The sequence below is a fragment of the Micromys minutus genome (genome assembly GCF_963924665.1).
Source record: "Micromys minutus genome assembly, chromosome: X".
NCBI classification, from domain to species: Eukaryota; Metazoa; Chordata; class Mammalia; order Rodentia; family Muridae; genus Micromys; species Micromys minutus.
The window spans coordinates 112,072,769-112,216,947 of NC_137970.1; the positions used below are offsets into that span (position 1 = coordinate 112,072,769).

At 39.3% G+C, this 144,179-nt stretch overlaps 1 protein-coding gene and 1 pseudogene across 2 annotated transcripts; one reads left to right on the forward strand and one right to left on the reverse strand.

The window, feature by feature from the left end:
• Window positions 1–2,202: 2,202 nt before the first annotated feature.
• On the reverse strand, window positions 2,203–2,673 carry LOC308415620 (large ribosomal subunit protein uL6-like; annotated as a pseudogene). The gene has a single exon. The product of its transcript is annotated as a large ribosomal subunit protein uL6-like (transcript).
• A 22,038-nt stretch (window positions 2,674–24,711) lies between these two features.
• ADGRG4 (adhesion G protein-coupled receptor G4) lies at window positions 24,712–119,327 on the forward strand (the record flags this gene model as incomplete). The annotated part of the gene is given in 24 exon segments (XM_080910230.1): window positions 24,712–24,858; window positions 24,862–25,036; window positions 25,039–25,245; window positions 43,814–49,729; window positions 51,560–51,654; window positions 53,254–53,318; window positions 55,074–55,113; window positions 56,275–56,318; window positions 57,994–58,157; window positions 60,358–60,490; window positions 62,619–62,737; window positions 70,175–70,391; window positions 72,494–72,656; window positions 80,767–80,901; window positions 85,874–85,993; window positions 87,299–87,344; window positions 88,842–88,945; window positions 90,302–90,423; window positions 91,507–91,775; window positions 106,867–106,945; window positions 109,938–110,218; window positions 114,954–115,055; window positions 117,168–117,335; window positions 119,137–119,327. Coding segments are annotated over 24 exon segments (9,102 nt in total).
• Window positions 119,328–144,179: the final 24,852 nt, after the last annotated feature.

Consider the following 144,179-nt stretch of genomic DNA (forward strand, 5'->3'; position numbering starts at 1 on the left):
GTGCTGAGTATCAGCATAATGCATTTTAAAAATTTTGTTGTATGTATATATACATGTTTTGTCTGCATGTATATCTGTGCATGTATACCATGTGGATAATTACTGCGGAGGTCAGAAGTAGGCATTGGATCCGATGGAATTGGAGTTACAGATGGTTATAAGTGGCTATTTGGGTGCTAGGAATCAAATCCAGGTTCTCTGCAAGAGCACTAAGTGCTCCCAAGCATTGAACCATCTCTCCAAGGCACAGCATAATATTTATGATAGATCTTTGATTCCAATAGAAATCCAAGAACCCATACTAATATAATGAGTGAATATGAGAGAAAGGAAAACTTTTCTTTCTTTTAGTAGAATGCTGACTAATAAAACAATGGGGGACAGAAAAATTAACACATGAGCTGAAGATTTTTGTATGATCAAAATACTCAAATGGACTGAAAGTGTTTTTGCACAGTTCACTTACAAATTACAAGTGAGAAAAATAGGTAAAATAGAGGAATCTGGCATACAGAACCCCAATCAAGTAATCAAAGTTAGTATCCTTAATCCTGGGACAAAATGACATCATATGTGTGATAATGTGATCCACTGAGAAAGACACCACATTATTTCTGTGCTGTTCCTGTTGAAAATTCCCAACCTGAATCATAAAGATTAGACAAGCCCAAATTGAGGAACATTCTATAAAATAGCTGGTCTGTATGCTTCCAAAATGTCAATGTCATCAAAGCCAAAGAAAACTGTGGAACATTTCCAGATTAAAGGAGACTGAAAAATCGTGACAACGAAAAGCCATGTGTGATCTTAGACTGGATCCAGGATCAAGGGGGAAGTGAAATAAAGAATCTTAGTGAGACAGTTGGCCAACCACGAGCATGGTCTGTGTATAAGACCGGACTCCACCATTACTTCTCTCACTTAGATAATTGTTGTTATGTAAGGAACTATTCCTCTTCTTAGGAAAATGCCTGCTGAATTATTTTGATTGAGGGACATAATGTGTCCAATTTGTTCTCAAGTGCTGGAAAATATACATAAGGAGAGATAAAGGCAAAGTGGCAAAATGTCAAAACTCAGAAGTTCTTGATGAAGGTGAGAGTTCTTTGTGCGCTTCAATTAATTTTTCTGTAGGTTTGATGCTATTTCAAAGTAAAGCGTGTTTGTAAAATCTAGCACAGTTTTTTTACATTTCTCCAGAGCAAAAACAAAGTTCCTCGAATGGCCCACAAGATCCCATGTAATCCAGACCTGCCTGATTTCTCGTCAGTGTGCCTAAATTCCTAATGGTTCTTTGAATAGCACATTCTTTCCTTGGGAACTCTCACAAAGTACTCTCTTACTTCCTTTATTGCTCAAGGTCACTGTATGTGTGAAGATGCCCTTAGTTTCTCTGTTTGAAATATCATCTCCTTCATTTTAGAAAGCTTTTTTAGTCTATGGTATTTATCACCATCTGACGTGCTAATGTTTTATTCACTTGTTTTGTTTAGTGTCTGTCTAAGGTCTCATAGTGTCTTACAAGATCTCTTTTAAAAAATCACGTAAAATTTATAAGGCAAGACAAAAGTGTTCCTGCCTTGTTTGCTTCCAGATTCCTAGCATCTCTAACTCTTTTTTACACCTTAGGAAATGAACACTCAAATATTGACTAAATAAGTGCATTGGTCTTGTGAAACAAGCTTTAGAAGACTAGGTAGTGACAGTCAATGTTTATAAAGAATTTGTGATATACTAAGTAACATTCTAAGTGTTTAATGTATAGCATGCCATTTACAATATGAAAACATCAGAAGTGGGTCTCATCACTATCACAATTATGTTATCAGCATCATTATCTCCATTCTACAGCGAGACGGTAAGGGATCAGGAAACCCAAGCAATCTAGTTTGAAAGTCTATTAGCTTCTGTGCCGTGCTGGCTCTCACTGGGTGTGGTACTCATGCTTATTAAAAGCACACGGATTTATAGAAATATGCAGCAGTATTATATAAAGAAATAGGATGTATTCACTTTTTAATATCTAAAGTTTTTATTGTCTCCAAATTGTACTTGTGATCAGGGTCTTGTTTCTGGAGCTAGGAAACTGAGGTCTCGCTCGTCAACCTGCTGCACAGTTCCCTTCTCAGACACATAGATGCCGTCCAAACACTTTCTGATATCCTTGTGTTTAACTGTTGTGGCTTGCTGAATCAGAGCTGCTCAATTTGAAACAAGTTCAATATCATTTCCTTCAAGGATTAATTCATCCTTCTGGGCTTGAGAGACCAAACAAACAACACCTATCCTCAAGCAAAGCCTGTGGATGTATTTTTCACCCAAGAAATTTCAGATTTCAATCAAAGACCCATTCTCCTGTATAATGACGTTGATAGGGAAGCGAGCATACACAGACCTCATCTTGTAATGGAAGCTCAGTGTATCACCCTTGATCATGTTCTGAACATGACTGCAGATGGTTCTGACAGTGGCCAGCTCCTTTCTGTTACCCCACCATTTGTCAACACGGAGCCTCTTCTTTTTCTTCCCAAGAAGACTCAGCTCTACATTGATGTGATTGAAGTTCCTCCGCAGAGTTCCCCTGGGGCCCTTCACAATGACTGTGCGTCCCTTCAGAGTGATTTGGACATTATCTGAAATGTCGACTGTCTGACTGCTGAGAATGGTCTTCATTCTCGCAGTAGATGGGGCAAAAAAAAAAAGTAGGATGTATTCTTAAGGGATGGTAACATAGAGAGTAAAACTATGACAGAACACATGAGAATGACAAGGACAATTAGTTTAATGGTAGTGTTTAAGGTACCAATCAAATATAATCAAAACTGTTTTTCAAGCTCTCTTAGGAAATCACCAACATGCATGATCACATGATTTTTCCTCCACCATGGATCCTTTTCCTTCTTCAACAGCTGAGCCCTTACTCAACAGCTGGCTTACAGTTGGAGCTTTATTGTGTGGAAATCTCCATTCTTCCAAATGCTTTGATAGGATGCTCACACCTAGGAAGGGAAGAGAGGATGACCACAACTTAGACTTCTAACAGAGTAAATGTATTTTTTAGTGTTAGAAATGGGGACAGAGTCTCAAGTCATTCAACCCAGCCTTGCCTGTAAGAAGGCCAATAAGAACCATCTGGCTAGCTAGACCTTTGAGTTTCTAGGGATGGGTAGCGCATAACATCCTGTGATATAGCCTTTTCTGGTATTTATCAAACCCCGTCGTCAATAATGACTTATTTATGTCTAATCTCATCTGCAATTTTAGCCCATTTCCTATTACTCTGTAGATATGGAGAACAGATGGTCCACATTCTCCTTCTAACCTTCCACTGAATGGAGGAGAGCTGCTGAAGCCATCCCAGGTGGCTCTTTTTTTTCCTGGCAAAGAGTTCCAGCTTCATTTTTTCTTTGCACAAGTTTCTCTTTCTAGTTAGTTATTTCATTGAACGACGTTGGTTTTTCTTTGAAAAGCTACAGTGTTTTTCTATGAGAACAACACAAGCTGACAATTAAAATTCAAACGTTATAAAAAATCATGAACACAGAAAATTGAGCTTCCCTTTCACCTAAGATCGCCCAGTCTGCTCTGTGGCAGCGGCAATTTTCACCAGTATTTTCTTTCATACAATTTTGACTGATACATGTATGAATATATTCTCCCTAAATTATCTCTATCTTTTTATTAGTAAGCTCTCTATTACTATAATAAAATACCTGGTACAGGCTACTTATGAAGTAAAAAAGTTTATTTTGGTGTACAGTTCTGGAGATTTAAGCCCAAGACTGCTCTTATTTCTTTGAGGCTCTGATAGGACAGTGCTTCAAAGTAGAAGCTTATATCAGAGTAAGTACTTATAGTTTATGGAAGGCAGAAATGAAAGAAGGAGAAGCTGACATTCTACAACCTCCTTCAAGGTTTCCATTCCCAGTGACCTAAAGATCTCATGCTAGCCTCTACCTCTTAAAGGTCCACAGACCTAATAGCTGTGTAAAGGGGCTCAAGCCTTTACATATGAACCTTGGAAATACTGTTCATACTCAAACCATAGTAACTTTCAGTTCAGAAAATATTCATTAAGCAGTTTTGATTATCAACCATTATGTTAGATCCTGTGTCAGGATACAAGGAGAAGAAATGCATGTTTTTAGGATATTTACACTGTAGTAAAGAAGAAAGATGTTGACATACATGCATCAAATATTGATTGTGGACCCTTTGTCAGTTATGTGTTATATGTGCTATAGGTGAACCCATGAATAGCATAAAGTTTGAGCCCTTCCACAGCTCAGTATGTAGAGGGGCCAGTGAGCCATCATGGTGTGAAGTAGCCAACATCAGAGAAGTACCATGATGTTCCTTGACAAATGTGTTACCAAATACCTAGTGTAAGGGAGATACCTTGAAGTCCCAGACACAAGTCTGTGGCACTGGAGGTATGATCTAAGTTCCTCTATATGTTGTAGCTTAGGAAACCTTTATAACACATAGTGAACTCCACTATTTGCCTTGTGGCTCCCTAGCTGTCAAGAGCCTAGCTTTAAGTCATATGAATGAGTCCAATTCACAACTGTCTTTCTATTGAGCCTTGACTCTTTTCTGTCATATCAGTCACAACTTCTGTGCTCAGGAGTTAGTGATGTATAATCCTTATACATCTTTTCTTTCTTTTTCCTCATGGTGATTTCTGGCCTTAAGATCAGTTAAAGTGATCCTATTAGACTGAAAATTTCCACTTAACAAATGATATAGAGAGGTGGGAGAGATGGCTCAGTGGTTGCGAGCACTGACTGTTCTTCCAGAGGTCCTGAGTTCAATTCCCAGCAACCACATGGTGGCTCACAACCATCTGTAATGGGATCCGATGCCCTCTTCTGGTGTGTCTGAAGACAGCTACAGTGTACTCACATTAAATAAGTAAATCAATCAATCAATCAATCAATCAATCTTTAAAAAACGAGATGGAGAAGAAAGTGCCATGGTCTGGAGAGTCAAATCTTAGCACTAATTCTTTCTCTGCTATCACAAGACCTATGACTTTGGGCAAGTCAAGTCAACCTACTCTTGAGAACTTTAGAGTTCTCATCTGTGAAGTACAGATGATTTTTAGATGTCTGATGGGATTTGGAGATATGTTCATGGCTAATGATATTCATCATAGCCCCCAAACTGCACTGCTGCCTTTTGAAACAAAGAACTGGACCCCCACCACCCAAAAAATGTCTCAAGAATTGGTTCAGTAATACCTACTCACTGCCAAGGAAGATGTGAATGTGTTAATGTCTTCTTGGCCTTTGCTTTTCAATCATAGTTCTGATCACCACTCAGGCTCTATAAAGTGAAATGAACCTTAAGTAAGTGAGCAAGCACCCATTTAATATATCCAACTTAATTGAAGCAATAATTAACTAGGGACAGATGATAATGCTTAATGAAAATGGGGAAAGAACCCTGAAATGAATGGGTTATTGCAGGTGTGTAATAACCTGAGAACTTTGCTCAGACTGATTTTATGCATGGGAGAGAAGCTACATGAACGTGCTGCAGGCTACAAAAAGAGGATCTGCCCTGGTCAATATGCCGCATAAAGCTAGGAGCAGAAAGGCTGTTCTGATCCAGAATAAAAGGGAGCCAAGGCCTGGCAAGCAGACAACAAATCTTCCCATTTCTGCTCATTCCACTTCATGCCTAAAGTAGAAATTTGGAGTCCAGAACTCACCATTTGGGGGGCAAACACTTCTTTTGGAAGCTACAGGGCCATCAGGGTCGGAAGTTAAACAGATTCCCTTCCCAGGTAAGTGCTTTTCTTCCTCCCTTCCTTCATCCTTTTCTTCTTCTCTTCATTTTCTCTTTTGTTTTCTTCTTTCTTCTTTCATATGACAATTATGATCATAGTAATTATTACTAATACAGAATGAAATTGTATGGAATAAATCCTCAATCTCCATTATTTCACTCTCTTTTCGCCTTCTTCTTCATCTTTTCTTTCTTCATTTTAGTTCTGAAAATTGTGACGATGCTGCAGGTTCATTGTAAAAAAATGCCAAATAAGCAAATAAACCAACAAACCAACAATAAGAAAAACCCAAACAGCAGAGAATCACAAATAGTGTAAAGAAAATACATTTATTTTCTGTCATTTGTCCAACATTAATCCTCCTGTTTTCCTTCCCCTTTTCTCTTTCTTTCTTTTTTCTTTCATCTTTACCTTCATTTAAAAATCATACATTCACTTTATGGTCAATATGAAAAAACCAAGTAATATAGAATTTTATTGGATATAAATTTCTCCCTTCCTCAGCCTACTGCTTCATAGCAGACATATACACTTCTTCTGTTCCTTTTAGCAGCTGCATAGTATTCTGTAGTGAATGCCCATTCATTTATTTATTCAATGTAATTTTATAAAAGTTTAAAGGAAATGGAAAATAGATATAAATTGGCTTGTTTGCTGTCAAAAATTCCATTTTATAGATAGCAATCATCACACACATTTTTATAGCACTTTATATTTTGAAAATTGCCTTTGAAATACCATCTTAATTGATTCTTTCTTATAGCAGCTCTGGGAAATAGGCAGATTATTATCAACATTTTTACAGATAAGGAAACTGAGGCTCAGGAAAATTAAGGAACGGAAATAGGTATGGTCTCACAGATAGTTTCTAGATTCTCAGGAGAGTCATCTTATAACACTATAAATTTAAGCTGCACTTTATCATAGGATTCACAAAAGATTTGGATACCTTCTCACTTCTAAGCTTGTATGTGAGAAAACCCACCCAAGTCATACAAATTCTCTCATTATTCTAATGAGAATGGCAGTATAATGCAGTGAATATGAAGATCCTGGTTAATGGCTGGTGCTCATAGCAATCTCAGGATTCATCAGATTTCCTAATTGGCTTTTATAGTAATATTAAATGTAAAAGTGAGTCTATTAACTCCAAGCCCTACATAGAAGTGGGAGGAAATACAATATATTACATTACCCTATAGGAAAAAAATGCCTAAATCAGTAGCAAATCATTCAGGAGTGTATTTCACTCAGAATCAGAAAATGCCTGTTAGCACCCTTCTTCCAGCTTTCTGTAATAAATTCCCGTAAGATTTGTGGTCTTAACCGCAGTTTATATGTAAGCCACAGTTGTGCTTAGGGAAATGGGATGAGGAGTTCAATACATTTCTCAAATAAGAAACTTCACTCACAATTAATTAAAGAGAGAAGCTGAGTGAAAATAATGAGAAGGTGGCCAGGTTTCTAGGAGCAGATCTGCTTCGAGGATAAGACTTGATTGATCAGTTACTTTTGTCAATAAGGCCATCTCGCATGATGTTCCTTTAACCCTGACACGATTATTACACAAAGAATACATGCATCACAGCAACACAGTGTAGTCCACAAAAATATGTAAATTGTGCCTCAACTGAAAAGCACACACACACACACACACACACACACCCCTGAAAACAAAACCCACTTAGAAACTAAGGACCTTTAAAACAGCAAGTAGTTTCACACTAATTATGATTTTTACTTATTATTATTATTGTTATGATTTTTACTTCTTCTTCTTCTTCTTCTTCTTCTTCTTCTTCTTCTTCTTCTTCTTCTTCTTCTTCTTCCTCTTCTTCTTCTTCTTCTTCTTCTTCTTCTTCTTCTTCTTCTTCTTCTTCTTCTTCTTCTTCTTCTTCTTCTTCTTCTTCTTCTTCTTATTTTGTATAGATCTTCCCAAAGAGGTAATTGCATTCTGTGAAGCTATTTCTGTTTTATCACTATATTCCCAGTGAGTAACACAGTGGCACACAGTAGGGGTATAATAAAATCAGTCAGTATGGTCTAGCCAGTGAGAATGGGTAATAGAGGGAAATCCCTTAGGCAAAATGTGAGGGCAACGTGTGATCATATGTACTTAGAAATTGTTGGTTTTAAATCTGATCTAGGCATATTTTGACTCTGAACACAGGGTAGACAATGGGAAAACACACACCATATCAGAGGCTTTGTGGATTGATTCTTGTTTCAAGTTTTATCTTTCTCTCAGGTAAGACAATAAATGTTTTTTTTTTAATTCTCTCTCTGAACATAGAAGGTTCTAGAAATTGACTATTTGAAAAATAGTACTGCTAAAGATTTTCTGGCTGTTCCTATTGGTCAATATAGCTGTAAGACATGCTATAACTTCAGTGTACAGATGTACTCATTTAGTTTTCTGTGAATGAAGGTAAACAGGTCTTCTGTAATACTATCTTTCACATTTCTCCAAAATGTCACTTGATGGTCAACACATACCTAACAGAACATTTGGGTTTTCTTTTGGGCTATTTGCTTCTATGCATAATGCTTTACTTAAAATTTTTGGAAGATTATGATACCCTCTTTCTGTCTCCTTTGTATGTTAACGGAGATAAGTAATAGAATATAGATATGGAAACCATGGTGTGCTGGACTACAAGCTGACAGGGACACGCAGGGGTATGTCTAGACGGGTTGGAGCTTCCATTCTGTGACAGGAGCAGTGGAGATAGAAGCTTTCTTTCTACATTGAGGTCAAATAAATGACAAGCAGTTAGTTGCCTAAAGTGGCCAGTACTTTGAGGAATCAAGGAGAAGATCGTCTTAAAATATAAGGATCTCATCTATATGGAGTGAATTCAGTAGATAACATTGTTCATTTAGCCAATCGACCCTTAGCTGAAAGGTCATATGTACCAGTGAGTGACAATTTCTCATGAAACTAACAGGGTTTAATCTGAACAATGCCCAGGTTTCAGAGCTAATTTCCGGAAAAAGACATCATCATCACCATCAATAGAAAATACCAACTAGCTTCTTGCTGCATGCAGGGCCTGATGGGAAACTGCATTTCTTATAATAAAGGTTGAAATGGGACCTGCAGGGCACAGTGGCAACTTTGTCACTTGGCATTACCTACCTGCTAAGATGTTGATTTATCTTTCCCTGGCCTGCTTTCTCAAGGCAAGAAACTTTTTTCGTTTATTTTCTTATCCAAAATCTACGCCCCAGGTCTCCTTACATAAGTTAGGCACTTGATATACAATACACATGTACTTATTTTATACATCAACTCAGTTTGACGTTATCAAACTTTAGACCTCTTTTTGGTGGCAATGTTACACAAGCCTTACTGAGTTGTGGTGATGGGGTATAGGACACAAAACAGCATGAACTCGAATCAGTAATATATGAGTTCAACGTAGTCATGAGAAACAGAAGAGATGTGCTACGGGAAGGCCTGCATCAAGTTTTTGAGTAATGTCCTTAGTCAAAATTATGACATATGTACAAGTTTTTAAACTTATGGATCACACTTTTAAACATTATAGGCTTCTTCAGAATGTTTACATCTGGAGTTTATGATTCCAGGTGATATTCCTTTTTTCCCCCCATGGGGGAGACTTCCAGCTTTCTTTTTCTTTTTTCTTTTAATTGAACAACTTTATTTTAAAAAACAAAGATAAATGTACAGATTTTAATCATTTTTGTATAAAAGTATACCAATATTTTCTTGGCGTGTAAAGATTAAGCATAATGGTTTTTCATTTTCTTTGTTTTTTTTTTTTTTTGGCCTTTGTTTTTTCTTGAACTTCATATGGTTTGTGAGTTGTTTTTGGGGTGTTCTGAGCTTTCTGAGGGTTAGTATCCAATTATCAGTGACTGCATATTATGTCTGTTCTTTTGTGACTGGGTCAGGTGATAATTCTTTGTGGTTATCAAATCATTAAATAAAACTGTTATTCAATTGGTGAGCAATGCATTACTTTCTTCCTGGAAAAAAAAAAAAAAAAAAAAACAACAAACCTCTTGTTCTTGAAATGGTAATATAACTAAGGTTTAGTTCTCTTCAGGTTCTTGACGAGTCAGCAGCCTCCTAACTGTGACGGTAGTTATGGGGAAGAGACTAAGGGCAGATCAAGCAGAGAGTGACTCAGAGATGCTTTAACCAGATGGGTTGACACTGGAGCAAACTACACATATAGAAGAATAATAAGGGTCAGCAAGAAGAAAACATCTGTCCTAAAGTGCAGTGGGCAAGAGCAGGCATGACGGGAAGGGACCAACAGTAGACTTGGGGATCAAGTACTCGAAGGATGTAGCAAGAGGTAAAGGGTTAGGCAAGAACAGGTAGAAAGACTTAGGATTTAAATTTCTCGGTGCTGTTTTAGTTGTCTTGGGCTGCCCTGATGGGATATTTTAAGTGACACACAACACACCTTTATTTCTCACTGTTGCAGAGAATGAGAGATTCAAGGTCAAGATGTCATCCAATTTTGTGAGTGGTGACAGCTCTCCTGGTTTTCAGGTGGACCTTTTCCCAAAGTCCTCACAAGTCTAAAATTGGGGGGGGGGTAACAGGTCAAGTGTAGCAAGGCAGGTTTTGCTCTACAGAGTGTATTGTTATAGGCTAGGCTTGGTGTTGGTGCACACCTTTAATTCCAGCACTCTGGAGGCAAGGGGATCTCTGTGAGTTTAAGGCCAGCCTGGTTCAGTGAGCTTCAATACTACATAGAGAGACACTGTCTCAAAAACAAACAACAAACAAACAAACAAACCACAAAACAACAGCAATGACAACAAAACACCTAAAACACCAAAACAAACAACAAGAATATATTATGACTTATTTTTTTATAGTCAGGGTGTTGTTATTGTAGTCCACACTGGTCTAAGAGTTGTGTTCTTTCTGCCTCGACTTTTCAAGTGCTGGGATTATAGGATGGTACCATTATCCCCTCCTTGTAACATGTTTTAGAAAATTTTTGATGAGTGGAAGAATGGCTGGGGCGTGTTTCTTTGTTTGTTGACATAATCATAGGGTGTTGAAGACAAGCTCAACATCTGGAACCTTTGAATCTTTTGCTCTTATCCCGAATAGTTTGAGCTAGAATTAAATTTCTCAATAAGTGATCACATATTTAGAGACAACTTGATCAGGACTCATTTGGCACCGGAAGGCCCTAGAACACTGCCAAAAAAATTGCCCAAGGTCTACTTGGTCAGAGAATGTTAGGATGTGGTTGAGTCAAGTAAGGAAACCTCATCTGAAAGATATTTGTGTAGTCATGGAAAGGTTACCCCTCCATTTTGTTTGTTTGTTTGTTTGTTTTGAGTCACACTTATTTTCTGAGAACGAAGAGGATGAAGTGTGAGTAGGTGCTGGAAATTTCTCTGTAAACTCCAGAGCTGATCTGTACAACGTTGTGAATAGTTATACAATACAGCTCTTTAACTCAGTCAATTCAAAGAAAAGTAACACAAGCTATATGTTAGGTACTCGGCTTCTACTAGTGACTGATTGCTTCTATGTAGACAGTGATGATAAAGAACACATCTGGCATGACAAAAAGGGACTCTGTTGTTCTGGGAGGTTGTGGGGACTGGCTATTTGACAAATGACAAAAAAACAAACAAACAAAAAAAACACAGGTTTATGGGGGCTGGAGAGATGGCTCAGTGATTAAGAGCACTGATTGCTCTTCCATGGGACCTGGGGTCAATTCCTAGCACCCACATGGTGGCTCACAACTGTCTGTAACTCCTATTCCAAGGGGATCGAACACCTTCACACACATACATGCGGTCAAAGCATTGATGTACATAAAATAAAAATAAAAAAGTCATTAAAGCACAGGCTTGCAGAAATGTAATTTCCATCTCAAAAAGTTATTTTAAAATACAATTCAATGATTTTTTGATGTATTTAGAAAATTGTGCACCTATCACTATTATTTAATTTCAGAGAGTTTTCATCACCCTTAAAAGAAAGTCAAACCCTCTATTCATTTCCTTTTCCTCCAAGTTAGACCTTAGCAAGCACTGGTCTGCTTTCTCTTTCTATGAGCTTGTCTCTTAAGAGAATTCTATTTATGACTCATAGAGTATTTGATCTATTGTGTTTGGCTCCCATTATTGAACATATTTTCCCAAGATTCACTTCTGTGCCATGACTTCATCTATTTCCCTTTATTGTTGAACAATATTTACTTTTATGGTAGGCACTGAAGTTTCCCATTCATTAGTTGATACATATTTAAGTTTTTTTTTTCACTTTTTGGCTAGTGCAAATAATACTACTGAGAACATATGTATACAGATTTTTTTTAAATGAACATATGCTTTCATTTCTTTTGGGAGTGTGTCCAGGAGTGAAATTGCTGACCCATATGCTAGCTTTATGAGCAACATTTAAAGAAGCTTGGAGGTTAATTTTCAAAGGAGCTGCTTCATTTTGCATTGTCGCTAGCAGTACGTGAATAATCAGGTTTCTCTACCGCTTGCCGATGCTTGTTGCTGTCTGTCTTTTGATTATAGACATCTTAGTGGTGTGACGTGATATATTACTATGGTTTTGTGTTTCCCTATAATGTAGATCATCTTTTATGTGTTATAATAGATGATTTGATTTACTTATTTGGAAACAGTGTTGCTTTATAGTACAGGCTGGCCTACAAATCACTGTGTAGCCCAGGCTGACTTAGGGATCATGATCTTCCTGCTCCAAAGCCCAGAGTGCTGGGTCTATCGCACGCGACTAGACCAAACCAGACCTTTTTGCTGGCTTGCTTATTTGTTTTATGATTCTGGGTATTGAACCCAGGACCTTTTGCATACCTAGTGAGAGCTTTATCATTGAGCTATGTGCCTGCCCCAGACATTTCATCTGACAATAGTCAGAGCTCCCAGACTGCAAAATTAGACCTGTCTTAGCTGTGTACATTTTTTTTTTTATTTTGGAAAAATTTCAAATAATATGTTTCCTTGAGTTGGCATAGTCATAGTGCTTTCAGAGCCAGCATATTACACATAGGAAAGGCTAACATGGTTTAATTTTTTTTTGAGGGACTGGGCATTCCGTTAAAGGTGGTTTAAAACCTTGTATTGCCTCAGGCTAATAGATAATAGAATTTTCATTCACCAGCAGTGAAAATATTAATGGGGAAATTGCATAGCTTAAAGAACAGATCTCAAATGCTGGCTTTCCACATCTTTGACTTGCATATAGAGAAAGATACCTAGCCTAGAGTTTTATTATACATGTACTTCTCACAACATAGAAATCTTGATGGGGTCCTAGTAATTTTACTGTCAGATGAATTTATTATTTTCCTTTATCTCTCTGTATACTAGTTACCCATGCTAATTTTTCCCCTTTCTTTCTCCATCCCCATCTAATCCACTGACTTTACTTTATGCACTTCTATATCTCAAATCTCTCTCTCTCATATATGTGTGTGTAGTGTATATATATATATATATATATATATATATATATATATATATATATAGTATATAATATAAATAATATGGTTATATATAAACAGTATGGTGATATATGTGTACATAAATAATATGATGTGTGTGTGTGTGTGTGTGTGTGTGTGTGTGTGTGTGTGTGTGTATTCCACTCTCTTGCTGGCATGGTCTGGACTATTATCTTCTTCCAAATCACTTCAGTAGCCTCCCAAGTGGAATCCCTGTTCCTACAGCAATCACTCCTCATTGTAACAGCCAGAATGACCGTTGAGTGTATCAGTAAAAAGAATGCAATTCTTTTACTCAAAACTGTACATGAAGCTCCTACCACACACTCTTCAAACTCTAAAAGACATGATTTGATCTTTTAAATCTTAAAGAGGTGCCCAGCTGCATCCTGGGTCTCATTTTCCACGATGCATCTCCATTGTCTTACTCTCATATTGTGGCTTCTTGGTGTTCCTTACAAAATGCAAAGTACGGTCCACTGAAAGACTCTTGTGTGCTTTTACTCATTTCTGAGTTACCACTTACCCCACGTCTCTGTGAACCTTGTTTGCTGAGGACTAAACCAGCTCTTCATCAGAGAAGCTTATAACTAGCATGTCAACCATAGACATCCCTATTCCCCTTGTTTCTGATTTTTCCCATTATCTAGCTCATCAGCCTGTTAATTTCCCTCAGAGCACTTCTCACAATTGGTAATTATTTTATTTACTTTCTTATTGACTGCCTCTATCCTTGCAATGTAATCTAACAGGGCCAGAGACCTTTTGTGTCATATTCATTCTATTACTGTGCTCTAATACTGACACATAGCAAATTAATTTTCCAAAGGGCTTCTGGATTTATAAGTAAGGTGATTTATTTTGTTGGATGACCAGCGGGAAGGGTTGTTAGTGGGTGGCAGATAGCAACTCTGGTTCTCTGTGGCTATTCACTCTATGGCTATGATGATGCACATAATGAAATCCTCACACATTATCAAGCATCTGTATAATACAGATTCTCAAGAAGTTATGGGTTTGCTAAGCAAAGATCTGGTCTACAAATGCTTTCAATGCATTGGAATATTGATTAGCAAGGGTTCATGATAATCAAATCTCTTCCTTTCCCTTGATGAGTGATATTGCCATTTGACATGCATGACTTGCAGAATGCTCAGAGTCTCTAAACTTTAGCAATAGAAACATTTTCTTTGTTGTTGTTTTACATTGCTAGAAATTGAAACCAAGGCCTTGTGTATGGTGGGAGAACCCTCTTCCAATAAGATGTATCTTTAGCACCTCTCCAAAGTATAAGTGTGACCATGGCCTTGGATGGTCCCAGAATTGTTCTGCCTTCTCTCCTCTCTGATGGGTTACATTTCCAGAATTACTGTATGACTACACTCCAATATAGTTGTTGCTCAATCCCTACCACTGTTTACCAAGGTCATTTTTTTAGAGAGCTTCTGGATTTATGTGTGAGGACATACACTTATTGAGTGAGAATCCAAGATTTCACTAGGCTTTGAGCCCTTCACAGAATTGTCAGCTGAGTCATGCCTTCCCCAAATCTATATGTTAAAGTCCTAACCCTCAATACTCAGAATGTGATATTGTTTAGAAATAAAGTTATTGTAAAAGTGACTTGTTACAATGTCATCAAACTGGAGCAGTAAGCTCCCAGTGCAATATGAATATCTCTATTAAAACAAGGGATTTGGATCTGGACATGCACACAGGGAAAAAGCCATGTAAAACTAAAGGCACACACTGAGGATTTGTCTATGGGTTTACAAATATGAAGAATTAACAACAAACTCTCAGAAACTAAGAGAGAGCCATGGACAAATTTCTTCTGGACATTCCTTAGATGGAACCACATTTGCCAACACTTTGACCTTAACTACAAAAGCTGCAAGACAATAGATGTACATTGTCTAAGCTATCTAGTTTGTGGCTCATTGTTATAGCAGCCCAGGCAAATTAACAACACAAGCACTGATATTCTGTTAGACTGGTTAGCTTAGAGATCTTCGGTCAAAAAGAGGGAAGCAGATGCTTTCATTGCTGGATTCCTGTGAGCAGACCATGCCCACAGTGTTTGATCATAGGAGAAGCCCATTTATTCTGTCTTCTAAAATGATGTTAACTGGTACCCCAGTCACCAATCTTTGCACCAGTTGAACATGTTAAGAGAAAGGTTTGCAAAGAAAAGAGACAAAAGTTAGCACAGACTACATCTGATGATTATTTCCTATTGTTTTCAGCTTAACTACATTATTTGGATCATTTGTATTTTAGAGTTCTAAACATTTTATTCATGTATTTTAAATTTAATATTTTTTTTCCCTTTGAGATTCTGGTATGGAGAAACAGTTCTCTGCTGATCTTTTGCTAAAAGTTCTCTGAAACCTAGGGCAGGGCACAAGTTTAGTGTGATCATGTTTTCTGGATTCCAAGTTTACATCCTGACACTGGTGCACAATGAACAGGTCTCCACTCCCTTACCTGTTCACCTGTAACTCTGTATCCTCAAATATGACAGAGCCACATACAAAGTACATAAAAATCCTTCTACATACCAACTAAATGGGACCTTAACACCTCACAGTATGTACAAAATTTGACACAGAAATGAACCCAAGAGTTAAATGCCAGAACCATGTAACATTTTTTAGAGGCAAATATAGGGTCAAATCTTCAGGGCCTGGGCTTTGGTAATAAATTCTTAGAAAGTATACCAAGATCACAAACACCAATAACAAAGTCAAAATTGATAAGTTGAATTTAATCAACACTTAAAACTGTATCCAAAAATACAAAGATAAAAAAATGTATCCAAAGACATTATTGGGATAACCACCAGAATGAAAGACTATATCTGCAATTCATGTCTGATAATGGGTTAGTATTCATAAGACATAAAGAATGCTTAGTTTAATTTCAACTATTCAATTAAATATGGATAATGGACTTAATAGATATTTCTTCAAAGAAGATATGGAAGTATCTGAGGAGAATATGAATAGTCTGTGTAATTAATCCTTAGCAAAATGCCAATCAAACCCATAATGAGATACTATTTTATACCTCTGAAATTAATAATAATAACTCAAATGCTACTGAGGGTGGGGAGAAATCGAAACTCTTCTACATTGTTAGTAGGAATATAAAAGTGTGCATTTTGGAAAATGGTTATTCTGAAAAAGTGTTTCTCTTTATATTAAATATAATTACCATTTAGCTGTTTATAGTAATTTGGCTGTTTATATTAAACATAATTAAACATAAAATTACTACATTATTCAGTAATTCCAAAAGAAATAAAAATGTGCCGAAACAAAATGAATGGCATACTATAATCATGCTGGCAGTGTATTTCAGCATATTAAATACCTGTCATTCTAGCATATGAGAAGCTGAGGCAGGAGGATCATGAGTTTAAGGCCACTCTAGGCTGCATATGGAAACCCAGTCTCAAAACAAAGCATAAACAAAAACTAATTTTTCAAAGCAAAACCAAAATGTTCAGCAATGAATGAATTGCAGCAAAACACATGGCACAGAAAGAATTAAAAACATTTTATTGAAACATATGAATTAATCAGGAAAATATAATATGCATGGAACGGAATGTCATTCAGCCATGGAATTGGGGGCAGGGAGAGCACTATTACATGCTGCAATACATTAAATAAGGAAAGCTAGACATTAGAAGCCACATACTGTATGATTGCATACATTTTGAATGAAATTGTAATTTCATTTCTGTTACTGTGATAAAATACTCTGAAAAAAATAGCTAACTTGATGGAAGAAAGGGTTTGTTTGGATCAAAAATTGCAAAATATTTCATTATTTTGGGGAATTAAGACAGGAACTAAAGCTGTCAGCCACAGCACATCCAGAGTGGGAGAGCAGAAGTGACTTCATCTATGCCACCTGCCTGCTTCATACTGCTAGCTTTCCCCTGCATAGAGAGTGGCGTTGCCCAGAGTGGGCTGGGTCTTCCCATGTCAACCAAACAACTAGATGATCCATTAATTGAGACTATTCTCAGGTGATTTTAGGCTGTGTCAAGTTGATGTTTAATACTAACTAGCCAACTGCCCAGAACAGGCAAATCTATAGAGATAGAAATCAGCTTACAAGTTACCAGGGGCCTGGGCAGGAGCAAACATAGACAGACCCACTGCTTGGTGGGTACAAGTTTTCTTTTGTGTTGAAACAAACACTCGGCAACTAGATGATGGTTGTATACTAACATGAGCATGTTAAATGCCACTGAAATCTTACACTTGAAAATTGTGCAATTTCCAGTACAAATAAAATGATGCCTGGTGCTCCTTGTACCAAAAGCAATAGGCATTTTAATCAGGCCTCTGATGGGTTTTTCCTAGAACATGCTCATGCTATAATATTAAGTGTAAAAGCAAGGAGCCAAAACAAGGAAAACCCTCACATCAAGTCAGAACAGCACCCATCTCTTGCTGGCAGGGCTCTCTAGCTGACATTTGTTTTATCTTTTACTTTTTGGATGATTTTCAGTGTTTCTTTAAACCAGAAACCTAGAGAGATTGCTCTGTGCCAAGAGCACTTGCTGATTTTCCTGAGGACTTGGGTTCAAGTCATGATCACATGATAACACACAACCATTTGTAACTCCATTACCAGGGATTTGGATGCCCTCTTCTGACCGCTGCAGGTACTAGGCATGCACCTGGTGTATGTAACCACATACATAAAAATATCACTATTCTCGTAGAAACCCACCACCCCCTTTATGTAGGAAAGCCAGCAAATGGAGTTTAAATCGAAAGGAAAGAGTACAGAAAGGTAAATGGACACAGATGCAAATCAAGAGAGGACACACTTTGGGGAGTGATCATTCACTGTAGACTGGAGAATCGCCAGGGAACAGATGGCAGCATCCACACCGACATTGGCAATGGACAGCAAAATCATATGCAAAGGCGAAAGTGGCCTTTAAAGTAGGCCCTTGAGAGGCTCACTGGAAAATGCTGCCTGCTTAGTGAAACAGAAGGGTCAAAGCCCTGTTCACTTTGTCATAGTCCTGCCTCCTCAGAGCCCTGGCAGAAGCCTGGAAGTAGCAGGAGGGTTCAGAGAGATGCAGAAGAAAGGTTTCTACTGGTGACACTGGAAAACACTGTAGTTGACATTTACAAAGTGCTTCACAGTTTGTGAACATTATCACCCCAATAACTTGAATGTTAGCATTGTGTCAACTTTTATGATGCCCTACTCACCTCCTGAGTCTGGTAATTTCTAGTTTCATCCTGCCATGGCAAAAGGAAGCATAAGGAAGTGACAGGGATTTATTTGATCAACATTTCTTTAGCTCTCACCATCTGCCAGAAACTTCCCTGAAAGCTCTGTATGCACTGATTGCCACCATCCAAGGGACTAGGAGAAGAAAGAGCTAGAATACAGTGTAGCATTTTTGACTGTACACTGTACTATTCTCACATTTAAGTAAAGTCCACAGAATCCCAAGAAAAGCCACAGTGATCTCTTTCTCTCTCTCCCTTTCATGTATCTATCCATCCATCTCTATTTTACTGATTATAAGTGATCATTAATTGCATAAATATTATTTAAAATATCAAGATATTCATGTAGTAAGTAGAATAGAAAATAAAAATCTCTCAGAATCTCAACTTAGATAATAAGTTTTAAATTAATGTGTGTTCTTTCGGATCTTATAATACTTTTTTGTTGAGACAGTGACTCACTGTGACTCTGGAGGACTTGAAACTTGCTATGTAGATCAAAGTGGCCTTGATTTACAGAGAGCCCCTTGGTTCAGCCTCTTGAGTGTTGGGATTAAAGGCATGTGCCACCATGATACATATACACTTGAGTCTCATTTCACAAACTACTCAGCAGTGGAAAGTCTGTGACTACACAAGCCCACCTCATGTGTTTTCATACTCTTTTACACACAGCTGCATTACTAGTCATTTATTGATGTATCCAAGGACTTGTAATTTTCTTCATTAGCAATAATACTCAATGGCTATCCTTGCAGATTTGGGTAACTGTTGAGAATAAGTGACTATTGAGTGGTGCTCAGCCATAAATAGGGTATTTGTGGCATTCCTTCCAAATTGCAGGGAGCATCATAGATGAGAGACCTGAAATGCTAAGGGAGATAGAGGATGGGGAGGAGTAAGTTAAGTTTCTAGAAATGACATGAGCCATACAATCATGACCACACAGCAGCTGTGATTACCTTCATATAGCCTGTATGAAAAAAAAGGAGGTAGAAAGGAGGAATGAGAGGGTAGGAAGGGGATGAGTTGGAAAGAAGAGGGTTGACAGGACTGGGGAGGGGTTGAGGCAGGATACTGAAGTGCAATGTGATCACGGTGTATCATATATGAGTTTGAAGTTGTTCAAACTAAAAAAAAAATCCCATGACCACAATGACATATGTTTGTACCTGATTCTCTGTGAGTCTTTCTCTCTGTATATGTATATTTGTCTAGAATAAACGAGTAGAACTGGAATTGCAAGGTCAAAAGTATACGTATAATTATACACAATAAAAATTGTCATAAGCATTCACAAATTGCTCTTCAAAAATGCTTCTTAATTGGCCCTCCCACCAGCAGCATGTAAGAATGACTCATTTCCCCACAGGCTTGTCAATACTAGGTATTCTTAACTTGTTAAAATTTTAGCTTGTCTAGAGCAGAGCATGGTAGCATATACTTGTATTCCCAGAACAGTGAGGGGTAGGGTAGAGATGAGAGGATCATGAGTTTGAGGCCAGCCTGGGTAGCTTGGGCTATATACCAAGACCCCAACTCAAAAGAAGATAGTTATAAAAACTGGTCTACTAGAAAAAAATGGTGCATCATTCTTTTAATATGTTTGAAAATAGTGAAATGGTAAACTTTTTTATACTGTTAGCCTTTATAGTTCTGATTTTGTAAGTTGATCAGTCATTACATTTGATAACTGACATTGTATTGGTGAATTAAAGAGAGACTGGGTCCCAGAGAGCATATAAGATTATGATACATTCTCTTTACTCATTTTTGTTTTTCTTTAGAGTTGAGGATCAAACCCAGGGTCTGCAAACATTCTACCATGGAGCTAAATCCCTAACACCTGATACATTCTTTTTAAATGGCTAAGTAAACCCTAAAGATTTATACCCACCGTAAATGGCATGCTTAAATGGTTTGATATCATTTTATTGAGCTGAACAAAACCACCACCACTGACAACAAAACAATGTTAACTAACAATAACTGATACCTGGACTTCATGGTAGTCTTCATCTTGCGGCTTTAATAATGTACTAGCCATATGATGATAATATGATTACATAAGCTGGGAACAATAGGAGTTCCTGTATGTGGTACAGTGTATGTGCACATGCAAATGAGAATGTGTCTATGTGTACACATGCAAGTTGAGGATGTGAGGAAATATGTGCCACAGCTTGAAACTGACTCAGGGAACACTGTGGAAAAGGAGGTAGAATGTAAGGGCAGGATGATGGGAAGGAATGTTGTGAAATACTGTCTTCTGGACATAACATGGATGTTACACCTATGAACTCAGAGAGGCAGTGCCAACCTACACAAGACTGGTGTCTTAGTTAGGGTTTTACTGCTGTAACAGACACCATGACCAATGCAAGTCTTATAAAGGACAGAAATTAGTTGGGGCTGACTTCAGTTCATTATCATCAAGATGGGAAGATAGCAGCATCTAGGCAAGTATGGTGCTGGTGGAGCTGAGAGTTCTACATACTCATCTGAAGGCTGCTAGAAGAGTACTGACTTCCACGCAATTAGAGTGAGGGTCTTAAGGCCATACCATAGTGACACACCTACTCCAACAAGGCCATACCTCCTAATAGTGCCACCCCATGGACCAAGCATATAAAACCATCACATATCACTCCCTGGTCCCCAATAGGCTTGTCCAAACATGAGTCTATGGGGACCATACCTAAACATAGCATAATCAAAAATACATTTAGTCTAACTTCAAAAGTCCCTATAGTCTATAGCAGTCTCAACAATGTTAAAAGTCCAAAGTTCAAAATCTCTTCTGAGATTCATCCAATCACTTAATTTAATTCCAAAAGCAAGACAGAAAATCATTTTGGCAAACTCTAAACTTTGAATCTCCATGTCTGATGTCAAAGCAGTCTTCAGATCTCCAACTTTTTTTTTTTTTTTTTTTTTTTTTTTTTTTTTTTTTTTTACATCTTTGTTGATTGCAACAAACTTCTTTCTCCTGGGCTAGTTCCATTACCTGTCAACAGCTTTCCTCAGCAGATAGCCCATGGTTAAGGCATCTCGAACATTTTGTTGTCCCAAAGGCAACTTCAATGTTACAGTTTCTTGTTTCAATGTCTGGGATAGACACATATTCTTCTGAACTTCTCCAAAGGGCTGCTGTCACTTCTTCAGATTTGCCCTCTGTAGCTCAGGTTGATCCACTCCACTGCTGCTGATGTTCCTGGTGGTCATCCTAAGGTACTGGCATCTCCAATATACTGGGGTCTTATGCTGCAACTAGGGTCCATCAATAGCCTCTCATAGACTCTCTTCATGGTGCCACGCTTCAACTCCTTTTCATAACCCCTTTAGTCCCGAGCTATCAACTACAGCTGAAGCTGTTCCTTCACCAATGGCCTTCCATGGTCTCTCACAGTGCCAAGCCTCATCTGCTCTTCATGACTCCTTCACGCCCTCAAATCCAGTACCAACTGAGTGACTCTTACACATTACCAACTGCAACCGCATCATGAGGTACAACCTTAGCTATCTCTGGAACACAGCTTCCTTGTGTTCTCAGAAAACACTTCCCAGAAGATTTCACCTCAGTGATGCTGGTCTCTTCTTAATCACTGCTAATTTCTTAGTTCTAGTTAACATGCATCAATTGTCCCAGAAGTCATTTCCATTCTTTACTCCAAAGCTAGAGCCACATGACCTAAGCTGTTGAGTTCTACTGCTTGTAGGACCTGGAACATGGCCCCTTTTACTATTGCATTATCACTAACTTTCTATTTTTAACTCCTTAATTGCCTAAGCTTGGCTGTCCTGAATCTTGCTTTGTAGACTTATTGACTTTGATCTCAGAGATCTGTATGCCTGTCTCCAGAGATTAAAGGTGTGTACCTCCAGGCCTGAATTTAAGCTTTTCTTCACCAAGAATTTACTCTGTCCCAGGCTGACCTTGAACTCAGAGATTGGTTTGACGCTATCTTCTGGGATTAAAAGTGTGCACCACCATGCCTGGAGCTAAATTTAGCTGCATAGGATCTCACCCCAACCCCATTTCCTTAATTTGCTATTTTCTTGAACACAGGATTTGGCTCCACTTCACTTTTTGGTGGCCCTTTAACACTCAAATCATTTATTTTATATTTTTTCTTTCTAAGCTTGCTATGCTTCTTCAAAATCCTCTTCTTGAGACTTAATCAGAGAACAAAGTCTCTGCTGGACTCTTTTGAGACTTGCTTCATCAATGCAATTATCTCTTTACCTTACCCTCAGGTAGAGTCGTCAGACAAGGGTAAAAAGCAGCAACATTCTTCAAGAAAATACCACAAAACAGTCTCTATACCTTATACTGAAGTTCTTCTCAGACACTTCTTAAGCCTGGTCTGAACAGTGAACATTACTCTTAGCAACAGAGTCTTCCCATATTCACACTATGATAGCCTATGAAGTCTCACTTAAAGCAACCCATGGCTTTCCAAATCCAAAGTCCCAAAATTAACATTCTTCCAAACAAAAACATGGTCAGGTCTATCACAGCAATACCCCACTCCTGGTACCAACTTTCATCTTAGTTAAGTTTTACTGCTGTGAACAGAGACCATGACCAATGCAAATCTTATAAAGAACAACATTTAATTAGAGATGGCTTACAGGTTCAGAGATTCAGACCATTATCATCAAGGTGGGAAAATGGTAGCACCCAGGCAGGCATGGTTCAGGAAGAGCTAAGAGTTCTACATCTTCATCTGAAGGCTGCTAGTGGAAGACCGACTTCCAGACAACTAGGGTGAGGGTCTTAAGCCCATACTCATAGTGACACACATACTCCAACAAGGTTATACTTCCTAATAGTGCCCCTCCTGGGGCCAAGCATATAAAACCATCCCAACTAGGCCCATTAACATTCCATCACAGATAGGGCAAGGGCTCATAAGACCTTCCTCTTCCCAGAGGAGTTACATAATGTTAAAAGTTATAGAGAGAGTGAGTTGAATTCCTCAGTGGTGTAGCCACTGGTACATTGTCCTTACTTGAACAAATATATCCCATATACTCATGCATGCAACCCTTATTCAATGGAGTGGATTTGCAACAAATAGACAGGAAGGTAGGGAAGCAAGTTTGGAAGAAAAGATTTAGTGGGAGGGGAAAATGGATAAGAGAGGATAATGGAAACTTTGATCAAAGAACAAGTGTAGAAGAATAAATAAAAAAAAAAAAAGAGTACCAATGAGATATTTCAGTGATATTTGGGGGAACTTACTATCTCACTTAATATTCAAATAATCTTAAAAGACCTTGAAGGTAGGGGTTATCTGGTATAGACTTTAATGTAAATGATGGCTCCTTGTGGAGGCAGATGTACAACCCTTTCCTCCAAATCTTCATGTTTCTGAACCAAACACTGAGGCATAGTTCAGAAAGCTGATGAATGTCAGAGCCAGGCCTCCCATGCTGTTTGTAACTGGTTCTATGGATGTCTTAAGGTCTTTAAGTCAATGTAGGTCTTAGGAAGGATATGGAAGGATGCCTTTGGGTAGAGCCATGTCTGTTATTCCTGAGCATCTGTGTTGTCCAGCTATGCAGCCTGCAATTCTTTGTCAGGGCCTTTCAGTGAAAAGCAGTTTCAAGAGGCAGAAGAAATCTGTAATTTGGCTCAGAAAAAGGCACAAGAGAAACAAGTTGCTATTGCATCATGAATGTAATAAGGCAGTTAGGTGGGTGGAAATCATTCTCTTTTGATTATTATGAGGATTGTGAGCAAATTTGAAGTCCCGGCTGCCTTTCCTCAGCCTTCTCCTACCAGTAGCCATTTACTACCAACTATGTCTCCAAACTGTTCAGCTGCTGTGTGCTTGTGGGACACCAAGCTAACTTTTCATATTAGCCCAGGCAAAATATAATTAGGGAGAAATTTTTCTGCCAAAAGAATCACACGTCAATGTCAAGTAGAGATAATTTTTGAGTATCTACTATTTCCTTATTCGCACCAAGATTGACTCATAATTTTATTGTACAATTTGACTATACTGCCAAAGATGATAAAAAATGAACTGAAATTTCATTTGTTTTTGCTTTTTCTTTTCTCAAAATTTGGACAGAGTCACTTTCACTGAAAGGAAAAAGGCTGGAGTTTTATGGAAAAGGTGGGACATATGTTAGCCTGACCAACACCATGCCTGAACTCAGCCAACTCACAGCATGTATTGATCTGATATCGATGACTAACATCTCACATTACTGGATGGCCTTCTTCTATATTACTAATAACACTATCCTGGGCAGAGAAGATGTAGACCTTGGACTTGCAGGAGACCATAAGTAGCTAATACTGTACAACTTTGGCAAGACCTTTTATGTCAGTTCTAACCTGATTCCATTTCATTGGCATACCCTGTGCTTGGTATGGGATGGTGTGAAGGGCAGATTAGAGCTCTTCCAGAACAAAGAAAGGATACTTGCAATAATGGATCAGCCACTCATACTGTCTCCTAATGGGTCTCGGGACACTTTCTTAGGAATGGAGAGGGCCAGATTAAAACTGTGGTACCTTGCTTTATGAGAAGCCTGTATTACTTTCAGTTCTGGGACCGCATCCTGGAAAACGAGGAGTTTATGACATGTTTATATGGAAATGTAGATAGTTGGGCAGATGATGTTTGGCTCATCCACAAGATAAGTCCAACTGTTGACAGGAGACTGTGCTGCTGTGAGTAATTTCACTTTTTTTTTCTCAGCAAGAGTAGAATTGGTGTATCATAGCTATGCTCACAAATAGGGCTAAAATTATCTTCTATTCCTAGATCAAGGCTCTGCCTTCCTCCAAGGCGCCCAAGGTTCCCACAATTTTGCCACCTGCTTTTTGATGTAAAGAAAACACTTGTTTTCTTTTTCCTTTTGTTTTAATGTAACTTCAAACTCATAGAAAATGTATAAGAACAAGAAAATCTATAGATTAGTTTCTCACACTTGCCAATGGTTAACCCTTTCCATCCACATGCTTTGTCATTTTCTCCATCCTCATCTCTGTCTTTAATTTTTTTTCTGCTAGGCACTCTCTCCTCTCTCCTTTTCTCTTTCCTCTGCATCTCTGTCTGTAACACACACACACATACACGTGCACACACACACAGCCTCTATATCACACCCTTTATTCATTTTTGAGTCATTTGACTGTACAAAGAAAGCATAATTCCTAATTATTACCATTTGTCTCAGTGCATTCTCCCTAAGGATAAGAAATTGTCTTAAGGCTAGAGAGGTGGCTCAGCGGTTAAGAGCACCGACTGATCTTCCAGAGGTCCTGAGTTCAAATCCCAGCAACCACATGGTGGCTCACAACCATCTGTAATGGGATATAATGCCCTCTTCTGGTGTGTCTGAAGACAGCTGCAGTGTACTCACATACATGAAGTAAATAAATCTTAAAAAAGAGAAATTGTCTTAACCATATCACAATTAACAAAAACAACTTTAATATGACTACAACATTAATGTTTAATTCCTAGCCAATCTTAAAATTCAGCCAATCATCTTTTTTTTTTCAATGTGTATAACATTTCTTTTATGAATGTGGGTGCCCTTGCATTTGCGACATAGATGATCAGAGTTGAAGGCCTCTCATGATGGATTTTTTCTTTGATGAATATGAAGTGTCCTTCTCCATCTCACTTGATAACTTTTGGTTGAAAGTATATTTTATTGTATATTAGAATTGCAACTTCTGCTTGTTTCGTTCAACCATTTTCTTGGATGACTTTTTTCTAGCCTTTTACTCTGAGATATTATCTGTTTTTGTCACTGACATGTGTTTCTTGTATGGAGCACAATGCCGGATGTGCTTGCATATCCAGTCTGTTAGCTTATTTCTTTTCATTAGGGAATTGAGTCTGTAGATACGAAGAGATATTAAAGATGGATAATTGTTTGTTTCTGTTATGTTTGTTGTTGTATGTGGCATCATGTGTATGTGATTCTCTTTTAGTTTTGTTGTGAGATGATTTTCTTCTTTTCTAAGTGTAGCTACCATTTTTGTGTTGGAGTTTTCCTTCTAGAATTTTGTATAGAACTGGATTTGTTTATAGATATTGTTTAAATTTATTTTCATATGGAATATTTATGTTTCTCCATCTATGATTGAGAGGCTTACAGGGTATGGGCTGGCATTTGTGTTCTCTTGGGGACTGCATGACCTCTGTTCGGGCTCTTCTGGCTTTTAGGTTTTCTTTTTTATTTCTTTTGCCATTTTTTAAAATTTAATTAAATTAATTAATTTATTTTTGAATACATTTTAAGGTTGTAATTAAGTATTTGTGGGTACACATACATACACATATGTATATATGTAGCAATAATATAGGAAAAGAGGCTATTAATTTGAGGGGATAGGAGAGAGACTAGGAGGGGCTGTAGAGAGGAAAGGGGGATGTGATACAGTTCTATTTTAATTAAAATATATTCTTTTTTTGTTGAACTTCACACAGTCTGTGAGTTGTTTCTGGAGTGTTCAGAGCTTTCTAGGGTTAGTATCCTATTATCAGTGACTGCATATTATGTCTGTTCTTTTGTGACTGGGTTATCTCACTCAGGATGATATTCTCTAGATGCAGCCATTTTCTTAAGAATTTGGTTAAGTCATTGTTTCTGATAGCTGAGTAGTACTCCATTGTGTAAATGTACCACAATTTTTGTATCCATTCATCTACTGAAGGACATCTGGGTTCTTTCCAGCTTCTGGCTATTATAAATAGGGCTCCTATGAACATTGTGGTGCATGTATCTTTGTTGTATGTTGGAGCATCTCTGGGGTAAATGCCCAGAAGTGGAATAGCTGGGTCTTCAGGTAGTACTATGTCCAATTTTCTGAGGAATCGCCAGACTGATTTCCAGAGTGGTTGTATCAGTTTACAACCCCACCAGCAGTGGAGGAGTGTTCCTCTTTCTCCACATCCTCGACAGCATCTGTTGTCATCTGAGTTTTGGATCTTGGCCAATCTGACTTCAGCCAATCATCTTAATGTTCCTTGTAGCTATTTTTTTGTTTTGTTTTATATAGTCCAGTTGTTTTGTATACCACGTGTTAGTTTGTCTACCTTTTTGGTAAATAGATTTTGGCTATGCATTTTTGGTAAGTATACTGCAAAAGTGATGCTGTGTTTCTTATATCAGTAGAAACATGGGCCCAAATTGTCTCCATATTCATAATGATAAATTTGTTCACTTAATTTTTGTATCTGCCAGATTTTGCTCTGGAAATGTGTTGTCCTTTCCCTTTTCAATTATTAATTTCTATGGAGGTGCTTGGGGACAATGTAAATACCCTCTGATTAGCTTCCATCCAATAGTTTTACATTATACTCATGGTTCTTGCTTAGGTCACTAGCAAATATGATGGAGGTAGAAAGATGATGTTAAAGTTTCACATTAGCTTGTGTTTATTCTATTTAAGAGAGATTTCTTCCAAATTATTTAATTAATTCATCTTTATTTATGTAAACATGGAGTTATAGATTCAAATTTTATTCACTAGGTTTCTGCCTGTTAGTACTGTTTATTTTGATATGACAATTGTTCCATATTTGGCCAGTGGGGGCCTTTCAACATGGCTCCTGTCCCTTTGACACATTCCATTATTCCTTGTACATTTTCTGGCCTTCTGGAAAAAGAATACTGCAGGTTCATTTCATATTTGTTTGTGTTCAGTCTAAGAATTAGTCATTTTGCCAAGAAGTCCTGGTTCTTTTTGGTAAAGCCATATATATATATATATATATATATATATAACATGTATACGCGTGATAATTGCTCTTTTCTTGGTTTAATGATCTCAATCAAAGTATTTTTGGATACATATACAGAAGATATAAATATATCTTTTCTTGATACAATGCCATTTTCCTTTCAGTTTTCATCATTATCAACAGCAGTAACCCTGAGGTACAGATGGTCAGTGACAATAGAATTTTCCACATTTCTCGAAATATGCATGTTTTGTTCTTTTGATTTTGGTGGCCAGTTACAGAAAGACTGGCCCTTAGGTCTAAACCCTAGTGATGCTCTCACATGTTGTGGGGATATGCTTTCCTCAGTAGTCTGCGTGCTAACTGGGTTAAAGACAGAAACACATTGCACTGGGCTTCTGTTGCTTTGAGACTAGTATGGAAGAATAGAAAAGCTATTCTTTATGATTTTAGCTGAAGACACTGATTTAGTTCTTGTTGTTAGTCTGCCCTATCTTTTGAGGCCTTCAAATATAGGAGACTAGTTCTAGTTGACTCTAATTACAAAACTGAGTTAGACATTGAGAAATCAAGCCTGAATAGCGTACACAATGTAGTTTAAAGTAACTTTACCTTTGTTCAAAGGAACTAGAGGTCTAGCCCTAAGAAACATACAAACCTTACAGCAGCCTTTGAAAACACAATGGAGCCTTCTCCTCCCGCACCATATGGCTGATGAGTAACCAAGTCTAATTACTGGTAAGGTGCTCTACGACTCCCAGTTTTTTTTCTGTCCTGTACACTTTTTAATATATAACCCATAATCTTGGGCTGATTGAGTCCTTGTGGATAAAATATTCCAACATAACAAACAGAAGAAAGACTACTGAAAATGACAATTAAGCAAGAGCAGAAAATGTTCTCTCTACTATTCATGTTTCTACAAGTGTTCTTTCTAAGCCTTTGAATAGAGTATCCTAAACTGAGGGTCAGAGTAGCTTAGGCTGAGTTGAAAAGGCACTTGAGGTCCTCTAAAGCAGATTCTTTCCCCTGAGGACAGAGGCTTTAGTTTCCAATCCATTCTAATAATATTGGCTTTTGTCTTAGTAATTACTAAGTACTTACCAAGGTCAAGGCATTTATAGATGAGAAAAGAGAGGTTACAAGCATATTCTAAGGTCACCAGTCATGTAAGTGGTGAGACTGGCATTTGAACAGACCTGTCTCCAGTCACAAGGTCCCTGTACCTTTCATTCTCATACCATGCAGGACCGTCTAAGGTAGTGGGTTCTCTACCTTCTTCTGTTTTCAGGGGTCTTAGGTGACCCTGTGCAAAGGTCATTTGACATTCCCCAAGGGGTTGTGACCCACAGGTTGAGAAACACTGGTTTAAGGCGACTCTGTGCCACCTTCTAAAGTTTATAGGGTCTTAGGGGTTTCCTTTACAGTGAACTTCTGGTGCTCATCACCCACCTGCAGAAATTAGACAAGCTGCTTGAGTCACTGCCATCCTGGTCACTAAAGGCATAAAATGTCTTCCATTTCTGTTTTGACCATATGACAGCTAGGAAAAGTGGTGAGTAAATATGAGTGATTACAACATGCCTAGCTTTCGCTTTTGTCTAATAAATTGCTATTTATGGTCCATAGAAGGATTATGAGCCTTAAAATAAATTTTAATAAGCACATTACTAAGTTACAAATCTCAATAAATCTATTTACATATAAAATATATATACATATATATTTATATTCATGAGAACAAGGCTTTAGGGGAACATGTAACAGAAAACCAGGAGCCCTATCTAGGTTTAATGAACAAGTATTCACGACAGTTGAAGATAACTCAGGAATATTTAAGCAGCATGGTGATAAATAATAATAGTAAAGGTGCTAGTAATTACAAATTTATTTCTGGGGGTGATTGAAACTTCTTTTTTATTTTAAAAAATTTCACAATGCAATATACATGGTTGTGAATAAAATATATTTTAACAGTACAAAAGGAAACAAAGCAAAACTTACCCTTCAAGTTTTAGATTTCTATTCTTAAAAAATATTTTATGGTGTATATAAATACATATACACATATGCATGTATATGTATTAGTATGTATAATTGAATAAATTATACACACACACACACACACACACACACACACATATATATATATATATATATATATATATATATATATATATAAACTACATATTGTTCTACAACTTGATTTGATAGTATTATCATGGGCATAAATGTACACTTAAATCTATTTTTGGAGCTGTCCCTGTTTCATGGGATATATGTAACATAATTTATTTAGTTGACCTACAATTGCTGTATATTTAAATTGCTTCAATGTTTCAGCTACAAATGATGCCACAACCAATTTTCTCATGGGTGTCTGCATCTTGGTATACTTAGGCTTGCAATTTTGTAGAACACATTTTCAGAAAAAGTATGTGAGCTTTTGTAGTTTCCTTGAGCTTACCATTTTGCCAGTTATTTTGTTAATATTAACTAAAATTAATAAACCTCTTCAGGCAAAATCAGTGATACATGCAGTAAATAAATACACAAAGGTATAAATCCCACATAAAATATCCTTTCAGTTCAACCCTTTATCCCAAGTGACTCACCTCCAAAGCAACAATTGTTAGATACACATGCAGGAAAAGAACTTTGGTTTAGACACGAATATTTTATTTCTCACTATTGGGATCATTATATAGTCTCCTGTGTATATGTATATGATGTATATGCATATGATGTATATGTATATGTGCATATGTATATATGTGTATATGGTTTACCAGTACAGATTGGTAATATTTCAATTTCAGAAAATGTAGCACTCCCTGATTATTTTGGAGTATAGGTTATTGAAGGATATATACTAAGGGTCCCCCAAATTCAAATTACTTTTTGCTTCCAGTTTTTTCCTTTTCACCAAAGTTCCATGATTTTTTAAAAAAGTAACAAGTGGTGACAGAAGTCCTTGAAGCAACCATTGAGCACCAATGACAAGCTTCAGTTCTCTTCATTTCTATTCAGACGCATGATGTAAAAAAATTTTTTCTAAAGTGTGACTGTATGAAGACAACAAGCCTTCCAAAGATATAGAAATCAAATTCCTCTTAGTCACGCATTTGAAAAAGCTCCCCTATTGAACAAAATGAAATGATATGAGTTGAGTCCATCTTGGAAAATCTACAGTCTATTAAAAGCAGAGCAACCCTCCATCTGTGGAAGCATTGATTTGTTTAGCTTTATTAATTGATAGAATGCTCCATCTGCCTTGGATTACTTTATAAACTGTCCATTCTTGAAATATGCAGAGATGGATTGCATTGTTGCTGTGCTTTCTAAAGGCCTTTGTTTGCCTCATTATTAATCTCTCTATCGGATTATCAGTCCTCATCTGGACAATTCTGTGTGGTGGGCTCTATAGCTAACAGTTGATTTGATCTTGCCCTCCTACATCAATTCTTTCTGCTATCCTCCTTTTTCATCAGGAAGGAGAAGCATGAAGAGTTTGTAGTTCACTCTGATCTCGCTTATCGGTATTCTCCTGCATGTCCTGCACAGGGTAACATTCTATAGGTTCATAGACGGAGTCTGTGGCCTGTCTCTATCACACAAGATTCTTTTGGTTCACTTTCTTACTTGAAAATGGAAATCAAGCACAATTTTGGCCAGTTTCTTATTATTCAAAGATACTCATTTTGGATTTTCATACCTCATGGGCAAATCTGTTTGTGGCAGTTTCTGGTCACCATTAGTTCTCACAAATCTAATCAACCCATTGAATTATATTTACAGAGGTCGTGATTGAAAGGAAAGCCAGATGCAGTATGTGAGCTAGAACAACACACAGATTTAATATGAGTTGATATATCCAAATCACAACCAGAATTTGGTATCTTGCTAAATGTTCTACTTAATATTCTGTTGGCAGGTACATCTGCCACAAACTGCCTCATAAATATTCAGCTACTCTATACCTCTGGTCTCCAGCTCCAAATGATTAGAACACAATTCAACCTAGAGTGAAAGAGCAAATGGCAATTAAGCCCATGGGCCCCTGTGAGTTTGCATGGATTATCCTTAACTTAACATACAGTGAGGTTCATGTATATAATTTATGAAGTGATCACTTGTTTATAAAAAGAATCAGAATTAGGGTGGAAAATATGGAGGCTCGATCCCATGGATTTGGGGGTCCTTGCAGTACAAGAGGATGTTTTTTTATTGCTATACTATCTGGGCAATATGAAACTTCATATTTGCGTTGTTCTTTTAAAATTATTTGTTTATCAACATTCTCAACCAATCAAACCCTCCAAAACTCCCATGGAGTAAAACACCAACCTTTGTGCACACTTTGAGAGACCTATTGACCCAGTCTCGTATGTAGCTGAAGATATCAGTGTCTGGCATCAATGTGAGAAGAGACTTTTGTTCCAGAGAGGGCATGTTTTCCCAGTGTAGGGGAATGCCAAGGCATTGGGGTGGAGAGGGGGATCAGAAGGGACTGCACCTTTGTGAAGGCAACTGGAGGGGGGGGATGGGAGCGGGGCGTGGTAAAGGGATAACATCTCAAATGTAAATACAGAGTATCTAATAAAAATTATTTGTTTATTTTATGTGTAGGCCATTTTGCTTGAATGTATTTCTGTTACCATGTGCATATCTAGTGACCAAGGAGGGCTAAAGAGGGCACTGGATCCCCTGTGACTAGTTACAGATGATTGTGGGCAGCCACGTGGTTACTGAAATTGAGCCTGGGTACTCTAGGAGAGCAGCCAGTGCTTAAATCCACGGAGCCATCTTCCCAACCCCACCCTTTGCTTTGTTTTTTTAACCAAAACTTTTAATGTAAGAACTGTAGACTGCAGTGCAGTTGGAGATTCCTTGTGTACCTCGAATTGTTTACCTCAATGGCAACATTATGTAAGATTTCAGTATAAGAAAAGGGATACTGATGTTGCACTTACAGATCAATATTTGTCAGATTTCTCTAGTTATACAGTACATATTTATGTGTGTATTGGTGTGCCCACCATTAGAGTCAAGTGTGAGTAGTTTTTATACCATAAACGTTCCTCATGCTGAATTTTTAATAACCCAGCTCCTGTCCATCCTGACCTCAGCACATATTTTTCTCAAGTCTCTGTTGTTTGATGATGATGTCCTGTATTTATAATTTTTTGTCATCTTAAAAACATAAAAATATCAGGCTTGAGAGATGACTTGGCTCTTAAGAGAGCTGGCTGTTCTTACATAGGACCAAGGTTTGGTTCCCAGAACTCACCTCACAGCTCATAAACCATCTGTAACTCCAGTTATGGGGAAACCACTGCCCTCTTCTGGCCTGTGAGGGTACTGGGTATGCATATGGCTCAGACATTCCTGCAGACAAAGCACCCATACACAGAAATAAATTAATAACTAAAAATATCCATAAATGCAATTCTGCAGCATGTGGCCTTTGAAGTATGACCTCCCCCAACCCACAGACTCTCTGCAGAGTAGGTGGTTATGTGTATTCATAGTTTGCTTCTTTTCATTATAGATGGTGCTGATAGTTCACAAATGTTCTCCCAACCTTTGAACTTGTGGAGAACACCTGGATTGATTCCAATTTGGGCTCTTACAAAAATGTTATGAATGATTTGTATAGGGTTTGTATAAATCAGTGCTTTTGTTCCTCTGTGGTTAAGTGCTTAGTGCAACTTGTGGATCATATAGTAGGTGCAAGTTTAGTTTTATAAAAAACTGGTGTACAGGTGGACATTCATTTCTACCCACAATGGCGGAGTAACCCTGTTTCTCTGTTTCCTTACCAGCACTTCATGCTGCCTACATAAATCATGTATGTAAATGTGTGGTGATATATTTCATGGTGGCTTAGATTTGCATTTTCTTGATGCCCAATGATATTCAACATCAGTTTCTTCTACTTGACATTTATTTGTTAAATGTTCTTGTCTTTTGCTTTTCGAAACAGAATAAGAGCAGTTCTTTGTTTTACATTTAGTTTTTGAAAACTGCTAGTTGTTGGATTTTATTAGTTCTTTGAGAATTTCATACAATGTGTTTTGATCATATCCATCCAACCCCCACCTATTCCCAGCCACACAACTTAGCTTCCAAAGTTCTTTATATATTCCAGTGACTGTTGGATACATACTTTGAAGTCACTACTGTGAAAGGACTTCTAATTCATAGAATTTAAAACATATCTTTCATAAAGGTTTTCACAGGACAGAAGCTTCCAGTTGTGAAAAAGTCTAATTTACCAATTTAGTTTTTATGGATCACAGTTTGGAAGTTAAGTCTGAAGACTTCTAGCACTGGACTCCAGCGTTTTTGAAATTTCTTTTGCTTATGTTGCTTTAAATAAGTGCAGTGAGACTTTTACCTGATTCCAAATCTTAATGGGAAAACATTCAGTCTTTCACCACTAGAGTTGATTTTTTTAAGGTTTCTTTTCTTTTTAAATTTTCTTTTTATTGAAGTGTGTTCTTCCTGTGTGTATGACTGTGCACTATTTGGATGCCCAGTGCTCCAAGAGGCCAGAAGATGAACCTGTTCCCTGGAACTGGAGTTTCAGATTGATTAACTATGAGCTGGGAATGAAACTTGGGTTTTCTGAAGGGCAGGCAGTGTTCTTAACCCCGGAGCCATCTAGCTCCGTATCCCTTGCTGTGGGTTTCTTAATAATTCCCTTTTCAAGTTGCTGCAAATCCCTTCTTTTCCTTATGCACAGTGAGATTTTATCATTGACTGATGTGAGATTTTGTCAAATGATTTCTGTGTATCAACTGGTAAGAGACTGTCATTTTCCTCTTTAACATGTTGATACGGTGGATTATGCTGGTTGATTTCCCAGTGTTTAATAAGCCTTCTATATCTGTATCTAGCACTGCTTGACCGTGGTATAGAACTTCTACAGACCGCTGCTTTTAGGCTGCTAATATTTTGTTAAAGAGTTTTGTATTGTCACATTAGGCAGAATAAGCCAGATTGACACACCGAATATAGAATGCTTTTCTCTCATGGGTGGAATATAGAAAATGGTACAGATGAAAATAGAAGGAGGCTATTAGAGAAGAGGCGCAGGCTCCGAAAGAGGTGGGGTAAGGGCATCTAATAAGGGGTTAAATGTGATTAATGTACAGCATATGCATTCATGAAAATGTTTTAATGAAAGCCATTACTTTGTACAATACATTTTCAGCAATAACATTCAATAAACATCTTTGTCAGATAGTTCCAACATCTGATTCCTCTTGGTGCTAGTCTGACTGTCTTTTCTCATTTTATTTGTGTTTTGGATGTTTTGTCAATGTGAGGATAGTCTGGGTCTTATTAAGAATTTTAATTTCTGCAGGCAGCTCTTTAACACACAAGAGCTACTTAATCTACTTTTTTGGCCTATACCTTTAACTATGGATTAACATTTTTGAGTCTCTGAGTTGTTACTTTGTCTTACAGTGTTTATTATGTGACTCAGTGGCTCCCATTGGTCCCTAGTGGTGCTGCCTGTTGGAGAAACATAAAGGTTCTCAGGAATGACATCCTCATTATCTCACAGTGGGGCTGGGTGGTGATATGATTTAATGCTGATGTCTCTTGATTTAGCTTTCTCTGTGTCTCTGAGCAAAAAACGGAAGCCTTCCATCAAGTTCCCTGGACCAGGCTACCTGCTGCTCCTGGGTGTCTGTTGGTTGCTTCTTGTCTCTGAATGGGGAGAAAAATCTCAGGGCTACAGAGATAAAGAGGCTGCCTGGGGCAGCTATTGGCTCTATCATTCCTCTTTTTTTGGGTCTGTGCTTCTCTATGGGTACAGACACTCTGGGGCAATGGGAGAAACAGTCCTCCCAGACCATGTGCTATTAGACAGGTGTCTACTGGTGAGTCAGGGGAACTCAGTCCTGGCAGGCGAGGAGAGCTGGTTTTTTGGCTGCTTATTGGTAGCAGGGAAAACAGTTCCTTTCCTTTGCTGATGCTGTCAGGCTGGCAGGATTTTGGTAGGGAGCCTCCTATTTGATCCAGAAGGAGTGTAGATCTACTTGGACTATATTCTGTTGCTAAAAAACCTATTTGAGCCGCGTGACTGCATTATCTACTTAAAATATTGTAAAAAAAAAAAAAAAAGGAGCTTTTAACAAGGAAAAAACCAGCTTGTTTGCCTGGAAGATGAAGTGGTGGATGCCGACCCTGCTTGCTTTCTTAAATCTTAGTCCAGATGCCTCCTAATTCCTGTTGTAACTTTATGTTCCTAACGCTGTGACCCTTTAATGTAGTTCCTCATGTTTTAGTGACCCCCAGCCATACATTGATTTCATTACTACTTCATAACTGTAATTTCTCTATGGTTATGAATTGTAAGGTAAATGTCTGATATGCAGGATATCTGAGACGGGACCTCCAAAGGGCTTGTAGCTGTAGTTAATGATGAGGTGCAGGAGAAAGTGGGTCTATGTCATCTTGTTCAGTTGAGAAATGTGCCTTCCTTTAATACTAGTTCTCAGGAAGTAGAAGCTCGTGTGTGTGTGTGTGTGTGTGTGTGTGTGTGTGTGTGTAGGCAGCATATATCAAAATGACGGAGCTGACATGGTTAGCATTGTGGCTGCTTCAATCACTTGGGAAATTTTATTTCTGAGCAGGACAGCCATTATCTTCAATGGCAATAAGTATACCATTTAGAGGCCATAAGAAAAAATCTTTACCACGAGGAGAAAAGAAACACTGATGAAGTGGAAGTCCTGTAAATTTAAGGTCCCCGGGATGATGGCTACAGAGAAAGTCTGCACTGCTTAATTTAATAAAATACAAAGAACACGTGGATTAAGAGCACCAATGAAATCATCGAAGCAGTTTATGTTCACAATCAGCTCATATTGCACACTAATGACCCTGAACATGTTCGTTACCCCATTGTCACAGATTGCTACACTTAGCAGTTGAAAAATACCAGAGATTGCCTAGGAAATAAGGCTTCTTATATTGCTCTATTTTCACCATGGAAGTTTGGGTTCATATATGTCAGAAAAAAATTCCCCAAATCGCCCATTCAATTTTTTTGATGAAAAATTTCCACCCCCAGAATGACTGCTATACTAATCCTTCATTCTTAACAGATTCCGCTTTTAAAGAGCTACTGATATTTGATTGGTTTTTATGGGAGATATGAAGAAGTTTAAGGTCGATATTGTTCCAGGCATCAGCTGTAATTTGATCTCCCCATTGGTTTTCAATTCCTGGGCTAGCAAATTTACTGCCGTGTGATGCCCTCCTTTGAAATGTATATCTTGAGCTATTTGGATGATTGCTGGTTTTTTTGTGCTGTTCAGCATTTGGAGAACTTATATATTAGTTTGTAGAACTTTTGTATCAATGGTTGTTTCTCCTTGGTTATTTTGAATACAGTCTTTGCACTTCTTTCTCTTGGCTTTGAAATATTATGGGTGCTAGTTCATCCTCCCTCTTTCTCTGCCCCTCTAGTCTCTTTTCTTCTCCCAATATCTTCATCTTTTATTATATTTGTATAGATGCATGTAGTTTTTTTGTACCTATAAAGAATTCTTTGTTATGGATAAATACAACTTTATTATGAAATATAGGATATTTTCTTTATCCATCCTTCACCTGTCAGGCACCTAGGCTTATTCCATAGTTTTGCTATATGAATAGTGCTGTGGTAAACATGGGTGTGCAGATGTGTCTGTGGTATGCTGACTCAGATTCTTTCAGGGAATACCTAGGCATGGCAGAGCTGGGTTATATGGTATTTACACATTTAGTTTATTTATTATTTTATTTTATTTAGAAACTTTCATTCCTCTATACTGATTTTCATAGTGCCTGGACCAGTTTGTATTTTTACCGAGACTCGTATAAATGTTGCTTTTCCTTCATACCCTTGACAGCATTAGGTGATATTTGTTTTCTCAATGATTGAAGTCGTGACTGGTGTGAGAGAAGATCTGTATGATTTCAATTCACTTTTCCCTAAAGATGCTGAGCAGGTTGTCATGTGCTCATTGGCTGCTGAAGGACAGCAGGGTGAAAACACTTCAAGGAAGACCTTTCTGAACAGGACTCCAATAGCTCAGGAAGTATTGTTAAGAGTTGGCAGATTAGGTAGTTTGAAATTAAAAGGCTTTGCAAAGGAACCTGTCGAGAATGAGGTAACTCCTACAATGAGAGAAAATCTTCATAATACTCCTGCTTGAAGTTATGATCAAGAATATACAAAGAACTTAAAGCCCTAAACACCCCAAACCCAAACAACTCAATCAGCAAGTGGGCTGGAATTCTGTGATTTTTTTTTCAGTGACTGCAGATTTGAATTTTTATTAATAATTTTACAGAGAAAAATGATGGCCAGAAAAAAGTCTTTGCATCTGAAAGATTCAATAGGAAGTTTTCTGAAATATACAAATCCAAGCTTTTGTATTGATCCATGTGGACCTAAGCCACCTCTGTTATTTAAAATACCACCTGCTTGGCAATGACCCATGCTTCCTTTTGGTTTTTGAAACACGGTATCTCTATGTAGTAATGGCTGTCATGGAACTCGCTCTGGCGATCAGGCTGGCCTTGAACTCACAGGATTCAGCCACATCTGTCTTTGGAGTAGTAGGATTAAAGGCATGCATCTTCTCTTTTTTTCTTTTTTAGCAACATTTTTTCTAAATATTCATTTTCTTTTTGATATGCTTACAGGAAATAGTAAAAATAGTTATATTTGTGACTCAGCTATTTCTGATAAAGTTATTTCTGAGTTTTATCCCCTGTTTTGTAAAAATCATGACTGTTTCCTGTTACAGGTTACTTTAATAGTGCTCTGAATGTTGTCTAAACAGGTAACAGGCTTTTTGTGTGTGTGTGTGTGTGTGTGTGTGTGTGTGTGTGTGATATTTAAGATCCCTCCAAACAAAACAAAACAAAACAAACACCCCAAAAAATGTGAGTGCAGTTCAATTACAAAGGGAGTGGGAATTGTAAACTGTTCACATCAGCAATTTTAATAAATTCATAGAGCGAGCCAAGCTTCCGGCTGCACATTCCTTCCACGTGTTAGAAGTGATGCTTTGGCAGAGAGTTGCAAATCCAGTAGACTGAAATAAAACCATTGTAAAAGTAAAACCCCAAATCTTGCCACTCCTCCTTTCAATTACAGTTTTGGCTACATTTAAAAGCAGAAATCTTAAAATTGTGTGCTAATGAAACAAACTGCCCCTCTGACAAGCCCTGACAGGATGTAACTCTGATGAGGAAAACAATGTTTTCATTAGGTTAAGGTAAGATGTACCTTTAGTTAATTTTGATGTTCCCCTTTACTAATGTACTTTAATTAACTAGTCAATATAGTTGATTGAAGACTTCTGATCCTTTAACTTTCTCATGATAACAAGATCTTCAAACATTCTATACACACTTCAGATATTCTGTATGTGCAAGCAGAATTAATTATGATCAAGGCTGTGGCATAAGCTAGTAGTTGTCTTCTGCTATAATTATTTCTACATCATAGATAATATGCTTCTCAGGAAGATGAATTCAAAAATGCCATTTGTCTAAGATAAATACGCATGATTTTGTTTTGACAGATTTGGATTGAAGAACGACTGTGACTCACTTGTGCAGTTTACTGAGTGCCATTTTCACTCCTACCTCAAGTTGCACACATACAGCTCTAACAGGATGTTTTCTTATTTCTGTGAACAAAAGCAAAATGCATGACATCTGAGCATTCTCTGTCTTCTTTGTCTCTTAATCTTCTTTGGTACCAAACCATGCCAACAGTTCTTCTCCAGTAGCAGTAGAAGTAGAGATTGTCCTATTATTTTAACCCCACTCTTTCCATTTATTTAGTAAGCCAACATTTCTGTACTGAACACCTATCATGGTTTAGGCACTCACTAGAAACTTAGTTCACAGTGGTGCACAGTAAAAGGTGATGCTTTGGTCTATATGTCTTCCTGAGAAAGTCAGCTATGTAGAAAACTGTAGCTGTGACGACTGACCACAGCATTCCTCTACAGATCAGCTTGAGCTCATTTTGGACATTTGAGCAGGGAGACTTTTCTGAAGAAGTGACAAATGAGCTACTATTCAAGGGCCGAGTAGATGCTACTGACATGAAGACCATGGGGGAAGCTATAAATAGTGGCGACAAGACATGTAAAGCTCTTATGGTAGAATTAAACATTAAGTACTGAGGGAGGTGAGAGTTGTGGATTGAAGTGCGAAAGGGAGGGTAGGGTTTAGTGCAAATTTACAGGGGTCAGTGGGTAGGAAGGCAAACATGCACAGCTAGGCTCCTTTAAGTACTGTATTCTTTTACTCTGTGAGTAATGAAAACTATTAAAGGAATCTCTCTCTGTTGTGTGTGTGTGTGTGTGTGTGTGTGTGTGTGTGTGTGTGTGTGTGCAAGTGTGTGTGTATGCTTAATTGTGTATGTGAGATTCACATTTCCAAATATTCTTTCTTTTCGAATCTGAGACAGAATTGAAGGCACTCAAGAGTACTGGCCGAGACTTCACAGGTAACGAAAGAGTACTGAGAGCAGGAAAAACGATTTTCTCCAGGGTATTGCACATCAATTGGTTAGTCAATACCAAATGATCAGTCTTCAAAACAGACACACAAATAATATTATACAGACTGAACAGATTATATTTAAGAATGTATTTGTATATACATATACAGATATGCACACAAGAACAATTAATGAAAAAAGAGCCAATAAATTTGAAAGAGAGCAACGGGGGGTATTTGGGAGGATTGGGGAGGATAAAGGGAAAGGAGAAACAATATCATCATGTTATAATCTCAAAAATAATAGAAAAACAAACAAAAGGAGGGCATGAGGTTGTCGGAAGATGAGTGATGGAGACCGAAAGAAATTAATGTGATTAAAGGCTATGTAGTAGGTAGGACAACTAGAACAAGATGACAGATTAGTTATGGCACAGGAGAGAGAGAATGGAAGAGGGACCTGGGGAATGTTTGGGCCAGCATAACTGAATGGACTACTCAGTGAAGAAATACTAGAAAACCCAATACGGGCCAAAGATAATGGGTTCAGTCTGAGATATTAAGGAGCTAGCCAAAAGATAATGCCAAGAAACTGATTTGGTTCTTAAAAGTGTGGAGTGCAGAATAGAGATCTGGCCTAGAGATGAGACTCATGGATGATATGTAGGTGGGTAAAAACCATAGAATAAAAAAGAAGAGGGATTAGAACAATGCTTGTTCCAGATAAGAAGCCACGGGAGTGAGGACTTTGGGCATAAATAACTTTAAAGAATTTTAGATGTGATCAGGGAGAGATGGGCCAGAGGGATGGGGCATTTTCATTTTTATTGCAAGAGAGAAGAATAAGTTTTAAAGCAGGAGGTACAGGCTCATTAGGGAAAAGAAAGGCAAAGTTTGAGAAATAGCGGATGACAGGATCTAAATTACAGTTGAACTTTTGTCTGATGATCTCAATTACTTTTTCCTTTGAAGCAGGAGGTATGATTATCTGATAAACATGTGGAGGTGGTATTTGACAATAGGGCATGTTTGAAAGGGTTATTGTAGAACAGCAGCATAAACGGAACAGAGAGACGTAGTTGGAGGCGGTGTGGAAGGCTCATTTGAGGTTGGCGATCTTGAGTTTTTAGAAGGAGAAATGTATCCTCTTGTAACTGGGTCCATCCATGCTTGAATATGCAAATAAAGGTACAGAGGAGACGAACAGATGGGGAAACTTGAATTTCCAAGATGAAATTGGGCCGATTGTGTGAACTCTCTGGTTCTCTATTTCTTCGATTTTGAAATAGAGATAATTATTCTATTTCCCATAAAAAGGGAATTAATCAAGATGCCAGGAGGAACAGCACTTGGCTTGGAATATGTGTTCCATACATGAAAGTATGTTACCTCCCCTTCAGATCCCAGCCTCATCTGTAAACTTATCACCAGCACTCAATAGGTAACTCCTCTCACTCCTGGCTAGACTGATCTCCTCCATCCATCCATATTCACTCCTCATTATCTGTGAGCCAGTTTTGCTCTTTGCTGTACTGATTTTCTATTATGCTGCTATTATACTTCAAAGATATTTGGAGACAGATTATATCCCATTGTTGGCTTTATTAGAAATTCTATCATTTTTCTTTTGCTTACAATACAATTTTGTCAAATTTTTAAAAAAGAAAAGTATGCAACCCAGGTGTGGTAGCACATACCCGTGCTTTCCAGTGCTTGGGAAGTTATGATGGGTGGATTTTGATTTAGGCATAGTGAAATCACTATGTGACATAGTGAGTTTTATGTCTGAACTACATAGTGCGACCTTGTCTCAAAAAAGAGCAAAATATCTTAATAAAGTGTAACTTTTCCAATAAGAGTATGAATTCTTTAAAGTAAGGAAACATGTTAGGAAGGTTTCTGTTTCTCAAAGGACTTCTAATAGTATTCACCATATTTGTGAAGTTTAATTGACTTGAAAGGGGATATAAACTATGCTCCCACAGTCTTCAAAGCACTGTCATATGGGGAAAACAGACACTATGATAGGTTGCTAGGAAGTATTAACATTTGTATTTATTCTATCACAGCCTTTGAAAATCCTATTACATGTATTATAATGTTTATACTGCAGATTTACAACATATGCAAGGATGCATAATAATAAATATATATTCATAATCACACACATAAGCTGTCAAGACTATTTAACCCTGAGGTTCCAGATAAGACCATTTTCAATCTTCAATGTTCAAATGACTGATAGAAATTTGACCAAGGCAGCTGGTCATAGGAGTGTGAGCCTGTAAGGCTTTGAACCAGAAAGGTGAGGAACTGAGGCTGGTCTGGTATACATGGCAGGACTCTGCCTTGTGGGGAAAAAAGAAAGAAAAAGATATTTAATCAACTCAAAATCAAAACAACTATTTTTTTATTACTTTCTATGCAGCAGATACTAAGCTTAATAGTTCACATGCAGCAACTCACCCAAGTCTCAGGGAAGTCTTATAAGGTAGGATTATAAATATTATACCACAAAGATGCTGAAGTACAGAGAGGTAGACTGAGGCTATAATAGTGCAAGCTATGGGGTCAGCAACTAAAACTGAGTCTGCATTTAAACCTGATGTTTGAGGGAAGACATTTAACTTCACAATTGAGTTTCAGTAATAGATGTGAACTAATCAAGCTATTGATTTCTTCTTCCATGAGTTTTGATAACTCCCTTTCCAAAGGTGAATCACCCCAATCAGTGTACAGTTTTGTACAAGTGCCCATATCTTTTATGCAGATACTATGTAATACACGTCGTCCTACTAGTTATTTACCCAAGGTATTATGAAAAATAAGATAGAGATTTACAAAGTAGAAAATCATCTTAAGAAAAATTAAGTAATCAAACAACATGATTATATCTGATACCTACCTCTCTTTAAAATGAAAAGAAATTATAGAGCTCTTTCTTAAAGAATTGTCCCTAATTTCCGAGGCTGAATCTAAAGTAACACATGCTTTCTGATTTTTCAGTTGTTTCTGAAAATATGACAATTCAAGAAACAAGTACAACTGTTTCACAGAAAATAGACCTAACAACTCCTTCCCAAAGTACTGGGCTCAATCCACACAAGACTGCATGTTCATCCACAGTGTTGCCAGAAGTCATGCCTGTTTCTACAATCAATCATACAGCCATATCATATCCTAATACAGTACCCTCACCTCTAGCAACAGAAAGTGCATCCAAAGATTTAAAGTCATCTACAGCCAAGACAGCTACATTTTCAACAGACACCTTGTTTACTTTAACAGCCATCCCTTTACCTACCAAGAGGACATCTATTCATATAGCTAGTAACTTCACAAATGTAACAGAACACTCAGATCTAGGAAAAACAAGGACAACAAAACTATTGGAGGCCATGGCTACTGAGATTTCTCATTCAACTACAGCTACTGATTTTATTGACACATCTGTATTTACCAAGGATTATACTGCATCTGAAATTTTAGCAACCAAATCCAAGTCATCTGTTGGGAAGACAACTTTTTTCTTGATGAATGAATCAACATTCATAACTACAACACCCTGTCCCAAGCACAAATCTACAGATGCAGAAGTACTCCCTACCTCTAAATCTCGGCAAGAATTTCTTGTATCCTCAGCTGCCAGAACTGTGTCTTGGTCCACATTAGAAGAGACTTCACCTATTACTACTGATGTTGGGATTGTATCAACCGTCCAACCAGAGTCTTTGCTCAGCTCCACATCTGCTCCTGTGAATTTTACATTGCCTGAAATTCAGGTTGCATCTACCTTGTCAACAACTCATGGAGAAACACCATTCACAGTCCATTCAATGTTGCCTATGGGGACCGTATCTGCTCTAAGGACAGTGAAACCAGACTCAGTGTCTACAAATCTCCAAGATGTCTCTTCACCCAGTATTAAGGATGCTATATCTGCCTCCATGCCTAAAGAAACCTCTTTCATGGCCCTTTCTTTCCTTTCTACCTCTCCAGTCACTGGAACTCAAGGTGAACAGATAGTTGATGCTGAGAGTACACATCCAACCTTAACCCCCAGAACCAAACTTGTCCATACATTGGCTGAAGCTTCACTCTTCCCTACCACAGAAAGGCTAGTATACAGCCAGAACATACCCATAACTGATGAGCCCATGAGTAATTTGATTTCTACTAAATCTCCTTCTACATATAATGCATTGGAATCAGGTCTCCCATCTATAACAATTAAAAATGACTATCAGTTCTTCACCAATGAGACCACTTGGGCTTCTAAGTCAGGTCAGACCCTGTTAACCTCTATGAAAACACCCACCACACCCACATTCAAGCCTAATGAAACTCTCACATTACCATTACAAGGTAATACTACTAATATAGATTATTCATTCACGATTACTAGAATCACACCGATTGAAGCATCCACAGAGAAAAAGGCTACTACCAACTCTGATGCTACAACAGCTCTATTCAAACCAACATCCCAGTGGCTTAGTGACTTTACAAGTATTTCTGAAGTCACATCTCTAACCAGTCATCCTGAATCTAAACTCACCACCTTACTATTGAAAAGCAACTCTGTGCCCACAGTAGCTGTAAATGAACTTCCCTCAATACCAAGGGAGACAGTTGTTCCACCAGTGGATATGCCTACCCTCACTGACATTAAAGCAAAATTTTCTACTGAGAAGAACATCTCTGAGACAATGCAAATAAAAACAAATGGTGGGATCACATTTGGTGATACTATCCCCCCCCTGCCCATGTCTGCAACAACACAGAGAGTCTGTACCACAGTGACAAAAGAAACCACTTCCTGTCATCCTAAGGTAAAGTCAACTATAGCAGCAGTAACTGAGGCTTCTCCATTCTCAGCAATGCTAGAAGCGACAGATGAATCGGCACAAATGGTGACAACTTCTGTCACTGTTTCCCCCTTTCCAGATATAGAAAAATTGACTACTGCATTGGATAATGAAACTACAACTGCTGAGGAGGGAGTGAGTTGGCTTTCAACAAAATTGAAGAAAAGCACACCTGGAAGTTCACACAGTGGAACTGTAGAAAGCTTTAACTCGACCCACACCTACACAGTAGATTGCACTTCAAAGATATCCAAGGGGAAATCAGCTTCATCACCCAATTCTTCAAGCACTCAGGCACTACCTGAACTGGGTTCATCAACAACGAAGACATTGGGAGCCACTTTCTCCACTAATCCTTCACAGGGGACAGCTGCATCTTTGTATGCTGATGTCTTGTCTCCACAAACTGCCGCTACTCATTCCTCAGTAACCTCCCAACCAATCCCACACACATTTTCACCACCAGTTAATATCCCTGCTCTCACCTCTTCTGTCCCCACTGTGGTGTTTTTTGATGAGACTAATGTAACCCTGTCCCAGCCTTCTACATTGGCCAGGGATTTCATGACACCTGTGCCCTCAGTTGGTTTAGCTCTACCAACCAAGACCACAGAGTTGGTGACACCAGCTAGTCCACCATTTTCCACAATCAGTGACACCATGTCTACCTACAGAGACTTACTTCATGCCACTTCAGAGGTCACAGCAATTTCTTCCAAAGCAGCACTCATGGCAATTTCCTCTTTGAGAGAAACTTTGGTATCCTCACTGAGACCTCCCACTCCGGTGATAACTAAGGCTATAAGTACCATTCCCTCCCTCTCAGCTGACTTAGTAAGTCCATCCATACACACCGTTGTCTGCTCAAAGCCTTCCCCTAATAACATTACCATTGTATCCTCTACTTATGTTAGCTCAACTACATCTACATCAGTAGCAACACCATCTTTATCTCAAGATGAGGGTTCAACTTATAGTTTTAGCTTTCCCTATGCTTTTAGTAGTGGTGGTGATGTCAGTATGGCTTCTGGACCCACAGAAACCTCTGCTGGCAGTGAGTCCACGCCTCCCAACACCTTTGCAAATAAATTGATTACCTCAGTAGACCATGAATCTACCACATATTTTGTAAATACACCAGTCTCCATACAGTCAGTGTTAGCCACCTCTATGGTATCTTCTGACGAAGAACAGACCAACATCTTCATGGAGAAAACCCCCAGAACTATGAGGGTAGTAGAGATTTCCCCATCCAAGAATTCCTTTATTTCAGACTCACAGAGCACTTTGCCTTGGGAAATGACAGATACAGAACTTTCTGAGACCACAGAAATCTCCAGCCACCAGACGCATTTGCCTTCAGAGATTCTACCTGATTATCCATCTTCTGGGAATTTAGCCACCACATCTTCTACTCCTGGGAGGTCACAGTCTGCCCAAACCTTAAACTCAAGCACCATAATAGGTGTTCATGCTTCAGAAGGGTCTAGTAGTCTTGAGAAAACGGCGTTTCCTTTACAAGGTCAGACAGTAACTAAATCTTTGTCTCATGATAAAGAAAGGACAAGTGCCCTTTCAGAATATCCTCCAGTGACTGTGGAAAATATTGTGTGTTCTCCTGTGACTCTTGAAACCACAGGTCACCTAGCTGCTTCATTCGCAGACACTTCCAAGACACCTAGAGTATCATATCCTGTGCTCACCAATACAACCCTTTCACATCTACTTTCACTTAAGACACAACCTGAAGCACCACAAATTGCTTCTTCCACTTCTGAAAGCACAGAGAATTTCCCTAAGTCCTCTTCTCCTTTTACAACTGGACTAGTGAGCAGCAATTTTACAATGATCACCCATAATGGGAGCACTACAGTCTTTACTGTTGTTCCAAAGGAACCAACAAACACTCCCAATGACACTTCCATGGAGGTGTCCACTCCTATTTACCAAATGGCTTCATTGCCCCTCAATATCACTGCTTTCACCTCTAAAAAAGTTTCTGACACCCCTACAATGCTAAGGACTAAGCCTTCTAAAACGATACACTCAGGCAATTTGAAAAGTGTCTCTTTTGGGCTTAAGTCTGAGAAGTCCTCAGTGCTAGTTAATAACTCTGACTTCTCAACTACAGTGCTGTATTCTGACACTTCCACAAGACTTGGAGCATTCTTTACTTCATTGTCTTCACCTCCCCGTAAGACTACTAAAACCACCCAAGTATCAGCACCAGTGGCACATGTTGGGCCTACTTCACAAAACACAGTGGTTTCCTCTATTTTCAGAAATTCCTCAAGGGTAGAGGTACCATTCAGTTATACAACTGCATATGTGTCCTCTCCAATCCAGAGAGATTTTTTATCTATGAAAACAGTTCCAACCATTAGTATGGCTGGGACAGTGACTTCAGTTATAGGTGTCACTCCTTCCTCTCGGTCCAGTTCTAAAAATACTGAAGCTATTTCCTCCATTCCAAAGACCTTGTTTTCATCGTTACTTTCAACAACCCAACAGCCATCGCAAGAAAATGAGGCTCCTACTCTGGATGTATTACCTGAGATCACCAACAGTTCCCTATTTACTGAGAGTGGTGGGGTGACAAAGCTCATTAATACCCATTCCAGAGCCACTGTGCCTGCACGTGGGCTTTCCTCTATTCCTTCAGACAGTTTTTATACTCTCCTGAATGTTCAAGTTTCCCCATCTTTAACTAACTTTAAAGGGACCCATAGACCTACGGAAAATATAAAGCCCACACCAACACATCTTTTCCTTGATACTGGGAAGATGGACATTTTAACGAGTGAACTAACAAAGAGCAATCCATGTGTTACTGCTCCTGGTTTACATCCTTCACGGACCCAGAGCAGTAAAGCTCCACCTTCTTTGACATCACATCTTTACTCACCTCATAGCACTAAGGTCAAGTTTCCACTTGCATCTCAAATGGCCGAATTACCAGCATGGGCGACAAGAATAACACCTAGTATAGCCCAGGCTCTGCTTACAACATCCAGAAACACACCGCCCAGAATTGACGACTTTCATTTTCCAGTTTTCTCAACGAACGTAATGACACCCAAGAGAATGGAAGCAGAGACTCTGCCCTTTCCTTCCGGGACTTTGTCAAAATCCACAACATCTAAGACTGGTCTGGTCTCTAGGGATGTTACAGCGATGCCATTGATTTTCACATCAGAAAGCCTTCCTACTTTGGGGATTTCTGAGGGTACTTCATCTCCCACGTTTCCACCTTCCGTGCTGGCTGCCACTCTGCACGCATTTGAGAAAACAACCATGCCTGTAACCCCTGGAACCACACTCTCAGCAAATCCTTTTGTAATTTCCAGGGCTGCCTCCCCGACTTGGAGCTTATCTAGTCTCCCTTCAGACTCTCGGACATCTGTATCTACTCCTCAGCTTTCAGCTTCATCTTCAGAAGAAATGTCAGAATCCACATTTCCAGCTTCTGACGTGATAGCAACACACCCTAACTTTACAATGGTACCCCTTTCTGATAGAAGTGCCACACCCACCCAAGCCACTTCTGCAACTACACTGGGCATCTTCACTGCTGACCCTTTGACTTCTCTGCCCATATCTGCAAAAACCAGAGATGACAGTCTGCACACTTCTACATTCCTTGACTCATCCCCCAGAACTTCGGTGGCTAACAACTCCATGACTATGTCTGAAACCACGTCCTTTAGTAGAATGACTGTATCACCTTCTATAACAAGTCAGGACCTGTCTAGTGGTTCTCTGACTGCATCTAGACCTACAAATACATCTATGTGGAGTAAAGTTCCAGCTACACCAGAATCCCACACTTTAATTCCTTCTAAACCCACATTGGATACTGTTAAGAACATAAGCACTACTACATCCACAGCTGTAGGAGCCTCATTTCCCCTGATGGCTACTGAAATGACACATCCTTCTGCATCAACTGGGTTTTCATTAGTCTCTTCATCTTTGGAGACAACATGGATGAACTCCGTATTTTCCTTTCTATTTACACAAACATCTACTTCACCAGTTGCCAAAGCGTCTGCAGGTATTTTATTCATATATATTTAACAAAGTGATTGAACAATGAGCCGTGTGTGCTCCGTGTTCTCTGAAGGCAGAAAAGAGGGAAAGGGGTGCATATGTTTCTCATCTCCCCAAGAGCATTGGTACACAAGTACCTTGTCTGGTACAGAACCCTAGTGATATTTCTTGTCTTTATTGAAATATATAACAGATGGATCTTTTCACTCAGCAATTTGAAGCTTTCCTTACAGTTGTTTGCTTCCTGATGTCATGACTGATGCTGTGAACACATCATCTTTACCCTGTAAAAGAATCATACTGAGGGTGGAAAGGCAAGATGGCTCAGTTGTTATGAGAACCGACCCTCCTCTTCTAGAGGATCCTGGATCAATTCCCAGTACCTACATGGAGGCTCAAACCCCTGTGTAACTATAGTTTTATGAGATTTTGCCATTCCAGGATATTTGATGCACTCTTCTGGAATCCTCCTGGAGCAGGCATGAACAAGGTGCACAGATATACATTTACACAAAATACCCATATGTATAATAAATAAATAAATGGTCATATGCCTTTAGATCTGATGGTGCTTACCACACAACAGAACACACACACACACAACAAAAACAACCACACACACAACTGTACTTGTATTTTGAATTTCTCTGTGCAGGTCTGAGCCCTCTCTAATCTCTACTTCTAGCTGGCTAGAAATGGTTATGGATATTCAGGGAGTATTTAGCTTCCATGTTGTTCAAATGTTGAACAGCTTTGCAATTTTTGCTAAATTAATTTTGTTATTTTATATTATTTTATATGTATATTTTGCTTACATGTATATATCTTTGCCACATGAATGCCTAGTGACCAAAGAGGCCAGAAAAGGGTATCAGATCCCTTGGAAATAGAGTTTCAGGGGTTTGTGAGCCTCCATGTAGGTGCTGAGAACTGAACTCACGTCCTCTGCAAAAGCAGCAAATCACTTAACTGCTAAGTCATTTCTCCAGTCCATTTTTGTTTGTTTGTTTGTTTATCTGTGTATGCATGTGTGTGGACATGTGCACATCCCTTTGGACTTGTGGAGGAAGGAGAACAACTCGTAGAAGTCACATCTTATTCCCAGCACCTGGGTCCCAAGAATCAAACTCAGATAATCAGGCTTGGGAGCAAGTGCTTGTATTTGCTGGGCCATTTCCTTGGCTTGAGTTTGTACTTTTAAGATTCAAAATAAAGATATAACAGGACAAGACCAAGAGGAACATAAAGAGTTAAAACTCTAAAGGAGGAAGGCAGGCAATAGTGAGAAAACAATTTTTAATGTTAATTTATCTTAAGACATATAGTATTTACTGTGGCTGTTGAATAAGCTGGAAACCAGTTGGTGAATGAAAGAGAATTTCTGGGGTATGCCACAAGCCTATAAACTGTTTTGAAACACTGGGAAATGGACAGGCAACCAAAGCAAAAATGGGATGGTAGCATCTTGCCTGTTTTTTTTTTTAGTTACGTAGCCAAAATAGCTGGTTCTTGATATTAAACTAAGCAAAATTTAGGAATGAAAAACGTTACTGTTTTGTTTGCTTTACAGTGGAGAACACTTCTGATCTAATTTTCAGAAGTCAAATTTCTTTCTTCATTCATTCTTTTTTTTTTTTTTTTGAGATGGCGTTTCTTTTTGTACCCTCAAATGTTCTAGAACTAGCTCTGTAGACAAGGCTGGCCTTGAACTCACAGAGATCCACTTGTCTCTGCTTCCCAAGTGATGGGACTACGGGTGTGCACTGCTACTGCCTAGCAAGTCAGAATTTTTGATGTAAATAACAAAAATTAACCTGTTTATTTTTAATTACAGTTTCCTTCTACAATATCAAAATGAGCTTCTCTGTCTTTGATGAAGAGCCACGGTTCCTTATTACCACTGTTTTACGTGAATTTACAAAAGACTGGGTAAAGTGCTTTTTAAAATACTTATGGTGCTTGTTAAACACACAGGACGAAGACTAGATAGATTGAACACAGACTCTGTTTTCTATTGATAATCCATTTCATAGAGAATCAGTTTTGATTGTTTTTACTGAAAATGTATTTACTCTGTAGGCAACACACTGAAGATCTCTGCAATCTCTGTCGCAGTGTTGAAAGCTTTTTATGAGATATGATTATTTTCATTTGTTGAGATTTGTACATTTTCCCCCATGGACACATATTCTGAGTCACTGCCAAATTTTTCTTGTTGGGGAAAACAGAGCAGTTATAACATACTCTATGGCATAGTGTTTATGTGCCTTTATTTTCCATACTTTAATTTTTCCCTCTCCAAAATAGTAGTTTTAATTGTCCTTACCTTTTGTTTATAAAACTAATACATGCTGAGCAATTCAAGTTCACAGGAATGCATCTAAAATAGGTACCATTGGTCCACCACTGCTGTTCTTAATAAGTTGAGGTATACTCAGTAAGATATGTCTACATAGTCATAGATGTGTGTTGTGTTATTTAGTTCTGAGGAGCAATGTCAGATTATTGTACAGATTAAGCAACCATCTTGAACCATCAATAAACACCATGAACACTTTACTACATATCATTGATCATATATAGGTCATGGATATAGCCCTACCCCATACAGTTTAACAGGACCATTAAAATTTTACTATTATGTCTGCAACAGAAACTTTTATTTCATTTTCAAATCTAGATGTGTATTAGTAGGCCTTTAGGTTCTGTTTCTTTCTATCTATTTAAATATTTCCAAAACCAGTGTTCTTCCAATTATTTTAGAGGTCCTTGAATTTTTTTATAGGATTCATTTTCAAATTTTAAATAATTGGCTCAAGAGTCATGGACATTTTTACATTTTAAGAATTATTACCAAATGGTTGTCAGATAAGTAGCAATACCAATATGCATCTTGGACCAGTTCTCCATTATGTTCAAGTGTGTATGATCCAGTTCTAAGTGCTTGAAAATAAGCAAGTGTTTCAAAGTGTCTGGGTTGTCTTCCAAAGGCTCACTGACTAGGTGGCTTTAAAACAGCCTTTGTTATCACACAGTTGTAGGCGGGAGTTATGTTTAGGGAGGAGGCAGAGTGGGATAGAAAGGGTCAGGTGAGGGGTAGAAGTTGAAGAGGAAACGGCTGGAAGGGTTGGATTTTAGTGAGATTTTGTTCTTTGGCCTTCTTGCTATGCCTTCAAATGGTATTTCTTCTGGGCACACACATTTGTACTTTCTCTTTGTCCTCTTATAAGGATAACAGTTCATGTTGGATTTGAGCTCTCTACCTTAAACTTTAATGGCTGTATATAGAAATGTGATCAGATTTCAGGTTAGGGCTTCTATATTTGAAGTTAGGATGGATGTCAGCTTAGCTTCTAACAGCATGGAAAAAAGTGGGAACTGTAAACCTGAAGCAGGCTTGGAAAGGCTGTGCTCACTGATAAGACAACCTGAGCTCATGCTGTCCCATGACATCACTGGGCGACAGCAGAAGAGTGGCCACACAAACACTGACCATCTGTTTTCTTTTTTTTTTTTTTTCTTTTACAGTTGAACTCTATGTTTCAAAACAGCGAATTTTCTCTTGCTAACCTGGCTATTCAAATTAAAAGCAGGTGTGTAAACGACATCTTCTGTGAATTGAAGGGAAGTCAGAGGACCACCTGGGTCTGTGAGTTTCCCTTATTGATATCTAGGAATGAAGAACACACTTATCTCACTGTAGGTTGTAAAACCAATGGAAGCACATAATAAAACAAAACCAGGAACCCAGACAAAACAGAGGAAAAAGGGAAACCCGAGACCTATTTTGCAACATTCCACTCTTAATGTAACAAATCCAGTTTCAGGAGAATGGCAATTCTCACATAAAAAATGCTCGGGTGGATTCCTAATGGCTCAGATTCCAGGGCCCAGACACCTGTCGCCAGGTGCCACCTCTGAACACTGCCACCTGTGGCTTCCCCTCCATATGACTACCTACTTTCTATATGTTGGCTCTTTGGTTTCTGTTATGTGTTCAAACAAAAGTAGGTTCGTGAAAGGTTATGTATAAGTGAAGGTTACCGTAAGTTATTGCCTTAGTATGGGCTGAGGAAACAGAATACTCCCTACTGGTTGGCTTCATCTTCATAAGCCAAGGAACACAGATAGGACTCACTTCTGTTGTTACTTACAGTATTGACTAGTTCACAAATACTGTTCATGGGGGTTCCACCCTCATTACCTAATTACCTTCCAACAAGCTCATCATCTGATATGATCTCATAGAATATTAGGCTTCAAGGCAAGGCACTGAGGTGGAGAGGGGGATTGAGAGCTAGTGCACCTTCAAGGAAACAAGTAGAGGAGGAGGGAGAGGAGATCGGGGCGGGAGAAGGGGATAACCTTTCAAATGTAAATACAGGGAGTAACTAATAAAAACTTAAAAAAAATAATAGGCTTCAACATAAGAATTTTGACTAGATACAAAAATTCTGCACCACCCCCCGAAGATTGAAAGCAAATATTTGAAGTCTCCAATATTGTTTTAAATGCTGTATTTTTATCCAGTGCAAAAGTAATAATGCAGCCATTGTAAAATCTATGTATAAATAATGTATAGAAATTTATGACATGGATATTGAAAATCTACAAAGATCTACTAAAAATATCTACTCACATTTCCCACCCCTTGGAGAATGCCTGTGAATATCTACCATTATACATTCCTCTAGGTTTTGTAATGCATTTAGTGACAGAGTTCCTACTTTATATACTGTCAAACAATGTTCTTTCTTTCGTAATTCATCATATACATCTTTTATGACAGTCTATAAAACCTAGTTTTTATCTATGTATCTATCTATTATCTATCTATGTATCTATGTATGTATCTATGTATGTATCTATGTATGTATCTATGTATGTATCTATGTATGTATGTATGTATGTATGTATGTATGTATGTATCTATCTATCTATCTATCTATTTATCTATCTTCTTTTTGATACAGGGTCTCACTGTGTAGTTCTGGCTTCCTGGACTTTACAAAGCAGACTGAGGCTGGCCTCAAACTCACAGAGATTCTGCTTTTGCCTTGGGGGTAATGGAATTAAAGGCTGCACTGCCACTCTCAGCTTAGCTTATTCGTTTTAATGATTGCATAGATATTTGAATAATGCCCACCATTGTACATGCATTTTATGCACTCTTGCTTATAACATCATGGGATTAATTTCTGGATCTGATGTGCAGTTCAAGGGTCCCCTTGGAGTCCCATCCCAGTTGAAACTCTGGTACCCCACACCTGTTACTATCTTTACCTTGTGATCCACGGATTGTGTGCTACATTTTATTGTTCTGTAATTTTGTGATGCTTTTGATACAGAAAGACTTCCAAAGAAGAGATGGCCATGTATTCACATATAGTAAGTAATTTTTTAAATTGAAGATACTTGTGACCCATCCTAAAAAAGTTAGGCATGAGTAAACAGCTCTTCTATCCAGGAGTATATTACTAGGCAAGTTCAATGGTTAAAGTTGAGGGTCAAATTAAGTGATTCCCTTTAGGGTTGGTCCCAGGACCTATCAAGAAAGCAACTCTCTGCATCTTATGAACTGACCATGTGGTAGCATTTTGAGGAAGATTTTTGTGGGCTGAGTGACTTGAAGGACTTAGGGATTATAAATGGAAGTAGAATTTCTTGATTGTGGACAACTCACAGAAAAGCCCCACTCTTCCAAGATGCAATTGTAAGTCTGCCATTCACCTAACAAAACTAAGTCCTTTCTCTAAGGTATATCTGTAGTCAGAGTACAGCAGAATGACCTTCAGTCTTATTTCAGCTCCTCAGAGCTGTGGGATGGTAAACTCTAAAATGGTTGGGAACCACATAGCTTTCAAGGTACTGAAATATGACGTAAATATTTGACTATATGAAATACAATAAATCCTATAGTGCATTCTAAGTCATCTGCCGTCATTTAAAATACTTGCTGTAAACAGTTGTCAGAACTTTAAACTGTAACACACAGCTAACATGATCTAACTAAAATTTCTCTAAATACTAAGTGTAAAAGCTCTCATGTGGTAATCTGCCAAAGCTCCGAGATCCTTCACATTCTGACTGTGGGACCTGGGGCAAATGAATGAACCTTACTGTGCCTCCATTTCCTTCTTTGTAAAAAGAGCGCTGTTAGATGGACAGAACTAAGTAGTATCTATGAAGTGCTACCTTAAGTGCAGAGGCTTAGGGTGGTTTTAGCGGCTTACATTTATTATCTCAGCATGCCAGTATCCAGAAGGCCTGGACTGTGCTGCCGAGTAGATCATTAACTTCCCGAGTGACAATTGCTGCATCTAGAAAGTGGACAGACAGTCCTTGTATTATCCACCCCTCAGGCTTGGTGTGAACACTAACACGATAATGTGCTTAAGGGATGTTTGAAGAAGGCAGTGGCTGTGTAAATGTAAAGAGTGATTATTATTTTCTTCTTAATGATAATCCCTCTATTTAAATTTGCTGTTTGTTCAAAAATTTCAGTGACTAAGCACTTTTTTTTTTTTTTTTTTGCATCGGTTGGAACAGAAAAAAGGGCAAGGAATGGATGCAATTTTTCATGTACCATACAGGTAGGAGATGAGTTTGTTCATAGCTGGTACAGTTAGTTCTGATTTTCCTTCCACTTAATCTGTATGTGCAATGAGCAGCCTTTTGGTCAGAATTGTCAGAGGGAAATCAAAGTACCTGGTGCTTATTTCTCAGATGCTCTTATTAAGCTTTTCCATTCACCAACTAAGTTGTTTCAGTTGGTCACACCATTGCATTAGCAGCCTGTGCTTCTTTATAGTGAAGAAATGAGGTTCAAAGTGACTTTTATTTAGGGGATGGGGTAAGTGTATGTTGTGGTCAACAGAGTCAATAAAATGCTGAGAAAACATCATCGCCACCATGAAAAACACCCCAGATAGTGTTCACACTCACAGGCAAGCTCCTCTTGAAACAATGGCTATTGCTGGTCTGTGATACCTACCATGAAGGACATAGAACACTGGTTCTCAACCATTCACTAGGGTCACATATCAGATATTTTCATTATGATTCATAAGAGTAGCACAATTACAGTTATGAAGTAGCAACAAAACAATTTTATAGTTGGAGGTCACCACAACATGAGGAGCCATATTAAAGGGTCACAGCATTAGGAAGGTTGAGAACTAATCTATAGCCAAAGAAGGCTCAAGAAGAGACTATTGATATGTCCAAGGTGCTAGATTGAGTGTCACCTGCGATAGAGAGTCCCCTTTACAATGGAAATATGAACTTGGAGAAGAAATAGGTTAAATCAACAGGGGTAGGATGAATGGAGTTTAATTCACCACCCAGAGGTCAGGGGAAGGAGAAAGCATTCTTGATTTGCCATACGGAGAAGCTTGACATAAAGATAAGGACATCTAACTTCCAATAATTCTGAGGATGCTCAGTGAACATGTTTGTCAAAAGCTGTATGTAAAATGGAAAAAAAAGGTGTAGGCAAGTTTGTGAATTTGAAATGTTCTTTCTATTAGAATACCAGAGTAATCTGTAATATTTAAAGACCTTATTGTAGAGTTTAAGGTTAAGGGCAGCTCTATACTTTATTATCCATTAATGGATTAAAAATACTTTGTAGAGTTTTTTGCAGGAAATGTTATCTCCCTAAGTCTTAGTTCCCCCATCTGTAGAATGGGGATAATAGCATCACTATCTCATAAGGTTGCTGTGAGAAGTAAATGAACCAAAACATGTGCAGCAAGAACTCCACAGATGTTAGCTAACAGTAACATCATCCTGAGTGTCTTGTAGGACTCAGCACTCACCAGAACACGTCTCTATAGACTAATTGGACATGTACCTATTTGCCTTATTGCAGTAATGATGGATAAATTGAAGGAACAGAAAAAATAAAATGTTTTCTCTGAAATAATAACTCCCAAGTACTCCATTTTCCCTATTAATTAATACAAACTCCTGGAGAAATCTCTTGGCGAGGCAATTTCAACATAGTACAAATGTTGTGGACCACTCTTTTGAAAATAGGTTTTGAGTTGTCCTTTTTGGATGCATGTAATAACATTTCTCAGACTATTTTCACATGCTTTCATAATTGTTCAACAGTTATGAAATAGCTATCATTTAGTGGCTATACAATACTTACTATTTTCGGGCTACCAATGATGGCAATTCTATAGAATTGTAGCATCACCGGCCAAATTACACTCTGTTGACCTGACTAGTATTTCTTTTCTGTCCTGTTTTTTTTTTTAGTTGTGCCTGTTGGGTCATTATAAAAGCCAACTCTTCTCTAGAATCTGTGGAACTGATCAGCAGGATCCGAACTAAAATTCACGGGAACCTCACACATGGGAACTTCACACAAGATCTGTTGACTCTATTGGTAAAGTCTGACCGTGTTGTAGTGGAAAAGCTAGGTAAATATTTTGACAAGGCATTTCAGTGTGAATTCACTTTAAAAAATTTAAAACTCATAATAAATATACTATATAGATGTTTACATTCAAAGAGAAGAAAATTCTATTCTTTTTTTTTGTTTGTTTGTTTAGACGAGGTCCTCTTTGTAGCCCAGGGTGTTCTTGAACTTATTATATAACCCAAGTAAGTCTTTAACTCATCGAAACCCTCATACCTCAGCCTCTGCCTCCTAAGTAGTTGGTACTAGGCTAACAGGTATGAGTCACTATGCGTAGCTGAGAAATCATCTTTCCATGTAAACTTATGCTCACATGTCTTCATGACTCTTCTAACTTTAAGGGCTTATAAATGCATAAAGCACCAGAAAGGGACTATTCCAAGCTGACTCGTGGTCAGATGTGAATATCAGCAGGGGCTGGCCTATGAGTAGTGTAGGAGAATTGCTCCTCGGATGTAAAAAGCTAGAAACATGGCAAGCTTAATCATTACACCCAATGCGCGCCCTATAGATAACTGCTAATTTATTGACTGATTCAGCCAACCTATTCATCTTAGGAAATGACCTGGGAACTGTCCCAGATTGCCCTCCGGAAGCTTTTCTTTCCTAATCTGGAAAGCTTCATTGGTAAAAGAGGAAGGCTACCAGGCCAGTCCATCACCTGACCATCACTGGCAACTTTGTTCCTTTTCCCCATTAGACAGCTGGAAAAACATGGGGGTAACACACAAGCATCAGAATGGACTGCCTTTGGCAGCAAGCAAAGTAAATAGCAGAGGCTTGTGGATATACAAGGTTAGAGTGGGATGAAAGTGGTGAAGACCGGAGACCACAGGCAGAACCCACCATGTAAATGACACTCATTAAATCTGTCCTAAAATTGAAAGGAGGTGATTTTCTTGCATTCATAGAAAAGGTTGGACAGACCTGCATGAATCAGGCTACTCTGTCACCACCTAAGGGAAACATGTCTAGGCACACAGTAAGGACTGGGGATTTCCACATAGACTTAGCCTAGACCACATCCCTCTTTTATTTTCTTGGATAGTTTATGTATGTATTTACATTTCAAATGTTATCCCCTTTCCTGGTTCCCCCCTCTCCCATCCCCCCTTCCCTTGCTTTTATGAGAATGTTCCAACTCCCACCCACCCACTCCTACCTCAACAACCTGGAATTCCCCTACACTGGGGAAATGAACCTTCACAGGACCAAGGACTTCTCCTATTGATGCCAGACTCCTCTGCTACATATGCAGCTGGAGCCATAGATATCTCTATGTGTGCTCATTGGTTGGTAGTTTAGTCCCTGGGAGCTCTGGGGGTGTCTTGTTGGTTGATGTTGTTCTTCCCATGAGGTTTAAAACCCATTCAGCTCCTTCAGTCCTTTCTCTAGCATCTCGATTGAGGTCCCTGTGCTCAGTCGGATAGTTAGCTGCAGGCATCATCATCCGTACCAATAACGATCTTGTAGAGCCTCTCAGGACCACATCTCTCTTAACATGACAAAACCCGGTATGAAAAGTGTGTCTCAGCAGTATTTCATTGGGAAACACCGTCAGCAGAGACATTGTGAACCTGGTTATACTGGTCATGGCAGGCATGTTGATTTTACTGAAACCAAATATACCTGAGTCCCTTAAGAAGACAATGACTACCATAGGAAGAAATTTCTGCCTAATCTCCCGTGTTTACATAGCAAAGTGATAACAGGGCATATTTCTGAGGAAAGAAAGAAGTGCCAGAAATGTTTGTTACTCTAGTACTCCTTTTTGTGGTTGAATTTCCTCCATGCAATGAATATATAGAAATTTTACAAACAATTTCTAAATTTAATTGTGTGTGTGTGCACGTGTGCGTGTGCGTGTGCTTGTGTGTGTGTGTGTGTGTGTGTGTGTGTGTGTGTGAAATTGTCAAAGATTTTTTTTTTAACTAGGAAAAAGCAGCCTCCCTCTGCCATAGGGGGTTCTAATGAAAATGACTAAACATGAGGTTGTACTGAAAAGCTTATTTAAACAAAGGCTGCCTTTGAAACTGGTTTCCATGAAGCTTAGTTTAAATGTCCTGGTTGAAATACTTTCCTCTTGTATGTGCTGATGGTTGTGCACAGGGTCATAATGATGGGTCATAATGGATGTTCATGATACTTTTAAGTGCCTTTTGCCCTTGAAAATGTTGCATACATTTTTTTTTTCTCTATAGATCCAGGAAAATGTGAAGCAGATGAAACACCCTCAAAATACAAAGGGACATATAAGTGGCCATTAACTGACCCTACTGAGACAGTCCAAGAAAGGTGCATTAAAAATGAGAATAGGAACGCCACAAGAATTTGGTATGTATCTGTCAAGTTCCAAATGCTAGTTTACCTGCAATGAGGTCAGCTCCATCTGGGGTGTGTGTCTACGTCCTTTTTATAAGTCCCTCTCTTTCTCCTCTACTGCTGAACCTCTTTCTCTCTTTCACCCTTCAGAGTTAAACATGCACATATAATATAATACAAATTTTATGAGGACCAAAGAGAAAACTCACCAAAATCTCAACAACTTCAACATAGCAGCTTTTAGGTTGGCATTTTTGTTTGTTTGTTTGTTTGTTTTGTTTGTGGGGGGTTGCCTCTCTCTAACCCCTAATCTGGTTCTCCTTTGAATGTCTAAGTTTTCTGTAGCGGTAACCATGGTTTACATACCAATAATGTAATTTACCCTTTCATTCAATAGTTTATCAAACATTTCCATGTTTTGCATTCATCGTTTTAATGATCAATTCGAAGGCAGCCTGAGCTGCTGCATCGTAGATGGGCCATCATAATTTACTCCATCACTCTTGTATTGTTCGGTTGATCATTTTCCCTTTTTAAATCATCAGCCTTCGTTTCTTACTCTCGGTTGCTAATGGTGTATGCCAAATAACTTAAATGGGCAAGAACAGAGGGGCAGCAGGTTTCCACAGAGGCTTAAAAGCACTGGTAGAAAGTCACATCTCTGCCTGTATCGTATCCACCCCTGCTTACATCTAATGCATCAACAAAGCAAACAACCTTGGCAGACCCAGTGGGAGCTCGCATGGAGCCTTTCCTTTGTAGCCAGCTCCTTAGTACAAGCCCTTTCCTAGCTCTTGCCTACATTAGAGCTGTCTCCATGCTCTCTCACAGTCCACTACTCCCCAACCTAATTCATCCTGCTGCCAGCATGATGTTCTAGAGTCTGCTTGCTACGTGGCAGACTTTTGTTAAGGAATGGAGTGCAAACCTCTAACACAGTCATCAAGACAGCAGGTTGCCTTTCCTGTTATTACTTGGCTCCATCCCTTCACCATGTACTGTAGCCTAAGAGATAATTTGTTATTGTAGACATGATGACCATTTCTCTGTGTCTCTTTCTCTAGCTGGTGGCAGCAGGGAAGGTATATATCCTTTTCCTGCCATGTTCAGCCCACTTCTAATGCTGGAACTTCTCCTTAGCCAGACATGAGTGCTTTATATACCTGTAACTCCAAGAGCTGAGACAGGAGAATTGTTGTGAGTTTAATATCAGCTAGCACTCTGTAGGAAGTTCCAAAATAAGCTGGTTTACAGAAAAAGGTCCTGTTTTGAAACAAACAAACAAACAAACAAACAACAAACAACTCCTCCAACAAAAAAAAAATCCAAATCAAAATTCACTACCAGGACCAAAATAAACACATACAAAGGAAGAAAGAACAAATGAAAGAAGCAAAAGAAAAAAAGAAAAGAAGTTCTTGAGTGGTGTTTTGGTAGATTCCATTTTGTTCACATAAACTTTGTTATGATTTGTATAAATTTGAGAGTAGAACCACTCAATTACAAACTCCTGGTGAGGTCCAAGCCCCTGCCCTGTTTGTCTATGTCCCTTACCATCATTCCTAGAGTCTGTAGATACTCTGTGCATGCATTGGCTGACTTGAACTAGCCTGAAGTAAATGAGGCAAAGGTGTGGGTTGATAGTGAAGGACAATGCACTAAAAAGGTCATTTACTTAGAAACACTTACTATGTAGAGACAAGACTGTATTCCAATAAGAGTGTCTCGTAAAAAGAGGAAAGTGATAGAAAGGAGTCATATCTACATGGGCAAAGTCTCTTTCTTGATTCTTGGAGAGCTGAATCTTGCCCTGCTCCACTACTAGCTGTCTGGTGTCCATCTGTTTTATTTAAGCCTAAAGGCAAGAAATGGACATGGAGAAGCATGCCTTAGGCATGGAGAAGTCTTCCATTATTGCGCTTATTTAATTGATTAATTAGTTAATGATAGTTATTACTGATTTTGAGACAAGGTCTTACTGTATCCCAGTCTGGTTTGGAACTCATGGTGACCCTCATGCTTCTGAGTGTTGGGATTATAGATGTGAGCCACTGTACTATTTCCCTTAGGATTATCCTTGTCTGTTACTTTAATGAGAAAGCTGGAGAATTCCTCTTGTTCCTCCTTCTGTCTTTTGCAGTTCCATCAGCATCCAGACTGGCAAGTGTCAATGGGAAAAACCAAGGCTTAAGCAATGCAAATTGCTTCAAGGACTCCCTGATAAGATTGTGGATCTCGCTAATATCACCATAAGCGATGGTAAGACAGCTTTGTGCACATAGAGATATCATGGGACCTCCTTTAGTTTGCCTACTTGATCTGAGATAAAAGAGAGCATGGGCAGAATGCTATGAAAATTTACAACAGTCCCATTGCTTGTTGGTAGAGGTGGCAGGAGAGAAGGAGTCAGGACTATCAGACTTCTTTCTATATTTTATTTTGCAAATTTTCACTTTATAATTTTTAGTATCATTTTCCCATTCTTTTCCATATTTAAAAACTCTAAAGAGGTTGGCCTGGTGGCCTATTTGTGTAATCTTAGCACTTTGGAGGCTGAAGCAGCAGAATCATGGGTTCAAGGCCAGTGCCTTGGCTACATCATGAGAGATCCTGTTTCAAAAACAAATTAAAAGAAAACAACTATACACACACACACACACACACACACACACAAACACACATACATACACATACATACACACACACACACACACATACACACACACACACACTCACAAAACTTCCAAATCAGAAATTTACAAATTACAGAGGAAAAAGACTGCTCTAATGAATATTTCACATGTCACAATATTTTGCAAATGGAATATTTAATTTTGTAAACAATTTTGGGCAGTGTAAATTAGTTCTAAGCATAAATTCTGGAAAGTGAGATTACTTGAGTCAATCATAAAATGTCAAGTGCATTTGTAATAGTTGCATTAATTTGTAACCCAGTTCATAGGGTATGGAAGTATCTGATTCAGAACTCCTTCATTAACAAAGTGTGTTATCGAGCTTTGGAGTCCTGGGTGATTTGATTATCAAGACCCGATATCTCCAAGTAGTATAAAACCTTTTCTGTGGTGATATTCACAGGTTCCCCATTTAGCAAAAGCGATCTAGTGGGTCGTTTTACTTGTGAGTAAATTTTTTGTCAGTAACTCGGTTGTGCAACAATCATTGTGCATTCCATAGAGGAGACTTGTACAAAGGACCATTTCATTATACAAAGAATCCTTGTACCTGTTAACAAAACCTCTACTTCTCCCTCCCTATAATTCCTGGCAACCACTGATCCACTTTCCACCTGTGTGAATTTTGCTTATTATAGGCTTCTCAAGATGTTTGTGACGTTTCTTCATATTGTAGCATGGACCCGTACTGCATTTTTAATGCTTGAATACTATTGAGATAAATTGATCTATTACATTTTATTTAGTTACTTATCAGTTGCTGGCCATATTTGGCTGTTTTCATGTTAGGCTCTTACAGACAGATGGTGAGTATTTGTGGTGCAAATGAGTGATAGACCTGTTTCCTTCTCTTAGGACACACTGAAGAGTACAGTTACAGTCACCTGGTAACTTTATCCTTAGCCTTTGAAGGAATGGCAAAAGCGTTTTTCCATAACTGCTGAGCCATTTTGCATCCCTGCTGATACCACACGGAGGTTCCAATGTTCTCATGTCCTTGTAAACACACAACCATCTTGTACTTACAGTCGGTGGCAGTACCTCTTCTCCTTAGCACATAACCATTTGTTCTGGATTTCAGTACTTTGTGTCTTTTCTCCTCCTGTACTGGTCAGCCTAGAGAAGAGGATTTGAATTTCTCATAACACCTATTTGTTTAGGGGAGAAGCAGGCTAATAGCAATATATAGTCATGGTAGATGTGGCCTATAAACCTCTCTGTAGCTCATAATGGCCTTGAACTTCTGATGCTCTTGCCTCAACCTCCTAAGTGTGGGGTTCCCGGAATATGCCACAATGCCCAGCAACAGCAACAGTGAAGAAAGGACAGAGTTCCTCTGTGTGCTGGCAACACATCCAGTCCTCCCACACTGTCATCAGAGAGTTAGCTTTGTAACATTGTCACCAGAGAGTTAGCTTTATTAAAATGGATGACCCTACCCTGATCCAATTGAAAATTTATATTGGGGTTCACTCTCGACACTGCACGGTGTATGACCTAATTATGGCTTTCATTGCTGAGATAAAACACCATGTATGAAAGCAACTTGAGGAGGAAAGGGTTTATTTCAGTTTACAATTCTCAGGCCACATGCCATCACTGAAAGAAGCAAGGGCAAGAACTCAGCATAGCAACCTTGAGACTGGAATTGAAGCAGAGACCGGTGGAAGAATGATGCCTTTAGGCTTACTTAGTCTGCTTTCTTATAAACTTAATACCACTTGCCCAGGGATGACATTACTCACAGTGGGATGAATCATCCCACATCAATCACTAATTAAGAGAATGCCTGACTAATTTACCTACTGGCCAATGTGATGGAGACATTTTCTCAGTTGATCTCAAATAACTCTACCTTGTGTGACCTTCACATAGAATTTACAAGGACAATGGATACTTGTAACTATAAGTATGAGTGTGCATGACATGCATCTTAGTTAGGGTTACTGTTGTTGTAACAAAATGTCATGACCAGAAAGCCAGTTGGGGAGCAAAGAGTTTATTTGGCTTACACCTCCACAGTACTGTTTATCATTGAAGGAAGTCGGGACAGGAACTCAAACAGAGCAGGAGCCTGGAGGCAGGAACTGGTGCAGAGGCCATGGAGGGATGTTTCTTACTGGCTTGCTCCCCATAGCTTGTTCAGCCTGCTTTCTTATAGAACCCAGGATCACCAGCTCAGGGTTGGCACCACCCACAATGGGCTGGGCCCTCCTCCATCAATAACCGAGAAAATGCCCTGCAGCTGGCTCTTTGGAGGTCTTTTCTCAATTAATGTCCCTTCAGATACCTCTAGTTCGTGTGTCAAGTTGGCATAAAAGTAGCCAGCACAGCATGTGTCTACAGAACCACACCCCCTTAAAGCCTCCTGTGGTACATTTATTCATTTTCATTTCTTTCTCCCTTCTAGTTTCTGGCAATATGTAGTCCTTTTATTGTTTTCATGGCTTTGTCTTCCCCAGGATAATGAATGGTTGAAATCATGCAATGTGCACTCTCTCCAGATTGACTTCTTGCCTTTGGCAATGTTCATTCCCATTCCCTCATGTCTTTTTTTGACTTTCTATCTCATTTCTTTTTAGTTCTGACTGGTATTCCATTGCCTGGATATATGACAGTTTATTTATCCATTCTTCATTAGGACATCTGGCTAGCTTCTAAGTTGTTCTCTTGCTCTACATCCTCTGCGGCATGTGCTGCTGTCAATGCTTTGGATTTAGGCCATTGTAATAGCTGTGGACTATTACCACATTACTTCTTTAATTTGGAGCTCCCTGTTGACATATGGACTGAGCATCTTTTCACACATGCTTATCTGTCATTTACATGCCTCTTTCGGTGAAATATGTGCTATAGACTGATTGTTTCTGCTACCACACCCAACCTCAGTCAAATATATATGTTGAAATCCTAATCCCAAAGTGATTGAGGCATTTGGAAGGTCATGAGTGTTGGCCCTTTATGAACAGGATTTGTGTTTCTACAAGAGAGGCTCAAAAAGCCTTACTTTTCTCTTCCAACATGTAAGGTTACAGTGAGAAAAGAGCTTTGATCCAGGAAGTAGGTTCTGAAAATATAGAAAATCTGTTTTCTTTATAGAACTTCAATTTCTGAATAATTTTGTAGATGTACTGAGTCTAATGCCAGATTGGGTCTCTGCTTCAATGACTGGCCATCACTTGAGGCTTAGGTACAATGGCACCTTACAGAAGGACCAAAGGATTGGCCAGAAGGCAGAGCACTTCTTTGGATAATCTCCCTTATGGAAGATTTACATTTGAGATCTTGAGCAAAGAAAATGTGGCAGAGTTCGAAGAGGCAGCCCAACTCTGATGTCCTAGACAGGGGATCATGAATCAGAATAGGAGGTGGTGCTGCAGGCTGTAGGAGTTGGAGGAGAGACAGAGGGCCTGCCTCATGCTGACCTCCCTCCTTCTGAGTGACACATTTGTTTTAGACATGCTAATCGAATTTTCTCTTGTGGAGGAAAAAGGCTACAAAGAACCATAACAAGAACAAAAGCACTGCACTAGGTGGAAAGTTTTAGGAAATTAACTGAGAAGTTGCCACAGGGAAAGGGAAATAGTTGGATGGATGCTGGTTCTGCTGCATGTGACTGAAAGTCAACTGTTACCTTTGGAGGAATCCTCTTCTTTTTAAGCCAGGAAGCTAACAACGATGAATATTGTGTAAAGGAAAGAAATGAACTCATATTGACGCGATTTATTTGTATTCGTTTTTAATGTTGGTGACAAACAGTAGGTATCATAGCCGGAGAAAAACCATAGATCTCCCATGTAAATCCTTACCTTTCTTAGCTCCCTTATATCACACCGCTAGAAAAAGGATTCTTTCTTTCCAAGTACTTTGAGTTCTGTTTGGTGCCCTGGCTTTGTTAGTCACATGATACTGAAGATGTGTCAGACCAGGATGAAGTTGGCTGGCGTTTTCCACCATCAGGGCAGGCAGGACGATGAGTGATTGACAGAGAGCAGGGGCTGTGGTGGAGCTCAGGGATGAATGCATTACTATCGAGTGCAAGGCTCTGGCTCCCCCTGCCTAGTCAAGGCAAAATGATGGCAAAACTCTGCCGTTTGAACCCCTCCCCAAATCCTATGGCCAAAAGCAAGGAAAGGCTACAGAGGCTGTATCAAAATGCCAGGCAAAAGGACTCAAGTTCTGAAGCCAGAGATGGTCTCTATGTCTTCATCTTTTAATCCGTGTCAAGGCTGTGATATGAATAACTACTGTGTGAGGTGGTTAATGCTTTGCTGTTATAGCTCATCCTTAAAATGTCCAATATCATTTGATCCACTGGACCTGGCTTCTGGCTTCGAAAGTGATAGAATTTGACAGTAATTTGACAAAAAAAATTGTTAATAATGGGTCTAATGTTTTAATTTTTAAATTTTTATTCTTCTATCATACAGTACATCCCAGCTGCAGTTTCCTCTCCTTCCAGTCTTCCCAGTTCCCCCCATTGCCTCTTCCCCAGTTCTATTCCTTCTCCATTTCCCTTCAGAAAAGAGCTAGCTTCTCAGGGATGTCAGTTAAACACACATAACAAATTAGAATAAGATTAGGCACAGACGCTCATATCAAGACTGAACGATACAACTCAGTAGGAGGGAAAGAATCCCAAAAGCAGGCAAAAAGGGCTAATGTTCAAGAGGACTGAAGTGTAGGTATTCATTTTCTTGGTAATTCTCATTTAGGGTGCTTCCTCTCAGGATACAGATACTGTGTTTTGAAAAGTCAAATGATATGCTGAGAAATATTTACTAACCAATTCTACTTGCAAAGAGTAATTAATGATTTGAAGCATTTGCTATTTTGTATAATGTAATATTCTCATCCAAATACAAACTCAAACCGTCAGTGACCTGTGAATTCAGTGAGGCATGTACACAGAGACAACGGATGTAAATAGTCCAAAATGCATTAGTGAAATGTAGCCAAATAATTAGCAGATGGTGTGTTTTTTTGAGAATCCTTATTGTTTTTAATAATTTCATTGTAAGTTTGTATTTTTAATTAATTAATTATTCTATTTAACTTAATGATTCCTTGTGTTTAATAACCAGACTACGAAGATTCCCAGAAACTCACAAATTGGGTTCTTATAAGCTTATACTAGCTGGCTATAGCATACACCTCTAAAGGCAAGTCACTGAAAAATGACATGTGGAGGGAGTCACATTCACCGCCTCAGATAATTAGCACCTGTTTAGCTTCAACTGCTAGATGAGAGGAACTTCCAGGGCAGTTTAGCCTTCAGACAGGCCCAGCCCTGGCTCCAATCCCACTACAGCTTCTTGTGAAGTTCCAAGAGAAAATTGCTCAGTTGAGCCCACTCAACACACAGAACCACAAGAGATAATGGCTAACCATTGTGTTAAATTACAAAGCAAGCATGCATGTATGTGTGTGTGTGTGTGTGGGGGGTGTTGTTATGCTGAATTGGCTTACATCACAGTAGTAGCGCAGGAGAGACCTAAAAAAAAAAAAAAAAAAAAAAACCAAAGACCCAAAACCCCTCAAACTGTTTGTTACAATTTTTTGGCAGATTAACTGAAACAATGTTTCAAGCAACGGGGATCCAGTCTGCAATTCCTAAAGGAAAATTCCTCTTCACTCTTACTTAGGGACCTAGAATTTTTATATAACGACTATAATTCATACCGAATTTCCCTTAAAAAGTATATAACTCCAGACGAGAAGTCTATAATTACTTTCCTCAGTGTAGTTAGCTTCCCCTTGGCCTGTTGTTTACTTTGATTCTGCCACAGCAGGGACAGCGTGAAGTGAAATCGCACCACTGAAGCCCGGAGAAGGATCATGACTAGGCAGCTCTGGCTTTTCCATTTTCAACAAAACCTGAACAATTTCATAACAGCAGTAGAAAGATTTGGGAAGGAGTTTACAGTTTTTTCCTCCACCAGTAATTTATTACTTTCTTTTCAAAGTTTTATATTATAGTGTGTGTGTGTGTGTGTGTGTGTGTGTGTGTAATCTTTGTTAACGGATCAATTCTTTTGGCCAGGAAGATCAACTTTATATGGATTTTAGTACAGTAAAATCTAACTTGCATTGTATATGTTTATCAGCATCCTTCCCTTAAAAATGGGGCAATGATTCCCATAAATGAATGATTTAGACAAGCATTTAGAAGACAACAAAGGACATTTGAGCACTGATTGAACCTTTGGAGTAATTTTCATCTTAATTTTAATTTGATTACGATCGTGGTTAAGATGAAAGTTGTTTAGTTTTAAGGTTATGTACTGAAGCGTTTGTGGGTAAAACCATAGGGTGTGTGGATGGGGCAAAGGTGCGTGAGAAAGGACTCAGAACAAGGTTAACCATTGCCGCATGCTAATGCTGGGCGATTCATGAAGTACAAGAAGATTCATTAGGTTATTCTTTTGCCTTTTTTTTTTTAATTCTTTTGCTTTCTCACTGTACTTGAAAATTTCCATAATAAAAGTGAAGAAAAAAAGTGAGCGAGCTAATTGCTATTGTTCTTCCTCCTTAGAAAAATCTTAATTAATTGCTTCTTATTATGTGGTCCATATTTGCTTTCTACCTGTAGGTTACCAGTTCTTGACAGGAAATAGTAATCACCACCCTTGATTATAAAAGCTTAGTCTCAGTGTTTGCTGATATTTGAGTATAGGTGGGATCTTAACTCGAACCAACACTCACATGTCTTAACTTAATTAGCATCAAGTTTCAAGAGAATTCTTCAGTGACAAAAAAGATTTCCCTAGTGCATTTGAAATCAGACTTAATGAATACAAAATTGACTTTTGTTCTTCTTCCCGGAACTACATCTATTGGAGAACTTGAGCTTTAATAGTTTTTTTCCTTTGGTGCACTTTATTTCCTTGGTGTGTGTTTCCATTTCCCTGTCTTGTCCTTTTGAAGGGAAGGAGGCCCTTCAGTATAGCTCCACAGTAAGGGCCAAAATGGAGGTCATCCATTTCCACTTTGTTTTTTCCAGAGAATGCAGACGATGTTGCAGAACACATTTTAAATCTGCTCAATGAATCTACACCTTTGGATGAAGAAGAGACAAAGATTATTGTGTCTAAAGTAGCTGATATTTCTAACTGTGATGAGATAAGTATCAACCTAACCCAGATCATGCTCCAAATCATCAGCAGTGTGACGGAAAAGCAGAGTGATTCAGCCTCCAACCTGCCTCCAGTAAGCAATGAGTAAGTCAGAATGCTCTGCTCAGGAAGCGGAGATGTTATCAGTATCACTTCCTCCAGCACACAGGCAGTTATGCCTAGGCAAGGTCCAGAGCAGTGGATAGCAAATTTGAATATGAATGACCTCTCAGTGATTATGACTTTTCAAATACATCCTTACCCAAAACCCAGCCTGAAATCTCTCTAACTACTGCACGTTTCTGTAAAATGTATTCAACCCATGGGAGCCTAAAAAACTTAGGAGTTGTTCTGGCTGATACTTCCTACCTCACAGTCAACAACAAGTTTTTGATTTCCCCCTGGGAAGCTGGCTTATAAATGTCTTAGTTTTATTTATTCTTTTATTAAATTTTATATATTCTCTGAACACTTTCTATATTATCCAATATAGTTTGATCCCCATCTTATGTGACATTAATTAAATAAGACACAGGGGTTTATCAATAACAACACTAAAGAAGAAAATAGCTTTTATATGAAGTGCTGTCCATACACCCTTTAACCTCTTAGAGCAGTGGTACTCCACCTTCCTAATGCTGGGACCCTTTAATATAGCTCCTCACGCTGTGGTGACCCCCAACCATAGCATTATTTTATGGCTACTTCATAACTGTTATTGTGCTACTGTTGGGAATGATACTGTAAACATATGACATGCAGGATGTCTGATGTGCAATCCCAACAGAATCACAATCCCAGGTTGAGAAGCACTGCCTTAAACTATTCTAGTAGAATCAGTGAATCCATCCATCTCTTCCTCTCCCAGTTCTACTTTTATCTCCTTCCCCTTCCATCTGCTTGAGCCTCTGCTCCTAGCCTTCTGCCTGCCCTGTTGCCACTCCCTGGCCCATTTTCTCCATAGCAGTCAGAGACATATTTCAATGTACACACCGGATCACACCATGCTGTCCAGACCACTTGGTGGCATTCCTTTATATGTTTAATCTGAATTTCTCAGGCAAATGAGGTCACGATGGATCTGACCTTATAAAAAATAATTTCATCCAATTTTTTGAAATGACCCTTTAAGATAAAATTATCCTTAAAATTATTTTTTTCTAATTTTATAAATTATAAAGGATATAATCAGATATCCTTCATATTATATGTTTACAGTGTCATTCCCACTGCTCTAAGAGGTTAAAGGGTGTATGGTCAGCACTTCATATTATAAAAATGTTAGGTTTTGTTTTACATGTACTTTATGCTTATGGTAACTAGTAAGACTTCAATGCACACTATCAAACCTTTAAAAAATCAAGTACTCATCGCCCCAAACAAGCATGAAGCAGTTAAGAGATCACAACGACCCTATTCCTGGTCCACCATTGCCTCTAATTCTTCTTTTTAATTAAACAAAAATGGGGGAATGTTGGGATTCTGTAAACCCCACCCCTCAGTTACCTAGCAACAGCCAGGTATACCCCACCTCTCAATTACCCAGCAGTGGCCAGGTATGCTCCGCCCCAGTGACCTGACACTATAAAAGGAGCTGCTTGACCCCTCCTCTCTCTCTTGGCCTCTCTTGCCCTTGTGCTCTTGCAGCCTTGCTCTCCCCTTTCCTTCCCCCCCCTCCCCTGTCCCACGTGCTCATGGCTGGCCTCTACTCCTCTACTTCTCTCTCTCTCTCTGTCTCTACCACCCTCTTAACTCTCCCATGACCTGAATAAACTCTATTCTGTACAAAAAAAAATCAAGTACTGTCAAAAATACATTCATATAGTTTTATGCCAAAATGCTTTTAAAATTCTGTACATTTATCTCTGTTTTTTTAAAAAATAAAGTTGTAAGAAAAAAGAATGATCCTTTAAGATAAAATTATAAAAAATAATTTCATATAATTTTTTGAAACAACCCATTTCAGATGCATGCTGGTATGACCTCTGGCTTTGCCTGCAAGGAGAGTGTAGCTCGAGGAAGTCATTTTGTTTACTCCTACAGAAATTAGAGGTGCTAAGATGCAAACCTCTTGTTGGGCTCCAAAACCAAACAACATCAATGACAATGAAATCACAGAAACAAGCTTCACTGTGTGGATGTCTTGCAGGAAAGATGAGTTTTACCAACAAGGAAGAAAGAGTGTTGTTGCCTGTGATTCTTTTCAGGATTCTGAGGATAATTGAACGTGCTGGTCACAAGATGGAATTTGCAGGGAGAACAGCAAATCTCACCATGGCCAAGCTGGCTTTGGCTGTGCTGCGGGTAGACCACAAATTTGAAGGTATGGCCTTCAGCATCCGCTCTTCTGAAGAAGTCACAGCCCCCCAGGTGAGTGCAACATAGGAAACTGAAAGCCAGGCAACTAAATGCTGTCACCCATGCAGTTCTTGGGAAGAAAAACAGTACATTCTTGGAAGCTTTTAACCTGAATGGGAATATTAGGAAAGTATAGAGACCCTAGGGAAGCTTTGTGTATAACCCTTGGTAGGCTAACATCTTAACTCTTTTGATGTCTATGTGGTGTGCAATGATGCCACAATTGACTCTATTACTGGAAATCATTCAAAACATTAGGTGACTATTGGCTACCATATAGGGATAATTTATTGCATGTTGGATGTTATGGTACTGAGTACTGTTAGAACACATGAGGTAACAGAAAAGTCAAGGGATGTACCCAAGAACACGACCTAATAGCTAAGCTGAGATTTAGATCTATGTCTGGCTGTATTTTAAAGTCTTGGTTCAGGTTAGGTAACAGAAGCAAATGTCAAATGTTTGATGTGATGTGGATGCTAATTACCCTGGTTTACCCCACCGTACTCCATAGATAAATGCAACCATCATGTATCAGTTCTAAAAATCTCAGCCCTTCCCACCATCTAACAGCACACGCAAAGCAATCTGAGGGGGCAGATTTCATTTTATGTCTTTTTTTTTTCATTTTATGTCTTAAGATTGTAAATTTATGTGTGGGAAAGTATAAAATCCTAAGTCCAAGGTTTCTGAATTTAGCTAAGGCATAAGTCCACATAACCAAAACCCTATCAAAATATGGACTATTACCATTGCTCCTGAAAGGCCTTCCTTTCCCCAGTCAATCTGTGAACCTGTTACCTCCAGGGGCCACCACCACCATGATATTTTTTCCCCTGCCATAATTGATTCCTCCTCTAGAACTTGATTCTGCCAAACCAAATCATGTGATATGTACATGATTCTATGCTAGAAGTCATCTTTCAACTATCTTACATTGTTGTAAAATTCACCATTTTCCTTTCCATATTCTACCATTGATGTTTGCTTGTTTGTCCCAGTTTGTAAATATTACAAATAGCACTTTGATGAATATTTGCATAAAGTCTTTGTGTTTTCGTGAGTCTTGGGCAAATAGTTAGAAACTGAGTAGCTGGCTCATAGAAGTAGAAGTCGGTAAGAAATTCCCATGTTCTTTTCTCTTGTGGCTAATGATAGGCAGGAAGCTTTCTTCTTCCTTTTGATTACTCACAGAATTTCTTCGTTGACTTAGCTGTCAATCTTTTGTTCGTATTTTAATTGGCCTGTAGTTCATTTCTGTAGCTTCCCTATCATTTTCTCAGTGGGGTCTTTTCATAAGCACGTGTTTACAATTTTTTTTTCCTGAAATCTAATTTGTAGTTCTTTTAGCTTGCTAGTAACCATATATGATTTGTCTGGGAAAAAAAATCCTTTGGCATGGGGCAGTCATGAAACCATTCTTTTATGCTTTCTTTGAAAAGCTCTTTGGTTTTTATCTTTTATGCTTAAGAAGAAGATTTCCCAGTGAGCTAATTCTCTTATATGGTGTGAAATCATTTTGTTACATATGAATATTTAGTTTTTAAAACAATACCACATACTGGGAACTTTCCCTCTCCCATTGGTGTTCTTTGTTGCCTTTGACAAAAAAAAAGTCAAGCCACAATACAGTTTTTAAACTATAAATAGGAGGATCTCATAAAACCTCAGCCTTAAATGAAGAGGTGAAAACAGTTAACAGGGATAAGTCTCTGATAAGTCCTCAGCACTTGGGCACATATGTGAACTCAGCAGGCTGTATTTATAAATGTGTAAATATCTACATCTCTCTAGATATGTAACAATGATTCAAGAACAACAGGTCATAAAATTGTGAAAAAAATCATAGGAGTTGGAAGAAGGAGGAAAGGGAAATATAAATACAGTACTCACACATGATATTCTCAGAAGAGTTGGGGAAATAAACCTACCTTTAAACTTTCTGTGTTGTTGCTTGATTCTATACTCCGTGTGCCTGTGTGTTATATGTATGTGCATATGTGTGTATATGTGCACAGGCCAAAGGAAGATGTTAAACTACCTGATTCATCATTTCCTGCCATATCCCCTTGAGACAAGTCTTTCACTGAACCTTAAGCTAGTTGTTATTAAGGCTACATCCTCTTGACCTTCTCTTCATTGCCCTGCTACCTGTAGTGTGGACGTTAGGTAGTATGTATGAGTCCTTCAAGTTTGTTTTTTTTTTCCTTTGAAGATTACTACTCTAAGACCTTTCTAAGTCTATGTGAAGTTTTACATCTGCTTAAATATTACTAATATTTACTCCTTATATATCTTGAATAAGCAAATATTGGTCTACAAAATAATACATTTATTTTTTATTGAATATTTTCTTTACTTACATTTCAAAATTTATCCCCCTTCCCCATTTGCCCCCTAGAATCCTCCATCTCACCCCTCTTCCCCTGCCTCTATGAGAGTGTTCCCCCACCACCTACTCCCTCCCATATTTTCACCCTGGAATTCCCCTACACTGGGATAATGAGCCTTCACAGGGCCAAGGGCCTCTCCTCTCCTTGTTGTTGCCTGATAAGGCCATCCTATGCTACATATGCTGCTGGAGCCATGGGTTCCTTCATGCATAATCTTTGGTTGGTGGTTTAGTCTCTGGGAGCTATGGGAGTTCTGGTTGGTTGATATTGTTCTTCCTGTGGGGTTGCAAACCCCATCAGTTGTCAGCTCTTTTCTAACTCCTTCATTGGGGACTCCGTTCTTAGTCCAATGATTGGTTAAGAGCATCCACCTCTGTATTTGTTAGGCTCAGGCAGAGCCTTTCAGGAGACAGCTGTATATCAGATACCTATCAGCATGCACTTCTAGGCATCCACAATATTGTTTGGGTTTGGTGACTGTGTATTGTAAGGATCCCCAGGTGTGACACTCTCTGAATGGCCTTTTCTTCAGTCTCTGTTTCATACATTGTCTCTGTATTCCCTCCTATGAATATTTTGTTCCCCCTTTTAAGAAGGACTGAAGCACCCCCTCTTTGGTCTTCCAACTTCTTGAGCTTCATATGGTCTGTGGATTGTATCTTGGGTAATCTGAGCATTTGGGCTAATATCTACTTATCAGTAAGTACATACCATGTGTGTTCTTTTGTGATTAGGTTACCTCACTCAGGATGATAATCTCTAGTTCCATTCATTTGCCTAAGAATTTCATAAAGGCATTATTTTTAATAGCTGAGTAGTATTCCATTGTCTAAATGTACCACATTTTCTGTATCCATTCCTCTGTTGTAGAACATCTGGGTTCTTTACAGCTTCTGGCTATTACAGACAAGGCTGCTATGAACATTTGTTCCTGCTATATGTTGGAGCATCTTTTGGGTATATGCCCAGGAGTGGTATAGCTGGGTCCTCAGATAGCACTATGTCCAGTCTTCTGAGAAACTGCCAGACTGATTTCCAGAGTGGTTGTACCAGCTTGCAATCTCACCAACAATGGAGGAATGTTTCTCTTTCTCCACATCCTCACCAGCATCTGCTGTCATCTGAGTTTTTGATCTTAGCCATTCTGACTGGTGTGAGGTGGAATCTCGGGGTTGTTTTGATTTGCATTTCCCTGATGACTAGGTATGTTGAACAATTCTTTAGGTGCTTCTCAGCCATTTGGAATTCCTCAGCTGAGAATTCTTTGTTTAACTCTGTACTCATTTTTAATAGGATTATTTGATTCTCTGGAGTCTAACTTCTTGAGTTCTTTGTATGTATTGGATATTAGCCCTCTATCAGATTTAGAATTTGTGAAGAAATTCTCCCAATCTGTTGATTGCCATTTTGTCTTATTGACAATGTTCTTCGTCTTACAGAAGCTTTGCAATTTTATGAGGTCTCATTTGTAGATTCTTGATCTTAGAGCATAAGCCATTGGTGTTCTGTTCATGAAAATTTCCCCTGTGCCTATGTGTTTGAGTTACTTTCCCACTTTGTCTTCTATTAGTTTCAGTGTACCTGGTTTTATGTGGAGGTCCTTGATCCACTTGGACTTGAGCTTTGTACAAGGAGATAAGAATGGATTAAATTTATTTTTTATGACATTTTCATGCAATAGATTTTGAGCATAGTTACCTTCACCCTTTGCTCTTGTTGCCCCTTATATTGTTTCCTCCTTCCTTTAACTTGTCTCCTTTATACTTTTATGCCTTTTAAAATTTAGCATATGTTTTTCTGAATCTGACTTATTTCCAATAATATGTCAATCTCCACTTATACTCATTTCTTATGGCATATTTCATTCTTCTTCATGGCTGAATAAAATTTTATTGGGCATGAATAACTGCAATTTAAATCCATTTTCATGTCTAGTCACCTTGGCTAATTTAATATCTTAGCTGTTATGAACAGTATGACAATAAACAGGAGGAACACAGGTGTCTGCCTTACATATGACTTTGATTCTTTTAGGTATAACTCAAGGGGTGTATATTTAGAAAATGTGGTTGTACTATTTGGTTTCTGATGGAACTTCCATACTGATTTCTATAGTGGCTGAACTATGTTACATTTCCATCAGCAGCATTTTAATCACATTGTCTTAGGGTTTCTATTCCTGTGATTAAACACCATGGCCAAAAGCAAGTTGGTTTATTTGATTTACACTTTTAAATCAGTGTTTATCATCAAAGAATGTCTGGACAGGAACTCCAACAGGACAAGAACCTGGAGACAGGAGCTGATGCAGAGGCTATGGAGGGGTGCTGCTCATTGGCTTACTCCCTATGGCTTTCTCAGTCTGTTTTCTTATATAATACCATTCCACGAGTAGTCCCATCCACAATGGGCTGGGCACTCTTCCATCAATACCTGTGATGGTGGCACATGCCTTTAATTCCAGCACTCAGGAGGCAGATGCAGGAGAATCTCTGAATTTGAGGCTAGCTTATCAACAGAGTGAGCTCCAGGACAGTCAGGGCTACATGGAGAATTTCTATAGGCAGAGGCAGTAGAATCTCTTGGAGTATGAGGCTAGCCTGGTCTACATAGTGTTCTGGGTCAGCCAGGGCTGCACAGAGAAACTGTGTCTCAACAAACCCAAACTAAACAAAACCAATGAGAACGGGAACAACAAAAAAGAAAATGCCTTAAGAACCTACCTCCAAATAGATTTTTAATTGAGGTTCCCTCCTCTCTGATGACTTTAGGGTGTCAAGTTGACATAAAGCCCAGCACACACGTATCTAATACAATTTTCTTAATGCTTGCTCTAGATTAAAATATGATTCTTGATATTGTCACAGTCTAGTTACAGTTAATATTAGCTGCTCCTCCACAAACATAGAGCTTTAAGACCTTAAATACCTACTTATATTCCCTGTTCCCTAGTCCCTAATTTTTATATGTGGGTTATTATTTTTTAACCAAGGAAGACTATAGATTTTGAGACAGGGTCTCATTATACATCCCTGGTTGCCCAGGAATTCACTATGTGGACTTCAAGCTCATAGAAATGTACCTGCTTCTGCTTCCCAAGTGCTGGGATTAAAGGCATATGCAACTGTGCTAAAGAAGACGAGAGGAAGTTGTTGGTTTTTTGTTTTGCTTTGTTGTTTAACATTACCTGGGCACTTACTGGGTTTGCTCCTTTCTGTTCCTCTCTGAAGAGCAGACTTCATCTAGCACCAATCAGCTTCAGAAATGTCACGTCTTCTGCTTGTAACCTTTTCCTGGTGAGAAATCAGTATCAATATACAATTTTTCTTTTTTGTATGAGATGTGGAATATATCATTTGCACGTATTCACTTGTTGATTATCAGTGTGCCTTCACATGTTTTTATTTGTATTTATTGTGTTGGGATTTGCTGTGTTTCTTAAATTCATAACTTATTATTTCTTCAAATCCTGTTTCTTGACCATGTTATTTGTCCATTTGAGACTGCAATTTCGTGTGTATGTGACCTCTTAATACTGCTTCAAAAGTCCTTGAGATTCTTTTCATATTTTATTTTATTATCCGTTTTCTGATAGAATAATTTCTATTCACTTATCTTAAAATTCACTGGAATTTGTTACTGTCATATTGTCATTTGTTATTGTTATTGTTGTTGTTATCCAGCACAACGAAATGTCTTCAGAATTTATCCTCAAATTCTTTTTCTCCTACTTATTCTTTTTATTATTGTTGATTTGTTTTGTTCCCTTTGAAGTATTATTCATTCTCTTTGTATTCATTGAAAGCACATTTCTTACATACCTAAGCACAGCTGTACTTGAGGCTTTAAAATCACTGAACGCTAATTTTAGTGTCTGTGTCCTCTCCAGATGGTTCTTCACTTGCTTATCTTTATAGATGGATATGAATCACACGGACTGTTTCTCCATATATTGAGAAATTTGGATCACATTTTGATTACATACTGTTGTGATTACATACATTCTGAATTTTCTTATGTGGAAATTAATTTCTAATATATTTCTCTGAATGATTTGTCTATAAGGGGCAATGAAGTTGCCTGGAATCAAAGGACACTCCATGTCTTGGTTGGCAGGCAGTTCAACTCTCAGTTGAGTTCCTTGATTTTTATTTGACATTTGTCCTATGCATATATGACTCAGAGACCATGCATATAATCGATCTATGCGGAGTTTAGCTCTCTTCATTCCAGATGTTCTCCATACTGTCCTTCCAGTGGCTCTGGTTCTCTTGACCTTTTGCTTCTGATTCTTCACAACAGGAATAAGTAGATTTTCCCAGCAGCAATTTTTGATTCCCTTCAAAGCCATAGTAGTTTCAACCTAGCATCAGCTGTACAGCTGAAACAAGTAGTTCACCTTGTGTTTTTACCCTTTTTTTTCTGAGTGATTACTCTGCTCTAGAATCTCTCTGCTAGTGTTCATTTTCCTGGGCTTTCAAATGACTGTTAGTTTATATAGCTGTTATATGCAGGAAACTCCTCATCCATTAAGAGCCTTTTAGCTATAGTAGAAGCAGGTGTTGACCTCTCCGTTTACATATGGAGTATCCATTATAAACATCAGCAGATAAACAGACCATCAACCCTAGTCACATTCTTGGTACCAAATTACCTATATGCTAAAGCTAAATTGTGACCTCTAAGGTCATCAATTGACTGGGCATGGGTCACCTGTGCTAGAAAGTCCATATGGGTTTTAGGTTCAAGAAGTCATTCAATAAACACCATATTCTCTCTCTCTCTCGCTCTCTCTCTCTCTCTCTCTCTCTCTCTCTCTCTCTCTCTCTCTCTCTCTCTCTCTCTCTCTCTGTCTGTCTCTCTGTATCTGTCTCTGTCTCTCTGTCTCTCTCTCTCACACATTACACTCAACTAGGCAATAGCTCATTGAGCAGTATCATGGATAATAGGAAAAATTCAGGCCTAAATCACATATTTTTGTTCAGTTACTTCTTTGATTTATGACCTCTGGATTCGACTTGTAACTTCCCCGAGCCTCTGTTTCCTAATATCCTACCACAACATACTTTTCAGGCAAAGATCTTAAATAAGGGAATGTATTTAAGGGTGCCCATATACCCATTTTTGCCTGGAAAATCCAGGTTTGTAATTGTGTTAGTTTTTAAAAAAACTCATTTTTTATGTCAAAGATATTCAGGAATAAACCAAATACTATTTATTATCAATGAAACTAGAATATCCATCTGATTATGAGTTTCTAGAAGAACTGTAAAGCCTAATGCCTCCCTTTCCAGGGAAAGCATTTCTCAGTGTACTGAGAGGCAAGTGCCCAATACTACTGCATGGTTTGTTCTTTTTGTTGTTTCTGCCGAACTATAAGGGAAGAGGTAGTCTGATCTTTCAACTCACTTTATTTCTCAGTGTTGGGACAAATCATGTAATTTGTTATTCTCCTTTTCAGTTCTGTTATCACAGATGTAAACTTAGGTTAAAGGAAGAGAACCTTGGAAGGAAAAGTGTGTGTGTGTGTGTGTGTGTGTGTGTGTGTGTGTGTGTGTGTGTGTGTGTAGAAAGTGTGTCATAGCCCATAGAGACAGGCTACAACCCACAGCTTCAGTCCTCTGTGGGAACTCTGAATTGGTTGGGATGTGAGGAGGAGAGATGGGTGAAGGATGGGTCACTATGATGGGTGAAGACTCCTGTTTTCATTTCCTGATTTTTCTTGGCAGATTTACCTCGGTGATATCCCTCTAAGGAAGGCTTTGGCGTCCATATATTTGCCTAAGTCATTGAGGGAAAAAGTTCCTCTTGATGGCTTGCAAACCATCTTGTTTAATTTTTTTGGTCAAACCTCACTCTTTAAGGTAAGTTATTGCCTCTGGTAACTGTCAAGAACTGACATGGTGACCCACTGTAATTATGAACTCCTGCTACTCTCATGATGCTCTGTTTAGTTTAGAATATTCTCTGATTGATTCCACAAGTCTTTCAGCACAAACCCCGGCCCTACACATGAATCAACATCTACTTTAATGATGTTTTTACACATTTTACAGCTCCAAAGCTTTGGATGGGACCTTATGGGTTATCTGGTGACCAAAGAGGCCCTAAGATGTTTCAAAGCTAGTAAAGAGCTTATTAATCTTCCCCACCCCCTCCATATTTCCTGTCTTCAACTCTGAGTGCTGGAAAGCTCACCTTAAACTAGAAGAAACATGGTGAGGCATGATCTAGGGGACTAGGATATGAAGCTGACATTGTTGTCTTCTACTTGTGTGGTTTCTGGTAAAAATCACAGTTTGCATGGTTCAGCATCTGTGCCATAGGTTTTTTTTTTTTTTTGTTTTGTTCTGTTTTGTTTTTGTTTTTTCATTGCAAAACAGTCTAAGAATCAGACCTTATTGGCCTGTTAAAGTACTGAAGGAGTTAATACAAATGTGTTCATGGGATTGCCTGGCATATCCTAAGCACTGAGTTTGCGTTGCTGATGTTATGGTGGGGAAGGTTCTCTGCCTACCACCACTCTGTCGTCTCATTTTGCTGTTGAGATGACAGCAAACAGAGTTTGCATAATGTGCAGAACAGTAAATACAATTTTTTTTTTGAGACAAGGTCTCACTATGTACGCTGGCTAGCTTAATACTTGCTCTATAGACCAAAGTGATAGAGATCCTATAGCTTCTGTCTCCTGAGTTCTGGGATGCCCAGCTTGGTTGTCACTATGTAAACCTACTACCTCATCTGCTTCTCATGGAAACTGAGGCTCAACAGGGTTAAAATAGTTTTGCCTAAGGTCACATAGTAACGAAGTGATATAGTTATGAATCAGATTCAGGCTATCTAACACCAAAGTTCTGATTTTACTTTTTCTTTATTTTTTCTTTTCCATTTGCATGTGTGTATCATACACACATGCATGTGCATACGTGCGTGCATACATGCACATATGGAGGCTGCACATTTGCACGATGTCAAGAATTTCCTCAATTGTTCTTCTACCTTATTCATTAAAGCAAGGTCTCTTAGTCAAAAACCCAGAATTTGCCAAAGAAACTAGTCTGGGGATTCCATGTCTCTGCCTTCCAAGGAAAGAATTAAAGTTGGGAAGCCATCCCTACCTGGCATTTTACATGGGTTCTGGGGATCCAAACAATGGCCCTGTGCTTGAGCAGAAAGTAATTAACCACTGAGCCATTTCCCCAACCACAAAGTCCTTATATTCAAATGGAATGCATTAGTTTGCCCAGATGTGTTTGCATTTTTAAGGAATCATCCACATGAATGAATTCCTAGTGATCAAATATTCACAGATTTTGGGAGGGACAATGTACTATCCAATAATATAGGCTATAAATTAATTCCAGAACTCAGGAGTTGGGAGCTGTTTGGCCAGTAAAAATATAACAGATACTTTTAGCACCTACCAATTTAAGTGGACCACATTACTACCAAATAAATGTTTGCAAATTATTCTGTTTCTCTGGCTTTCTGTGGCCAGTCTTCTCTCCAGCTAAATTCTATTTGTTTCAGTAGGTTTAGTTCAATTTCTACCCAGGATGCCTCCCTGGAATTAATAAGTCCATTCTCTATTCTCTGTGCCCTAAAAAATTAGTGGACAAAATTTTGTAATAATGATTTAAAATGTGTTTCATAGCTCTCTCAACCTTTTGATATTCTTGTCACTGCTTTGCATCATCAGAGATGCCATTATTTTTTGGTCTTAATTTTCCTCCTTCCTTCGGAGGATTGTGCTTGTCTCTCAGAATAAGAGATAAACTTGCTTTGCATAGATTTTATACTTAATAAGTAATTTTGATTCTCTAGCACCTTCCATTGAAATAGACTAAAGACCTTTGCAAAAATTAGCCTACAGACGTCATAGTGCCAGATGAAGACGGGTTAGATCCAGTTATGCATCAAATTCTTAGCTGGAAGGGCCCTCATAACTCACAGTGTATCATGTCCTTATTGTGCCAGTGAGGTCACCAAGACCCAGAAAGGGAAAGGCACTTTGCTGAAGGTGACAAAATTCATTCTTTTATTCGCCCAATCATTTATTTATTCAGCATATAGTCGTTTTGTTCCTACTGTGTATCTTCCATGATGCTGGTACTGGGTGCTGGGGCTTTAGGGTTAAGCAAGAAAGACTGGGGCCTTTCCTCATAGAACACAGTGAATTGGGAGAGAACAGGAAGTAGAAAGTTCCGACCCTAAAGGAGGCACACAGGGCTAGAGCTCATGTCACTGGTGGCTGAGGAGTACTTGATTGAAGACAAACTACCTTTCTTTTCAGTGCCCAGGCTCCATAGCCTTAGTTTTACACAGCTTCCTCTACCATCTTTTGATCAATATCTTGACAGTCATTACTACATATTACCTTAGAAGTTGTTGATAATACACCAGTCTTGAAAATTGTATGCCTTCTCCTTTCTTCCACTAGCTACGGGTCTCAAGGAGGAGCAAAGGCCCTGGGCAAGCACACTGTGAGGTAGGGGCTCTGAGACTGCAGCCGAGGGAAGAGCAGGGGCTGCCTGAGTTAGGGGAGAGCTCAGCTGTGAAGGGGCCACAAGATGAAATGGAGGGTTAATAGAGCTGATGCAGAGGAGACATCTCTGTAAATGTTCAGAGATAAAAGTTGTAAAATCGGCACAACTTGAGTCCAGAGGAGTGAGAAACGGTTTTCCCTGTCCCCCATGCTCACCATGGTGTAGGTAAGAAGCATAAATTGAGAGAAGAGGTTAGGTCTTTAGTCATTGTATTTCCTTTTGACCTTTCCACTGCAGAAAGGTGTTTATCTTAGGCCAGACTGGGAGGATAGCTACAGGTCATCTACTGTTCTTGCTCATGTCACCAGTGGCCCAGAGAGAAGGTCTTGGAGGGACCAGGGGGCCTGGGCTAGCACTTGGTCTTTTGTGTGTCAGTAAGACCTCACCAACATTCTAGTTTGTTGATGTTCACCCTTAGAAGGCTGCCTCAGGGGACTCTGGCGAGAAAGGAATACTACATCAGCAGAAGTGTATACCCATTATTTGTCTCAATGTTGGAAATTAATTAGAAAGGTCCACAGTTTGAGGGTCCGGTCCACTCTACTAGAAAAATCCAGACAGTGGGAACTTGAGAATGCTTGTCACAGTGTCTGGAGCAAAGAAGCAAACAACTACCGGTGCTCAGCTAGCTTTCTCCTTAAAAAAAATTCATTATAAGACTCCTAGTTGAAGTAATGGAGCCACCCACATTTCCAGTGGATCTTCTGCTCCAACTAACCTACTCTAGATAATCTCTAACAGATATACGCATAGGCCAACCCAGCCTAGATATTCCTTCTCAGGCATGCAAAGAAGTTTATCTCTTATATGATTCTAGATCCTGTCATGCTGACAAAATTAACCATCACAACATTGTTTAGCATGAACACAAATGGCCATGAAGAGAAAGTTGAGCACTTCCAAGTTGAGTAAGACCACATTTATGATTACTCAAGCACACACTATTTTCTCAGTGGAGTCTTCTAAACATATCTTTCAACCACATACAGTAGACTCTTCAAGGGATGTCATCTAAGCATCAAGCTTTCTTAGAAAATTATTGCCGGTTGCGGTGGCACATACCAGTAGGATTTGCTGAAGGAGGCAGAGGCAGGAGGATTACAAGTTCGAGGCCAGCCTGGGCTACACATTTAACTCTTGCTCTCTTGCCCTCTCCTGTTCTCTTGTTCTTGCTCTCCCCCTTACCCCTCCTCTTCCCCTTCCCTTCCCCCTTCTCTTTCCACGTTCTCATGTCCGGCATCTACTCCTCTACTCCTCTCTTCTCTCTCTTTCTGCCTCTGATACCCTCTTGAATAAACTGACCTAAATAAACTATTTTGTACTAAAAAAAATTATTAGAGGATTTTTTCGTCTCCCTTCAGTCTCACTCCAGCTCTGTGGTTTTGTACTTGCAATCCAGGAGGAAATCCCTCAACTCTCTGGCCTTCTGGAGTCTTGGTATTTGGAACTTTGGCCTTGTTAATTAGAGAGTGTTGTAGCTCTACAAATACCTGTTAGTTTGTTATCTTTAAGTTAACATTGTTTAACAACCCTTCCCTGCCACTCATTGGTTGTGTGGTCTTTGTGCATATAGGTACTGAGCTTACAAAAGCCTTAGTTTAGCTGGAAAAACAGGCCATATGATGTCAGAGGGCTGAAGAGTATGGATGAATACCACTTACCCAACTCTCTGGATCACAAAAGAGAAAATAATTGCTGTATATTAGGCTGTGCAGACTATGCTAGGATATAATGTACACACTTTGACCTCAGAGTATATGGTCTTCTAGAGTGGAGATAGTCATCAATATTTTCAGACATGTCTCAAGATGAATGTTCATTAACATACTTCCTTTTCCTATGGGGTACAGATCATCAAGTTAATTTGTAACTAAATCATGATGGATTTAAATTCCTTATTAGAACAGATGTTCTTATAAGGATGGTCAAGACCTAGAACCACGTTATGCTGTGAAATCTGTGAATCTGGAGCAGAGATGATTAAGGCAGAGAATATTTTGCTATGCTGTGAGGGCAGAATTGAGTAGTTGCTACAAACCCAATGTTGGTTGGATATTTATGTTTCGGATAGATGGATGAGTGGATAAATATATAGGTAAATTAATGAATTGTTCTATTTTTATTATTGAGCTTTATGTGAAAAGATGATCTGAATGACTCTGAGAATTCACCCTTAGATTGTGATTCTTCTATCCTTCTGTGTCAAAACTGTGTAGTGCATTACTGATTCTATAGTGATCATGGTTATAGAAGAAATTAGATGTTTAGGATCGTTCTGTTTCATCTGCAGACTAAAAACATCACTACTGAATTAATGACGAATGTTGTGAGTGCAAGCATCTCAAATACATCCATTCAAAACTTGGCTGATCCAGTGATTATCATTCTAAAGCATATTCAAGGAGACTGGGTAATATATCAATTTTCATTTGGAAACCAAATGACCTTAGGACACCAATGTGATTTTTCCTGGTGAAAAAAAATGGCTAGTTAACATTCAATTTAATGACTTCATGATGATTTTCAAATTTGAGGTAACAGAAGTATGATGTTATAACTGTTTTTTTTTTCTAGAAACAATGCAGTATCCTCAATGGATCCTAAATAGTGGATATTCTAGCAAGACAGTAACTAAGAATAAACATATCTCTTAGTTGTAATAGTAACTGCATTTAATTTATTCATTTTTGAGTGAGACACACAACTTCATTGAAAATAACATTTATATACTTCGATTTTTTTTCATGAAAACATTAAAACATGTATAAATTATCAAAGGATTATATCATGTGGAATAACATAAGGCATTTATCACTAAATGATCAAACTCAGTTTGAGTAAAAGAATGAGTTACTGTTTCATTCTTTGATATTAATAAGTGTCCTCTGTGAAGTTTTAATAGCTTCCTTCACTCCTTATCTAAGAGACCATATGGTATGACATATCTTTCATTAGTCTTAAAGAGAAGAGAAGGAAGATTAGGAGAGAAAATTTTATTTATTCATTCATTTATTTAATCTCTCCTTTTTTATTAAATTTATTCATTCACTTTATACATCCCCCTCCTCACAGTATCCCCCTCATGCAGATTCTCCCCCATTCCATCCTCCCCTTCTTCTTTGCAAAGGCAGAACCCCCTTCTTGGTGTCCCCCCCTGAAACACACACACACAAGTCACTGAAGGACTATGCACTTCTGGGAGAGGGAATTTTAAAACCAGATTGAATGTAAAATATGTTAGGTGGGTAACATCAATTTGAACTGGGACTATGACTGTCAGATCATTTTCAGAGACTGTAGGAGCTAGGAGAATTTTAGGAATTTTCAATAGGCTTAATGAGGAGACACCTCACCTGTGTGTTCATAAAGGATGATCCTAGCTGTGAGTCCCAAATTCCAGTGCCTTCTAAAGTACACCTAACATATGTCAGTCTTTCACTGGTCCTCCATAGCAGAGACATGTTGTTTTCTTACTTGTAAGTCCAGAACCAGGTGGAGATAGACTTAAAACCAAACCATAAATTATCCCCTCCAAGTCTCTCACTGTGTGTGTGTGTGTGTGTGTGTGTGTGTGTGTGCTCGCGAGTTCGTGCACACACAGGCATACTCACTTGTTGCTTTTCTTGCTCAAAACCTTGAAAACACTTATGTACTTTGTTTTTATTCAATAAACCTTACAAGGGAAGGTATTTAGCTGTAATTCTCATTTTTGCAGAATTACAATCAAGTTTACTGTGCCTTTTGGGATTTTGACACTAACAGTAAGTATTTATATATAGAAGCAGACTTTGACTTTGTCCCCTAATCATTTTCCCAGTTGGTGGTTGGAGGAGAGGGCTTGTCAGCTGCTGTCCAATTGGGCACTACAGAGCATCATGCATGGCAGAGATGCCCTATGTGACTTCTAGGGTGTGAAAATTAAGAAAAGTCCTTTTGGTAAGACAGTTATTATAGAAATTATAAACATAGCCCAGCTTTTGGAATAACAAGGTTGGAAAAACAAAATCAGAAGGCCCAGCACAGAATAACTGTAAACTAGTTAAGAAGGCTGAGGAGGTGTGCTTTCCTACAGGGATGACCACAATTTACTCCCTCTCATCTTTTATTGATGGTGAGTGCTTGGTAAGCCCTATGTCCTGTAAGGGACCCAATCCTTTAATCATCTCATTAAAGAGATGAGACATCATTAGTCCCACAAAGCCCTTCCTGCTTGGATAACTATGCATTGTATGGGGGTACCAGGTGTGCTTACTCCTGACTGGGATTCTCTTAGGTTTGCTACCTTACTGGAGTCTCTATAGTTAATACCAAATCTCAAAGAACTCTCCCACACAACCAGAATCTCCTAGGAATGCCATGGTTAGTGGTGAGAAACGTTTTTCTACCTAGGGAGCTCTGCTTGGATACTTTTCCCATCTAGAAATCTGAGAGAAAAGAGACAACACTCTCCTTCTACTTAGCTCTTCAGGGAACAGAATACCACCTCTGTCTGACAAACAGAAACAATATCTCCTCTCCTGGCTTGTCCAAGTCTGTCAGAAAAAATAGTCCTATAAAGTGACAAGTTCTGTCCTCCCAGCTTGACTAAGTTTATCCCTGTGTTGATTCATGGCAGTTGCTAGATGCCTTCCCAGGAGACCCTTTGCCTTTAGCTCTCTATGCTGTGAGCCTAGAACATCCTAAATCTATGGCATCTTCTCAGACTTGGATACCTGTCCTGAGATAAGTCTACTACCACCCTAAACCAGCTCTATAACCTAAGATCTACAGGGCTCTAATTGGCTGTAAGGATCTTCAGAACATGATCACTTGAGCCTACTTAGTTTCTGGGTAGAACTGCTAATATAAATACCAGTCCTAAGCTGTCTAAGTGGGAGCCTATATTGCAAAGGTCTAGGTCTTCCCAAAACTCCCAGATCTATTTCTTTTATTGGTTACTTACAAAACATGTTGCTCCAGCATGATGACAGGAACAATTGCTCATGATTAGAATCTACCTTAATCTGTAGAGACGTAGTATAGAAACAGAATCGAGTGACAAAGAAGCCCAACTCCCCCACACCACCGTGTACCCCTGACACACACGTCAATTTGGTGTATTAAACGTAATTGAATTTTGCTGGTCAATTGTATCTCTACCTTGCTGTCTTAACAAACAATGCTAATTATAACACACGTTCGGATGGTGCATATAATGAAAAATTAAACATTTCTGAGAAAAGCAAAATTGCTTTGAAATTCCCTTCTGTCCCCTGCAGATGGGCTAGGTGGATGGAATCCGTCAGGCTGCAAACTAAAGGAAAGCAATATAAATTACACAATCTGTCAGTGTAACCACCTCACCCACTTTGGAGTCTTAATGGTGAGTTGTCTCCTTTATCACTCTTCAATGGAATTCTAAAATTTTTATTAGGTTCAAGCTATTAATGTTCTTGCAAACTAAATAATGCAGAAATTTTATACAAGCAGAAAAAGGGCTCTACTCCATCATGTTTACCAAAACAGGGCAGTGAGGTAGCTGAAGAAGCCCTGTGCACTATACAGTATCAACGTGTAGCCCAGGTTGGCCTGGAACTCATGGTCCTCCTGGACATAGCCTCTGAAGTACTGGGTGCAGTGTGTATCTATAGCTGACTTAAACATTGTTAATATTCCCCTGAAAATTTTATTTGACACATAAAAACATTCAATCAGCAATTGTCAAATTGTGACAGTTCTGTTTGGCTCACTCCCAACCAGGTAGCACCTTACAACAGGAGTCAAAAAGCCCAATGCTCACACTCCAGCTCTGCCAGCAATTAGCTTTGCAGTCTGGTTTGAAGGAGTCTTACTTGCTTGGAATTTAAATCTTTCTTCTGAGATGTGAGTAATAGAAGGGAGAGAATCAATGTTTCTCTTATCTCAACACTATTGCTGTTTGGAGCACATAATTCCATGGGTGTAGAGAACAATTCTGCATCCTGTAAGATGGACAGCAGCAGCTCAGGTCTCTACCCAGTCAATGTTGAGACAACTAGAAACTATCTCTAAGTCCTGTTAAATGCCCCAACAGGGGCTACACATTCCTTCTAGCTGAGAACTCCCAGAATAGATTAGCACTTCCTACCTTAAAAAAAAAGTCCTAAGTTGTTATGAGCCAAAGAACTATAAGCATCTAAATGAAAGCTTATATGGATCTCTTCCCAAACCAGTGCACTTATATATTCAAATAATCTTGCATGCCATTTCAGATTTTTTGTGGTCTTCAGATTGGGGCATTGCTGGATTATTACTTCAGACAAAGGACCACTTTATCTCTTAATTTTGCAAAAGTTATTTAAGATCTAAGGAAAAGGAACATTTGTTTTTATGATCTGTGTAGCGTTTTGGGACACTTGGATCAGATAAGGATTCACTTTGCATCCCAAATTCAAATCCATTAGCTTGGTTATATTTTCAAGTGATGAGCATGTTAATTACAATGAAACAAAAGACTAAATGCACTTTCAGTCTCGTTGATGGCTTTCCATGCTCTGTCCACAGGAAGCTGTAAGAGGCCTGGTCAAGCCATACATGGTTTTATCACACAGCCATCTTCATCATTTGGCTATATAAGAGCTATAACAGGGTTACTATGTGCCCTGGGGACCAACTGTTCAGACATAGCAGAAGCATTTGACTCTAAACTTGTTCTGTATGTGTAAATAGCTATGTAAAATACTATATATTGCAATTCTAGGATTTGTCCAGGTCTACAGTGGATGCAGTGAATGAGCGGATATTAGTGACTATAACAAATACAGGATGCGGGATCTCCTCCATTTTCCTGGGGATTGCCATGGTGACATACATAGCTTTCCAGTAAGTTGATACAACTTAGCTCTGAGTCAGCTGAATTTGGTCTGATGATGGATTGTCATTGAAACCTTGTTAAATTCATGAATAAAACACAACAGGAAGTGACTAGATCATTAGATTCTGAAATGGACAAGTTAAAAATAAAGCAAAATAACTGTTATTGGGGTATTATAAAAGTGAGAGATTTACAATTAGGAGTTTTTACCTCTCTCTCTACCCTGATAGAAGAACAGGAACCATAAAAGGAAAAGTCTGAAGTTTTATTAGAAACAAGAACCCTTTCATCAGAGGAAAAAGGTTAAGATAATGAAAGTGTAACCATAGATTGAGAGAAGGTGTGTGTGTGTGTGTGTGTGTGTGTGTGTGTGTGTGTGTGTGTGTGCATGTGTGTGTGTGTGTGTTTGGGTGTGTGCATGTGTGTATGTGTGTGTGAGTGCGTGTGTATGTGTGCATATATATAAATGGGTATGTATACAAATTAAAAAGCAAGACAGAAAACTGAAAGGTGAACACAAGAACTGAATGAAGACTTTACAGGAAAAAATAGCCCATGGGCATCTCTAATTTACATCCAATTGGTTTGTAGCATATTATAATATGGTAAGGTCCTCAACATCATTACTCGTCACAGGAAATGCTAATTAAAACCATAATTATTTTTAAAGCTGAGCTTAAATTGAGAGGGAGGTGAGTTGAGAGAGCATGGAAGGGGTTGCAGAAGAAATGGAGGTAGAATGATATGTCATTGCGGAGCTGCATGAAATTCTCAAGAACAAAAAGATATTAAACAAGCAGCTAATTTCATTTTATTAACAATTGAAAGCTAACCAAACAACCAATCAAACAAAATATCCAAACTCTAGAATTCTGTGGCTGGGAACTCACCATGATGATGAAAATTTAAAGTATCAACAGAAGAAAGTGTTCACAAGAAAACAGAGCCACTGTAAGGCTCATAGATTGCAGCAAGGGGACTTATGTGACGCCAAGGCACAGCTCTTGTTTTCCTATCTAGATAAGATATGGCAATGCTGAATTAGAAAGGGAGACCCTGCCCCCCTAACATTTGTGTTTTGTTTTTTTAAGCAAACTTCGAAAAGATTATCCTTCCAAAATCCTGATCAACCTATGCACAGCATTACTGATGCTCAACCTAGCCTTTCTGGTTAATTCCTGGCTGACATCATTTCAGAAAGTAGGACTATGTATCACAGCTGCTGTGGCACTTCATTACTTTCTGCTTGTGTCTTTGACTTGGATGGGCCTGGAGGCAGTCCACATGTACTTTGCTTTAGTCAAAGTCTTCAACACATACTTTCCAAATTATATCCTTAAGTTTTGTCTAGCTGGTTGGGGTGAGTATTCTACCATTTGGCTTGATGTCAATTTTTAAAAGACTGTCTTTTTAAAAGTTTATTTCTACCTTAATCTATTTTGTCCTCCTCCTCATCATCATCCTTGTCCTCATTCTTCCTCCTCCTTCTTCGTGCTCCTCCTTCCTTGGGTAATTTACAAAGAAAGATATTCTTTCTAAGTTCCAGAGGATGGGGAGTAAAAGATCAAAGAGTCTACATTTGGGGTGTCCTATTCTGCTGTGTTTGTGGCTTTGATTGAGGGGAAGGGAACATAACTTATCCCTTTTATAAAAGACCCTCTGCTGAAAAAAATATGAATTTGTTTATTGCAATAGAGAAGACATTCCTAAAGGCAGGTCCTTTATCACTGAACCAACTATTGAAGATCTCCTTTCTCAATACAGTGTCAATGGGGATCAAGTTTCTACCTTATAATCATGGAAGGACCTGTTCAAAGTACAGGAGACACATTCAAGTCTCTTGCTAGTGTAGTTCAGGAAGTAAGGATTGCATCACTGGAGTTTAAATATGCATTTCTGTTCCTGCTTATGTGGTCCTATGCATTCAACTTTTAAACTAGAGTAAAGAGTTTTTCCCAAATATTTATAGGATAGGGAACAGCAGCTTGTTGTACTGTGCTAAAAACCCTGTGAAATTTTAGTCCTCCCTTTACAGAAGTTGCAACAACATTACTGATGTGATAGCGAACGATCAGGTCTCTTTTATAGGTGCCAGCTGATATTCTAAAGAGCTTTGCATGGCCATGTAGTTAGCCTTCACAATATCTGTATAGAATGAGTCCTATTGTTATTTTCACTAAATATATGAGGAGGTGTGTGTGTGTGTGTGTGTGTGTGTGTGTGTGTGTCTTGTACTTGGTAAAGCACACATACAAGATTTGAACTAGGGAGCCTGTCTCCAAAGTTTGGATGTTTAACACCAATGATCAGGTTATATTGCCTATGAGACAGGAAACAAGACTCCAAATTGACCCTTAACACACCTTTTTTACAGTCACGACCACTATTTGTTTCCCTTAGGAGAAACCAGGAGTGGAACTCAACATAGATAGTTCCGTCCCTTTCTCCCACCTTTCCTCTTCACAAGTTCCATTCCCAGATCTTTCCTCCTTCCCTTACTCCATACCATATAGTTTCTACAGCTTGCTTCTTGTCCCTCAGAGCATCTCACTTTATACTACTTCCTAAGATACAAGGAAAGGCAGGAAAGGTTGAGGATTACACTCAAGGGCAGAAGAATCTTGAAATGTGTCAAGTATAATCACAAGCTAAGGTCAAGCCATGACCAAGGTCTGACTGATGGACTAGTCAGGAAAGATACGATGAGCCACACATAGATACAATTTATTATTTTCACAGTGAATGGCAGTGTAGCAAAAAATGCCAGACCTCCACTGGTCTCCACTCTGAAAGGAGTAACATGACATTGTACAGGGGGCATTCTCTATGGCTCAGGGGTCAGTTCCTAACGAAAGCTATGTGCATGTCTACAGCTCTATTTAAAAGGGAGCAGGGTACAAAGTCCCTGTACCACTGCAAAACCAAGGGCTGATAACAAAGTGTCTCATGACAACTTCCCAGAGGAAAGAGAGAGATATAATATCCTGCCCCAAGGTTCTTGTCTTCTCCCATTGGTAAAGGCTCATAGTACATTTTGTCAAACTCCAGATAAGTCTTTGTTGTGGACGCCTACGAGGTCATGGAGACGGGGCACCACTGAGTCACTGCATAGAGTCTGAAAGACAAATACTAGAATCTCTGTAGACTTAACAGTTGGTCTTCCTAAGCCAAAGCAATAAGTTATGAAGGTGTATGCTTTTAAATATCTCCATGCCTACCATCCCAGATTCAAAGACATCCTAGGCTACACAGTGAGCTCTTGTTCAGCCAGGTTCCCAGTGTAATTCTCTGCCTCAGAACCAAACAAACAAAAAGCAACAGAACAATTCATAGGACTACTTAAAAGAATTTTTTATATCGATAGGTATTATGTGTGGGTGCATGTATATGTAGTGTGGTGTACAAATGGAGGTCAGAGGACAGCCAGAGGGAATTCATTCCTTCCAACATGCGGGTTCCCAGGATCAAACTTAGGCTTGGAAACGAGTGCCTTAACCCAGAGTCATCTTGCCTGCCCCCATACCTCAATATAATTTAATCCTAAATATGAGGCGTTCTTTCAGACTTGTCTTACTGCTTCTAGAGGCATTACAAAAATTAGCATAGAAAGTAATGGGTTGCTGAGCCACCTCTCCAGTCCTCTCTTCCCCTCCAGCTTCCTCTTTTCATCATGTTTGCCATGGCGATCTAGTTTCCTTGAAAAGGTACAAAAGACCAGGAACAATTACATTGTAGGGCATTATTACGTCAGAGGGCACTGAAACCCTAGGGCGGGAGGAGAGAGCAAGGTTAGGAGGAGGAAGGAAAAGGACAGCAGAGTAGAAGAACTTAGGAACTAAAGGGAACTTAGAAATGAAGAGAGTACTATGCAGAGAGAAGGAGGGCAAAAGAAGAAGCTGCAGAGAGAGCTGAAAGCAAGCAGGTACCTCCTTACTATATGTGCAAACAGGATTTTTCTTAACAGGTAGGCACACTGAGTGTTACTAAAGAAGGCAGCCCAGCTTTCTTTTTTACATACTTGGGCTTCATTTGTTTAGCAATAAAAAGGTAGAAGCCTTTTCTTTCTCTATGCGATAAAGATCGGAGCTCATTTTCATCCAGAATGAGTGAGTTCTTTCTGCACTGGTTAAAAAAGAAGAAAGAAAGCAATGGGTTGAATGTGGTATTTTCAGCCTCTATGCATTGTACTGTATTATTCACCCTCTCTCCCTCCAGTAGACCCTTCCTATCCTTCTTGCTCTCTTCTTATTGGTCCTTTCCTTCCTAACAATAAAGCCCTTTCTTCTTTCCTTTTTCTTAATTAAAACTTATATTGGGTAATCTCTGCATTTACATTTCAAATGTTATCCCCTTTTCCTCCCTCTCCTCCCTCTCCTCCCTCTTCCCCTTCACTTTCTTCCATGAAGGTGATCCCTCTCCCAATCACACTCTCCACCTCAGCACCTTGGCATTCCCCTACACTGGGAAAACAATCCTTCACTGAACCAAAGGCCTCTCCTCCCATTGATGTCAGATAATGCTATCCTCTGCTACATATGCAACTGAAGCCATGGGTCTCTCCATGTGTGCTTATTGGTTGGTGTTCTAGTCCCTGGTGGCTCTGGAGGGTTTGGTTGGTTGATAATGCTGTTCTTCCCATGGGGTTGCAGACCCTTTCAGCTCCTTCAGCCCTTTCTCTAGCTCTTTCATTGGGGTCACAATGTTCAGTACGAAGGTTAGCTGCAAACATCCTCCTCTGTATGAGTGTGACTCTATCAGGGACCCTGAGGAGGCATCCACATCAGATTCCTGTCAGTAAGCACTACTTGGCATCAGCCATGGTGCTTGGGTTTGGTGGCTGCATATGGGGTGGATCTCCAGGTGAGGCAGTCTCTGGATGATCTTTTCTTCAAGCCCTGATCTCCTATTTGTCCCTGTATTTTCTCCCATGAGCATTCTGTTCTCCCTTCTAAGAAGAACTGAGGCATTCACATTCTGGCCTTCATTCATTTTGAACTTAACTATATCTGTGAATGGTTTTTTGGAATACCCAAGCTAATATCTGCTTATCAGTGGGGGCATTCCATGTGTGCTCTTCTGAGACTGGGTTACCTCACTCAGGATGGTAGCTTCTAATTCCATCCATTTGCCTAAGAATTTCATAAAGTCATTGTTTCTGATAGCTGAGTAGTACAGCATTGTGTAAATGCACCACATTTTCTGTATTCATTCCTCTGTTGAAGGACATCTGGGTTTTTTCCAGCTTCTGGCTATTATAAATAAGGCAGCTATGAACATGGTGGAACATGTGTCCTTGTTAGATGTTGGAGCATCGCTTGGGGATATCCCCAGGATTTGAATAGCTGGGTTATCCTGTAGTACTATGTCCAATTTTCTGAGGAACCACCAGACTGATTTCCAGAGTGGTTGTACCAGCTTACAACCCCACTAACAATGGAGGAGTGTTCCTCTTTTTCCACATCCTCACCAGCATCTGCAGTCACTTGAATTTTTGATCTTAGCCATTCTGACTGGTGTGAGGTGGAATCTCAGGATTGTTTTGATTTGCATTTCCTTGATGACTAGGAATGTTGAGCATTTCTTTAGATGCTTCTCAGGCATTTGGTATTCCTCAGCTGAGAATTCTTTGTTTAGCTCTGTACCCTATTTTTAAATAGGATTATTTGATTCTCTAGTATAACTTTTGAGTTCTTTGTATATATTGGATATTGGCCCTCTATCAGATGAAGGACTGGTAAAGATCTTTTCCCAATCTGTAGGTTGCCATTTTGTCCTATTGACAGTGTCCTTTGATTTACAGAAGCTTTGCAATTTTATGAGGTCTCATTTGTCGATTCTTGATCTTAGGGCATAAACTACTGGTGTTTTGTTCAGGAAAATTTCTCCTGTGCCTATGTGTTCTAAGCTCTTCCCCACTTCCTCTTCTATTAGTTTCAGTTTAACTTGTTTTATGTGAAGGTCTTTGATCAACTTGGACTTGAGCTTTGTAAAGGGAAATAAGAAGGGATTTATTTTCATTCTTCTGCATGCTGACTGCCAGTTGAACCAGCACCATTTGTTGAAGATGCTGTCCTTTTTCTATTGAATCTTTTTAGCTACTTTGTCAAAGATGAAGGGACCATAAGTGTGTGGTTTCATTTCTGGGTCTTTAATTCTATTCCATTGATCTACCTGTCCGTCTCTGTACCAATACCATTTGCTTTTTATCACAACTGATCTGTAATACAGCTTGAGGACATGGATGATGATGTTCCCCAGAAGTTCTTTAATTGTTGCAATTTTTGCTATTCTGGGTATTTTGTTATTTGAAAGAAATTTGCAAATTGCTATTTCTAACTCTATGAAGAATTGAGTTGGAATTTTGCTGAGGATTGCATTGAATCTGTAGATGGCTTTTAGCAAGATGGTAATTTTTAGCATTTTATTTTATTTTATTTTTTAATTGAACAACTTTATTTTAAAAACAAAGATAAATGTACAGATTTTAAGCATTTTTGCATAAAAGTATACAAGTACATTTTTGTTAGTGCTTGATTTTTTTAAAGGTTTGATAGTATGCATTAAAACATTACTAGTTACAATGAGCATAAAGTACATGTAAAACAAGATGTAACCTGGAAATAGTTTTCTTGGTGTGTAAAGATTAAGCATAATGGTTTTTCATTTTCTTTTTTTTGTTGGCCTTTGTTTTATTCTTGAACTTCATATAGTGTGTGAGTTGTTTCTGGGATGTTCAGAACTTTCTGGGGGTTAGTATCCAATTATCAGTGACTGCATACTATGTCTGTTCTTTTGTGACTGGGTTATCTCACTCAGGATGATATTCTCTAGATGCAGCCATTTTCTTAAGAATTTGGTTAAGTCATTGTTTCTGGTGGCTGAGTAGTATTCCATTGTGTAAATGTACCACAATTTTTGTATCCATTTATCTTCTGAAGGACATCTGGGTTCTTTCCAGCTTCTGGCTATTATAAATAGAGCTGCTATGAACATTGTGGTGCATATATCTTTGTTGTGTACTAAAGTGTCTCTGGGGTACATGCCCAGAAGTGGAATAGCTGGGTCTTCAGGTAGTACTATGTCCAATTTTCTGAGGTATTGCCAGACTGATTTCTGGAGTGGTTGTATTAGTTTACAACCTCACCAACAGTGGAGAAGTGTTCCTCTTTCTCTGCATCCTTGCCAGCATCTGCTGTCATCTGAATTTTTGACCTTAGCCATTCTGGTTGGTGTGAGGTGAAATCTCAGGGTTGTTTTAATTTGCATTTCTCTGATGGCTAAGAATGTCCAGTACTTCCTTAGATACTTCTCAGCCATTCAATACTCCTCAATTAAGAACATTTTGTTTAGCTCTGTACCCCATTTTTAATAGGGTTGTTTGATTCTCTGGTGTTTAGCTCCTTGAGTTCATTGTATACTTTGGATATTATCCCATTATCAGATGTGGGGTTGGTAAAGATCTTTTTGCAATCTGTTGGCTGCCATTTTTGTTTTCTTGACAGTGTTCTTAGCCTTACAGAAACTTTGCAATATCATTAAGTCCCATTTGTTGATATTTTACCTCAGAGTACGAGCCATTGGTGTTCTGTTCAAGAAATTTTCTCCTGTGCATATGTGTTCTAAGGTTTTCCCTACTTTATCTTCTAATAGTTTCAGTGTACCTGGTTTAATGTGGAGATCTTTGATCCATTTGTACTTGAGTTTTGTACAAGGAGATAAGAAAGGGTTTATTTTCATTCTTCTACATGCTGAGTGCCAGTTGAACCACCATTTTTTGAATAGGCGTCCTTTTTCCATTGAATGTTTACAGCTCCTTTGTCAAAAAACAGGTGACCATATATGTGAGGGCTCATTTCTGGATCTTCTCTTCTATTCCATTGATCCATGTGCCTATTGCTTTTATTATGTATAGGTATGGGCCTTGGATTCCTGTTCTTTCCAAGACTTTTAACATGAAGGGGTTTTGAATTTTGTCAAATGCCTTTTCAGCATCTAGTGAGATGACCATGTAGTTTTTTTCTTTGACTTTGTTTATATGGTGGATTACATTGATGGATTTCCATATATTAAACCATCCCTGCATCCCAGGGATGAAGCCTACTTGATCATGGTGAATGATCGTTTTGATGTGTTCTTGGATTCGGTTTGCAAGGATTTTGTTGAGTATTTTTGCATCAATGTTCATAAGTGAGGTTGGTCTGAAGTTCTCTTTCCTTGTAGGGTCTTTGTGTGGTCTAAGAATGAGGGCTATTGTAACATCGAAGAATGAGTTAGGTAGTGTTCCATCTGACTCTATTTTGTGGAATAGTTTGGAGAGTATTGATGTTATGTCGTCAATAAATGTTTGATAAAATTCTGTACTGAACCCATCTGGACCTGGGCTGTTTTTGGTTGGGAGGCTTTTGATGACTGTTTCTATTTCTTTAGGTGTTATGGGATTATTTAGATGGTTTATCTGGTCCTGGTTTAACTTTAGTATCTTGTATATGTCTAGGAATTCATTCATTTCCTCCAGATTTTTCAGCTTTGTTGAGTATAGGCTTTTGTAGTAGGATCTGATGATTTCTTGATTTCTTGAATTTCCTCAGTTTCATTTGTTATGTCTCAACTTTCATTTCTGATATTGTTAATTTGGATACTCTCTGTTTGCCCTCTAGTTAGTCTGGCTAAGGGTTTATCAATCTTGTTAATTTTCTCAAAGAACCAGCTTTTGGTTTTGTTGATTCTTTGAATGGTTCTTTTTGTTGCTATTTGGTCAATTTCTGCTCTGAGTTTGATTATCTCTTGCCGACTACTCCTCTTGGGTGTATCTGCTTCCTTTTGTTCTACAGCTTTCAACTCTGCTGTCAAGTTGCTTTTGTATGCTCTCTCCAGTTTCTTTTTGGAAGCACTCAGAGCTATGAGTTTTTCTCTTAGTACTGCTTTCACTGCATCCCATAAGTTTGGTTATGTTGTGTTTTCATTTTCATTAACTTCTAGAAAATCCTTAATTTCTTTCTTTATTTCTTCTTTGACCATAATATCGTTTAATAGAGCATTGTATAGTTTCCATGAATATATGGTCTTTTTGTTGTCTTTGTTGTTATTAAAGACCAGCCTTAGACCATGATGATCTGATAGAATGCATGGGAGTATTTCAATCTTCTTATATCTATTGAGGCTTGTTTTATGACTGATTATATGGTCAATTTTGGAGAAGGTGCCATGAGGTGCTGAGAAGAAGGTGTATTGTTTTAGGATGATATATTCCATAGATGTCTATTAATTCCAATTGGTTCATAACCTCTGCTAGTTTTACTGTGTCTTTGTTTAGTTTCTGTTTTCATGATCTTTCCATTTATGAGAGTGGAGTGTTGAGGTCTCCCACTATTATTGTGTGGGGTGCAATGTATTTTTTGAGCTTTAGTTGAGTTTCTTTAATGAATATAGGTGCTCTTGTATTTGGAGCATATATGTTAAGGATTGAGAGTTCCTCGTGACAAATTTTCCCTGTAATGAGTAAAAAGTGTCCTTCCTTATCTTTTTTGATAACTGTTGGTTGAAAATCTACTTTATTCGATATTAGAATGGCCACTCCAGTTTGCTTCTTAGGGCCGTTTGCTTGGAAGGTTTTTTTACCAACCTTTTACTCTGAGATAGTGTCTGTATTTGTCTCTGAGATGAGTTTCCTGTATGCAGCAAAATGTTGGATTCTGTTTATCTATCCAGTTTGATAGCCTATATCTTTTTATTGGAGAATTGAGTCCATTTATGTTAACAGATATTAAGGAATAATGGTTGCTGTTTCCTGCTATTTTTGCTTTTAGAGGTAGAATTGTGCCTGTGTGTCTTTCTTTTGGTTATTTTGCTTAGGTATTTTCTTGTTTTTACTAGGATGTAGTTTCCCTCCTTGTATTGGGTTTTCCACTTATAATTTGTTGTAGTGCTGGGTTTGTGGTCAGATATTGTGTAAATTTAGTTTTGTCTTGGAATATCTTGGTCTCTCCATCTATGGTGATTGAGAGTTTTGCTGGGTATAGCAGCTTGGGCTGACACTTTTGTTCTCTTGGGGTCTGCATGATGTATGTCCAGGATCTTCTAGCTTTCATAGTCTCTGTTGAGAAGTCTGGTGTGATTCTGATTGGTCTGCCTTTATATGTTACATTACATTTTTCCTTTGCTGCTTTTAGTATTCTTTCTTTGCTTTGGGCACTTGGTGTTTTGACTATTATGTGTTGGGAGGAATTTCTTTTCTGGCCCACTCTATTTGGAGTTCTGTAGGCTTCTTTTATGCTCATGGTCATTTCATTCTTAAGGGTAGGTAAGTTTTCTTCTATGATTTTGTTGAAGATATTTACTGTGCCTCTTAGTTGATATTCTTCAACCTCTTCTATTCCTATTATCCTTAGGTTTGGTCTTTTCATTGTGTCCTGGATCTCCTGGACATTTTGGGTTAGAAGCTTTTTGGCTTTTGCATTCTCTCTGACTGTTTTTCTATGTTTTCAATGTTGTCTTCGGCCCCGGAGATTCTCTCTTCCATGTCATGTAGTCTGTTGGAAATGCTTGCATCTGTGACTCCTGATTTCTTTTTTGGGTTTTCTACCTCCAGGGTTGTCTCTTTTAGTGTTTCCTTTATTGTTTCCATTTCCATTTTAAATTCCTTCTTCAATTCCTTCATCTCTTTGTTTTTTTACCCCTCTAGTTCTTTAATTTCTTTGAGTGTTTTTCTTGTTTCCTTTTTAAAAGTTTCTATTTCTTTATGCTTGTCCTCCCATTCTTGTTTAAAGATCTCCATCATCATCATGAGGTATGATTTCAGGTCTGAGTCTTCTTTTTCTGGAGTGTTTGGCATTCCGCTGTTTGCTGTGATGGAAAAGCTGGGTACTGGTGTTTCCAGGTTGTCTTGGTTTCCCTGGGGTAAGTTTTTTCGCTTTCCTCTTGCCATCTTGTTGTCTGTGATTGGTTCCCGTCTTTCCCGTGTACCTGGCCTGTGTCCCTGGATCTCTGCTGTTCACGGTGGCAGATGGCCTGAGCATTTGTTCTGCAAGCAGGGGCCCTCCAGGTGGAAACCGAGTCCCTATGGCAGAGTTTATGCTCCCCTGAACCAATGGAGAGGGGTGCTTTACAGGTGCTTGGCCCAGACCTCTCTGTGCCCCGCCTACTCCTGCATCCCTGGATCTCCACTGTTCCTGGTGGCAGATGGCCTGAGTGCCTGTTCTGCATGCACGGGCCCATTTTTAGCATTTTAATCCTGCCAATCCATGAGCATGAAAAACCTTTCCATCTTTTAATTAATTAAATGTATATGAGTGCTCTATCTGTATGTACACTTGCATGCTGGAAGAGGGCATCAGATCACATTATGGCTGGTATTTGAATTCAGGACCTCTGGAAGAACAACAGTGCTTTTAATCACTGAGCCATCTCTCCAGTCAGAGAAAATGTAGATCTTCAATTTCTTTCTTCAGAGACTTGAAGTTCTTGTTATACAGATCTTTCACTTGCTTGATTACAATGACACCAAAGTATTTTACATTATTTGTGACTATTATGAAGGGTATTGTTTCCCTAATTTCTTTCTCAGCATGTTTAATCTTTGAGTAGAGGAAGGCTACTGATTTGTTTGAGTTAATTTTGTATCCAGCCACTTTGCTGAACTTGTTTATTAGCTGTAGAAGTTCTCTGGTGGAATTTTTGTGGTCACTCAAGTACACTATCATGTCATCGGCAAAGAGTGATGTTTTTATCTCTTCCTTTCCGATTTGTATCCCCTTGATCTCCTTTTGCTGTCTAATTGCTCCAGCCAGGACTTCCAGTACTATGTTGAATAGGTAGGAGGAGAGTGGGCAGCCTTGTCGAGTCCCTGATTTTAGTGGGATTGCTTCAAGTTTCTCGCCATTAAGTTTGATGTTGGCTGTTGGTTTGCTGTATATTGCTTTTATTATGTTTAAGTATGGGCCTTGGATTCCTGTTCTTTCCAGGACTTTTAACATGAAGGGGTGTTGGATTTTGTCAAATGCTTTCTCAGCATCTAGTGAGATGACCATGTGATTTTGATCTTTGAGTTTGTTTATATGGTGGATTACATTGATGGATTTCCTTATATTAAACCATCCCTGCATCCCAGGGATGAAGCCTACTTGGTCATGATGAATGCTCATTTTGATATGTTCTTGGATTTGGTTTGCAAGAATTTTATTGAGTATTTTTGCATCAATGTTTATGAGGGGAAATTGGTCTGAAGTTCTCTTTCTTTGTAGAGTCTTTGTGTGGTTTAGGTATGAGCATAATTGTGAGTTTGAAGAAAGAAATGGATAGTGTTCCTTCTTCTATTTTGTGTAATAGTTTGAAGAGTATTGGCACTAGGTATTCTATGAAGGTCTGATAGATTTCTTCACTAAACCCACCTGGCTCTGGACTTTTTTTTTGGGGGGGGGGGTCAGGAGGCTTTTGATGACTGCTTCTATTTCTTTAGGAGTTATGGGGCTGCTTAGATAGCTTATCTGATCCTAATTTAACTTTGGTACCTGGTATCTGTCTACAAAATTGTCCATTTCCTCTAGATTTTTCCAATTTTTTTTGAGTATAGGCTTTTGTAGCAAGATATGATGATTTCTTGAATTTCCTCAGTTTCTGTTTTACTGTCTCTCCTTTCATTTCTGATTTTGTTAATTTGGATACTCTGTGCCCTCTGGTTAGTCTAGCCAAGGGTTTATTGATCTTGTCGGTTTTCTCTAAGAACCAGCTCCTGGTTTTGTTGACTCTTTGTATAGTTCGTTTTGTTTCTACTTGGTTGATTTTTGCTCTGAATTAATTATTTCTTGGCATCTACTCCTCTTGAGAGTATCTGCTTCCTTTTGATGTAGAGCTTTCAGGTTTGCTGTCAATCTGCTAGTGTATGCCCTCTCCAGTTTCTTTTTGGAGGCACTCAGAGCTATGAGATTTCCTCTTAGTACTGCTTTCATTGCATCCCATAAGTTTGGGTATGTTGTACCTTTACTTTTGTTAAATTATAAAAAAAATCCTTAATTTGTTTCTTTATTTCTTCCTTGACCAAGTTATCATTGAGTAGAGCATGATTCACCTTCCATGTATATGTGGACTTTTTGTTGATTTTGTTGTTATTGAAGACCAACCTTAGTCCATGGTGATCTAATAGGATGCATGGGAATATTTTGATCTTCTTGTATCTGTTGAGGTCTGTTTTGTGACTGAATATATGGTCAGTTTTAAAGAAGGTTCTATGAGATGCTGAGTATATATATATATATATATATATATATATATATATATATATATATTGTTTTAGGATGACATGTACTTTAGATGTCTGTTAAATCCATTTGGTTCATAGCTTCTGTTAGTTTCACTGTGTCTTTGTTCAGTTTCTGCTTCCATATTCTGTCCATTGATGAGAGTGGGGTGTTGAAGTCTCCCACTATTATTGCTTGTGGTGCAATATATGCTTTGAGCTTTAATAGTGTTTCTTTTATGAATGTGGTTGCCCTTGTATTTGGTGCATAGGTGTTCAGGATTGAGAGTTCATCTTGATAGATTTTTCCTTTGATGAGTAAAAAGTGTCCTTCCTTATCTTTTTGATAACTTTTGGTTGAAAATCTATTTTATTCAATGTTAGAAGGGTTACTCCAGCTTGTTTCTTGGGGCCATTTGCTTGGAAAGTTTTTTTTTCCCCAGCCTTTTGCTCTGAGGTAGTGTCTGTCTTTGTCTCTGAGATGAGTTTCCTTTATGCAGCAAAATGCAGGATCTGGTTTCCGTGTCCAGTCTTATGGCCTATGTCTTTTTATTGGGAAATTGAGTCCATGGATGTTAAGAGATATTAAGAAATAGTGATTATTGTTTCTTGTTATTTTTTTTGTTAGAGGTAGAATTATATTTGTGTGTTTTTCTTCTTTTGAGTTTGTTGTAAGATTATTTTCTTGCTTTTCCTAGGTGTAGTTTCCATCCTTGTGGTGGAGTTTTCCATCTATTATCCTTTGTAGGGCTGGATTTGTGTTCAGATATTGTGTAAATGTGGTTTTGTCCTGGAATATCTTGGTTTCTCTATCTACAGGAATTTAGAGTTTTGCTGGATATAGTAACCTGGGCTGGCATTTTTGTTCCCTTAGGGTTTGTATGATGTCTGTCCAGGCTCTTCTAGCTTTCATAGTCTCTTTTGAGTGACTATTACTATGTCTCTGACTATTATGTATCTAGAGGAATTTCTTTTCTGGTCCATTCTATTTGGAGTTCTGTGGGCTTCTAGTATGTTCATGGTCATATCTTTCTTTAGGTTAGGAAAGTTTTATTTTATGATTTTTGTTAAAGGTATTCACTGAGCCTTTTAATTGGGAGTATTTGCCCTCTTCTACACCCGTTATACTTAGGTTTGGTCTTTTCATTGTGTCCTGGACATCCTGGATATTTTGGTTTAGGAGCATTTTGGTTTTTGCATTTTCTGACTGATGTGTCAATATTTTCTACGTTGTCTTCCACACCCGAGATTCTCTCTTTCATTTCTTGTATTCTTTTGGTGATCTATGACTCCTGATCTTTTTCTTAGGTTTTCTATCTCCAGAGTTGTTTCCCTTTGTGATTTCTTTATTGTTTCTTTTCCAGCTTTCATTTCCTTCACCTATTTGGTTGTGTTTTCCTGTACCTCTTTAAGTGATCTTTGTGTTTCCTGTTTAATAGCTTCTACTTTTTTGTGTGTGCTCTCCTGGTTCTCCTGTAATTCTTTAAGGAGATTATTCATGCACTTCTTGAGGGCCTCCATCATCATCATGAAGTATGATTTTAAATCCATATCTTGTTTTTCTTGTGTTGGGATAGCCACTACTTGCTGTGGTGGGAGAACTGGGTTCTGATGTTGCCAGATTGTCTTGGTTTCTATTGCTTAGGTTCTTGCACTTTCTTCTTGCCATTTTATTATTTGTGATGCTAGGTGATCTTCTCGTCTCTGACTGGAGTTTGTCTCTCCTGTGGGTCTGTAGGCCTGTGGGCTCAGGAGGGTGATTGCTACTGGGTGTTAAGCTTTCTGTGTGTAGGCTTTGAGTTCTGATGGTTGTGGACTGGTCGTGTCTCTGGGCCAGAACAGACCATTTGTCAGTACCGAGATACCTGCACACTGAGATTCCTGGCCGTCTCTCCCAGATATTCAGTGGGAAGGAAGTGAGGCCTCATTTGTGGGCTTAGGATGGAGAACCTTCTGAGGCTCTTCTGGTGCTCAGCTATCTGCAGGCAGGCTGTGAGTCTTGATGGCAGTGGCCTGGCTCTGTCTCTGTGCCAGAACAGCACTTTCTTCTCTCTCTCTCTCTCTCTCTCTCTCTCTCTCTCTCTCTCTCTCTCTCTCTCTCTCTCTCACACACACACACACACACACACACACACACAGAGAAAGAGAGACATACACACATACTCATACAGGCACACACATAGACACACACACAGAGACACACGAACACAGGCATGCACTCACAGACACAGAGACATACACACAGAAAGACATATACACAGTCTCACACACAGAGACATATACACAGACACAACAGACATACGTAGACACACAGAGACACAGACATAGAAGCACACACACAGAGACACATACACAGACACACACACAGATATACACATACACATATACATGAGGGTAGGTCCTGTACTAGGTGTTGACAAGCAGAGTTAGAAGGTATTGGTCTATTTATCACAGTTTGGACAATAGAGGACTTTTCAAGATGCTTGCCACTATGAGTATTGAGATAGCTTTGGGGAGTATTTCACAAGTCCTACAGTACAGTGTGTGTGAGTGTATGTGCTCCCAGTAGGAGAAGTGCAAGCTCAGGAGTAAAAGTCAGGTCAGTTTTGAACTGTACCTGAAATGAACTTGTATAGTCCATGCCCACAATCCCATTATGCCTGACCATTGTAACTGAGCTGACTGCTTTATTACAGTGGGGCTGAATTGAGCGCTGTTAACTGGTCAGTCTAGTCAAAATGTCAAACTAGCAACGAGTGTCTAAATGGCTTGCCTGTCAAAAAAGTAATGAAGGCTGCAGCTTTTGGTCTGTGCCCTTCCTCCAAGGTGACCTAGACAAAGACATAGTGAGAATGAAGGGGCAGAATTTAAAAAGAGGGGAAAAATGATAGCCCATCATTTGAGAGGAAACCTTCTGTTGTGTTTTTGTATTCTGATAAACTAAATGCTTCTATTGCCAAACTGAATTTTTGGCACTTCAGCTAGCTTAGTAAGTAGTGAGCATCACATTGGAGTCACTGGCATGCTGCTCAGTTTGGCAGATTGGAAAACTCCTAGAAATATTTAACTTGGAAGAATTCACAAATATTTTGCAAACAGTGGTATTTTGATGGCCACATCTCTGTGGCTCCTTTAAATAGTGTAACAGACCCACAGCTGTTTGATTAGGTTCCTTCTTCCTGGATTTAACAGTTTCTTTTGCCTTGCTTGACCACTCTAGGAATCCCAGCAATCACAGTGGCCATTATACTCAGTGTAAGAAAAGACCTATATGGAACTCTGAGCCCAACAACTCCATTGTAAGTACCCATTATCAGGTGGTGGGGGTTCTAGGTAGAGTGGGATGTTTCTGGTCAGGGACTTAGTCCTAGCACTGGCTTTATGGAACACTCAGTGTCAGCTTTTCTGCTCAAACACAGCCGTGCTCACCCATGGAATGATTAGGTGTTTGGGGTCTGTATGATTGTAGCCCAGTCATCTGCCTTTTAGATGCATCTCTCCTGGAAAACAGGGTGAGTATCACTTGTTTCCCGAGTCATGTGCACGATAAAATGTCATTGCTTTACCTGTTCCTGATCCATGGCAAGTGCTATGTAACCGGCAGCCTTTTTGGCTGCAAAATCTTACAGACCGTGGGAAAGATTTAGTGGCTAGTCTAAGGAAATACTGAGATGTGTTGGAAAATGTGTTTTGTCTTTCCACTTTCCCAGAGGGATACTGAAAAATTTCCCATTGTAGTAAACTGGCTAGATTTATTGTTCTCTCTCTCTCCCTCATATTCTCTTTCTCTCCCTCCCTCCCTCGCTCCCTCCCTCCATCCATCCCTCTCTCCTTCCCTCCTTCCCTCTCTTCCTTTCTCTTTAAAACTGGATGGATATGCCCATTTCTTTGATTCTCAAGAACAGCTTTGTATTCCACTCCATCTTTTTGGAGCTTTTATTTACCATGGCCTCTCAAAAATCACATCCACTATAGATTTCTTGTCCCTCTGCACTGGGATCAAATGTAGAAGGTCCTGTATCTAGTGCTCCTCTGTCTTTCAGAGCGACATGGCAGTGGTTCAAAATGACACCACCCTCTGTAGCAGAGGCTTTCTAATTAAAATTCCTGCTTCTTCGTTGTTTTCCTCTCTTTTCTCTCCCCTTCCATCTTGCCTCCAGCTCTGTCTTCCCTCTTTGCCTATTTCGTGACTTAAAAGGTCCCTAGTATCTGTCTCATAGTGATTCGTCTTCAAAGATCAAAAGCAAAAACAAAACCAGAACAAAATCAACTCCGGCACTCCCCCCCCACAAAGAGCCTTTTTATATGTGGATTTGTTAGTAAGAGGCAGATGGCTCTAAGAGTTTTGTTTTGTAAATAATTATACTTTGAAAGGTAATTCACAGGGTACAAAATCCAAAAGTACAAAAGGGTAGAGGCTGAAAAGCCTCTTTCCAACCCCCAGCTATGAAATTGTGCTCCTTTCAGGTAACTCCTATTACCAAGAGTGAATCATGTGCCTGCTTCCTTGCACGGAGTTTTTGGCTTGTTTGCCTTATTTTAAATGTTATGTTATCATTACCATTGTTTATTTTGGAATTTTGTCTTGCTATACAGCCCGGGATGTCCTGGAACTTACTGTGTAGCCCAGGCTGACTGTAGACTCAGTAATCCTCCTGCCTCAGCTTCCCAGATTGCTGATAATATGAGCCTGAACCACAGCACCCAGCTATCTATTTTATTTTGACACATTCATTGTTCTTATTTGTGAAATATAGCAAAAATATTTGAGTACATATTTGCATTGTAAAATGGTCAATTCGATATCTAAAATGGTCAAATAGCACATCTATTATCTCAAATTTATCATTTCTTTGTGGTACCAGCATCCAAATGCCTTTCTTCTTAGTAATCTGAAATATACAACACATATTGCTTACTGTAGTCTTACTTAGTGCACTAGAACACAGGAATGCATTCCTCCTGTCTGCAGGAGCCCTGTATCCTCCCTCCCACTCTCTTTAGGCTCAGATGACTGCTAATCTGCTCTCTTATTCTATGTGATCAAAATAACAATTCCTTTAGATTGATTTATTTTATGCATGTGAGCATTAACATACATATATGAATTACACCACGTACAGGCCTGATGCCCAAGGAAATCAGAAGAAGACATCCCATTTCCTAGAATTTGAGTTTTAGGTGGTTTGTGAGCCACCATGTGTGCGCTAGAAATCCAGTCTAGGTCCTCTGCAAGAGCAACAAGTGCTCTTTACTTGAGCCATCTCTCCATCTTCAGGTCAGAGATCATCTGTGTCCCAAAATCTAGTGCTGCCTCATTTTTAGAGTTTTCTGTGGTTTTGTTTCGGGCTGAAAATGATAGCCTGAGAATCCTTAGTATGAGATTCTTAGGGAAATTAATTTTTTCCCCCAGCCTCCTAACACACACACACACACACACACACACACACACACACACACACACACACACACATACACACACACGCACAGGCACACGCACACGCACACGCACACGCACACTGACATGTACCAGTGTGGATAACATGTCCCAAAGGATTATTAATTTTTTTTTTGGATTTAGAAAAAGATTCCAGCTAATTAGACACACAGTTGATTTAGTCAAGCTTGTCTGCCTTCAAAACTCAGAAGCAATGTGTCTCATAGTTAGAAATGTTGTTCAATGAAGCATCTACTCACAGGAATCACTGTGCATCTCTTCTCTAGTAGAAACTGTAAGGCCATTAAGCCATCCAGTAGTTACTGCTGCCTTTTGTGGTCCAAATGCATCATATTTTAAAGCAGTACAAGAGCCGTCTTCTTTTTGTTGCATTTTTCATTAACTCTGATCATCTCATCATTGTTTGATATAGCATTCAGGAATGTTCTTGCTTGCCCCTGCCCTTTTATTGTGATATTTATCATGCAAAACAGAATTCATCTTGCAAATAAAAGCTCTGGTTTCAGGTGTATGCAGGGTGTGGAGGAGAGCTCCTTTGGGGAAAAACACATAATTTGTTTTTCTCTTGTTGAAGAAGAGAATAGTTTCTCAGGGAAATTTACTGAGGTTGCTGTACATGTGTCCTGTAGGATGCAAGCTTGCATTGTAAGGTACCCAGAACTAGGGCTCAGGAGAATAGGAGTACAGAGTGAATTCCATTGTCTTGCTTCATCTTTCTATGTCTAGATGTCCTTAGATTGGATGAAGCTGACCAGGGACTTTAGTGGGGTCCCCAGAAAGCAGTAGTTTATGTTTACAGCTCACAATAGTTTTCTCTTTCTTGCTCTCTACAGTTGTTGGATTAAAGATGATCACATCTTTTACATCTCGGTGGTGGCTTATTTTTGCCTCATATTTCTCATGAATCTCTCCATGTTCTGCACTGTTCTTGTTCAATTGACTGCGGTGAAATCCCAAAGCCAGAAGACTCGGAAGAAAATGATCCTGAATGATCTCAAAGGCACGATCAGTTTGACATTTCTACTTGGCCTCACCTGGGGCTTTGCCTTTTTCGCCTGGGGACCTGTGAGGATCTTTTTCATGTATCTCTTTGCCATTTGTAATACGTTGCAAGGTAACTACTGCATGTTGGCCCCTTCTGTGGCTAGGTAGACATCCAACAAAGAATGCTTTGTTGTTTTGAAAAATAATTTCACATAACAGAATTGAAAGGAGAGGAAAAGAAAACAAAAACAAAAGCAAACAAACAAAGAAAAAAAAAACAAATTTCCGGAAATCCCTGCTCCCAATGAGTCAAGTGGTCTTTGGACATACCAGTTAGATATTAGCTTTCGTTGACTGAACACACAATGCCCCCTCTCTTACTCATCAGTGGAAGGCACATTACAAATAAGCTAGCACAAGTCTCTCTAGTTGTCATGTTGGCATCAAATACTGCATGGAAAGAGTTCTTCCAGTGTTCATGGCAACAACACAGTGCATTTGCTGATATACAGATTCACACTTCTGTTTACATTTTCAAGTGTGTGCATGGTCTAGTTGAAAATATCTATTGGTAGACAGTAGAGACATTCCATTTTGAACTCCATAGGCTTAAGTTGCATCATGTATCTTAATATTTTTATTAAACCAGCAGGCTAGAAAATTGCAGAGTCACACAGCTGCCTAAGTGCAAAGAGATGAGGACCAGAGCTCTGAACAGAATATGGGAAAACAGAAAATATGCTGTTTTTCTTCAGTGTGCTTTCTCCTTCTCCCTCTCCCTCTCCCTCTCCCTCTCCCTTTCCCTCCCCCCCGTGTGTGTAGGGTATATATATATATATATATATATATATATATATATATATATGTGTGTGTGTGTGTGTGTGTGTGTGTGTGTGTGTGTGTGTGTATGGTGTGTGGTGTGTGTGTGTTGAGAGATTGAGACAGAGTGACAGAGAGAGGGAGAGAGAGGGGGGAGAGAGAGGGAGAGAGAGAGAGAGAGAGGGAGGGAGAGAGGGAGAGAGGAGGGAGCTATGCATGTGCATGTGGGCATTCATGAGCATGCTCACAGGCTGACGTCTTCTAGCACTTATTCCTTACTCATTTGAGACCAGGTCTCTTACGCAACTCGGAGGCAGGCTGGGAGGCAGCATGTTCTAGCAGTTCTCCTGACTCGACCCCACATAGCACTGGGGTTCCAGGTGTCTGTGTCATTCCAGCTTCTAACATGAATGCTAAAGGTCGAAAACCAGACCCTCATGTTGGTACGGTAAACATTCTTATCTGCTAAGCCACCTCCCTAGCCACTCATGTGCCTTTTGATTGCATCTGATGGTAAAGATGAACTTCTTAGCAACTCTTGGAACAGTCTCGCTTGGTGCTTTGTAATTATGACAGAGGTTAAAGAGTGAGTTAACGACTCTACAGTGGACAAAGCCACCTGCCTCAGACTGACATGCTCTGATTTGATACTCTTTCATGTCACACGAACTAAGTAACCTCGGGAGTTACACTACACTGTCTGGGAAGTGAATTAGGGCCCTGGCAGGCTCCCTTCTCAGTGCTCACTCCAGGATGCTTTCTGGATGACTAATCGGAGGAGAAATTTGTTCTTGGTATTAAGAGTAGGGCTGAAGAAAGACTATAAAGCTGGTTGGAACTTGAAAAGAAAGATGTTTTTTGAAAAAGCCAGAGTTCCATCCCTGGGCAGAGGCAAAATAGTATGTAGAATATAATCAAGTGTTCTCTTGAAGATGAAAGCAAGAGCCTCACAGAACCAGTGTTGAACAGAGGCATACCGTCTGTCTGTCAGACACGTTTTATGTCAAATTTTCCTTGTCCTGCCTAGAAGATAGAGTGTGCTGTCCTATAAAGCAAGGGTGTTTTCAAAACCCCGAGTTTCAAAGTCAAGTTGCATGTACCCATGTAATTCTCACAAATACATACACACCCATGCTCTTCAATGACACAGGTGAACAAGCTAGCAATTTGGAAGACGAGTGGTCAGTTTGTAGCCATGACTGAATGGTGGATGTCCTGTGGTCAGGTGAGAAAAAAAATCAAGCTTACTATGACAAGCCCTTTGTGAGGGAGGGGGAACACACATAGAAATGCCAGTGGCAAAACCCAAAGAAACAACCCAATGCCTTCTCTCATGCCTAACCCATAGTGAATAAGTGTGTCAATGTGCTGTGGGAAAGAGAAAGGAAAAATTCCAGGAAAAGAGGAGAGCAGGCAGTCTGCTCATTGGGATTCACAGAATAAGCTTTAAGTATGAGAACTCACAAAACTGCATGCAGGGGGCCAGAGTAGCCATAGGTGATCATCGCCTTGGCTGTCTCTTCTTCATGCTACAGCTAAGTTTCTCCCTGCTCTGAGGCTTACTCTCCTTAGGTTGCTGCTCTGCCTTCCAGGTGGCTGTTGCCCAGAGACAACATTACTGAACCCATCACTGCCATGGTTTGGTTCCACATAGTAATAAAGCCCATGGGAGAGTTAATGAGACAGGCTTCCAGATTGCTGCCTCCCACCTGGAATCAGGGAGCCTCAGGGCTGGGACCAGGAAAACAAGATCTTGCCAATCCATCTCTCTATCAAGTGACAGAAAGTCACTTGGCTCTTCCTGAAACTTCCCAGGGACTGAAAGTTCAACATTCCATGAAGCAGGGCATTTAGCTTCTGATCCTCTCTGATTCTTATCCCACTGTTCTTCCTTGGATGGTAGGAAAGTAAGATGGTTACAACCTTGGTGTCTATAGTGAGCCCTGCTCATTGCTAATGTTGCCACCTCCAGATGAGCTCTGTGACCTGGACAAAGTTTATTAAAGATCATGGAGTCCCATGGCTTCTTCCCTATAAACAGAAGAACAGCAACACAATACCTGTCACACTGTCATTCCTTAGTAATCACTAGCTGTGATTTGCTAACACATTGACCTGGCATCTCCTTCCATCACTTTTAATTCAGACCTGGCGATCATACAGAGAGAGAAAGCATAATTTGTCTTCTTCATGACAGCCCTCTCGGATCCGGGACTAATGTCACTGCATCTCCTCAGCCTCTATTACTTACCACAAGTATTTCCTTATCTAGACATAGCACCCCACACTTTCCCCATGCCCATCGATATGCTCATTGGCTCTACTTTTGAGTACTTCCATTTGTCAGCATCCTCTTAAAGTCCTGACTTTGAACCCCACTGTGGTCAAATTAGGGTCAATTTCAGCAGATTATCACTTTCCTTGATCCAAGATTCTTGACTGTGCTAGACCTCATGGCACAAACCTGTAATCACAACTATTTTGAAGGATAATTGGGATAATTGAAAGTTCAATCCCCAATATGAGGCAAGTAATAATAATAATAATAATAATAATAATAAAATATTTCCATTAAGACAGTAGCTGATATAAGCTTTGAAATTATTTACCCCTTTGACTTATGCTCAGTTTTCAATGAGTGCCAGGAATAATTTACCTGCAGGACATTTTTCCAATGTAGAGACAAGTTGAATTCTTCATAGAGAACAAAGATTTCCAAACAGCACTTGACCCACAAAATGTATTTTGAAGTCCAAACAGGAATTGCTAAGGCTATAGATGACAATGAGAATTTATGTGTCACATGCCTGGACAGTCAAGCTGACAAGTGTTTACTGAATTGCCACACATAGTCCTGGGGGCAAAGAGAAAAGCGCTATGAAGATGAAAAGGAGACAGAAGGCAGACTTTCAAAGGCTTGACAGCGGGAAGATAAGATGGGAGATCTGCAACAAATGGTGTGGCTAAGGAGAGTGCATAATACAGAAGCCAAGGATCATGGCAGCTCACAAGAGGGAAGTGCTTTTCAGGTTGAGGTATCTGCATAGGCTTGATGGATAATGACCATAAATAAGAGTCAGAGTATTGAGCAGAATTTCTTTTATCAATTCTACTCCCATCCAGAGGAAGTCTAATAGTCCTCCAGGGACTTTTCCATCAGAATAATCTTAAGTCCTACTTTCATTTCCCCAGGAACTATTTTATAAGATGGAAATGATGTCCCACATTAACAATTGATATCTCTAGCACTTCCCTCTCACTTGCCAGACAAAGTCAGAGCTGGACATGCTATAGACATGCTTTGCTTATACCAAAGAACTTATGTATGGGACATTTATGGCTGTGTAACAATCTATCCCCCAAATTCATATAGATATTTACTATATACATTTTCTAATCTCAACAGTGCCCAAGGGTCAGGAATCCACACATAACTTTACAATTCCCTTTTGGCTCAAAGACCATTATGAATTTGGACTCATGCAGTCTACTGATCCTGTAGTCATCTGAAGACTTGTCCAGGGCTGGGGTCTCTACTTCTTAGAAGATTCAGTCACATAACTGGGACTCACCATGTGGGGCATCTGCATAGAAATGTCAAGATGTTGTCAAGACAAAAGAACTGATTTTTTGAAGTGTGAGTGGATGCAGGGGTTTGTCTTTTATAGCCTAATAAGGTAATACACCACGACATCTGCCAGGCATCATTGGTAATGTGAGAGGATTACTGCATATCAAGGATATGAATTCAGTACATGAAGATGAGGATCATTGAGCTCGGTGTCTGGGGCTAGGTATGCAGTCCTTGCTTCTCACACTCTAGTATAAATAGCACCCTAGGGGAAAACAATCATGGACCTGGAGTATAAATACTGACTTTGTGCTATTGCTGCCTTTTGGGAGTTCATAAAGAAATTAGAAAGACATCCGCACCCCTGGGGTTCACTGGAAGCAGCACTGACGGTGAAAAGAATAGGCCTGAGGCAAGGGATTGGTGCTATCATGTGGGGGAAGGGGAAAAGACTGATCTTGTTCTCCTGGCTTAGGGTTCCTCATTTTTGTGTTTTACTGTGTGATGAAGGAGAGTGTGCGGAAGCAGTGGCACATGCATCTCCACTGCAGGTGGTTTCGGCTGGATAACGTTTCAGGTAAGATGTCCACTTAGGCTGGTTTTAAATTGTACATATTTTACAGAATTGATCATATCAATTTGTCTCTTAATGACTTCATAGGACAAGACTACCAAAATGGAATCTGCTTTCATGTGATAAAAATGATTGTACTTTTTGTGCTAAGATGGATGAAGTCAAGGGAAGACTGTGGCTTGGGTCCTGTTTTAACTCAGTAGAACTTTTGTTTGGGCCCAGATTTCTTGGATTGCTTGTCATCTCACATGTGGTTCAGTTAGAAGAATATTGACTGAACACTTAATACATGTCAGGAACTGGGTCATAGGGCCTTTTGGACAGTAGCCAACAGAAGGTTACATGGATGGGAGAAGCAAGGCATTGTGACAGGTGGAGTGACATGTCAGCATTTCTAAAATGATTCACAAGTGAGCTGCCTGGGTGGCTCGTCTGATGGGACTCAGCCAAATGTGAGATGTAATGGCCTTTAATGTTGTCTCTCAACAGTGGTCCTTCACTCAAGGACATCTCCAGTGAATGCAACTTGGTGTTTCTCTCTCTCTCTCCCCCTCTTCCTCTCGTTCTCCTTCTTCCTCACCCTCTCCCTCTTGACCTAACCCTCTCCCTCTCTCATCTCAACTACAGTCCCTCCTCCCAGCCCCACCTCCCCTAACCAACTGTTTCTCCATTCTCCTTCAGAAATAAGCAGACTTCCCAGGGAGAACAACTGAACATAGCAAACCAAGCTACAACAAGACTAGGCGCAAGCTGTCATATCAAGGCTGAACTAGGCAACCCTGTAGGAGGAAAAGTCCTCATAAGCAGGCAAAAGAGTCAGACAGCCCCTACTCCCACTGTTAGGCATCCACAAAAACACCCAGATAAACAACCATAACATACATGCAAAGAACCTAGGTCAGACCCATACAGATTATTGCTTCAGCCTCTGTGAGCCCCTATGAGTCCTACTTAGTTGAATCTGTGGGCCTTGTTCCTAGCCCCCCTGACTCCTATAATTCTTTCTTGCCCATTTGTATGTGGTTCCCCAAATTCTGCCTAATGCTTAGGTGTGGGTCTCTCCATCTGCTCCCATCAGTTGCCTGAGGAAGCCTCTCTGACGATCGGACAAAGCAGCTATCTAAGAAAGGAACTGAAAGCAATTACACTAAAGTTAGGAACTAGAAAGGTTGTCTACTACATATTTATTCAATACAGTAAAGGAAGTTTTAGCTAGAACAAAAAGACAACTGAAGGAGATCAAGGGGATACAAATTGGAAAGGAAGAAACCAAAGTATTGTCATCTGCAGATAAGATTTTAGCTTATATATGCAACTCCAAAAATTCTGCCAGGGCACACCTACAGCTGATAAACATCTTCAGTGATATGGCTGGATACAAGATTAACTTGAAAACTCAGTAGCCTCGTATATACAAATGACAATCAGACTGAGAAAGAAATCAGAAAAACAGCATCTTTCACAGGAGCCTCAAAAGCATAAAATATCTTGGAGTAACTCTAACCAAGAAATTGAAAGCCCTGTATGACAAGAACTTCAAGTCTTTGAAAACAGAAATTGAAGATGATATCAAAAGATTGAAAGAATCTCTCATGCTCATGGATTGGTAGAATTAATATAGGAAAATGACCATCTTACCAAAAGCAATCTACAGATTCAACGAGATCTCTATCAAAATTCTAGCATGAACTGGTGTTCTATTATCAAATGATCTTCTCTTCAATTCTGGCAAATCGTATCAGTCTCCACACAAAGGCCAGTCAGTCTGCTTTCTTCAGAGAGGCAGCATTTGTACTTTAAGAGTCTACAAATAGTACCCAGATATCTTTTACACTGGGTATAACGGTGACCTACACGTCCTTATGCTCTAGGAAAAGCAGACACCCTTGGTTAAGTGCATTGGCTTTACGTGTGTCACATACCACAGGACAAATGTACTTCTCACAACTTCATAGAAAAGTGTAACTTCCAGAATGAACAGTTATTAAACATTGAAGTTTATATTTAGAGAGATTATTAAAGGTAGAGTAATTACTGTGTTGCAGTCTCACCTATTTTAATACAGAACGTGATAAATTTTACATGTTTAACATTTTTTTTTTGGTGTTCTTTCAGGTGGGAGAAAGAGTTTTGGGATAAATGTTAGGCATAAACAGAAGAGATTGAAGAAAACCAATGAGCCCAAATTATTGACACCATCGCTCAAGTCAACAACAACCAATTGTGCTTTCAAATCTATAGGATCTGTGCCCAGCACGCCTTCAGAAATAAACTTCCCAAATGGTAAAGTACAAGACACTTTTGTTTGCATTTGTGTTCCAGAGATACTCAATAGCATGAGACTGCATGTTAATCTTGGATAAAACTTCTCCCTCAAAACAAGTACATGTTTTATATATAATTAATATTTATATGTTGTGATGATATATAATACAATATAATATCTATGACATAGCACTAAATATAGTATATATTGTAACTATATGTAGATTTATGTGACTTTCTATAGATACATGGAGCTTATTCTTAGCTGAGAAAGAATGTATAGACTGATGGTCTGTTAGACTAATGGGGATGGGAAGAGGCGGAATGTTTAAAAACTTTAAAGCTGCTTCAAATTATCACACACTGTTGTTGAAGCCAGAAAGAACCCTAGACATACTCTAGTTCAATTTTCTCATTTTATACGGAGAGAAACTTAGTCATGGGAAAGGTGTTTATGAATAGTCACTAGGACCATTGACAGCAGAGTAAGCCAGAACTCAGGTCTTGTGGCTTTCATGGCTACTGTCTCCTACCACAGACACCCCTTGAGTTACTACCACAGGAACTGACACTTGTAGGTGGAGATGGATGTTTAGCTGAGGATGGGGTGTTGGGGGGGGGGAAATTGCTGAGAAAGGATAGATCTACAAGATAAAAATGAAAAGTCTTCTTAAAATGAAGAAAAAACCAAAAGGAAAGTAAAAAGGATGGAGAGCTTTTTAAAACTGGGTGAAGTGGCACGTGCTATAATTCCAGCTCTTAGGAGACTTACAGGAAGATGGTCCCAGATTTGAGAATAGCCCGGACTACAGAATGAGGCCCTATCTTGAAAACCTGAGGTGGGGGGAAGCAAAGCCCTTAAATTGATGCTTTGATGACTGCATTCTTTTCTACTTGGACCATGATGCAATAGCTCATGTTTGCCTTCCTAAGCCCAAACTCAGCTTCAGCTCCACACATACACAGAACAGTTTAGACAGCCTGACTTGTGGTCAGCCTGTCACTTCTCTGTGCTAATGACAGGACCCTGTCACTCACTCCTAGTTTTCATTACATTGACTCCAAAAGCTCATTCAACTTTTCAGGCCTCAAACTGATTTGAAAAGTGCACAGTGTGTCTAAAAGGCCATTGGCTTAAGGTTGGGCTGTGTCTTCAACTCTTACCTGCTTAGAGCAGTATTCTTTCTATCCTTAATATGTATAACTCTACCAGTTAACTGTAAATCTGGATGAACAAACGAGACTGGTTGAATCCCACTATATATCTTAGTCTCCATTGTTGTATGGAGAGGTTAGGGGTATTCATGAAAACATTTCCTTAGCCACTGGTACTCATTTAACTAAAGAATGTTATTGCTCTTCTGGAAATCCCTGAAAGTCTCTATATAAAGAGCTCCTGTGATGTGGAATCTCCTTAGTAACTGATAGTTGAGGCTGATTGGGAAACCATCAGTTTTGCAAAAAGGATCCCAGGGATATCCTCTTTCATTAACAATATCTATCACAAAAGGAAACTTACTTTTCTTCAGAGGAAACAGCAATAAATACATATTGGAAAGTCCTAACAATTTAATACCAAGCAATAATCCCGCAGAACCATAGATTATGGCTGCTGCACTAAAGGAAGTACATACGTACCTGTTGCTCAGACAGTGCTGTAAGAATGACTTCATCTCCCTCACATGCTAGCAGCATCTTTTTAACAACTTTCATTTTTATATTTAATATACATCACATCATCCTATGAAACTTTTATATGCCTCTTCCTTGTGCAAAATCCTTAATGTCCTTAGCTTAAATACTCTTTGTTTTCATGCAGGTGACTTTCGTGACAGTCCCTACACTTTCTCTCCCTTGAGTTGTGAAGCCGCACCTACGTTTATAAGGAGAACATTGCCTGCAGAAATCAAAACAAATTCCATTCAGAAACAAAGATCATTTTCCATAAATATCAACAGAGGTGCTCACCTGACTCCCAACCCTAGACTTGGGGAAATGTTCAATTTGTGAATCAAATCTGCCTCTACCTTCTATTCTAAAGACTGTTTTGGGAGAGACAGAATGAAATCATATCTAATAAATATCAGCCTTGGAATAATTCTTCTCTTCCGTATTGTTTTTATTTTAAAAATACTTTTAAGATTAAATATATTGTGATAGATAGAAATAAGACAATAAAGAAGAAAACAGCTCCTTCTAGGTTTATTTATTTATTATTTTTTATGAGTATGAGTGTATTAATCAAGGTTCTCTAGAGTCACAGAACTTGTGGGTAGTCTTTATATAGTAAGGGAATTTGTTGGTGACTTATAGTCTGTAGTTCAACTCCCCAACAATAGTCAGCAGCAGTTGTGAATGGAAGTTCAAGGATCTAGCAGATGCCCAGTCCCACAAGGTAAACGGGAGAAGAGAGAGTGTATTCCTTCTTCCAAAGTCCTTATGTAGGTCTTCAACAGAAGGCGTGTCCCAGATTAAATGTGTGCATCACCACACTTGGATCTGGGACTTGCTTTGTCCCAGATTATCTTGAGCTCAGAGATCTCCTTGCCTTAGTCTCTTGGGATTCAAAGCCACCATGCCTTAAAATCTCCATGCCAAGATCCAGGTCAGAAACTTGTATCTCCCAGCCTCAAGATCAGGATCACAGGTGAGCCTTCCAATTCTGGGTTGTGGTTCATTCCAGATATAGTCAAGTTGACAGCCAGGAATAGCCACTACAATGAGTATGTACCTACATGAATGGATGTGTGTCACACACATATGAGATCCCTTGGAGGCCAGAAGATGGCTTTTGATCCATTGACATTGGAGTTACAGGTGGTTTATGAACTACCTGTGGGTGTTCTGTACTAAACCTGGGTCCTCTGCAAGAGCAGTAAATGCTGCTGTTAACTGGTGATTCACCTCTCCTCCCCCAGTGTTTTGTTTTTCCTTTTTTGAAGAGGAGATTGACATCTATGTATGATGCGTTAAGGGGGAAGTGTCCATAACATTGGGGATTTTGTTTAAAATACTGCTGAATGTATGTTGTAAAACAAACAAACAAACAAGCTAACGCCAAGATCTTTATTTGCTCTGTCCTAAGAGGCAAACAATGTTACGTGATCAAAGTATCAGGACCCCAAGCTGGCTGGACACCTACAGAAGTAGGTAGGAAAGTCACTAGGTCAAAACTTCTGATAAAAAAAAATCCCTTCCTTGTTTGCTTGTTATTAGAAACTAACAACCCCCCCCCCCAGAAAAACAAAATTAAAATTTCCAGCATTTAAGTCGTGTCTTCTTTTTTATTATAACCCTTTATTTAAACATGTTCTGTGTAAAGGATGGATTATCCATTCACACGTGCAGGAATTCCATGGTAGAGACTATTCTCAGCCAAGACAGTCACCCAACAGGGAGCAAGCAGGGTCCCAATGAGTATAACAGAACAAAAACGAACTGAAGCTCTTGGATTTGCATAAGAAGTGAGGGGTAGGTCAGGGAAAGCATTACAGAAGGTCCTTGGACAATGAAGACCCATCTGAAGATTACAAAATGAGCAAATAAAGCAAACTTTCATGGCTTTGTGTTCTGTGGCTAAGCAGGATGAGAGACCTTTTATATTTGTTTGAGGTAGGTTGCATGCACCCCGTGTGTGTGTGTGTGTGTGTGTGTGTGTGTGTGTGTGTGTGTGTGTGTGAGAGAGAGAGAGAGAGAGAGAGAGAGAGAGAGAGAGAGAGAGAGAGAGAGACAGAGAGAAGATTAACAGAATTAATGACCAAAGTGCCCTGAATGTTATATGTATTTGAGATTGATAGCATTAACTTACTGTTAATAAAAAATAGAATTGAGGACAAGATTTGGTTGCTATTCAGAAATTCAAAACATTATATATCAACAAAACAGCCTATGTAGATGAGCAATAGTGGCACATAAATTTAATCCCAGCATTCGGGAGCCAGAGGCAGGTGTATCTCTGACTTTGAGGCCACCATGAACTGCAGAATGAGTTCCAGGATGGCAAGGACTACACAGAGAAACATTATCTTAAACAAACAAACAAAAAAACAACCTATGGATTCTGCCAATAATTTGATGGGGGGTGGGTTTTGGGCTACAGAATGTCTGTGGTTGTATTTATTGTCAACAATAATAGGATCGTTCCTGGTTCTTCTGTTCTTGGGATGAAGAGTGCACAGCTCACCTCTAATGCCCTGACATACTGTGATGAACAGGAACTTTATTTTACATAAGAGTTCACGATTTCTGCCAAAACAAACGAACGAACGAACAAACAAACAAACAAACAAAAACAACAACAAAAACCAGGCTTTCTGCAAATTAGATAATTTGAAACAGCATGGACTGCAGAGATTAAATGTCTGTATTTTATGTGTTTATTTGTCCTTCGTGGGCTACAAAATGGCTTATTCTTTTATGAAGACAAAGCAAAGAAATTCTGGAAAGGAAGCCCCAGAATTTTGACACTGCTTCCAATTAGCAGCCAATACTCACCTACTCTCTTCAGGTAGTCTACTACCTTTAGCAGGGGTTCTAGAGACACATACATGGGCGTGGTGGGAGACAAGCCGCTCATGGGAAGAAAATGATACAGGGTCTAGTTGGGCTGGACATGGAGAATAAAGAGCTTAAGGAAGGCAAGGCTCCAGTTCCAGTACCACAGGCAATTGCTCATAATTCAGCCCTGGGTAACAAACTTACAAAGCCTGTTACAGCCGCAGGGCATGTGATCTGGCTTCCCATTCTGTTATGTGCCTGTGGGCAAGTTGGCAAAAACAAAGTGGTACTAAACACAAGGCTCAAAAAGTTCTTGACTAGGACTCCAGCCTTTGCTGTTTTTATTTTCCCCCAGAAATACAAAAGGTAACCATGACTACCCGGGATGGTTCATCTACCCTACATGTAGGGATATGGGAAGGTGTGTGTGGGGAGGTTGGGGGTGGGGTAGGGAAGATAACTATTCTATTTATATTGTCCACAATCCAAACTTATGGTTGATTGGTGTTTACTTTTATGCACTTTGTAGACACAAAGTGTCTTTTAACAACACAAAGAGTCTGGAATGCTAGAGAAAGGTCCATGTTATACTGATGTTGATTAGGTAAAATATGCGAAGAAGCATAAACTCACAGTTATAATCCCCAGCATGTCATGGATATTCTGTATTTTTCACATGTGTATCAGACTTTGTATGACTGAATGGTGTAAAATTGTGAATGAAGGAGGAGGAGAGACAGTGCCCTTGCTACTTCCTAAAGCAATATTTTTCCAAGATAGAACACTATTGGAATTTTTTTTCCAAACACTCCAGGGTTGAGAGTCCTTGACAGTCACTGAGATAGGAACAGATGGTATGTCATCCTTCCTTAGCTGTTATGTTTAAATGAGTGGGCACGGGGTGACAACGATAATTGCTTTCACCAATTTCTGCCAGATTTGGTCAATAGAATCTGCTTGCCTCCCCTTATCTGAAAGTCTGGGCAACTTTATCTTTTCAATGTGTCCTTAGACATTTCCTTTAGAAAGCTGAAGAGGTCACAACAGTAAGCATTTATCTATTCTTAACCAAAATCATAAGCTAAGATCTTTTCTATGGAAGCAGTTTCTGCTTAAATAAATAAATGAGTGAGCAATTTAAATTTCCGGATTAACTTTGATATTAGAAAACCAATCCATAATTAAGTTTGATAGTTAGGTCAGGTGTACAATGAAACAATTACTCTGAGCTCATATTCTTTACAGTGTCTTTATATGTGACTCAACTGACAATAAATAATTATAGTATATGAATTAATAAATGTGAAAACTATTCATCATTTGATACATTCAATCAAAGGTAATTGACCATGGTGGTGTTAAAAGTCCTTTCAGCCCTGAGGAAAATTTTTATCTTAATTTTTTATTGGATATTCTCTGTATTTACATTTCAAATGTTATCCCCTCCCCCCCAACTACCACACCCTCCCCTTGCTTCCATGAAGGTGCTCCCTCTCCCAACCACCCTCTCCCACCTAAGCACCTCGGCATTCCCCTACACTGGAAGAACTAGCCTTCACTAGACCAAAGGCTTCTCCTCCCATTGATGCCAGACAATGCTGTCCTCTTCTGTATAATCAACCGGAGCCATGGGTCTATTTGTGCTCACTGGTTGGTGTTTTAGTTCCTGGGAGCTGTGGAGGGTTCGGTTGGTTGGTAATGTTGTTCTTCTCATGGGTTTGCAAACCATTTCAGCTCCTTCAGTCCTTTCTCTAGCTCCTTCATTGGGGTCCCCTTGTTCAGTCTGATGGTTAGCTGCAAGAATTGTCCTCTGTATCAGTAGGGCACAGGCAGAGCCTCTGAGGAGGCATCCATATCAGGTTCCTGCCAGTAAGAGTTACTTGGCATCAGCCATCATGCTTGGATTTGGTCGCTGCATATGGGGTGAATCCCCAGGTGAGGCAGTCTCTGAATGATCTTTTATCTAATCCCTGCTCCTCTTTTTGTCTCTGTATTTCCTCCCATGAGTGTTTTGTTCTCCTTTCTAAGAAGAACTGAGGCATCCATATTCTGGGTTTCCTTCTCTAAGGTCTGTGAATTGTTTCTTCGGTATTCAGAGCTTTCTGGGGCTAGTATCCGCTTATCAGTGAGTGCATGCCATGTGTGTTCTTTTGTGACTGGGTTACCTCACTCAGGATGATAGTTTCTAGTTCCATCCATTTGCCTACAAATTTCATAAAGGCATCATTTTTAATACCTGAGTAGTATTCCACTGAATGTTTTTATGTCCTTTGTCAATGATCAAGTGACCATAGGTGTGTGGTTTCATTTCTAGGTCTTCATTTCTATTCCATTGATCTACCTGCCTCTCTCTGTACCAGTAGCATGTGCTTTTTATCACAACTGATCTGTAATACAGCTTGAGGTCAGGGATGGTGATTCCCCCAGCAGTTCTTTATTCGTGAGAATAGTTTTCTATATCCTGGGTTTTTGAAATTCATATTTCAAATGAATTTGCAAGTTGCTCTTTCTAACTCTATGAAGAATTGAGTTGGAATTTTGATGGGGATTGCATTGAATCCATAGATGGCTTTTGGCAAGACGGTTATTTTTAAAATGTTGATTCTTCCAATCTATGAGCATGGGAGATCTTTCCATCTTCTGAGAGATCTTCTGCAATTTCCTTCTTCAGAGATTTGAAGTTCTTGTCATACAGGTCTTTCACTTGCTTAGTTAGGGTCACACTAAGGTATTTCATATTGTTCGTGACTATTGTGAAGGGTATCTTTTCCCTAATTTCTTTCTCAGAATGTTTGTCCTTTGAGTAGAGGAAGGCTACTGATTTGTTTGAGTTAATTTTATATCCAGCCACTATGCTGAAGTTGTTTAACAGCTGTAAAAGTTCTCTGGTGGAATTTTGGGGGGCACTTAAGTATACTATCATGTTATCTGCAAATAGTGAAATTTTGACTTCTTGCTTTCCAATTTGTATCCCTTTGACATCTTTTTGCTGTCTGATTGCTCTGGATAGGACTTCCAGTAGTATATTGAATCGGTATGGGGGGGGGGGGAGTGGGCATCCTTGTCTAGTCCCTGATTTTAGTGGGATTGCTTCAAGTTTCTCACTATTTAGTTTGATATTGGCTATTGGTTTGCTGTATATTGCTTTTACTATGTTGTACCCCATTTTTAAATAGGACTATTTGATTCTCTGGATTTCATCCTGATGATAAGTCCTGAATCCCGTTTTCTTTTCTTATAGAACCTTTGGATTTGTAAATTCTTTCTTCATGTCATCAAATCCTCTGGCAGTCTCTGGAAGCCTTTTTGGTTGTTTGTCTTTGCAGTGCTGGAACAGCACACAGGGCTCTGTACAGGCTAGACAAGTACTCTATCTCAGCCTCAATTATATTTCTAGCCCTTGTTTTATCTCCCCTGTATATGTGCATAGTGTTCATGTATGTATATATGTGTTCCTATTTGTATAGGTGCATGTTTTGATGTTGAGTGTCTTCGTTGATTGTGCCCTACTTTATTTACTGAAGCAGTCTCTAGCATAGTTTACCAATTCTGGCTAGCCAGATGACCCCATGGATCTCCTGTTTCTGACCCCTAAGTGCTGCCATACCTGCCTATGAGTTTGAGGGTTCTACATGGTGGTCCTCAAAATTAAATGGCAAATGCTTTATTTGCAGAGCTCTTTCCCTAGTACACACCGTATTTTTAAAAAACAGACTAACTTTGTAACGTAAGCTGGCCTGGAAATCGTGATCCTCTTACCTCAGCCTCCCAGGTACTGGAATTGCAGGTATGAGTCACCATGACAGGAATGTATTTTTAAAGATAGACGCCATCCCTTTAAAATGAGTCATCATGAAAGCCAGTGTTTCTGTCTCCTAGTCTTCATGGGACATGATGAGCCTAGCTTCAAGTCGATGTTTTTGCAAACACAGATCTCTAAATCAAATGGATACTCTCTTCCTCGACTTTGTCCAGTGATTTTTTTCTCTAGCTTGTTGCAGCCCTTAAAATCAAAAGAAAAACAAAACAAAACAAAACAAAACAAACCCAAAAAACTCCTTTGGTTAGTTTTAACAGGGTTGAATTAAAGATTTCTCTTCTAGTACAATAATTCTGATACCCATGTTGTAATAGTCCTAGATAAAACATTTTTTGCCGGATTAAAAAATAGTAAGAATGCATAAGTGTATGATAAAAACAATATGGACTTTTCCAAAGTGAGGGTAGTTAAGGCTGAGTAAACACATAGTTTCCATTATTAAAGAGCTTCACAAAGGAGCTGTCCTTGTCTGCAGGTCCCAGCTGTGCCACCAGTGCCTCCAGGACAATGCTTCTGGCAATGTTCTGAAGTTGCCAGCAACAGAAAAACAGTTGTCTCTGATCTGACTGTGTTGTTCACTCTAGCTCATCACGCCAGGGGACCTTGCTGAAAATATTTTGGCAACTAAATTTATTTGCAAAAAGGTGGTAGAAAAAGGCACAGAACAGGATCTAGTTGGATAAAGCAAGACCCTTTATAGCGTTGGGGGGGGGGGGGCAGGGATAGCTTCCTGGCAAGGGGACTTCTCATGAGAGCAGCACTCTTTGCAAGTATAAACCGTGATTTCTTATATTCCCACATTACTAGTTTAGACTCAGTCCTAGGCGACTGTATCTGAATAAATGAACTTTGCTATTCTAAACAACGAGTGGGAAATATGGCACCAACGCCTTTAGGGTGCTTTTCGGGTTTGAGGATGGTAGGGGAAAAACCTTTTGATTCATTGTCCCTTGAAGAATACCTACAGTGTAGAAGGCACTCTATATGAAATTTCGAGTAATGTTGGGAGTGAAGAAGGGGATGATTTTAAAAGACTACATAGCATTACACACGAGGTAGGGCTCAGCAGTGTCTCAGTGGACACACTTCTTTAGGGAGGGGAATAGTGCTTAGATGAGAAAGTTTCTTTTCCAACTGCTCTAAGACGGAGGTACTGAGCGGGCTGAGGAGTTTAATGTCAGCATGCTGGTATAGGAGAGAAGAGTGCTTGTTAGAAAAGGCGATCCTGGCAGAATGTGGTGGCTCAAGTCTGTGATCCTGCACTTGGTAGGCAGAGACATGATGGTTGCCACATGTTTGAGGCCAGCCTGGTCTACATGGCAAGATCCAAATGTGTCAGAGTTGTTTAATGAGAAGGAAGGAAGGAAGAAGGGAGGGGGGGGAGGGAAAGAGAGAGGCTTTTTTTTTTTTTTGATATTTGTGGCACCAGCATATGAAAACATGCGTACTTGTTTGTCTTTGTTGCTGTCCTGCTACGGCTCTCTGTGACCATTCACACTAAAGCAAACCTTTTAAAACTCTTCTCTTGTTAGCCCCCAAAGGTGTCTTGTAAGAGTTTCCCTGAATACCGGATCTTTTTAGAAGTCTCCAGCTTGTGTTAGGAGAGGTTCTTGTTGCAGATGGCAAGCTAGGAGGAATTCTGCATATGTTTTCTATCCTCTGGGCTAGCAGCATAGTACTCCCAAAGCAAGAGTCAGAGAAAGGTGGGAGGCAGGTACCGCTCAGCCCCTGAATTGGACAAGCCTTGTTTGTTGTATGTTAAAGCGAATTTGAGTCAATGCATGTTGGTACAGGCCTATAATCCAAGGACTGGAGAGGATAAGACAGGAAATGGGTGAGTTCAAAGGTCTGCCTGCATCCCAGCAATACAGAGTAAGTTCCATGCAACCCTGGGCTGAAAAGCAAGGTCTTGGACAGACAGAGCAAAATAAAGAGATTTCCTTAAAAAGAAAAAAAAAAAAAAACAAACAACACAAAACAAATGTTGCTGATTATGTCATAGCTATAGTTTATAAAGATCGCTGGCTTAGGACAGAAAAAGAGATTAAAACAATAACAACAACAAAACCCCAACCAAACAGGCTCCAAATAAATCAATAATAAACAGTGACTTCAGATATTGAAAATACCTTCTCATCAAAATGCACAGGGAACATATAGATGTTTCCTGAGCATATACAGGCCTGTGAAAACTATGATATAAAACAAAAAAATTGGACTGGTAAATGTCCAAGTTTCTAAGATTTACCTATATTAACTTCAAGTTTGTTTCTAAGATTTACCTATATTAACTTCAAGTTTGTTATAGAAAGCTGAGGACTTTTGCTTACATCCTGCATTATTTAGAGGTGAAGCAGGGCAAGACTGAAGGATGTGGTACATTAATAGGGTGACGGCACTCAAATCACGGAACAAGGTAGATAGATGGTTAGATAGTTATCTCCTTCAAACTGGTCTCCAACTCATCCATCACGCTCAGTTGGTTGTGGGTAGCAATGGGATTCGAAATGGAAATGAATCTCAGTTGCAGTGAATTTTGATGAAGGTCTAGTTCATGCAAGAAAGATTGTTTTTGAATCCTCAGCCCACAAAGTCCCAGAAGAATAGACACTTTAGCTGCAGCTACAGGACAAGAATAAAGACACAGTAAACAAAAAATTTCAAACACTGGTCTTTTCAAAAGGAGAGAGAGAGAGAGAGAGAGAGAGAGAGAGAGAGAGAGAGAGAGAGAGAGAGAGAGAGAGAGAGAGAGAGAGGGAACCACATTTCCTTTACCTATATTACCTTTCAAATCAGATTGTGGACTTGAGGCGAGTGACTATTTTCTATCATGAGGGCTGGTGAGATGGAGAAGAGAGCTTCTCTCTCTTCTCTTTGCTTCCTCTAAACTCTAATCCAGAAATGGAACAGGTAAAATTCAGATAATGTCTCAGTGATGTTTAGCATTATTTAAATCTGTTATTTAATCAAGCACCGCACGCCGATGACTATGGGTATTTCTTTGTGGCCAGTCCTATACTAAGCTCGTTTAAAGAATATCAGGTGACATGAAAGCCATAGTTCCATCCATAAATGCAGGCACTGCCCTTGAAGTGGTAAAATTCAATATATACAAAGAACTCAAGAAGTTAGATTCCAGAGAACCAAATAACCCTATTAAAAATGGGGTACAGAGCTAAACAGAATTCTCAACTGAGGGATACCAAATGGCCGAGAAGCACCTAAAGAAATGCTCAATATACCTAGTTATCAGGGAAATCCAAATCAAATCAACCCTGAGATTCTACCTCATACCAGTCAGAAGGGCTAAGATCAAAAACTAAGATGACAGCAGATGCTGGTGAGGATGTGGAGAAAGAGGAACACTCCTCCATTGTTGGTGGGCTTGTAAGCTGGTACAACAACTCTGGAAATCAGTCTGGCAGTTGCTCATAAAATTGGACATAGTACAATCTGAGGACTCAGCTATACAACTTCTGGGCATATACCCAAAAGATGCTCCAACATATAACAGAGACACATGCTCCACCATGTTCATAGCAGCCTTATTTACAATAGCCAGACACTGGAAAGAACCCATATGTTCTTCAACAGAGGAATAGATACAGAAATTGTTGTACATTTGCACAATGGAGTACTACTCACCTATTAGAAACAACGACTTTATGAAATTCTTAGGCAAATGGATGTGACTAGAAAATATCATCTAGAGTGAGGTAACCCAGTCACAAAGAACACACATGGTACACACTCACTGATACGTGGATATTGGCCCAAAAGCTCAGAATACCCAAGATACAATTCACAGACCACATGAAGCTCAAGAAGTTGGAAGACCAGAGAGGGGATGCTTCACTCCTTCTTAAAAGGGGGAACAAAGTATTCACAGGAGGAAATACCTAGACAATATTTGGTTGGAGCAGAGACTGAAGGCAGGGTCATCAAGAGACTGCACTACCTGGGGATCCATTCCATATACAGTCACCAAACCCAGACAATATTGAGGGTGCCAAGAAATGTATGCTGACAGGTGCCTGATATGGCTGTCCGCTGAGAGGCTCTGCCAGACCATGACCAATACAAAGTCGGCTGCTCTCAACCAACCACTGGACTGAGAATGAGGTCCCAAATGGAGGAGTTAGAAAAAGGACTGAAGGAGCAGAAGGGGTTTGCAACCCCACAGGAAGAACAACAATATCAATAAACCAGACCCCCCCCAGAGCTCCCAGAGACTGAACAACCAACCATAGAGTACACGTGGAGAAACCCATGGCTCCAGCAGCATATGTAGCAGAGGATGGCCTTATTCGGCATCAAAGAGAGGAGAGGTCCTTGGTCCTGTGAAGGCTCAATACCCCAGTGTAGGGGAGTGCCAGGGTGGGGAGGTGGGAGTGAATGGGCAGGTGGGGGAACACTCTCAAAGAGGCAGGGGAAGGGACATGGGATAGGTGGGTTCCAGAGAGGAAACTGAGAAAGGGGATAGCATTTGAAACTTAAGTAAAGAAAAATATCCAATTAAAAAAATAAAATAAAAAGCAAATGGAAAAAAAAATCTACATCTGCAACAATTTCTTCAAAGTAGCATATGTTAACTCTAAATCGTGTTGTAGAGGCTTTTAGGCATAACTCACTATAGATTTTCAATGTCATCTAATTTGAGAAGTATTTATTGAGCATGCAACATGTTCATGACATTGGAAAATGCAGACAAAGCTTGTATAATTGTCTGGGAAGTAGAGAATTAGATGTGAGAATACAGTGTGTGATTCGTTCATACAGCGTTATCAGAGATTTTAATTAATACAAATCAATGCAACAGGCAGAAGATTAACAGGTTCAGCCAATTTGTAAAGTCTGAAATTTCTAATTAAGTTAAGTATACCCTACGATGCACACTTCCATTCCTGTGCACATATCCTAGAGAAATAAAAAATAGACTTGTAAAAATATTTGTACACAGATTCATAATATCCCCAATAGACAATTCAAATCGGTTTGTAGTAAAAGTCTATTTGTGGGATATTTATTCCAGGGAATATTGCACAGCAGTCAACAATGAACTATGGTTGAATAGGACTATATGAATAAATACAGACTGGGCAGTGTCAAAGAAGCAAGGCACCAAATAATTTTTATATGATTTCATTCATTTGAACAGGTAAAATAGGTAAAGGATTAAATAAGTCAGAATAGTTGTGACCTCTGAGGAAGACTTCTATATTGGAAAAGTTCCAGAAGGGAACCTTCTGGAGAAATAGAAATAGCAAATATCTTTACATAGATCATGGCCAAACAAGTATGTGTATATGTAAAAATTCATCCAGTAGCATACTCAAAATATTGCACTGTGTCATATACAAATTGTTCCTCAATTAATAATCAGAGGTGCGAAACATTTCTGAGCACACCTCAGTAGTGCACACAAACTTGAATGCATAATATAGATTTAGGTTGGAAATCCTATGTCTAGCACTATATCTAATAACAAGAATAGAAAATTTGTGGTAAAGGTTATTTGTTGCAACCTTGAGATAATGAAAACTGAAAAGGAAAGATCATGAATCTCAGATGTAGTCTGTTCCTAGCACAGAATAATTGCACATGGCCAACAAAAGACTGAATTACAGTAATGTGGTTTATAATTCAAAGATATGCACAATGTATTTTCTGCAAAAGAAAATTTGCATTATGATATATGCATGATAAAGTATATGTATAAATTAAACATGTATACATGTATATCTACATATATATACAAAATCTATAAACATGCACAAATTATAATTAATACTTGTTTACCTCTCAAGATAGAAATTACTGAGGATTTTACTTTTTGTTATGTATATTTTGTATTGCTTTAATTTTGATATCAGGAACCTTAAAGTTATATAATTTTAGCATTTTCTGACAAGAAGATTATATTCGGGGTAATGACTTTCCTTGAGATAGTAACCGTGGAAGTAACTAGAAGAGGGTTGTTGAAAAAGAAGACAAATTCAATCCATTCACAAAGGATTTTGAGATGCCTCAGGGATGCTTACGTAGGGAATGTTAAGAAGGAAGCCAGCTGTGTAATCTGTAGAAGAGGCCTGTAAGGAATGCGATCAGAGATCTGGGTAATATACACATCAGCCAAAGCTAGAAAGAGATTTCAAGGGGGTGAGTCATGAAGAGAACTGATCGAAACGAGCTTGTTCTAAACCAGGGAACAACGATAAACAGGTCTAGGTAGATCAGCCCAAGAAAAGGCACCTTGAAAGACAGGCCAGAGAAGTAGTCAGATACACTAGAAGAATGAGGTTCTGTATAAACCAGAGAAAGGGTTGTTTGTAATAGATGATGTGCTCACTCAATGGTGACAAATGCTGTTGAGGGTGTAAGCCCTTTATGGAGAGAAATGTGGTTTCCGGCTTTAGCCACAAAGGCGCTTTAATGGGATCAAGCACCATTGAATGGTGGTGGCTGCAGGGTTAACGTTCTTTGTGAAGCTGAAGCTACTGACTTGCTAGGCTGGGAGAAGGGAGGTCAATGGATGTAATTGAGGTTAAGAGAAACTTTGGTTTGATTTTAGCTTTTAAATTGGCATAGAAGCCAGCTGTGGTGGCACAAGCCTTTAATTCCAGCACTTGGGAGGCAGAGCCAGAAGTTTTGTGAGCCAGTGAGTTTGAGGCTAGCCTGGTCTACAAACTGAGTCCAAGGACAGTTAGGGCTATTACATAGAGAAATTCTGTCTAGAAGTCAAAACAAAACAAAACAAAACAAAAATGCCATAGAAAGTATTAAGTATTAGAATGGCAAAGATAGCTTTTAAAAATATAGTATCAAAGTCAGTGAAACCCAAACAGTTTTACAGGGTCATCAAAGCAGTTAGTAGAGATACTGGATCTTGTTAGTGATAGAATTTAGCCAGCAGAACCAAAATCCTGATGCTGTGTGCAGCACAGATGCCTGGATTCCCCTTACACAGAAGGTAGACGCTCCACTGTAACAAGGAAGGAGGCAAGGGTAGGCAGTAGATATAGGCAAACTTATAGATTGGTAATAAGAATTTCAGAGAGTATTCATCTGATAAATTCTATTTTCTCTCTAAAGTAAGAGGCAGGGTAACATGCTGAGAAAGGGGGAAGCAGTGGTGTGATGGAGAAGGTTGAAAATAGCTGCCATGGAAAACACATGGAAGACCCAAACAGAAACATTTGATCTGCTTCAAGGTGGAAACCATTGTTTGGACAACTTGGGTGTAGGGTGTCGGTTTTCAGAATTGAGGGCAGATGTGGACTGTGATGTCAATAGATTTGATCTACTTGAAGCTGGAGACCATCATTTGGATAAGTCAGTTTTCAGAAGGGCAGATGGGGTACCTGATGTCCATACATTCAAATAACTTAAGTCAAGTGTGGTGGCTCACACCTTTATTCCCAACACTTAGGCTGAAGCATGAGGATTTCCATGAGTTCTAGGCCAGCATATATTGTATAGTGTATATATTGTATGAGCTTGTAGTTCAGTGTTTGTTGCAGAGGCAGAGTGAGAGCCTATATCAAACACACACACACACACACAAACACACACACACACACACACAATGGACACAGTCACACACTGGAGCACACACAAACCCACACATGGATGCATACAAACATGCACATGCATACATACCCATGCCACATGCATGCACACTCACACACACACACACACACACACACACCTGCACTCACACATGCATGCATGCATATCGCCACACCACATTAATTCAGTAAAGATGCAAAAATAACAAGGCCACCTGCTAATTATCGCCTCGGATGAGGAACTTGGATTTAAGCCCATCACCCAAAGCTGTATGGCGTATTGGGGCAAGGAGACCCTGGCAGAGCATTCTCAGCACTGCTCAGTAGCGGCTCTTCTCTTATATTCTCACCTACAGTTCTTTTCTAAATCAGAATGCCTCACATTGCAGCATTATTTATGGTGATAGAGATTTGCAGACAATCTGACATCCATCACCGAGAGTGGTTGCTTGAAGTGTGGTAGATGCGCACTCTGGAGTCATTTGCAGCAATTGAAAACAAAGGATTAGTTGGAAGAGCAGCATGTATAGATTTTTTTTAAATGTCATGATGGGTAAAAATAAGCAAAAAAATGCAATAATATATATGAAAACCATATCTTACATACCAAAATTCAAAATTATTCTCTACAAATGATAATGAACATTTAGTAGAAACATATGCAGATAAAATATAGTCATTAGGCAGGAGAGATGAGTTGCTAATGAGAGAGCAAGGAGAATTTGAGTGAAGTGTGGGGATGACAGGAATAAATAAGTTAAACAAGATACCAATGATGATAAATGTGCCATGAGCTGAGATTGATGAATTCAACGCTGTGCGCATAAGGCACCAACTAAATGCAGAACTAAATAAGTGAATCAAAATGCTTGCCTAGCCTGTTGTAACCTTTGTGGAAAGCAACATCTTTATCTTTAACCAAGCACAACAGCATGGCCCAAGATCAGGGCTAGAGAAGGGTGGGAAGGTTGGCATGGACTGACCCTGAACCAGCACTTATTTTTTTCCAGCTTTATTAATATGTTATTAATAATTAAAAACTGTGCATGTGAGATAAACACAACACAACATTTTAATACATTTGTTTCTACACCATCGCCATGATCAAGACTATTAAATGTCCCATTGCCACATAGTTGCTTTTTTCGTGTGATAAAAATAGTTAAGACCTATTTCTTCCAAAGATTAAGTATGTGCATGTGTGTGTGTGTGTGTGTGTGTGTGTGTAAATGCACACACATGCACAGATGCCTGAAGAAGCCAGAAACATCATTATCCCCTTGTAGGTAGAGTTACATGTAATTGTGAGTTGCTCCACATGGGTTCTGAGAATTGAACTCAGGCCCTCTAGGAAGAATAGGATACACTCTTAACCATTAAACCATCACCCCTGGCCTCCCCCACTTTTTGAGTTAAAGTCTCACTATGTAGCTCTGGCTACCTGGAATTTCCTATGTAGATCAGGCTGAACTCAAATCCACAAAGGTCTGCCAATCTCTGCCTTTGGAGTACAGCGATTAAAGGTGTGAACCAACAAGATCCACACTCAAGTACTCTTGTTATCAAATTTCAAGTACACAATATAATGTCATTAACTATAATCATTAGGCTGTACAGTAGAGCCTTAACACTGATTCAGTCTGTACCTGGAAATATGTATCGTTAGAGTGGTACTTTCTCATTTTCCATAACCCCAGGTCCTGCTGTATGACACTTTCTAAAGTCCCTGTTTTCATAAATTTCATTTTTCAGGTCCTACATGTAAATGATATCACACAGTGCTTTCTTGCAACATCCGGCTTATTTTACTTGAATAATACCATTCAGATGCACTCACATTGTTACAAAGGATGGGCGTCTCTCTCTTGAAATGATTTCACTAGGCAAATGTTTCCATCCTATCTCGCCTCATCATCATCTTCTAACTCCCTTACACCCCTGCTGACCCTTCTTTCCTCAACTAGTTCTCCCGACTACATCCACGTCGGTTTGGGTGCAGATCTTAGGCAGGAAACCACAGCTGCTGTGGTCATGATTGCAGTAGTCGTGTCATATCAGGAAGGCAGAATTTATGGCAGTTTTATCCATCTCATACAGGATAGCTTCTTTTTTCTATTGTTCGATATTTAAGTTGTTTGTATGTCCTGGCAGCTATAAACAATGCTGCTACAAACATGGTGTTTGAATGGAACATTTGACTTCGATCTGGTTGTACTTCTGGTTGATGAATGTGCAGGCTCAGGATTACTCAGGATTACTCAGTCATATGGTAGTCCTAATTTTCATCTCGCCACATATTTTTTTTTCCATCAGAGAAACCGGGGACTAAGTAGGAAAACAGCTTAGTCAAAGTTGCTCATTCAATTGTCATATTTGGACTAGAGCCAAGTGTCTACTGCTCTGTTCCCTGGGAGCATTTGGGGTTTTGTGCTCACTCCTTGGTTGCTGTTCACTTCTTAGACTCAGCTTCATGCTATGGTTTCTACCTCCTTAATGATACTTGAAGAATAGAGACCAAGTCTTGGAAGCAGCATGCTCTTCCACTCCGCTTACAAGAAGGACATATTCAGGCCACGGACACTGACCCAGAGCTGAGGGCTCCTCTTTTTCCCTGGCCACATTTTTTTTGGATTTGATGTTCAAATTTTTTATTTTTATTGTGTTGATTTATGGAGTGCTGTATGATAAACTGGTGCCCATAGGTACTATACACGAATGAAATGCTTAACATTCCCATATTAAACATAAAATGATTAGCATAAGCTAGCTATATTTATAAGGTATATGCAGTCAACTTTCCCTAACAATTCTTTTAAAACTATGCCACAATTTTGAATGCTAGACTTTTAGTCAGTCCACTGGCATGGCTTTTAAAAGTCCAGTTAACAAGTTGATCATAATAATATTGCCAGCCCTAATTTACTATAGCAAGGCCTCATGGGGTCTGAGAAAGCTTGATGTTTGTCAACAGGCCTCATTATTCTATTATGATCTGTGCTATAACGTTTATCTGCCTTAATCGCAGTAACTTCTATACCCGTAAGTCACATGAGCATCCAATCATTCTATATACCTCCGGGACACTTTTTATGCTTGTTAAGTTTTGTAAAGAACCTTATCAACTTTATTGAAGTATGACTGGTGTGCAAAGGAAAAATACCTATTTGTCCAATGTATTGAGTTGAGATGTATAAACACCTGTGATCGCATTGCCACAGTCTAAGTAATGGCCACATCGAGTCCTGCAGGTTTCCTTGCACCCATGCCCCTGTTTTATGGTAAGAACACAGAACTTGAGAGCTACCTCTTAATATCTTTTTTAAAAATATCACAATACCATATCAGCAACAAAATATAAGTGCTGTGTTGTGCTGTAGATTTTTAGAACTCATCCAATTAATGTAATTGGTACTTCATATCCTCTGAATACCAACTACTCAATTTCCATGTCTCCATCCCACGCAACTGGTTTGATGTTGTCCTATATCTCTTTACAATAATCTGAACTCTAGATTATAGCAATTGACCTATTCAAACCAATGTGCTAATAGTCATCAACATATCACTTAATGTTTGGTTCTAACAACACATTGCCTTTTTGGCTGACAAAAGGGCTTCATGCACAGCACACCTTCTGAAAACTAGGGCTCCCTTGAGAAATAGAAGGAGAAGGGTAGAATCATTAAAGGTGTGAATATGGGTATTAGAGAAAATAGGGTTCGGATTCTAGATCTGTCTCTGTATAACAAGCCTTGAGCAAGATACTATAGCTGTCCTGGCCAGCTTTATGTTAACTTTACTCAAGATAATGTTATCAGAAAGGAGAGAGCCTCAAGTAAAAAAAATGCCTCCATTAGATCTAGCTGTAGGGCATTTTTGTAATTAGTGATTGCTATGGGAGAGCCCAGCCCATTATTGGTGGTGTCATCTCTGGGCTTGTGCTCCTAGGTTAAAAAAGAAAACTAGGGGTGAGGTAGAATTCTAGTGCAATAGAAACTCCCTAGAATCTACGAGGGTGACCCTAGTGAAGACTCCTGATAATGGAGGATACAGAGCCCGAACATCTTCTGTAACCAGGCAAGATTTCCAGTGGAGGAACTGAGACACCACCCCTGCCACAAAACCTTTAACCTGCCTGAAAGATGTGCTGGGTAAAGGTGGCACAGAACTTGTGGGACTGGCAAACCCATGACTGGTCCAATTTGAGATCCATGCCATGAGAAAGAACCCATGGCTAGGAACCAGAGCTGGATAGCCCAGGGGCCTAGGACAGAACCAAACACAACTGACAAACCAAACAAAGAAGGAAATGATTCCCAATGATACTCTGCTATACTCATAGACTAGAGCCTAGCATAATTGTCATCTGAGAGGCTTCGTCCAGCAACTGATGGAATCTGATGCAGATATCCACAGCCAAACATTAGATTGAGCTTGGGGAATCACATGGAAGTAGGGGAGGAAGGACTGTAGGACCCAGAGGGGTCAGGGACACCACAAGAACAGGGCTCACAAAGACTGAAGCAACAATCAGGAATCCTGTATGGGTCTGACCTAGGTGATTTGCATATGTGGTATAGTTGTGTAGCTTGATGTTCTCATGAGATTCCTCTAACAGTGGGAGCAGAGGCTGTCTCTGACTCTTTTGCCTTTTGGGGACCCATTTTTTTCCTACTGGGTTGCCTTGTACAGCCTTGATATAAGGTATGTGACTAGTCTTATTATGACGTGTTATATGTTATATAACATTTGGTTCATATCCCTGGGAGACCTGCTCTTTTCTGAAGGGACATGGAGGAGGAGTGGAACTGGGAGAGGAGGGGAAAGGAAGAGAGAGGGAGGTACTAGAAGGGGTTGAGAAGGGTACTTTGGTGAGAATGTAATATTTGAGAGAATAAGTAAGTGAATCAATGAAATTAGCTTAAGACATTTCTAAGTCACACACACACACACACACACACACAACCAACTGAGCAAGTTATGTGTAGAATGCTAGTAAGCATCACCCCTCAATGGCTCCTGTATCAGCTCCTGCCTCCAGGTTCCTGCCCTCCTTGAGTCCCTGCCCTCACTCCTTTGGATGATGAACTGCAATATGGAATTGTGAGAAAAATAAAGTCCTCCACAAGTTGCTTTTGGTAATGATGTTTCATCACAGCAATAGTAAGCCCAACTAAGACAACAGCTTTCTATTACTTACTTACTTGCTCTCTGTGTGGGCACGTGTTTTGTGGCGTGTGTGTGTGTGTGTGTGTGTGTGTGTGTGTGTGTGTGTGTGTGTGACAGCAACTATGAGAAAGTCAGAAGACAATCTGAGGAAATCAAATATCCCCCCACTATGTAAACTCTAGGAATTGAACTTACCTCAGGCTTGGCAGCATGCTTTCTTATCTACTGAGCCATCTTATCAGCTCAAGGTATTTTTCTAATTCAATCCAACAAACATTTACCAGAGCCTTTATATGACTAGGTGCTACTTGGAACACCAAAGTGAAATGAATCAAGTATGTAAAAGTCTCTGCCCTCATGAAGCTTGTATTCTGATAGGAAGAAATAAATAACATAATTAATACAGCTAGTACATAGACTGTGAGCTATATTTAGCAGGTGGTGAATGGCAAGGTCTAAAGTACAAGCTGAGCAAGGTAGAGTTTTTATGAGTAGGGCTTTTGGGAGGAGTTTGTAGTATTAATGGGGATAAGCAGGCCTTTTAGAGAAGGTGGCATTTAGGATAGTGGAGAGGAAACTAAGCACATTGACTATGCATGGTGGACCGAGTGTCATTAGTGAGATCAAGAGATAAAGAGGTATGGTGAAGGAGAAGGAGAAAGATGTTAGTTTTCAATCTTCAGCAGAGAAGCTTGTATTTTCAGCAGATTATGATTAATGCAGAGACCCATAACTGGCCAAGGTGTGGAGAATAAGAGACTCCATCATCCTCAGCCCTAAATGTGATATCAGTATTGTACCTCCTCCTCCTAAGGCATCATTGAGGACGTGGGAACAAAAAGAGTGTAAGAGCCAACACTGGCAAATGTGTACAAGGCAACAGTGCCCTCCCAACACAACAGGGCAGCCACACACCTGTTACAGTGCAACCCCATAGCAGACTAACTCCCAACATGGAGAAGGAAGCTGGGCATGAAGTCTTACCTCAAACAGATGAATTATCAGTAGTTCATAGTTGCTGAGAGAATTAGAGTCAATTGTCTTTAAGAATATTGCACTGGTGGGTTGGCCACACTCCAGTGAAAGGCCACACATTTGTAAATACGTAGGAAACACAAAGGAATTTTGGTAGATCTTGGAAGTGATGGAAGAGTGATGAATAAAGTTGAGACTTCTACAAAAATTTCAAAGAACTTCAAAAAGAAAAAAAAAATGACTCCAAGGTGGGTGATTACTTTTAGCCCATTGGCTAAGACTGGATGTAACAATGTCAAGGTTTCATCCTGAACAATCAGGATAAATATGCTTCCCATATGTCATTTAAATTATAAATTATAATTGCATAATTTATTAATTTACAGTTTATGCCATGCAATGTTATGATATATGTATACAACTTGTTTTAAATTTTAAATGTGGAGCCAGATCATATAAGTGTTTAGGACATGTGTCTGGTAGAAAGCTCCATAGAAATGATGAACAGACAGTTGGATCCCCACGTTTAAAGTCCAAGGGTATAAAGTTCCTGGAATATAAACGTGGGGATCGTAGGTATACTGACGGCTCACAAAGTGATGAGACAAGACGAGGCTACTTGAAGAGTAGAAGAAATAGAGGAGCTCCAACTACTCAGACAGGAGAAAAGGGAGACCAGAGTGATCAGTGAAGCTGCAGGACAGTGGAAACAGCATGGTTTCCTAAAAACTAAAGACAGAAAGGATGCTAAGGAGGAGAGAATGATTTGTTTCCTTAAGTGCTGCAGCTCAGCTGAGAAAGATTACAACTAAGAATGGACCTATGGATTGAGAATAGCAACATAGAAGACGCAAGTTTTGTTCAGTGGTAGAGACATGAGATTCCCTGGCATGACTTTAAGACAGAAGCCACGAAAGCAAGTACAGGCAATTCTTTCATGGCTGCTGTTGTGAGAGAGGACAAATCAGGGAAATAGCTGTGAGATGTGGCTCCCATTTCTTCCTCTACTCAAAGGAATTGCTAGCATTGCCCATCTCTTCAGGTTATGGGAAAAAAAATGAAAACTTGTTCAATAGAGATTTTGAATGCTATGATGATAGATGTAATGTGTGTGTCACAGAGTAGATGTGCAATAAATCGTAATTATTTTTATAATGCCTACACAGCAATTCAAAATATATTTCAATGCTAATGCTTAAAAATTTATATAGACTGTATTGTCTCAGATCAAGAAATTATTCATCATGGGGGAGCAGCAACAACAACCACCTTCATAGACTAAGACATGGTCCCCTTGTTCTATTACATTATCACCAGCTTCCTGTTTTCCAACTCCTACACTCCCTACGCTTGGCTGTCCTGGAGTTTGCTCTGTAAACTGACCCTGAACTCAGATCTGCAAATTTTCCTGAGTCTCCTTAGTTCTGGGATTAAAGGCATGTATCAACAGGCCTGGACCTAAGCTTTCCTCTACTTGGAACTTGTTCTGTACCAGGCTGGCCCTGAACTCAGAGATCTGCACTCTGCCTCCTGGGGGTAAAGGTATATACCACTATGCCTGGGCCTAAGCTTTTCATAAGCAGTATTTCTCAAGATCCTGATCAAAAGCCTGTGTCTTCCAGCCTCAAGATCAGGATCACAGTTGTGTTCTCCATTTCTGAGTTGTAGTTTATTTCAGATTAAAAGTCCAAAATGGAAACAATAACTGAAAATAATAACCAAATCCCTTGTTCAACTGCCAAAGAATAAACAATATTCTTATCAGGGTGGGATCTTGCCTTGGGGTTACCACTACCTTAATCTCTTTATCTCCTTGAACATAGGATTCAGTTCCATTCTACTTCCTGCTGCTCTTTTAACACTTGAAACATACATTTTATATTTTTTTTTCCTTTGTAAGCTTGCTATGTTTGTTCAAAATGCTCTTCATGAGACTTAACCAGGGGAAAAAGTCTCTGCTGGGCTTTTTGAGACTTCCTTTGTCTGTGCAATTAATTGAAATCTCTTCACCTTAGCCTTGGGTAGACTCTTCAGACAAGGGCAAAAAGGAGCCACATTTTTTACCAAAATACCACACAACAATTTCTAGGCCAATAATGAAATTCTTCTTTACTGAAACCTCTTGGGCCAGGTCTGCACAGTTCGAATCACTCTCAGAAACAATGTCTTCCACATTCCTACTAGGATGGCCCATTAAGCCCCACTTAAAAAATTCCACTGCTTTTCAAAGTCCCCAAATCCACAATCTTCTACACCAAAGCATGGTCAGGCCTGTCACAGCAATACCCCAGTCCCTGGTACCAACTTCTGTCTTAGTTAGGGTTTTACAGCTGTGAACGGATTCCATAATGCAAGTCTTATGAAGGACAACATTTAATGGTGGCTGGCTTATAGGTTCGTAGGTTCAGTCCATCATCATCATGGCGTTATCTAGATAGGCATAGTACCGGAGGAGCTGAAAGTTCTACATCTGCTTCAGAAGGGAAACAGAAGGCTAGCTTCCAGAAGGCTAGGAAGAGAGTCTCAAAGCCCACCCCCTATGTGACACATTTCCTCCAACCAGGCCACATCTATTCCAATGAGGCCGTACCTCCTATTAGTACCATTCCCTGGGCCAAGCATAACCAAACACATGGATCTCTGGGGGCCAAACCCATTCGAATACTACAGACACTTCTTTAGTTCTTATTTACTTACGTATTTGCTTGCTTACTTACTTAGTTCATTATATCGATTTTCATTTGAAATTATTTTTGAAATTTATTATTCTCAACCAACAGAATCAAGTATCCTCTACCCTTGTGGGCTCCCAAAATTTGAATCATCAACCAAAGAGCATATAAGGGCTGGATCTAGGTTCCCCCCAACATATATGCAGCTGTTGCGCAGTTTGGCTTTGATTCAGGTCCCCCAACCACTGGAGTGAAAGCTTACCCTGACTCTGTTGACTGCCTATGGATCCTGTTCCCCTCACCTGGCTTTACTGGCTGACCTTAGTGGAAGAGGATGCATCTAGTCCTGTTGTGACTTGATGTACCACGGTGAGGTGATACCCAAAGGGGGTGGCTCCCCTTCTCAGAGAAGACTGGGTGACTAAGGGTCATGTGAGAGGGAACTGAGAGGAAAGGGTGGCTTCAATTGGGATGTAAAGTAAGTTAGTTAATTAATTCATGGAAAAATAAAGTTTCCGATGCTACACACACACACACACACACACACACACACACACTCATACATTATGGCCCGAATGCAGTTTCTCTTCTCTCCACTCCTCCCAGTCTTCCCACCAGCCTCCCCTCCCTGCTAGATCCACTTCTCTGTTTCCCTTTAGAAAAGAGCAGACCACTCAGGAATATTCACCAAACCCGGCAAACAAAGATTACATTTTTAAAATGTAAACGTCCAAGGAACAGATAAATAGACAACAATTTGAGAGGCCATGTCAACAGAAAGGACAAATTCCCAGCTGAAACCCTTAGGACAGTGAGGAGCTCTCAAATGGTTTGTCCCATAATACATTCACTGGGTGGTGAAGTAACAGTCTGTGTAGACAGGCACTGTTATGGGGCAGGGTGAAGGTTTACATGTAATTCTTAGTCTAGAGTCTCTGATAAGCTTTGTAAAGTCATACATCTGGTTTTCCAGATATAATTTTAGTATGTATAATATCTGAATTTGTAGGGTAGTCGAGAAATTTTAGACTGGCTCATGGGTAGGACCAGGCAGATGGCACTGTTTATGTATCCACCAAGATACAGAGTCACCCTTTAACCTCAGAATTGCTCCAAATGCTTTTTGTAAAATGGAGCCTCTAAGGAGAAGGCAAAGCGTGAAAAACCATTGTTTTCCAGAGAATGGAGTAACATAAGGCAGGCACAATATAACCTCAACACTGGTGACGTCCTCTAAGTCCGTACCCTCTACAACCCCTTGTAGCACTGAAAAACTGTAACAACCTTGAATACCCTACCTTTCTGTAGCTGGCTGGATCTTGTTGGCTTTTCCCTCGGCTCTCTTCTATTCTTTGTCTTACTCTGCCTATCCTATCAGGCATGTCCAACTTTTTTGACATCGCACCAGAACACTGTTACCTACGAAGCTCATCTTCTGGAACTGCACATTGAACTCTTTTAAATCACAGAAATAATATCATAATGTTCCAAGTTCAGGTAATAGTTTCTGTTGTCTTCAGGCTAGAGGTTGGCGATGTCTTCTGGACCTTTCACATGAAACTAGTACTTACCCCTCCTCGCTCTTGCCAGCTTGACTGACTTCTACCCCAATGATCCCATAGTCTTCCCTGGATTCCCAGCAATTTTGCTATGCCCAGGAACAGAACCTTACTTACATTTCTGAACTGTACCCCTCATATTATAGAAAATGTCATCTACATTCATCTTACAGCAGATTTTGGTTCTAAGCCATTCATGCTACCCAACCAAATAGCCAGTACACAGAGGCCCTGAAGCAAACATGGTGTAATGGGTTTTGCTGCACCAACAGAGCCCAGCCAGATAAGCACCACTGGGTCCCTGGTTTGTTGGCCTGCGGCCTGCTCAGTCGGCCCCTCCCTGAAACTCTTTTGCAGACTGTAAGCGATAGGGTTAATGAATGCACTTCATTCAGGGAACTCTTGCCTTATTATGTGCAATACATATTTGTAAAAGGAAAATGCCCATTCTCTAACCCAAAGCAAAATGGAACCCCACAGTATGCTGGGGGAAAAAAGCAGACAATAGCCTTTTTCAGTGGCCTCCAATCAGCCCATTTAGAGAATAAATTTGATTGCAGGTTTGGCCCAGCTCATTGTTAAGAGACTATTCATGTTTAACA